A 144,179-nucleotide genomic window follows, 5' to 3' on the forward strand; every position below is an offset into this window, starting at 1 on the left:
CTCCAATAAATATCTTACACACTAAGAGATCAACTAAGATCAACTTCTCAGAGACCTCAATTGACATATTAAATGACAACTGTGTATGGTTATCATCAGCAATAATCTACTAATTGTATTTTATATACAAGATATTACACCAGGGATGAGGAATAGAGAAAGAATTTTAAGAGGCACAGATCATGGTTTCCACCACCAGAAAGCCATTCACTGACTAGGTAACATGAGTCCTATAGATGCAGTGATGAGCAATAGAAAGAACAGGGCATGCTTCTAATAGTGTAGTATAATTACTTATTTACACAACTGCTTGAATCTTAGCAAGACTTGCTTTTTTCAAGCTATAAGACACATTATCTGACAGTGAAATGATAGTAGTGGGTCACATAAAGCATCATTTAAAACAAAAGACAAGGTACTAGAAGGCAGCATGAGTATTGTATATAATATTACAGTATGAAAATTTATCAATAGTACATTATGAAACGTTTTAAAACATTCACACAAATGCATGTGGACAATGGATTACATAGTAAAATGTACTTGTTATGTCAGTTAAGCACTGAATTAAGAATTACCTCATGTGCTTCTTCAAAGCAGGGGCAGTGAGCTTTTCTGTGTCCCAGAAGAGTCTGAATAGATGTAAGGTTCTCAACAGTTATTTGTTGATGATGTTTGCTGAGTAAGGAAAGAGAAAGTCATTTTTTTTTTCTCTTTAGGAATAGGACTTCATTTAGAAAAGTAGAGGACAAGAAAGAGGAAGAACATGCCAGGACTATGACATAATCACAGAATCAAAGGTCAAAATACTCAGGTCTTTCTTTCAGCGAACTGGAGGTTCCATGGAGTCAGTGGATCTCTAGATTAACTAATCTATTAGTACAGAGAGAAATTAAGGAAGGAGATGTTGACGAGAAATTAATGTCAAAATGGCCAGTGAGCTTCTGGAAACATAGTTTTTCTGTGATTAAAGTAATCAAGTAATAATGTCAAAATCATATACTTGCAGGTGTTTGTTTTATGTAAGGATCTCAACCCATATTTCTTGTCTAAGATTTTAAACATTTTTACTTTTATGTGAAGGAGTATTGTGCCTTCATGTTTGTAAGTGCACCGCATGCATGCAATGCCTTTGGAACTCCAAAAAGGATGTCAGATCCTCTTAGAACTGGAGTAATGAAGTGTTGTGAGCCACCATATGGGTGCTGGGAACTGTATCTGGGTCTTCTACAAGAGCAGCAAGTACTCTTAAGTGCTGAGTCATCTCTCTTGGCCCTCGCTTCATTTTGTTGTTATATACTTTTCATTTCAGACATTCTGGGAAGCAGGAACAAAGAGGCAGCAAGAGAAGGCAGTGAAGTTTCTTAATTCTATTACACCTCTGACGTGAGCCAAGTTGGGTACTTGGTCTGAAATCCACTTACTCTATTTAGGCTTCCTCTTCTAGAGTCCATTGTTCCTGTAAATATGTCCAGAGGGTCCCAATTCTTATTCAGTATAACTATAGGTATTTAACTCTTTCTAAAAACTTAAAAACTATATTTTATTTATTTTACTGTTCTGTGTGGGAGGGGCTCAAGTTGCTGTATGGCAGTGAGAAAACACCTTGTATAATGTGAGTCACTTCTCTTCTTCCAATATGTGGGGTAGAAATGCAGCTGTGCAGGCTCTGAAACCACAGCAAGGGTGACAGAACAGGTTCCCCCTTCCTCTCATCTTCTCCCAACTCTTCCCTACATTTACCCCTAGATCCAGACATACCAATGTCTTTGCAATGGCTTCAGCATTTTCATCATTTCCTTTGTACATGCTATTATTCTATCTTTCTAGAATGCCTTTGCCATTCTTGCTATTTACCTGCTGGTCTCAGCTGGGTATCAATTTCCTTTCTTGTGTAAATCTTTTTCCTCTTCACCCTCACAGACTATGTTCTTATAAGACCATCCTCCATCCTCAGACACAACATGTGATGTTGTGTCATCAGTTAGTTCATTAGGCTTACTCCACATGACGACAGTGATAACACATTCTCACTTATCATATTCCAGGTATGATACATAGAACAGTGGTTCTCATATCAACCTTATAAAAGAGGACTAGAATTCCCGCTTTATATATGTGAAAATGAAGCTTAGGAAGGATTTGTATACTCTTATAATTAATAAAAGATTCAAAGTTACAATTCAAATCTGACTCCCAAGTGTGTGGTTCTTGCCACTTTGTCACAGAACTCTCCTCTCCTCCAGTTATGGTGTGCGTGCAGCTCAAAGGCGGGGTTGACACCTTTTATTTCTGTATTTCCAGAGTCCACCACAATGCCTGAAAGGTATTGGCTGCTAATATGTACTCAGCATTGTATTTGGGGATAAGAAGTAAATACTGGGGCTGAAGAGATGACTCAGGGGTTAGGAACATTTGTTAATCTTGTAGAATCCCTGAGTTCCATTCCCAGCATCCACATGGTACCCTATAAACATCTATAATTCCAGTTCCAGGGGATCTGACATCCTCATCTGAACTCTTCCATGAAATATCAGGCACACATATGGTGCACATACATATATGCAAGTAAAACACACATACGCATAAAACAAATACATCTAAAAACAATGAAATTATTTTTAAGAGGTGACAGTAATGAATTGCCACAGGTGATAATTAGAATGATACCAATCTCAATGCATATTTGTTGGCTCTGATGTCCATTAGGGAGGACTGATTAACCCTGAAAAGGGAAGATTATTCAAAGCTGCCAACAAGAGAATGTTCTATAACTTGACAAGGACTATAGCAAGCATGATTAGATTGGGCTAAATTACTGCACTGTTCAAAAGCAGGTCAAGCATCCACTGGAAACAATAGACTTAGACAAATAGTTTTTTACTCCCAGAAACTCCCACTAAGGTCTTAACACGAGTTAATATTCCACTGACATCTGTTTAGACAAATAGATTGACCTGTTTACAAAGTGAACAAATTATTCCAGCATGAGCTAAACTTCCTTACCTGGCAGAGATTGCTTAGAAAGCAGGTCTGGACTCAGGACAAGCTGGAAACAGTTGGTGAGATAGGAGGAAAGAACAGGCTGCTTTTGATGGCAAAGATAAGGCCAGGAGAAGTTATTAACCCAGCCCCCCACAGCCACCCCTGGCCATAGGCTCATAAAGGCACAATCCACGCTAGAAGTGGCAAGCTTCTTGGAGGTCTCCTCACCTTTCTGGTTGTGGTCCTCCGATGGACAGGGGACTACAAGGCACCAGCCTTCTCTGTACTTCTTTCATGAGCAGTTAAATAAGAGATGTTTCTTCTTCTTCCTTGGGGGCATTTCTCTTACAAAAAAAAAGAAAAGAAAAGAAAAGAAAGAAATAGACTTGTGTTGATTTGCATGAAATTTGAATTTGCCACCATGGCTGAGGACAGTGTCTCATTTCTGACACCAACTTCTATAAACATCAAGTGCGAATAGACCCTAACCCAGCTCATGAAAATCTCATCCCCACACCCTCGCAAAGCAGGAGGGAATGTGACAACTAGAACTGTCTCACTCTCCTAGGGCAGAAAACATACTAATCTCAGAGCTTGTTGACTGCCAGGGCACATGCCCTCTTTCTGTTGTCTCTCAGTAGGCACTTCCCCAGGTTATCTGTGGCTTGCTTTACATGTTTTCTTATCAGAAATGGGCTTACACATACCTGTAGCCATCATCTTCATTGCAGATTAATGCTTCTTGGTGTTCTAATCTGATATTCCTTAGTCTGACATTGTATCTTTCAGCTTTTCTGCAGTAGATTACAATCATTTTATATGTGGTTTCCAGGATCATAGGCAATGGTAAAATTAGGCTTGAAGTTTCTGAAGGGGCTGACCTGGTGGATCTGTGGGAAAGAGGTGTCTGAAGAAGACTGAAATCACTCACTTATATACTCAATGTTGATTGAATCTGCAGTATGTCCTGGGCAGAGTTAAGGGAAACTAAGAACAGATATGTAAGACATTACTATACACCCAGTGGGAGGAGGGTAATAGTCTATCTGAGAAGTCTGTAGTTTTAAAATTGGGCATTCTAAATCAGAGTATGTCTAACCATAGAGGTTGCCTGCTTGTGGGATTAAATTACTGTTGTGGGGTTTAGACACAAACACTTTCCATTACTAAACCCACTTAAAATTTTAGGAAAATTATATAGCAGTTGCTGAGATGTAAAGTGAATATTGTCAGGTCAGCACATTTATTTACTAGAGAGATTGCTTGCTGAGTAAGAGCTGGTATCCTGGTGGTTCCTTTTGTTCTGAAAGTAGCTAATATAGAAGAAAGTTCTTTTATATCTGTTATTACACATGGACCTAAGGAGTGCCATACCCTAAAAACTATGACAGTGGCAGCACAAAATATTCATAAAGCAAGATATGAGCCAGGAACCCTGATTGCTAATATGTTTTTTAAAGCCACTATCAGAAACATCTTGCAGGATTCTCTTGATCTTTTAAGATTTAGATTTCCTTGTTGATGGAGTAGGTTGTATCTAATCCACTGACCTCACTGAGTGGTATAAAGCTCAGATCCTCAATCTGCAGGATTACTGGTTGTGGGGTCACTAAGAATCCAGCAATAGCAAAAGGTCTCTGAAGCTGAGAAAACCAATTCAAATGTGTAATAATCTAAGATGTCTCTGGCGGCACTCACCAATGTTGCTTCATGTGATGCTGCTCAAGCCTTGGTTCTGAACATGTAGCATGAACATTGTACACTGTGCAGGCTATCATGCCATACTAAATAGCAAGGCTGTCTTATCTCAGATTCAGGACTCTGGTAGCTACAAATCTGAATGTTTTCATTGTATAAAATAAGTTTTAATAAAAATGTTTTAATAAAATGTTGTCATTTTCTGTTATTCCTTGGTATGTAAGTATCAGAACTTTTGAACTGTATTGTGTATGTTTTTTTTAACATTTCTGTTGAAGTTGTTGAAAAGTTTAATAAAAAGTAATTAAATCAATTTTGGGTTGAAGTTAAGATCTAATTTCTAAGAATTTATTAAATATCCCTAAAAATATGCCTGTTTGTACCATGCATTTATGTAAAACAGCATTTTTCATGTTGATAATTCTGAAATCAAAAATATCCATCAACTGAAAAGTCTTAAAAGTGCTGTTCCTTAGAGGACCAAGTATCAAGTCAAGATATAATTGATCATGTAAAAATGAACAAGCACATCCAGTTTATTGTTGTACAAATTTGTTTTCATCTCTAATAGACTTTAGAATGAGATATATACCAAACAATCATTTTAAAATTAATTTATGATTCATTTTCAGAAAATCCTTGATTTGTATACCTATTTTTTATACTTAGTACTATATAAAATATATAAGGATTCTAGCAATTGAACTCATGCCTGTATGCACACACACACACACACACACACACACACACACACACACAAAGCCAGGTAGCATCTATTTCTAATTCCAGCAGAGACAGGCAAGGCAGATCCTTTGGGGCTTGTTGGCCAGCTAGTCTACAGTGCTTGATAAGCTCCCAAGCAGTCATAAAGAAACAAATAAGAGGGATGATGGTACTTCAGGAATGACACTCAAGGTTGTTTACAGATCTCAATGCATGTGCTCACAGCCATGTACACCTGTATGCATGCATGTGTATAGACACACACAAACAAACACACACACACACACACACACACACACACACACACACTGACAATGGATCACAAGTGGATAGAGTTGAAGAAGCCCTGGTATAAAGTATCAAGTGAGATCATGAGAATTAAAAATAGTCATTCTTTTCTTCCTACCTCAACATTTCAAGTCCACTTCCAGGATCCCATTCCAACAAAGCACATGTCCAGAGAGCAGGAAGTGACAGGAAGGAGGATACTTTGCTCTGGTGAACTGCTGTGAAGAAAGGTAAAGATGAGATCAACTCTGGTTTCATTGGCTCAGAGTGCCTCTGAATCTAAGGGGCTCAGTCACCTTTGTTACAATAGAGGCAGGTTTTGCTCTGAACCCCTAACGTGCATTTCCCTGCTTCTGCCTAGAACATCAAACATTCATTGTCTACCTCATGAAAGACACTGGGCTTCAAAGAGGAAGGAATAGATAGACCAGGAAATAAAAGAAAGCTTTATTGGCTACTGGAATCAGGACCAAGAGAATTTGAGAACATTAGAAGTCATGAGTGAACCAAGGCTGACCTAGTATCCTAACACTTGTCAAGAGGTATCAGGTGGCTTATCCTATAGAAGGGAAAAACAGACCACTCAGTGTGATAGAGAGCCTTGTTTATTTTGGCGACACCTAGGGTTTTAATCCCAGACTCTCTCAGATGTGAGAGTTTTGTTGTTGTGAATTCAAGTTCTAGGGTGTGAATAACCAAGATTACAGTGAGCTATAGATAAAAATAAATTTGTAGTGAGAACTAGAAAAAAATAAAAACAGATGGATGGGAAACCACAGGGTAGCTTATAATCAAAGAAGTATTATGGGTGGCCACATAGACTAAGAAGTAAGCTGTGAACTCATTTTCCTGCAAAAACTATTTTCCTCTAGTACAGGAAAAACTTATGGTGCTCTTTGTCAGTGAGGAACTGTTCATCTCTGATCACATGGTCCAGGCACTTGCCACCAAGCCTGATGAGCTGTGTCTAATCCCTGGAATCCATACAGTGGGAGAAGAGAATCAGTTACTAGAATGTGAAAGTGACCTTAACAAAAGCTTGTGAAAAGCTAACACTGAGATGCAAGTCAAGATTTGGTCCATGTATTATCAAATCTGAATTTTCCTTTATAGTGCCTAGTTATAATTTTGTCTAAAACTAAGTCTAACAACATTGAATGCTAAATGAATAAAGACGTATCATTGTCCTTGTTTACAAAAAGAAAAACCATCTAGCCCTTTATTCCATGTGTCCTTGGGCAAAGAAGAAAAGTTGGATTCCTTGATGAGGATGCTGTGATCCAAACTCTGCCTGCCTAACACCTGTCATCCATACTTAGCCTTTGGATACAATTGCTTCCATGCCCTACTCTCAGTTGAAGTAGAGAACCAACAAGTCATTGGCACACAAGTGTCCCCAGAGGAGGAGATAGAGCAGAGCTACATAAGAGACAGAGAACAATAGAGATAGGGAGAGAAGAAGGGAAGCCAAAGGAAGCATGAGGTTCACAAAACTGATGCTGAGTTAGTAGGCCAAATGCTGAACAACTGGGAAGAATTGGTTTTAGTAATAAAATTGGTGATCTGGGAAGAACAAGGTAAGAAAAAGCTGTGTGTAGCATACTAAAGAAAAAAAGCAGTCAAAGAATGAAGATAGAGCTATAGTAAAATGGTGAGTGAGGATATTTATTGAGATTAGTTGTTTGTCTAATATTCCACTAAACACTGACATGCACATTCTCTTATAGGGGTCCTATTAAGTATGTGTGGTGGTTTGAATGAAAATGACCCCCATAGGCTCACAGGGAATGTTGCTATTAAGAGATATAGCCTTGTTGGAATAGATATGGCCTTGTTGGAGGAAGTGTGTCACTGGGGGCAGGCTATGAGATTTCAGATGCTCAAGCCAGGCCCAGCATCACTCTCTCTTCCAGCTGCCTTCAGATCTGGATGTAGAACTCTCAGCTACTTCTCCACCACCATGTCTGTCTGCATGTTGCTATGATAACAATAGACTAAACCAGTGAACTGTAAGCCAGCCCCCCAATTAAATGTTTTCCTTTATAAGAGTTGCCACAGCCATAGTATCTCTTCTCAGCAGCAAAAAACCTAAGAAAGTATGTGTAACAATAACAATTTTATATTTAATAATAATTCTGAATTTGTAATAGTAATTGTTATTTTACAGATTTGAAAATGTCAATCTAGACTAGCCAGTAATTTACATACATTAATTTATTACTATATTATATGACTAAAATCAATATGCCTCATATTCAGAGTTCCATCTGTTCAACGCCTCACTAGATTACTTGTTCTTTTGAAAGAGAGTAAGAGGAAAGAAATCATTTTATCTTTATTTCATAAGGGGAATGTTGTTAGAGGAAGTTTCTTTTCTATTAAGACATAGAAGATAAGAGGATATATGTGAGCCGATGAGAAAGCAGTGGTGGAGATGGAGGTCGGAGATACAGAAAGATCAACTCTGTTTTGATGGAAACATGTGATCGGTGAGATAAAATTCCCCTAAGGAACAGAAAAAGAGCTTTGGTGGCTGCCACAGTAAGTTAACGTGTAATGTGAGAAGAGGAAGAAAGTGGTCCCTGGACTTGATGATTAGGACATAATATTGTTTGAAAAGGAAGTCAGTGGTTAACAAATGCTCCGTTGTTCTTCTCATGAGTTACTTACTTGCTCTGTCAGGTAGTCAGCAGCGTGCACTTGTCATTTCTAATTATTCTATAGAAACTGATTTAACAATGAAAAACTCTCTGCCTCTACTATAGAAAACCACTTACGGTGTCTCTGAATAGTTACATTAAACTGGAACTCTTTTAAGGGTCAGAATCTGAACTTGAGATAGCAAAAGGAGACATTCAGCAGATCCCCAAGATTTGAGTGGCTAGTCTTGGGAAGACTGGTGCTGCAGACAACAAATATCTACTGCATTAGTGTAGCTACTTGTTTCTGAGATGGGAACAGTGAAGCATAGAGATGCTAGAAGATTAATTCATGGGGCTGGAGAGTTGGCTACATTGGGTAAAGGCACTTACCATCAAACCTGATGACCTTACTGCAAGCTCTGGAACCCACATGGTGGAAGGAGAGAACCAACTCTCACAAATTGTCCTCTGGCCTTCAGATGTACATCATTGCATGTACAAACTCTCTCTCTCTCTCTCTCTCTCTCTCTCTCTCTCTCTCTCTCTCTCTCTCTCTCTCTCCTCTCTCTAGCTGTAAAAAGTTCTTTTAAAAAGAAAATTGCCTCAAAGTGTCTTTGAGTCAGAATAGATAATGGACTCAGATTCTTTTTCAACTTTGGGGTTAAATTGTTCTAGGTTCTGAATTAAAAACAGAATTTGGTTTCAGTTGTAATTGTTACTGGTTTCCAGTTTGGCTTCTTTGTAATCTAAGGTGTCTGATTAGAAGTTCATTGGTGATTATATACTCAAAAAACCTCTGGGCAGTTCTGGGTATATACTTTAGAACTAACTTCTTTCTTCTCACAGAAATCAAAAGGGAAAACGCATAGGAAATTCACCCTGGGCCAGCAAGCCTTTGCTTGCACAGACTTGTCTTCATCTGGATTATTCATGGTGATCTCAGTAAGAACCCCACCTGTAGTGTCATATATAATGAGTGAGCAGAAGAGAAGGAAATCGCTGACACAAACCTCTGTCATTTCCTCTTCCACACTGGATTCACCTGCTTCCTTCGTGCCCCAAGGAAGAACATAGATACCTAGACACTTTCAAATAAAGACATCCTGCTTTCCCTCTGTATCTCTCATCTTCAACTATTATACAGGTATTGCTGGGAGTGTGATAGCTGGCATCTGGAAACTCATCACTTAGACGGCTGAGACAGGAGGATGGCTGTTGAGTTCCAGTTCAGCCTGGACTACAAAGTGAAACTCTGTCTCAAAAACAACAAAGCAAAACCAAACAAAATGAGCACTCACATAGTTGACATGACCTATGTGTATTTTTTCTTTGTTAGTGGAATTTGAAAAAGTAATTACTGAATGCTTACACATAAAGCAGAATTATGGATTTTATCATAGATGGCAGTCTTGGGTATCTATATAGATAGAAGGAAAGAAATTAAAAGGATAATATGTCTAATTTGTTATATGGAGATCTTAACCTAAGATATTGAAAGGAATTATGGTTGAGAAAAACACCTAAGTGGGAACTTATTATTGGACTCCAGAGTAGTGGGCATGGCACACCAGGCACTCTCCTCAATGAGGAGAGCCAATTTTATGATGAAAGTTAGTCCTGTATACATCTTTCAAGTGCTTTTGTTCTCCTCCTCCCTATGGATCCAGACTGAGCCCTTGTTCATTGGCCTGCTCTGTGCTGAGCAGTTTTCTAGATATTGCTATTACCTCACTCGAGTCTTACTCCAACTCCATACCAGTCTCTGTAGTCTCATTTTACAGACCTAGAGAATCTAAGCCATTGGTTCTCAACATGTGGGTTGTCACCCCCAAGGGGTCACATATCAGATATTTACATTATGATTCGTAATGAAAAATTAAAGTAATGAAGTAGCAACAAAGTAATTGTCTGATTGGGGGTTATCACAGCATGAGAAACTGTATTAAGGGGTCACAGCATTGGGAAGGTTGAGAACCATTCACCTAAGTGCTTTTCCTAAGGTCCAATAAGAGGTGAGTAGGCAGCCTGGATTCTGGAAATTTTAGTATGTCATTTAAAACTATTATTATTATTGCATGTATGTATGTGCACTGTGTGTGTGTGTGTGTGTGTGTGTGTGTGTGTGTGTGTGTACCACAGCACATTGTAGAGGTTAGAAAAGAACCTGTAGAATTCAGTTCTCTCCTTCCACTGTGTATTCCAGTCCTCAAACTCCAGCTGTCAGGCTTTTGTGACAAGCACTTTTACCAGCTAAGTCATCTCTGTAGCCTATAGGCCATCTATGGTTTTTTGTTGTTGTTTTTTTGTTTTGTTTTTCCTGGTAGCATATGTGTTCCTTCTACTAACTCTGTTCTCTCCATTTGTCGGTCAAAGAGCTGCACCAGACTTTAATAATAAGTAATGAAAGACCCCTGTCCCTTAGCCCTTTCTTTCTCAAGTTTGTCTCCTCTTCCTCCTGCCGGCGGCTTCCCCGATCCCCACCCCCGGTGGCCTTTCCCCGCCCAGCCCGAGAACAAGCACCGGGTGGGGCCGGCCCGAGAATGAGCACCGGGTGGGCCGGCACGAGGGCGAGCACCAGGTGGGTCAGCACGAGAACAAACACCGAGTGAGCCGGCCTGGAGCCCTGCCCCTGAGCCCCCGCCCCGCCCGAAGAGAAACACTCCGTCCCAAGGTCTCCGCCCCCAAGGTCAGCCATCAGGAAAGGGGGGGGAATTGAGTCTGCTGTACCAGACACCAGACCTTGAGAATATGCTGATCTGGAATGGCTCTGTGTCTCATTTGAACCATCCAATGGAAATGATTCTGTATTTCGCCTCATTTGAAAGACTCTGTGTTTCACCTCATTTGAATAACTCTGTACTTTGCCTCATTTGAATAACCCTGTATAGCGCCTCATATACATTGACCAATGGGAATAGCTCTGTATAATGCCTCATTAGAATTATCCAATCGAATCCCTGCTCCTAGCTTGCGCCTTTTTCCCTATATAAGGACCCCTTTCCCTTGGCTCGGGGCGCTTAGCCACACTGAAGCTAAGTCGCCCCGGGTACCCGAGTCTCCAATAAAGCCTCTTGTTTTTTGCATCCAGTTCGTGGCCTCGCTGATTCCTGGGTGTATGGGTCTCCCTCTACGAAAGTGCCTCTTCGGGGGTCTTACATTTTGGGGCTCGGTCCGGGATAGAGACCCCCGCCCAGGGACCACTGACCCACGTTTGGGAGGTAAGCGTTGTGCGGATCCGCTGTCTTGTCTTGTCTTGTCTTGTCTTGTCTCGTCTCGTCTTGTCTGTCTGTCTGAATCCGTTTTGTGAATTGCGCTTGCGTTTGTAGTATACAGCTGTGTACATTTGTATTTGGCGGATCCGAGAAGAGCTGACGAGCTCGGACTCCCGACCGCGGCTCCAGGAGACGTCCTGGTAGCGTTTGAAGCCCTCAGGGTGAGGGATTTGTATTTTGAACTTGGGAAGCCCTCAGGGTGAGAGATTTGTACTTTGAACTTAGATCTATGACTGGACATTTTCCCAGTCTCTTTGGAGAAGGCCCTCGGCTTGAGGGATTTGCAATCTTTACTGGGGACGAGGAAGGAGGGCCCCCTTCCTCGACCCCCTCTCAATTCCTTCTGTCGACTCTCTGTCGAAACCGCGCTGCGAAAGTCTGTTCTGTGTTATTCGGTCTTTGTCTTGTAGCTGTCATTTGTGTCCTCCTAAGCCTAGAAACTATGGGGCAAACTGTCACCACTCCTTTGTCCCTAACACTCTCGCACTGGAGGGATGTACAGGAATATGCTCATAACCAATCTGTTAATGTGCGTAAACGCAAATGGATTACTCTTTGTTCTTCAGAATGGCCGACCTTTGACGTAGGCTGGCCGCGAGATGGTACCTTTAACCCCCAGACTATATTCCAGGTAAAAGAGAAGATTATGGATCCTGGACCACACGGGCATCCCGATCAAGTGGCTTATATCGTCACTTGGGAGGCTTTGGTTCAGGACCCCCCTCCCTGGGTACGTCCTTTCTTACATCCCAAGGGCCCCTCTCTCCTTCCCCCCTCTAACCGCTCCAACCGACCCATTCCTTCGGCCCCTACACCTCCCACTCCTTTGATTCCTCCCAACCCCCCTTCCCATTCCAACCTTTACCCTACCGTGGTGAAAGACACTAAGGCTAAAGAAAAGAAGACACCTAAGGTACTCCCTCCGGGAGAAGACCAGTTGGTTGATCTATTAACGGAGGAGCCCCCGCCATATCCGCCACTGCCGCCCCCACCAGAGGCAGAAGCGGACTCCGCCGCTGCCTTGGCGGAAGCGGCCCCTGACCCTTCACCAATGGCTTATCGACTAAGAGGTCGCAGGGAGCAGCCCGTTCCAGATTCAACCACTTTGCCCCTCCGAACTGGACTGAACGGCCAACCTCAGTATTGGCCATTCTCAGCATCGGACCTCTATAACTGGAAAAATAATAATCCTTCTTTTTCTGCAGACCCCGTGAGGCTGACATCTCTCATAGAGTCGGTACTCACGACTCACCAACCCACCTGGGATGATTGTCAGCAGCTTTTGCAGGTCCTCTTAACCTCGGAGGAGAAACAGCGCGTGCTACTAGAAGCACGAAAAAATGTCCCAGGAGTAAACGGGCAGCCCACCCAGCTACCCAATGAAATTGATGCGGCTTGCCCTCTTGAAAGACCTGAATGGGATTTTACCACCGAAGCAGGTAGGACCCACCTGCGTCTCTATCGCCAGTTGCTGGTAGCGGGACTCCGGGGGGCAGGACGCAGACCCACTAATTTGGCCCAGGTGAAGCAGATAATACAGGGTGCGGAGGAATCACCTGCCGCTTTTCTAGAGAGATTGAAAGAAGCGTACAGGATGTATACTCCCTATAATCCGGAAGATCCAGGTCAGGCCACCAACGTTTCTATGTCCTTTATTTGGCAATCAGCCCCGGACATAAGAAACAAGCTTCAAAGGCTAGAAAATCTACAGGGATATACACTCCAAGATTTGTTGAAGGAAGCAGAACGTATTTTTAATAAGAGGGAAACACAGACAGAAAGAGAAGAACGTTGGAGGAAGGAAACCCAGGAGAGAGAGGAAAGACTAAGACAGGAAGCTGAGGAAAAAGAGGTTGCGAGAGACCGTAAGCGGAATAAAGAAATGAGCAGGTTATTGGCCACAGTAATGACAGGCCAGAGACAGAATAGACAGAGGGATGACAGAAGGGGGCCCCACCTGGACAGGGACCAATGTGCTTACTGTAAAGAAAAAGGACATTGGGCAAGAGAATGCCCTAAGAACCCCCGGGCCAAGCTTCCACCGCCAAGGGTTTCTGACCTCCTGAACCTAGAAGATTAGAGGAGTCGGGGCCAGGAGCCCCCCCCTGAGCCCAGGATAACACTGCAAGTCGGGGGGCATCCGGTCACCTTCCTAGTCGATACAGGGGCACAACATTCCGTTCTGAATCGGTCACCCGGACCCCTGAGTCACCGGACTGCATGGGTACAGGGAGCTACAGGCGGAAAGCAGTACCATTGGACTACAAATCGGCAGCTCCAGCTCGCGACCGGTAAGGTTATGCATTCTTTCCTCCATGTGCCAGATTGCCCCTACCCCTTACTAGGACGGGACCTATTGACCAAATTAAAAGCTCAAATACACTTTGAGAGGTCAGAAGTCAAAGTCACAGGGCCAGAGGGAATTCCCCTTACCATCTTGACAATGTCCATAGAAGATGAATATAGACTCCATGAAAAGAGGACTAATTCAAACAATCAGGAAACCCTTGATCACTGGCTTGCAGAATTTCCCCAAGCCTGGGCTGAAACAGGAGGAATGGGCCTTGCCATTAACCAGGCCCCAATTATAGTAACCTTAAAAGCTGCCATCCTTCCTGCATCCGTCAGACAGTATCCAATGCCTAAAGAAGCCCGCGAAGGAATTCGGCCACATATTAAAAGGTTACTTGAACAAGGGATTCTGGTGCCCTGTAAATCTCCTTGGAATACACCCTTGCTACCCGTTAGGAAGCCGGGAACTAATGACTACCGGCCAGTGCAGGACCTGAGAGAAGTCAATAAAAGGATAGAGGACATACACCCTACTGTCCCCAACCCTTACAATTTGCTGAGTGGATTGCCACCTAACTATACCTGGTACACAGTCTTAGATCTTAAAGACGCTTTCTTCTGCCTCCGCCTGCATCCCACCAGCCAGCCTATATTTGCCTTTGAATGGCAGGACGCGGCCCTTGGAATCTCTGGGCAGCTGACTTGGACTAGGCTACCTCAAGGGTTTAAGAACAGCCCTACCCTTTTTGATGAAGCTTTACATCAGGACCTGGCAGAATTCCGGGTTAGGTACCCCGCTCTAATCCTCTTACAATATGTAGATGACATTCTCCTGGCAGCCAAAACCAAAGGGGAATGCAAGGAAGGCACTCAAGCCCTCCTCCAGACTCTTGGGAGCCTAGGGTACCGGGCATCCGCCAAGAAGGCCCAGATATGTCAGAAACAGGTGACCTATTTAGGATACAAGATAAAGGATGGACGTCGATGGCTAACGGAAGCCCGTATGCGAGCCATCTTAGACATTCCCACCCCACAAAATCCCCGCCAACTGAGAGAATTCTTGGGAACGGCAGGCTTCTGCCGCCTATGGATCCCTGGGTTTGCCGAAATGGCGGCTCCCCTCTACCCCCTCACTCGGCCAGGGGTTGCTTTTAAATGGGAAGAGCCCCAAAAGAAAGCCTTCACCGACATCAAAAAGGCTCTCCTTGAATCACCAGCCCTGGGTCTACCGGACTTAGCTAAGCCATTTGAACTTTTTATAGATGAGAAAGAGGGCTATGCTAAGGGAGTCCTCACCCAAAAACTGGGGCCTTGGAGAAGGCCCACTGCATACCTCTCCAAGAAATTGGATCCTGTGGCATCGGGATGGCCACCCTGCCTTCGAATGATTGCCGCTATAGCCCTGCTGGTAAAAGATTCTCACAAGCTAACCTTGGGGCAGCCTTTGACCATACATGCCCCTCATGCAGTAGAGGCAGTCATCAGACAGCCTCCAGACAGATGGCTTACTAATGCCCGAATGACTCATTACCAGACTATGCTGTTAGACAAAGACCGGGTCCACTTCGGGCCTTTGGTGACTCTGAACCCAGCCACCCTGCTCCCCCTCCCTGGGGAGCCCGAGGCTCATGATTGCTTACAGGTATTGGCCGAGGCCCATGGAGCGAGATCCGACCTGACTGACCAGCCTCTACCTAGCCCGGACCACATCTGGTTCACGGATGGAAGCAGCTTTTTGCATCAAGGAGAACGAAGGGCGGGCGCGGCAGTCACCACAGAGAATCAGGTCGTCTGGGCCCAGGCACTCCCCCCTGGAACTTCCGCACAGAGGGCAGAACTCATAGCACTCACGCAGGCTCTAAAATTGGCAGAAGGTAAGAGGCTCACCGTGTATACAGACAGTCGTTATGCCTTCGCCACTGCCCATATACATGGAGAAATTTACAGACGGAGGGGGCTGCTTACCTCCGAAGGGAAAGACATTAAAAATAAGGAGGAAATCCTCGCTCTCTTAAGGGCTCTTCATCTGCCCGCTGCCTTAAGTATCATACATTGCCCTGGACACCAAAAAGGGGATTCTTTCGAAGCAAGGGGCAATCGAAGGGCAGACTTGGCTGCCCGAGAGGCGGCCCTGACCACAGACACCACTAACCTCCTGGCTCTAGAGCCCACCAACGACCATCCCTTCCCCTCATGGGACTATGAACAAAGAGACATCCAAACCCTAGAGAAATTGGGAGCCGCAAAGGAACCAAACGGGGATTGGACTTATGAAGGAAAGACTGTCATCCCCTACCGGGTAACCAAGTACCTAGTGACATTTTTACATAAGATGACACATCTGAGCTCCAAGAAGATGCGGGAGCTCCTCGAACGAGAAGAGGAATTCAATTTCCTTTTGGGGAAGAACGATATTCTAAAACAGGTAACTGAGCAATGTGATGCGTGCGCCCGAGTCAACGCATCCAGACTGAAGCTTCCTCCCGGGAACCGGGTCAGAGGCTACCGGCCCGGAACACATTGGGAGATAGATTTCACTGAGATTAAACCAGGAAAATATGGATACAAGTATCTATTAATTTTTGTAGACACCTTTTCAGGATGGGTTGAAGCCTTCCCTACTAAACATGAAACAGCCAAGATCGTTACTAAGAAATTGCTTGAAGAAATCTTTCCCCGTTATGGGATGCCTCAGGTATTGGGAACAGACAATGGGCCCGCCTTCGTCTCCCAGGTAAGTCAGTCAGTGGCCACCTTGTTGGGGATTGATTGGAAATTACATTGTGCTTATAGACCCCAAAGTTCAGGACAGGTAGAAAGGATGAATAGAACAATCAAGGAGACTTTAACAAAATTGTCGCTTGCAACTGGCACTAGAGACTGGGTCCTCCTACTCCCCCTAGCACTCTACCGCGCTCGTAATACCCCTGGACCACATGGGCTCACACCCTTTGAGATCCTGTATGGAGTACCTACTCCTATCATTAACTTTCTTGATCAAGATGTCTCAGATTTTGCTAACTCCCCTTCTCTCCAAGCTCATTTACAGGCCCTCCAACTAGTACAACGGGAGGTCTGGAAACCCCTTGCTCAAGCTTATAAAGACCAGAGGGACCATCCCACCATCCCCCATTCCTACCAGATCGGGGACACTGTTTGGGTCCGGCGTCACCAGGCCAAGAACCTTGAACCCCGCTGGAAGGGACCCTACATCGTTTTGCTTACCACTCCCACCGCACTCAAGGTAGACGGCATTGCAGCTTGGATACATGCTTCACATGTAAAGCCAGCCCGACCCACCGATTCAGCCACTGCATCAGAATGGACCGCACACCGCACTCAAAATCCTTTAAAGATAAGACTCTCTCGTACACCCTCCTGTTGATTGGTTGTCTGTTTACCCCCCATGTAGCAACTAACCCCCACAGGGTTTATAATATCACCTGGAAAATAGCCAATCTAGGGACCGGGGAAATAGCCAACCTCAGCACTTATATAGGGACTCTACATGATGGGTTCCCTCCTCTCTATGTCGACCTATGTGACTTAGTAGGGTCTGATTGGGATCCCTCTGACCAGGAACCATTCCCAGGGTACGGATGCCACCACCCTGGGGGAAGGATAGGAACAAGAAGCAAGGATTTTTATGTTTGCCCCGGCCATAAACCAACTCATGGCTGCGGGGGGCCGCAGGAAGGGTACTGTGCAAGATGGGGATGTGAAACCACAGGGGAGGCTTACTGGAAACCCTCTTCCTCTTGGGATTTCATCACTCTCAAACGGAGGGAGATCCCAGGGTACGCAGGGAAAGGACCATGGAGATGTGGGCAAAGAGCCTGCGGACCTTGTTATGATAGTGCCGGAGGGGGAGGTTTTCAAGGCGCCACCCCCGGAGGAAAATGCAACCCTCTCATCCTAAGGTTCACAGATGCTGGAAAAAGAACTACTTGGGATAGTCCTAAGGTCTGGGGACTCAGGCTGCACCGAACAGGGAAAGATCCGGTGACTTTATTCTCCCTGTACAGACAAATTACTCCCCTAAGCCAACAATCAGTCGGGCCAAACATAGTAATAGCGGACCAGAGATCCCCAACCCATTTTCAAGTCCCTAAACCCCCTACCGTTCCTAAAGCTATCACTCCTACACCAGGTGCTGTCACCTTCTCCCCCACCCCAGATGCCCTAAACATCGAGATAACCAGAGACCCTCCAGGTACCAGAGATAGATTATTACAATTAATCCAAGGAGTTTACCAAGCCTTAAATTTTTCAGACCCCAACAAGACTCAGGAATGCTGGTTATGCCTAGTTTCCCGGCCCCCATATTATGAAGGCGTGGCAATACTGGGCAACTACTCCAACCAGACCTCAGCACCTACCAGTTGCGGAGCTGCTATGCAGCACAAGCTCACAATATCTGAGGTCTCAGGAAAGGGGCTATGCATAGGCAGGATTCCTTCCTCACATCAAGAATTATGTAACCAAGTAGAGCCATTATCTCAGGACAGCCGATACCTTGTTGCCCCTTATGGAACTTATTGGGCTTGCAGTACTGGGTTGACTCCCTGTGTCTCTACCACTGTTCTCAACACCACCATTGACTTTTGTATATTGATAGAACTTTGGCCCAAAGTCACATACCACCAACCTGAATATGTTTACAGCGTACTAGAGAAATCAACCCGATATAAGAGGGAGCCAATATCCTTTACCGTGGCCCTATTATTAGGAGGAATAACAGTGGGGGGCATAGCAGCCGGCATAGGGACCGGAACCGTTGCCCTACAGGGAATTAATCATTTTAAGCTTCTACAACAAGCCATGCACACGGATATCCAGGTCCTAGAAGAGTCAGTCAGTGCACTCGAGAAATCCTTAACATCACTCTCTGAGGTGGTCCTGCAAAACAGACGAGGATTAGATTTATTATTTTTACAGGAAGGGGGGCTATGTGCTGCCCTCAAGGAAGAATGCTGCTTTTATGCAGATCATACAGGAATAGTTAGGGACAGCATGGCCAAACTTAGGGAGAGGCTAAAACAGAGGCAACAGCTATTTGAGTCTCAACAAGGATGGTTCGAAGGATGGTTCGCTAAGTCCCCCTGGTTGACTACCCTTATATCCACGCTCATGGGACCTCTGGTTATTCTATTTTTGATCCTCATATTTGGTCCCTGCATTCTGAACAAACTGACTCAATTCATCAGAGAACGACTATCTGTTGTACAGGCCTTAGTCTTAACTCAACAATATCATCAGTTAAAGCAAATAGATCCAGAGTATCCAGAGACCTCTGAATGAAAGATTCCATTCAGTTACAAGAGAAATGGGGGAATGAAAGACCCCTGTCCCTTAGCCCTTTCTTTCTCAAGTTTGTCTCCTCTTCCTCCTGTCGGCGGCTTCCCCGATCCCCACCCCCGGTGGCCTTTCCCCGCCCGGCCCGAGAACAAGCACCGGGTGGGGCCGGCCCGAGAATGAGCACCAGGTGGGTCAGCACGAGAACAAACACCGAGTGAGCCGGCCTGGAGCCCTGCCCCTGAGCCCCCGCCCCGCCCGAAGAGAAACACTCCGTCCCAAGGTCTCCGCCCCCAAGGTCAGCCATCAGGAAAGGGGGGGGAATTGAGTCTGCTGTACCAGACACCAGACCTTGAGAATATGCTGATCTGGAATGGCTCTGTGTCTCATTTGAACCATCCAATGGAAATGATTCTGTATTTCGCCTCATTTGAAAGACTCTGTGTTTCACCTCATTTGAATAACTCTGTACTTTGCCTCATTTGAATAACCCTGTATAGCGCCTCATATACATTGACCAATGGGAATAGCTCTGTATAATGCCTCATTAGAATTATCCAATCGAATCCCTGCTCCTAGCTTGCGCCTTTTTCCCTATATAAGGACCCCTTTCCCTTGGCTCGGGGCGCTTAGCCACACTGAAGCTAAGTCGCCCCGGGTACCCGAGTCTCCAATAAAGCCTCTTGTTTTTTGCATCCAGTTCGTGGCCTCGCTGATTCCTGGGTGTATGGGTCTCCCTCTACGAAAGTGCCTCTTCGGGGGTCTTACAGTAACAATAGAGTGAAGAGTGGAGAGAGGAGTACTCTTTAATTGTTTTGATTTTATGAACAGAAAAAATCTATACTGTGCCTTCAGAAATAATAGAGAATAAGGAATCCATCATTGAAGCTGTCATGAGACAAGCTATAAACCATCTATTCCCTTTGTTGTTCTTGGTGGTGGTGGTGGTGGTGGTGGTGGTGTGTGTGTGTGTGTGTGTGTGTGTGTGTGTGTGTGTGTGTACATGCGCGTGGGCATATAGTAGTGCAAGCAAGTTCACTGCATCCAGAAAAGCATGGAAAGTAAAACACATCAGTTTAGGAGATGTGGAACGGGTTAGCTGTATGCCCTTGGAGCTCTATTTATTCACTAAAAGCTTTATGCAGCACATGTCTGAAAGCAGATTTATCTTGGAAGAAGCACCCTCACTAGTGACGTCAGAGGGTCATGTAGCCATGTGGGACCTAAAGATAAGAGATCCTCTGCAAAGCTGGTTGAAATCAAGAGCCATTCTTGAGCTTCATGTGAAATGTCCATTTGGCAAACACACAGGGTAGAAAAAAAGAAACACAGGATAGAAACAATGAGGACTTTCCCAAAATTAAAATAAATGTGGATTGTAAGGGAGGAAAAATTAATTATGCCTGAACACATTGCTTCAATAGTAAAGCTAATTTCACTTCTGTGTGTTCCCTTCACAGTGACATGGCTGTCTGGAGCCCATTGCTCAATTCTCTTCGGACAAGTGGCAGTAAGGGCTGGACTGCCTGGCTGTCCACTCCTTTTTAGGACAGTGACATTCAGTAGTGTGATTGTTTTATGCAGCCTCTGATAGTGTTTGGATATTCAAACAAGCAGACTTAGAACACTGCAAGTGTTCTATGGAAGAAACACTCTCTGCCCAGTCAGTTCTGGTACAGAAGGAAGAAGCCAGCGTGTGCTTCCTGACTGTGTGTTTTTAGTTTCTCGAGCAACTGTAACAGGAAGGCCTGAGACCAGGCTTTATTTCTTAGGATATGTTACTTGGTTTTTTTTTTTTTCCATTTTTAAAATCTAATTATTCTTGTCAAAATTCAGCTTCTATCTCATTTTGGTATTTTTAATTGAAAATAGACTTTTTTCATACAATATATTATGATTATAGTTTTCTTTCTCCCAGTTCCTCCCAAAGCACTCATCTTTAAAAAAGAAATAAGAATTAAAGTTCACACCAAAAATTATCCATTGACTGCTGCCTGTCAAATCGATGGCGGCAGAAAAAGATATGCAGCTCTTCCATTGTTCATTAGGCTGCCTTCTGCTATAGATCAATTCTTCAAAAGACCATTCATCTGAGTATGTGTAAAAGGAGAGAGAATTGGCTCTCAGGCAAAACGGCAACCCACAGACTGGGAAAAGATATTCACCAACCCCACATCTGACAGAGGGCTGATCTCCAAAATATACAAAGAACTCAAGAAGCTAGTCTCCAAAACACCAAACAATCCAATTAAAAAGTGGGGTACAGAACTAAACAGACAATTCTCAATAGAGGAATCTAAAATGGCTGAAAGACACATCAGAAAGTGTTCAACATCCTTAGCCATCAGGGAAATGCAAATAAAAACAACTCTGAGATACCATCTTACTCCTGTCAGAATGGCCAAAATCAAAAGCACCAATGACAGTTTATGCTGGAGAGGTTGTGGAGAAAGGGGAACACTTCTCCACTGCTGGTGGGAGTGCCAACTTGTACAGCCACTTTAGAAATCAATATGGTGACTCCTCAAGCAAATGGGAATCAGTCTACCACAAGATCCAGCAATTACACTCTGAGGCATATACCCAAAAGAAGCACATTCATACAACAAGGACATCTGTTCAACAATGTTCATAGCAGCACTATTTGTAATAACCAGAAACTGGAAGCAGCCTAGATGCCCCTCAACCAAAGAATGGATAGAGAAAATGTGGTACATTTACACAATGGAGTACTACTCAGTGGGGAAAAAAAAAATGGAATCTTGAAATTTGCAGGAAAATGGATGGAACTAGAAAATACCATTCTGAGTGAGGTAACCCAATCGCAAAAAGACAAACATGGTATGTACTCACACATATGCGGATTTTAGACATAGAGAGTAAAGGATTACCAGCCTACAATCCACACTGCCAAAGAAGCTAATAAACAAGGAGGATCCTAAGAGAGACACACATGGTCCCCTGGAGAAGGGGAGAGGTTCAAGATCTGCTGAGCAAATTGGGAGCACGGGAAGAGGGGGGAGGGAGCTAGGAGAATGAGAAGGGGAGAAGAGCATGGATGCAGAGGACATGAGGGAGCAGAAAGGTTGAGACAGGGGAAGAGTAGATGATAACAAGAATGGAGATACCATAATAGAGGGAGACATTTTTGGTTTACAGAGAAATCAGGCACTAGGGAAATGTCTGGAGATCTACAAAGATGACACCAGCTAACAATCTAAGCAACAGAGGAGAGGCTACCTTAAATAACCTTCCTTGGTAATGAGACTGTTGACTAACTTATATGCCATCCTATAGCCTTCATCCAGCAGCTGGTGGAAGTAGAAGCAGACACCCACAACCAATCACTGAACTGAACTGGAACCCAGATGCAGAGAAGGACCAGTGAAGAGCAAAGGGGTCCAGACCAGGCTGGTGAAACCCACAGAAACAGCTGACCTGAACATCGGGGAACTCTTGCTCCCCAGACTGGTAGCTGGAATTCCAGCATGGGACTGATCCAGACCCCCAGAACATGTGTTTCTGTGAGGAAACCTTGGAAATCTACAGGACCTTCTGTAGAAGTTCAGTACTTATCCCTAGCATAGGTGTGGATTTTGGGAACCCATTCCATATAGAGGAATACTCCCTGAGCCAAGACACACGGGGGTGCGCCTAGGCCCTATCCCAAAGGATACAATAGACTCTGGTGACACACTATGGAAGGCCTCACCATCCAGGGGGAGCAGAAAGGATGTGTGATAGGCAGGGTTTTAGTTGGGGGGGGGGGTGGTAGGGGAGGACAGGAGGAAGAAGGGAACTGGGATTGTCATGTAAAACAATCCTGTTTCTAATTCAAATTAAAGAAAGAAAGAAAGAAAGAAAGAAAGAAAGAAAGAAAGAAAGAAAGAAAGAAAGAAAGAAAGGAAGAAAGAAAGAAAGAAAGAAAGAAATGGCTCTCAGGTCCCTGATAAGCTCAAAAATGTCCAGGCTTGCACATTCATTTTTCCAGCTCCATCATCTCTTGTCTTTCCCATCTCCTGTTCATATCCTGCCCCCTACCCTCTCTCTTTGTATCCTTTCATCTCAACAGATTTCTGGTGTTGTAAGAGTATTAAACTTCAATACCTTTTCCAGACAAAAAGCTAAAGATATTTATACATTCTTATTTTTATGTTTGTGGCCAGACATATACTAAATTAATGGTGAGTGATAACTTACAGTTTTGAGGAATGATAGTTTTGAAATAAACAATGAATGTATGGAAATTTTCTTTCTTCCCTCTGTTCATTTTTCCCTTCTTCCTTTCTTCCTCAACTCTGTCTTTCAACATCTGAAAATCATAGAGTACATGTGCAGTGTCTGGTGGACCACAAATGTTTGGTCCCAGAGCAGTTTCATGGTACAGGGAAAGGTACCTAGGTTCAGTGATATTGTATATGGAATAAATGGCTTTCCTACTAAAAAAAAAGTCCCAGCTTTATTATTGAAATAGGTCAGTTTATAGCCTGGGGCCTGCTGTTTATCTAATTAGCATGTTAACCAGCAGCAGAAAGCTCTGCCAGGAGTGTTCATCTCATCGAAGTTTACATTCTAGGTTGTATTTTATAGACATGGATAGGAAGATTTTTCATACAAAGAGGCAGAAACACAAACCAAGGTCAACAGAGGGAACACGGAAAAAGAGCAGAGAAAGAAGGGATAGGAGACCATAGGGAGACAGGCTTGGTGGGAAGAGATTCCTAATATCTTCTTCCATCAAAATCTGCTAGGCGAGAAGCATGAGCGAAGCTACTTGCATCTTGGTAGACTGAAGATAGGACACTCTCCAAGCCATAACACAAGCAAAGGGCTGCGTCGGTATCATTACCCTGAGCTTCTTGTTTGCATGATTTACACTTTGATTTATTTAAACTCATCATCATCAGTTTACATCTATTATACACCTGTGAGAAGCAGAGGTGAACCAGAAAATAAGAATCTTTCCTAGGTTGCCCAGTCGTGGTGCACACCTTTAATTGCAGCACTCAGGAAGCAGAGGCAGGTGGAGGATCTCTGTGAGTTCGAGGCCAGCCTGTCTACACAGGGAGTTGCAGGACAGGTTCCAAGGCTACATAGAGAAATCCTGTCTCGAAAAAAAATCTGGCCTAGGACTTTTCTTGGTGAGAGGAAGAGACCCAGTAGAATAGCTAGATGGTATAAATACTAGCTAGATTTATATAAAGAAATAATATAAATAAATAACTACATGACATAAATACTATAATACAGTAACATCGGATATGTAATTATATAGAATCTATGCCATGATATATATGAGGCATTATCCTGGTTATATCAGGTGTTATAATTCCCACAGTAACATACACTATGTTCTGCTTTTCCACTCCAGAATAGGAATAAGAATTGTTCATCAGATGGTGACAGAGCTTAAACATTAACTAGAATTAGAATAGAAATAATTGTTACCAGGTTCCTTACAGCCACTCCTGGACTGCAGTGCAATAGAGATGTTTTATTTCCTCTTGCAAAAACAATGCATCAAGGAGCTGGAGAAGAATGTTCTAGAACAGTTTCTAAACATAGCCGAACATAAAAGCCATCGTAAGGTACAGATCTCAGAGTTCGTTCTGGAGCTGCTCATTCTGTGGTTATCGATAGTGTAATGGTTAGAAACTGCATGGGAAGATGGATTTGATCTTAAGGGAGATTTGGGAAAGTTCTATTTAGGAGAAATGCCTTGTGTTCACAGGGAGGTAAAAACACACAACGTTGTGTGTAAAGAAGAAAGACAATACAATGCTTTGTGACCCTTTCACACTCTGTTCTATGTTGGCAACATTGCAGAGAAGTAGAATTTTAAAAATTTAAAATATCTTGCCCAATTAGGAAAATATTTCCAGCAGCTGTGTTTGATTTAAAAGTAGTCACAATGAATTGTAGTTATGCAAACATGCACATCATATTTCATTTCTTAGTGTATAAGTAGAACTGGAAAGTGGTAAAATTAAAAAACACGTGATTAGTAAAATTAACTAAAGTGATCTAAAAGATAAATTAGGACTAAAGAGTCAATTCGGACTAGAGGGGGCTGGAGAGATGGCTGAGACCACTTGCTGCTCTTCCAGAGGACCTGAGTTTGGTTCCCAGCACCAACAAAGCTGGAGGCCGGCACAACCACCTGTAATTCCACTTCTAGAGGGGTGGATCTGACACCCTCTCTGGCTTCTGTGAGACCCCTCACTCATGGGGCATGTACTCACACAGACACAAATACATACATGTAATTAAAAGGAAGTCTTTAAGTTCTGACTAGAAAGGAAACTAGTATAAAAGGGAGAAACAAGGTGTTGAGGAAGCAAGGCAGCGATGGACATAAGTGGCTTGAATGTGGAAAGGAGGAGGTGGGGAGGGTTGAGGGGATGGAAAAGAAGCAACAAAAGCAAATTCTGCTTGAAAATGTCACAATGAAATCTAGTACTGTGTATGGTAACTAAAAATACTTAATTAAAAGTTAAGTTCTGAACCTGGTAGTGGTGGTACACCCCTGTGATTCCAGCACTTGGGAGGCAGGTACAGGCAGATCTTTGAGTTTGAGGTCAGTACAAACTACAGAGTGAGTTCCAGGACAGACAGGCCTACACAGGATAAACCCCCCCCTCTCTCTCTCTCTCTCTCTCACACACACACACACACACACACACAAAGCTAAAGTTCTCCTTTTCATTCCTATACTTCAGTGATAAACATTTAAGTTTTCTTTCAGTTTTCATTTTTTTCTTTTGACAACAAGTCTCACACTGTACCTTACACTGACCAGAAACTCACTATGTAGCGAGGGCTGGCCTTTGACTTATGGCTGCCTTCCTACCTCTGCCTCCTGAATACTTGGATCTTTAATATTATCTTGGAAGATGAAACTAAGTACTGGCAATCAAAATGGAAGCCAAATGGTTCTGAAAGCTCCACTTTTCATGTTCCAGCTCACAAACGACATAATGAGGATTATATAGCTTAGCTGTTTCTTCACTTTTAGTTTTAAGTGAACACAAAGCTCTAACTCTACATGGCACATGCTTAAGACACACAAACATGCCTCTTCCTAGACTGCTGTCATTAGCATGCTCCTTACAGGCTTCATTAAATGGCGCTTTGTACCAGGGATGCTGCAAAGTGCTTTGGGGATACAGAAGTGAAATAGCATACAATCCCTGCCTTTCCAGTTGCGGACACACTGGCCAGAGTATGAGAATGTGATGAATCATGGTAGTAGGAGGTGACACTATAGAGGGACTATGGAGGAGGGCTCCTTCAGAGGGGAAACCCGGCTGGAGAAAGTGGCCTTTGAGCTGGCTTGCAAATGCATCCTCTTAAAAGGCTGTATTATCAGCAGCCACCAACCTTCCTTGAGAGCATCGCTGTTACTCTTCATCAATTATTTAGTGAGGGGAGATAATTACTATTTAATGCTTTCCTATAGAGCAGACTTTTCCAATGAATTCAACTAAGCTGTTTGAGTCACTCGTGTGTGTAAGTAAATGACGGTTGTACAGTGGAGGGAAATTGCAAAGTAACTCAATACCAGTTGACCTTGAATATCCTTTCACATTGCTGTTTTAACGGCTTACAGACGGGTACGCTTTAAATACCACATTATCTTCCTGTGAAAAGAGATGGGCTGAAATGACTTGATCCATGTAATGATGTTCACAACTTAGGCCTCAGACTGTGATAATAACTAAATTGCTAAAGCAGAGCCAGTTTTCCTCAACCACCAACTAAATACTTAACCGTTAGAAACACTATCTAAGATGGTCATATAGATAACAGGCAAAAAAGGAAATGTAAGACTAGGAGCAAAAGTTACATTTTTTAAGGTCTGAAAGTACATATGGCAGTGAGAACTCTAATGCTCTAAAATACAAAAGAATCCTTGGGGAAATGTTTTTCATTTCCTTTACATCCCCACTTGTTTGTTTGCTTTTTGTTCTTCGAGACAGGGTTTCTCTGTGTACCCTTGACTTTCCTGGAACTTTCTCTGATGACCAGGCGGGCCTTGAACTCAGAGATTCACCTGCCTTTGCCTTCCAAGTGCTGGGATTAAAGGCATGTGCCACCCACCACTGCCCGGCTCACATCTAATAATCTAATACATACATACATACATACATACATACATACATACATTGTGTGTGTGTGTGTGTGTGTGTGTGTGTGTGTGTGTGTGTGTGTGTGTAATTTTCTTACATTCTCATAAGATTTTGAGATCTACTGGCTGAACAGGAGAACTCTAAAATCTTTACACCATAGCAGATAGTATGAACAAAGATGTACAAAGATGGAGAATGTCATTAAAATATGAAGTTATTGTTCCACAAATAGAAAGTATTTGATGACTGTAACATAAAATATTTTCCTAAATTCAGTTATATGTACATACAAGAATCAGATCTTAGCCAGGTGTTGGTGGCGTACGCCTTTAATACCAGCACTCGGGAGGCAGGCGGAACTCTGGGAGTTCGAGGCCAACCTGGTCTCCAGAGTGAGTGCCAGGATAGGCTCCAAAGCTACACAGAGAAACCCTGTCTCGAAAAACCAAAAATAAATAAATAAATAAAATAAAATCTTTGAAGTAGAATTATGAAAAGTAAGTTCTCTACCCCCCCACCACCACTTCTCTCTGGAGAATTGCTTTCATTTTTTATAGCCAATAATTCTCTGATATTTACTCCATGTCTTAAACACCATGCTAACTATTCCTTGTTATTGTGTTTTAAATTGTAGGCACTACTGACCTCAACAGAGGCCCAGGATTTGCTTTTCTTTCCATGGATTAATAAGCCCCATGAGGTCTTCATTCTTCTCCATTCCCTATTTTCTTGATGTAACTATATCACAATTTTGATGAATTTTCAGTGTTTATATTATGATGGGGATGTAACTGATTTTCACAGACATGTCTTTCATGCATGGCTGTTTTTCAGATAGTTTGTTCTCTAGATGGCTGCTCCATCCAGCTGATTTTGTTGTTGTTGCTTTCCACAACATGTTTATATATAGAAATCCTAGTCTTCAAGATGATTATTGTAAATGGTTCTTCAGAAGGTGATTAGATCTGTTTGTTTCCATGGAGGGGGATCTCTTTTCATGAGTGTTGTGTGTCACTATTCATGGGACAATGTGAATAAAGATCTATTGATCCCAGAAAAGAAACCAATGACATCCTAAGTAAGGACATCACCAAAGTCCAACTTGGTGAACCAATGAATTGTATTGGGGTTACTTAAAGAAAAGAAATGGTTCAATGACCACTTCATACAAAAAGCCAACCCCAACATGGGTGATGGCTTACGAAACATGGAAACTGGGAGAGAAGTACACAATTTTCCAGTAGTTCAACAGCTGGAGAGTATCCTTTCCAAGCAGTTTCACTGGTCTGAAAGTTGTTAAAGCTCAGCTTGTCTGAAAGTCTTGTAGGTAGCTGGCTTGTCCTAGAGTATATCCTAGTAGTGCTCACTGCTTATATTTGCTTGGGAAGGGAGAGACCTAGTGAACCTAAACGCTCACTGTGTTTTTAGTGATATCTCTGTGAGTCAGTGTTTGATATTTGACTATGACCGCCCCTGGAAAATGAACTGGTTGAAAAACATCAGATCTCCATGTCCTCTCCCTCCCTCTCTCTCTCTCTCTCTCTCTCTCTCTCTCTCTCTCTCTCTCTCTCTCTTGGAATATTTCCCCAATAAGCCTCTTCCAACTTTCAATATAGACCATGAGTCTGGCTACTGATGAAAGATGGTGGGAGGTCTCCATGCACATGTATCCTTCAGAGGACAGCTTTCCTCCTTATACCTATGGAGTTGGGTTGGGGGCGGGTTCAAACTCAGATCCTCAGGCTTGCATAGTAAACACCTTTACCTGCTCAACTGTCTCACCAGCCCCTACAAAGTTGCCTAGTCATATAGGTGAGGGAGGAGCCATCCTAATTTACAGTCTGCTCCCATTGTTATTAGCACCAAACATACACACACACACACACACACACACACACACACACACAGAGTAATCCCCAACTTGCTGAATTTGGTCCTATTTCCTGAACTGGCTTTTCGAAAATTCCCTGCCACATATTGGATCAAATTTTGCTCTTTGCTCTTGCTAAATTGGAGTTCTGCGTTCTGATGTCTGCTGTGGTAAAGATTGCTTATTGTGAAAGCCAGAGCATATCCGAGAGTAAAAGTTGGCACTGTTATTAGTTGTGCCAGAATTATTAGTAGGGTAAAGCAGACTTGCCAGATCTGCAGATGGGCACTTTAGGAAATCTTCACTCCTTAGTCACCTTTCTGCTTCAAGGTTTTATTCTTATGGTCCCTTCATCTGATCTTCCAGCCTTGAAATCTCATGTATTAAAAAGTAAAACCCATCTCCTATAGTTTTTCGGGGCTTGTGAATTCAGATAATTACACAGGTTCAATGAATGAATTATTTTTCCAAGCTTAATTATCTTTAACTTACTTTGATTCCTTTGTAACTGCCAGATTTTAAAAATTTAAATCTGTTTGTCTAGTCTAACAGAAGATGGCATCTTTAAAATATTCCCATGAACTAAAGTCTTTTACACAAGGTTCACAATAAATGGTGTATTAATATCAAATAAGTACCAACAGACTGAAATCAAAAGGCTTGTGATACAGATGATTAAAGTTGCCTTGTATTCAGTTCTAGGACTAGGACTTACTGTCCCTTGTATTAAGACACTGTGTCCTTATCTCTTTGAAAATCCCTCCTTACTCCTTGCTTTCTTCCCAATCTGAGAGAGAGAGAGAGAGAGAGAGAGAGAGAGAGAGAGAGAGAGAGAGAGAGAGAGAGAGTCTGTCTATCTATGGAAGCCAAAGAATGATTTTGGGTGTGTACTTCATTAGGTGTCACCCCCTTCTCTTAAATAGAATTTCTTACTGGACTGAAGACAAGCAGGCTAGGCTGGCTAGCCAGTGGCCTTCAGTAACTCACCTGGCTCTACTTTCCCAGTGCTGGAAAACATGCCTTACCTCACTACTAATGTTTTTGTTTGTTTGTTTTTTGTTTTGTTTTGTTTTTTCGAGCAGGGTTTCTCTGTGTAGCTTTGGAGCCTAACCTGGCACTCGCTCTGGAGACCAGGCTGGCCTCAAACTCACAGAGATCTGCCTGCCTCTGCCTCCTGAGTGCTGTGATTAAAGGCGTGCGCCACCAACACCCAACTACTAATTTTTTTTTTTAAACATGGGGTCTAGGAGTAAAATTCAGCCCTCATGCTTGAAGGCAAGCACTTTACTGTCTTCACTGTCTCTAGCCCTATACCATTTTAAAGGGCTATCCCAAATATATTCTCCCCTTAAATAAAAATTAAATTTATTTCCCCCCTAACCTCATGCACTAACTTAATATCATTTGGCTTTTATTCAACATGTCTCAAGCATTTCAGTTCTCCCAGTGAAGATACTGTTATTTTGAGTGCAACCCATATTTAGACATATTTTATACTGCAACCCAGTTTCATGAATATATATATATTCATGAAATATATACATATGTATATTCCATGAAATATAGATATAGATATAGATATAGATATAGATATAGATATATAATCTCATATCACAGAGAGAAAGAGAGAGAGAAAGAAAGGAGAGAGAGAGAGAGAGAGAGAGAGAGAGAGAGAGATGAAATAGGAATGCCAAGAAAAATTATCTCCATTATGGAGATGTACTCTGATTTTTTTAAATGATTATTTTATACTTTTTAATTATTTTGTGTTTTGAGAAAGGGTTTCATTCTTTAATTCCAGCTGATCCAGAATTTATTATGGAGCTTAGGAGAGCTCAGTCTCTTGGGTGACCCTTCTACCTCATCTTTGGTAGTATATGTTGTGACATGCGCCACTATGCCTGGAATCTTTTTCTTTCTAAAAAGTGCTGCTGGACTTCCTCAAAATTGACCTCTTGACCCTCTGATGAACTGTGACCCAACCTGTTGTTGCTCTATTGTAAAGCTTCTTAATTTGAGACATGTAAGCATCATTTGCTAGTCTAAACACTTGGATGAAAACACAATTACACTTTTACTTTCACTAACTTCTTACTAAAATTTACACTTCTGTTTTATTATATGAATGCAAGTAACAAGCTGTGGTAATACGAGCAGCATATGTAACGTCACCAATATAAACAGTAGACATTTTTGCACCACATTAAGTGTATTGTTGGTGTCCATATGCTGCCATTGTAAGCTGTATATTATACATTAGTCCAAAAGCATAACTAGTATATTGTGGATTCATATGTTGATGATTGTTTTCCATAACTGGATTATCTGTTAAACTACATACTTTATACCTTTATAAACTTTCTGAGATTCAACATCATTAGACTGCTGTCCAGAAATGGTTGAGACGCCTTCTCTATAAGCAGCTGTCTCAGTACTTTTTACATAAGGAAGGATCAATAAATATTTCTTAACCAACTTAACTTTCCATGTTGTACAAGAGTAACTGGAACTCAGAGCAATCTAGCCAGACCCAAACTAAATGATATTAAACAAATAAAACCTCATGTGGTCATTAGTAGACAAAGAGCTGGCTGGCTAGGTAAGGCTGCTAGGAATTAGTAACTTCTGGCTTTTTCTAAGAATCTCAGTAATAGAGCAGATTTTATCAATTTAATGTGACTAGATAAATAGAATAGTTAAACAAAAATTTATTGTGATCTTGTTAAAAAATTATTGTATTACAAAATGCGTATCTCGTAAGAAATTTATGCACTGTTTGTGAAGATAGAACACAAACAAATGGACATTGAGTAAGAACACAAACAAATGAACATTGAGTAAGAACACAAATGAACATTGAGTCAAATGGACCTACAAGGACCAAGTATTTCATGGCATGGAAAACAGTTTGCTTTTGTGAGTAAATCGAGCCTTGAAAGGAAAAAAAAAAATGGTAGAGAAGTCTTGAACCATCAGATATGCTGAATTAGAGAATGCCTTGAATGTCAGGCCAAGGAAGCAGGCCTTTATTAGAGAAGCATGCAAGGGCAATGGGAGGTTTTTGAATGAAAGCAAGGGCAGGATAGAGGCAATGTTTTAGGAAGCAATTACAGTGTTGTGCAGGAGGGGCACAGCAGCACCTCCTGTGTGCTGTTATCACTTACTACTTTCTTCTGCTTACTCCCAATCTTATCCCACAAAGTTGTTGCCAGGTATTTCTACCAGAGCCTTACACCTAATACTGTGCTTCCAAAACCAAACTAAGCCTCCTTGCAAACTTGTTTCTCTGGTTTGAATGTGCTCCCCAAAGTTCATATTGGAAACTCAGTCTCTAGTGCAACAGTATGTGTAGGATTTAAAAAAGCAAACAACATCAACAACAAACCAACAATGATTGTCAGGAAGACTGAACTCATGAGGGGTTTCAAGCCATTACTGCAAAATCAGATTTCTGACAAAGGTCTCTCTCTCTCTCTCTCTCTCTCTCTCTCTCTCTCTCTCTCTCTGTCTCTCTCTTTTCCCCTCCTCTTCTTTCCATTACCTCTCCAATGCCTCTCCTTGCCTCCCTCCATCTTCCTCCCTCCTTCCCTCCTCCTCTGTCTAGCTATGACATAGCAAGAAATCCCTCCTTGGTTCTTCCCTAGAGTCATCAATTGATCTTAGACTTCTCAGCCTCTAGATCTGAAGAAAACAAACAAACAAAAACTAATCAAATATATTAAATTAAAAAGTAATTAAACCTAAAGTATTCTGTAAGAGAAGCACAAAATTAACACAGATAACCTGGAACTCCTGACTTTTACATCCCGGTCCATATTCCCCACCAAGTTGGATGTTGGTTTCTTCCTTTCTATCACTCACATTTCCTCTGGTTACTTCCTCTGTGAGCTTATTAAACCCAGCAATCTAAAAAAAACCACTCATATGTTAGACTTGTGATAGAGGTCTAAATTTGGCATTGCAAAACAAAAGTATAAGTTTGAGGTAGGGCATTGCTATGCAGTTCAGGCTGATTGCATATTTATAATCCTACTGCCTCAGTTTCCTGGGTTTGGGGATTTACAGATACATGCCATAATTTCAAGATCATTTTTTTCAATTTACAAGAGTTTTTTTTTTTTACTTGAGATATAAACAGGACTCTATATATAGTACAGCATTGTCCCACTCAATTAAAAAAGAAATAACTCCCTAGTTAGCTAGAAATAGAACTTCTTGTTTTGTTCCCTTCTGAATTCCACCTTTTCCTTCCCAAATAGCCATTATACGTGACGCTAAGATAGATTAGCAAAGTCATCTAAGTTTTTTTTTTTTTTAATAAAAAGAGAGTAGCTAAATAAAAACGGTCCATGAGGAAGAAAATTAGGTGGGTTCAAAGAATAAATTCAGTTATACTTATTCATATATGAAGTTTTAAGTGCTTATTCCCACACACACCCTTTCTACTAATGGTTTGTTCTTTATACTCGGGCATTTTTCACCTATTTCCAAGCAATTTCTGTCTTAATTGGCTTTTCACCATGGAAGCCTCAAGTCACGTTGAATGACACTGTACAAAGCTCTTAGACATAGACCTCCTCAACATTTTATTCGGAATGAAAGAAGCAGATAAAGTTTCAAGTCAATCAAAATACGTCAAAGCTTGCTAATCAAAAAACACATCCTTAATTAGACAAAACAGTTCTTTTCTTGAGCTTCTTAGGTATGATTTATATGAGAGATAAAGGACAAAGGAGCTGGCCAGAAGGTGTTGGCTCCCCTTCTGAGATCTGCTTGTTCTTTCTTACCACGGGGAAGACTTTGTGATCTTTATCAGGGCTGGGACCTGAGCTCTACATAGTTTCTGTGTAGTTAACCTTTTAGGAATGGCTGAGCTTTTGTTCATTGTACAACACAGCCCTTTGTAAGTTCCAGAATAACCCAATGACCTGCAGGGAATATCACTTACCAGGTGTGTGGCTAGGGGTTCTAGACTTTATTGAATTGAGAGATTTTGTTATATCTAGTTCTTTTTCAAAAATAAACAAAACTAATAATCCAATTAAAAGATAGGTGAAGACCTAACAGACATTTTTCAAAATATGATATACAATAACTCCATGAAAAATTACAATCACTATTTCTTAGGGAAATGTAGATTTAAAAATAACATATCATCTCATTTTAGTTTGGATGAGTACTATAAAAAAGCCAAAAATTCCGGCTAGGGAACAGTGAAAAATGTGAACTCATAAACTCTTCATGGAAATCTAAGTTTATATAGTTACACTGTCTAAGTAAGTAAGTAAACTGAGACAGACTGTGGCACTTGGAAGTTGGAATGTTTTATATTATGATATTGGTCTTAAAATAGGATCTTGAAGACAAATAAGAAAAGTTAGTTGAATAGGATGTGTTTGTGTGTCAAGTTGACAAGGATTCAATTCTCTTGACTGTTTTGTTGTGTTTTTGTTTTTCTTTTTGTCTGTTTAACACAAGCTGGAGTTATCTGGAAAGAGAAAGCTCAATTGAGAAAATACCTCCATCAGATTGCACGTAGAAAAGTCTTTAGAGCATTTTCTTAATTAATGATTGATGTGGGAGATCCCAGTTCACTGTAGGGGATGCTAATCCTAGGCAGGAAGTTCTTTCTGAGTTGTATAAGAAAGCAGGCTGATGGACTGGAGGATTGGCTCAGTGGTCAAGAGCATTTGCAAGTCTAAGAGCCTGGGTTCAATTCCCAACACCCAGATGGCTACTCACCACCTGTATTGGCACAGGCACACATGTTGGTACACAAATAAACACACAGGGAAAACACACGTAATACAAAATGATAAAATAAATACATCTAGAGAAATCAGGCTGAGAAAGCTATAGGAGAAAGCCAATAAACAGTGTTCTGCCACAGTATCTCATTTAGTTCTTGCCTCTGGGTTCCTGTGCTGATGTTCCTCCTGCCCTGATATCCTTTTATGATGGACTGACTATAAGCCAAATAAACCCTTTCCTCAGCAAATTGCTTTTGGCCATGGTATTTTATCATAGCAACAGAAACCCTAACTAGGTTACCGTATGAAGCTTTTCTCAACACTCCCATTGCTGCACCCAACCCTCCACCCCCTTTGCCCGCCAAAGAACTGCCAAACAATTCAGCAAACCCACTGCCTGGGTATATGTCAAGAGGAATTGAAATCAGTGTGTCAGAAAGGTGGGTATAGTTTCATGCTTATTGCAACAGTAGTGACAATAGCCAAAATATGGAATCAACCTTGGCACCCATTCATGAATAAAGAAAAGACAGTATATTTATTCAGTGGAGTATCATTCAACCATAAAAAGAATGATATATTGTCATTAGTTGTAACACAGATGGAAGTGGAGAAATTTATGTAAATGAATCAGGCATAGACATACAAATACCATGTATTCTCACGTTAAGATATTTTCAAAGAAGAGAACAGTATAGTGTTTACAGATCCCAGGAGTTGGTAGTTGGAGGAAGGGAGAAAGAATGGGCTAATGGGTATGGAGATGCAGATGGATGAGAGGACTTGAAGGAAATAATAAATAAAAAGGGAAGGGCATGACTGCTCCTAAATAGTGGAGGAGAAAGTTTACTGTAGATAAAACAGGGAAGCTTGTCAGAGGCAGGGACATCTGGAAGAGTCCAGAGTGAACATGACCTTGAGCCATGTGAGGAGGTACTTCGGAGGAGAGCCAGGAGAGCAGGAGACCAGGAGATCAAGGGGCAAGGAGAGTAAAAGATAGACCAAAAGGGCTAGGTAACCCAAATGGCTGAATTATACAGGAGGGGCAGCTGAGGAAAGGACAGTCCGTTTCCTGGACTGGAGAAATTTAGGGTAGGGGACAGTGTTGTGGGAAAACCTTTTTGTACACTATGAAGATGTATCTTTGCCAAGGCATCTTCTGATTGGTTTAATAAACAGCTGAATGACAGCTAACTAGGCAGTAATAGGCAGAACTGCCAGGTGGAGAGGCACTCAGGGTTAGAATCAGGCACAGGAAGAGATGCTAGCAAGGCTCAGAACAAGTTAGATGTACAGAATGGGAGAGAGGTAAAAGCCACATGGCAAAATGTAATAGAAACAGGTTCGTTTAAATTGAGCTATTTGGGAACAAGCCTACGCTAAAGGCCAAACTTTCACAATTAACAGTAAGTCTCTATGTCATTGTTTTGGGGGCTAGTGATACCAACAAGAAAGACTTGCTACAGTGTAGGGCCTGCCAGAAGGACCCTGTAACAGATAGGGATTGAAGGATGCTGGGAGAACCTGGCAGCCAGGTCTGCTTTGATATGTTAAATAAACACTTCATTAGCCATTTTTCCTGCCTTTGAGACCAAACAGAATTACATCTACTTATGGCACAGTAGGACAACTCTACCTGACAACAATTCATTGACTTTTAATTTAAAAAATTTTATTTGTATGAGTGTTTTGTTTGAACATAGGAATGTGCACCATGTTTGTGCCAAGTGTTTGCAGAGGTCAGATGAGGGTGTTGGATCCCTTGGAACTGGAGTTACAGATGGTTGTGAGCCAACAAGTAGGTGCTGGGAACTGAATCCTGGTCCTCTGGAAGAGCAGTAAGTGCCAAACCATTTCTCCAACCCCAGACTTTTTTCAAATACTTAAATTTTTTTTCAATTAGAGAAGATTTTGAATGTACTCAACACAAAGAAATAATATATCTTTTAGGTGATAGGTATGTTAGTTACACTATTTGATCACTATACATTGTACACCTGTGTTGAAATACTATAGTGTGCCCCATAAATATGCAAAATTTCTGTTGTGTCAAATACAAACAATTTTTTTTTAAGGGCTGACTTGCTGCTTTGGGATGAGAGGGATAGGAGGTAGGGTAGTAAAATTGGTATTTTCCAAGGCTTGACTTGCTCATGCATAGAAAGAGAACCTCTTTGGTAGCAATCTTTTGAGGATTAACAGAGTTATACCAGTTCCCTATCCTGATTAGCATAGTACCTTGATTTAGAAAACAAGCACCAAGTGGTGGCCCAGGATCCCAGTACCCAGGAGGCTCAGGAAGGAAGAATGGGAAGTTCAAGGCCAGTCTGCACTACATGGACATTGTGTCTCAAACCAATTCGTAAAAAACACTTGCATACTAATAATTCGAGTTTGCTCTTGCGGTAAATGCTGGTCTGCAGTGGGAAATAGACAAAAGGTTTTTATTGTCGTATAACTAAAAATGTCATCAACAGATGATTCGAACTGCCATCTATCTAATTGCCAGATAAAGGTAGTTTAAGGAGAACTCTTCTGAGGACAGCATTAGCATCTTTCGTAGATTTCCTAACATTTGGTTGTGTTACTTCCAAGAATTACTTTGCGGGTTATTTCATTCCCTGGATTATAACAACTCATTTAACTTAGATTATTGAGGAAAACACCACATCTCAAAAAACGGTATTCATAGGCATCTTCCGTGTTTTTTTTTTTTGTATGATGACATGAATAAGTATCACCATTTTAACCTCTATCCCCACCCCACCCCCCGCAACAACAACAACAACAACTATGTACTGAGGCACAGATAACCGACAGTAACCCTGTGTCCCTTTCTCCACTTTGTTGAGCAACTTTCTTCTTAATGTAGTTTCCAGTCTCCCGGTAGGAAAAGGTAATGAGAACAATAAAATAGTTTCACTTTTATATTTTGTATCTAATAGTAGAAATACCCATCAGTAACGACTAGATTGTATTAGTGTCAGTCTGTAAGAAATGTGCCACCAGAGACGAGGGCAAAGGTCCCTTCCATTAGCTGCCTTTCAGGATCAGAAAGCTACCCGAAGAGATATCTGGCAGTGACCATAAAGCATTCTGAAGTTGCACGCCAACGATCCCTAAATTAGGATCCGGGGCTCTCAGTTCTGTACGGATCTGGGGTCTCCACGCTGTGGATTTCAATCACTGCTTTTTTTGACCTGTCCACAGCAAACGTGTGGAGAAGGTCGCTTTCTCTGCTTTCGGGGGGCCCTAGGACGCAGTGTCCTGTCTCTCAGCAGCGAACCCAAAGCCAGTGATAAGACAACAAAAATGAATTCTAAACCTATCTCAGCAATCTGGCGGGCAGGGAGGAATTCTCACTTAGGTGGAAGAAAAGCTCAGTCTCTCAGCCCCAGCCAATCATATGAGAGGAAACCTTGACACGCCTCTTTCTACCTTCCAATCAGCATCCACCTCAGTAAGCCAGACCTACTGCCTGGGGTAAAGCGATTTTTAAATTACGTTAGTAATTTTTTCTTCCGAGCGACCCCAGTCATTCTAGGCCATTCCATGACTGTGCTCAAACGGAGAAAAAGGGGACGTAACAATGACGAAACTAGTCAGTCTGGAGGTGAGAAGTGATACTATAAAATTCTAGAATCAAACTCGCCGGTTCTAAGGAGAAAGAAAAGCCGGTTCGGGTAGGAGGACTACAACCCCCAGGTGGCCGTGCGCGGAGGCGGCGCGCGCAGCGAGAGGGGCGGGCCATTCAAAGGCGGAAGGCCGAGGGTCACAGGACTTCCTGTTCGGACGCCAGCAAGTGGGCGGGCCGTGCGTAGGCAGGGCGGCGGTTGAGCCTTTTGGGAGCTTTGTCAGCGGAGGGGGCGTGGCCCGCGCTGAGACTGGCGGTGTGCGAGCCGAGAGGGCCCTGGGTGACGCGTCCCCTTCCAGCTCAGCGGAGTGTTGAGGTGTTGGGGCCCGGCCGGCGATTGGCTGTTCAGAGGCGAGTACGCGGCGGCCGTTGGTCGCTGGCAGCACGGAGCGAGGGCCCGGGCGGGCGGGGCGGGGATGGCGAGGCTGTGGCGGCGACGGCCGAGGAGGCGGGCGCGGCGAGCGGCGGACACAGCGGCGGCGGCGGCAGTCCCCGGAGCCCCCTGTGAAGGGTACCTGTCCGCGCTGCCGTGGGCTTGTCGGGGAGGCCGGCCGGGAGGCGAGCCGCTGCGGAGCCGCTCCTCTAGCGCCACAGCCCTTCGGACGCTCGGTCCCATCCTCGCGCTCCTGCTCCGGCTCCTCCATCTTGGCCTCGGCAGTGGCTGCTGCGGGGAGGATGTGCCGCCTCCTGGCAGGGGGAAGAAGGAGGAGAAGATGAAGAAGTACCGGCGGGCCTTGGCCCTGGTCTCCTGCCTCTCTCTCTGCTCTCTAGTCTGGTGAGTTGGGGCGACCTCGCGGGGACTTGCCGTGGGCGCGATAGGGAAGAGGGAGCAGGTCGGGTCACACCCCCAAGTCATCTTGGCTTTCGGGGGTTGCGGGTGCTCTTGCCCCCCCCTCCCAAAAGCAGGGGACACAGCAGCCGCCCAGCTCTTCCTCTGGAGATTATCGAGTAGTGTTTTGGAATTTCCAGATGCCGACAGAGAGAGAAAGGGACTAGAGGGGATCACTTTGTGCCTTTGTACTCAGGTACTCCCGCGCTGCAGATGGGGCAGTTTGGGTAGTGTTCAGAGAGCTGGTGAGTGAGTAACTCGGTTTTACTGTCAGTCATTTGCTTTCATTATGAGGTAAGGGCATGGGCGAGTCAGGTGTGATGTGTTCCGGACCTGTGATTTTGAAAACGTGAGTCGTCATGAGGGTAAGAGTAATGTATAAACAGTTGTTCTTCTGGTAAGGTCTTGCACAATCTTGACCACTGGGACTTTTGCAGATGCTGTTCTTGAAGCACGGGTTTGGGGGGGGGTATGTCTTAGGAAGGTCTTTTTCGGTTAGCTTGATGGCACAGATGTGATATCTACCATAGTTTTTGGTGTCCTTTGGTATTGGGAGAGTAAACTCATTTACAACCAGTTCCGTTCTTAGTCTCTGAAACTTTATGGAGTTCAAGTTAATTTTAAACACATCTCTGGGTTTTGTGGAGCAGAAATAGCTTTGAGCCAAAGGATTGCTAACGGTGTACTTGGAAAAGCCCTTCTTTCTGAAGGAATCTCCTGGGAATTCCTCCAGAGTCATGACATTTGCTTACCAAAACGATGGTTTTTCTGTCAAAGTGATTTTGTTTTCTTGTATTAAAATCTAGGCAGGCTTTCTTATGTATCTTCTTTCTTCAAAGCACTAACAATAATTCTGCGTTTATGGATGTGTGATGGAATCCAGGGGCTCTGGAGTTGTAGACTTGTTGCTCATATAGAGTAGTATATTAATAAATGTGAAAAGAAAGCACTTGCCTGTCTCAGAAAATCTGACTGCAAGAACTGTTTTATATTTTGGAGAGCAGAATGTTTGGTCTCCTGCTTGTCATTCTGAACCCTTTAAATACTCCTTAACAGAAACAGGTATCTGAAACCTGTGTAGGAATAGACGTCTGTCTCTTAGAGTTGGTGCGCTTCTCCTACTGGCCAGTTTTTCTTCTTTCATTCAGAAATTGTCTCCAAATTTTGTTAACCACTTTTGTTTTGTAGACAGAGTGTTGTATACTCATATTAATCAGTTTCTGGGATTTACCCCCTTACCCTACTAGTATTACTTCATTTTAGTTTGATCTTAACTGTTGTAGTTTGATAGATTGTGATAAAACCTTCTGTTTTTGTCTTTCCTGCCTAAGAGTACAATAGATTTACCTTAACAGAAATACAAAACTCATCCTATCCATTTCATTAATTCTGGTTGCTATTTTTTCTTTTGCACACTTATTATTCACAATTCTTGGTTAAGTAGTACAATGGATTCTAGGTTTAATTGTAGCATAGCTACAGAATAGCAGTGGTAGCCAGTATTTATTCTTAGCTGTGCCAAGCATGTGACATGTGTACATTTTAGCATCTTTGTCAACACAGCTCTCTCAGGTAGGTATTACTAACTTCATTTTGTATTTTAGGTGAGTAATTGAGAGGCTAAGGTTAAGCTTGTAACTGAGTAACATGGTTAAGGTTAAGCAACTACTACATTCTGGAGTTTAGGTTTGAAGCTAAGCAGCTTGTGATACAGGCTCCTCACTCCAGTGGCTTTTGACTATAGGTTAAATAAGGCCTGTGTTGTTATTAGACAGATACAGTACCATCACTTACTAGATACAGCTCCTTGAATGTTATAGTTATATAACTATATGAACTTTAGTCAGTGGAGTCTCAGTCTGATAAAATTACCAGAAGTAAATGTGATAACACATAGGCCACTCTTTGTAAAACAGTAAGAACATTCTATGTATTTCATTATAAAAGCATTCAAAGGTGTTTTTCATATGCTTACTGTGTAGTAAACATTGTGATTCTTAAACTTAAGAGTGAGCAGCCCATCTTTTTTTTTAGTACTGAAACTATAGCGACTAAGAAGCGCCCTTGTTAGTTCCTGTTGCAGTTGTAACAAATTAACAGAAATTCAGTGGTTTACACATAGTTATTTTACAGTTCTTGAGTGTGTGTACAGGAGTTCAAAATAAGTCTCACTCGGCCAAAGTAGATAAGGAGGTATGGCTGGTTCATTCTGGAGGCGGAGGGAGGGGAGACCGGTGACACACACTCATTTCTTTGACTTTTTCAGCTTCTAGAGGTTGCTTGTCTCACATCACTTCTTCCTCCCCATCTGTTTATGACTCATCTTTATGTCCCCTCTTTTGTCCTATAAGGACTTACTATATTGAGTATACCCTTAGTCAATCTAGGAGACTTTCCATGTCTCAGAACTCTTTAATTTGTTGAAGTCTTCCAAGTCTTTTACAATATAAAGTATGATTTCAATCATTGGCACAGGGAAGTTGATCAACACACTGAAGTGGAAGATGTGATCCATACATTTGAGTAGATATTATGAGTGTGTCCCCTAATTAGTAAAACTTTGTGCATGTGCCTTTACAATGTGTCTAATTTGTTATATATGTGTGCCAATATGACATCAGTGTATGTAATTACATAAGTTAAGTATTTAAGAAAGATAAAAATATTTTGCTAATATTACCATTTGCTTTTATTAATGTCATAATTTTCAGTGAGCTGTACAATGGACTAGATTATTTTCTCTCAAATGATGAATGGTTTATACTGGTTAGTCTTGTTAGCCTTGCTATTTTCTTACTGGCTTATGCTTGTGATACTATGTTTGTTGGCTATTTTTTGAAATATATGTTGTAAGGGTTTTTGTAGTTAAAACAAGATAATCCCTCAATCTTCTTAGCAAACACAGTGAATCATGGTATGCTGGAGGTACACCCCACTGTTTGTGAACTTGCCCTCTTCCTTTGGATGTGATTTCTAGCTATATTTCCTGCAGTTTTTGATATGTGTCCAGCTAGCTCATAAGATCAATAAATCCTTGCATCAATCTTAGCAAAGGCTTGTTTTTAAATAGTAGCAGATCTCTTCTTTCTGTGCCTCAAAGGGTAGTAGTATTCTTGGAAGAGCTAATACTTAGACTAATGAGACGAGCATGGCACTTATACAACTCTGATTTATTTGACAAATACAATAAAGATAGCTAGAAAGGACATGAGAAGCATCAAATGAAGAATTTGTATTTTAGTATATCCTTCCTGTCACTGTATCATCAGTCATACCTTTGGGTCAGTTATTTCTGTGAACCTTAATTCTCACCTGTTAATGATTTCCAGTGTGGATAATTCAAGATGGGAGACTTGTATTACAAGCAGAGGGAACATTTTTGCGGGGTTATCTAGAGTGTTTAGTAGGGATGGAGAAGAGTTAAAAAGGAATGTTAGAGTTACATTTTGAGGAGATTTGATTGTTTTTCAGGGGAACTATGATTTTAACCAGACAGAGGATGAGCAAGTGAAGTAGGTTAAATGAGAACAAAAGAGGCAGGTTATATTGATATTTTAATTAGATTACTATCAAAGATAGAATGGATTGGCTAACAGGCTTTGGAGGTGGTAGGCTATAAATGGGGATACAGTAGGAGAGCACTGGGAGCTGTGTAAATCAAGATGATGACTTTTTTTGACCTTAGACATATGTCAGTCTAGTTTTCATGAATGGAAGAGTTTTGTTTTTTTTTTTTTTCCATTTTCTCCCTTTGGGTTATGATTCTATTTCTGCATTTTTAATTTTGTTTTTTCCTCTTTCTTATTTTCGTTACTATATGAGCAGTAAAACAAGAAACATTATATAAGCTGTTTTTTTTTTTTAATTATTGAAAATTCCTATTCTGTGTTTTACCTGGAAATTTTTGTTTTCTGCTTCTGTAGAGACTTTTAAAAAAGACTTGAATATTTCCTGAACAAAGTGATATTCAAAATAAACAAACTTAATATGAAAAGACTGGAAAAAAATCCAGATTTGCTGATAGGTATAGTCAGAGGATAGCATCTGGTGCTGGGAAAAGTATGGGGTCATTATAAACAGTGCCAGATCCTTCATATAAGCTGGATGTGAAGGGACCAGCTCCCCATTTCGGCAGCCATAACAGCCTAAAACATGCTTGCCTGACCTTGCCTTGGTCACTAGGAGGTCAGATGCCTGCCCATTTTGGCAGTCATAACAGCCTAACATGTGTTTGCCTGACCTAGTCTTGGTCACTAGGAGGTCAGATGCCTGCCTATTTCGGCAGCCATGACAGTAACACATGCTTGCCTGACCTTGCCTTGGTCATTAGTGAAAGATCCTCGAGGTGAGGAGTCTCCCTGATCCGGCGGTCCCCCCAAGAACTCAATGTTAAGTCAAGTTAATGCAACACACAAGAGGCTTTATTGCAGTTGTTTAATGAGCTAACCCCATGTTAGCTCAGGCCCTTCATCCATCCACCATGGCAGATGGGTAGGAAAGATGCTGCAGCCACTGTATAGAGATCTTACAGGGCAGCGTAAGGGGAGTGTCTAGGGGTACGCACAGGCTCGTGATTGGTGTGCCTCCAGGCTTGGAGGGTTTGCCCTGTGTTGGTCAACTGGTTGTTATGGCCAGTAGACCCTCCCAGCGTGGTTGCTATGCTCTACGAGTCATTGCTGTGCACTTTTCCATAAAGCACACTCAGAGCCGTAAAGCATAGCACCACCAGCTAACTTCTGATTGGTTCCTTGCCAGGAGGCAGGCATCTGACCTCCTAGTGACCAAGGCAAGGTCAGGGCAAGCATGTGTTACTGTCATGGCTGCCCAAAGGGTCAGGCATCTGTCCTCCTAGTGACCAAGACAAGGTCAAGCAAGTACCTGTTTGGCTGTTATGGCTCCCGAAATGGGGAGCTGGTCCCATCATTGTTTTGTTTGCTTTTGAAGGACCTGTCTTTTTTGTATATTGGGTATAGAACCTTGGGGCTTCTCAGGTGCTAGACAAGTATTCTATTATTTCTGCACCCCAGACCCATAACTTTATTTTATAATGAATTACTAAAGTGATTTTTGTATTTTACGTACAAGTAAAAGTGACACCTAGCTTTATTTGTTTTATAGTGTTGACATGGTTCTTAGGTACTAAGCACCTTTTGTATATTGTATTAAGTGCTATTATATGTGTTCTATTCATTCTCTCTCGGTACTTTAGTAGCTTATTGAGTAAAATAGGAAAGGCTTTACATTAGGATTTAGACTACTCCACAATTTTTTCACAAATTTATTTAAAATAATGCTTTGTTACCCACAATATATTTGGTACAGAGAGGGAAACAGTAAGTGTGGGAATTTGGCCTTGTGTACAAGTTGCTTGTCATAATATGGATAGGTACCTGTATTATAGTAGTGGATAGGGCATGATACCATTTTACGATCATACAACTCTTACGAAATATACAGCCCTTTCAGTATAGACATCTTCATTTAAAGAGGAAGACACATAGACATTAAGCAACTTGGCCAAGTTTTCTCACAGCTAATATGGGATGGATCTGGATCCAAAAATCAGGTAGCTTTGAGTTGTGAGCCTATCTATGTTAGGCTATTAACTGTCATTTTCTACCTCTATGCCAGTAGATGTCATTGGGCTAGAGTCTTTACCTCCTTCTTTATAGTCAGATTTCTTATTGAAAATGGTGCTTGGATGAGCCAAGGGAGAATTTAACAGCAGGAGTTAACAACTTGAAGCTCACTTTTCAGGTTTGTGGTGGTCACCCATGCCTTTAATCCCAGTAGGGAAGCAGAGGCAGGTGGATCTCCATGAGTTCAAGACCAGCCTAATCTATGGAGCAAGTTCCTGAACAGCCAGAGCTGTTACACTGAGAAATCCTGTCTCCCAAAAACAAAACAAGCAAAACAAAACAAAACAAAAAAACACTAGGATTCCTACTTTGAGCAAACTATGTCTATGGATATTTTTGTTTTTGTATTCAGTTTAATGTTACTGGATTAGATAAACCCAGCTATTTTTATACAGCCAGCCAACATTCTAAAAGTATGATTAGAATGCTAATGAATCTTTCAAAAAGCTGAGTTCCATAGTAGCTATTAAGTGTAAAAAAATAGGGCTGGAGTTGCCAGGAAGGCTTGAATGTATATGTCAGTCATAAGCTCTCCTGTGTGAACAGGTGCTTCATGAGCTGAATAAGCTGCTCTGTTGCTGCTAATATGGTGTGTGTGTGTGTGTGTGTGTGTGTGTGTGTGTGTGTGTGTGTGTGTGTGTGTCTCACTGCCTGCAGTGAGCAGATGGCATTTAACTGTCAAGGGGAAAGAGTATGGACAAATTGATAATGAATGGATAGAAGTGGTAAGCACAAGGGAAAGTAGCAGATATATTTATGAGATTATGATGAATTTTAGAAGTAAAGCCAAAGAGCTGGATGATAACTGTCTTGCAAGGGAAGTAGTTTTGAGAAGGTTTTTTTTTTTTTTTATTTTGTTTTGTTTTTTTGACATTGCTGTGCTAGATTTATTTCAGAAGAGAGACTCCCAAGCAGAGTAATTGAGTTTGCCACAGCAAGAATGTGGTTTTAGAAATAAAGAAGAAAGTGAGTGCATTAAGCACAAATTTCATGGTGAATGAAATGATGTGGTTATATAATAGGTTGTGAAGTTGACCTGTAGTGCAAAAGACAGCATTAAGCTAGGATTTAGAAGAACTGTTGTAGTAGTTTGTCTCTGAGCTGCTCTTGTTGAGCACTCCTTTTTTACTTATCTCACTGCCAACAGATTTACACAAAGACTCCTGTGCTATGTGTTGCATTCTTTGTAGGAGTTTGCCAAATAATAAAAGGTATTGAAACATGTAGATGAGAACATAAATCCTTGCATCTTAGAGTATGAATTTATGAAATAGGTTCAAAGAAAGGGAAAATATGTTTTTATCTTGTGTTGGTAGTACACAAAAAGAAATGGAAGAGTTAATGAAAGATTGAAGAGGAATGGTCTGTTAGTTGGAGGGGAATGGACTTTCTAAGCCCAGAGTTGTATAGGACTTAAACATGCAGGCCTGAGAGATAAAAGACTGGAGTTGTCTTACAGAGGAAATTATTTTTGAAGTAGAACTGAGTTTTTCAGGTAATGAGTTAAGATGACAAAGAAAGACAGCCTTGAAGGCCTGTTATGCTGTTGCCTTCATATAATCCCAGCACTTGGGAGAAGGGAGAGGATCAGGAATTCAAGGCCAGCCTCTGCTACGTAGAGGACTTAGTTGCATGGGACCCAATAAAAGGATAGAAAGGAGGAAGCTGGAACCAAAGAAAGACAATTAACATCACTTTGTCAATAATTAGAGTCGGATAAGGTTGAAGAGTTTGAAAACAGAAATATCTTGTTTTTAAGAAGGAAGTGTTGATAAACTTTTGGGAGTTGAAATAGAAGATGTTTGGAAGGTGGCAGCCATGCATTCTTGCATATTTGTTTGGTAGTCTGGAGGAAAAAGAATACTTAGAATACAATAAAAAAATTAATAGTTACAGTAGCCTTGCACTTTAATTTTTAAAAGGATTTATTAAATTTTGTACATATGTGTATGTCTCTGTGTGGGTGCACATGTGACTGCAGTTGTATATAGAGGCCAGAAGAGGACATGGGATTCCCTGGGTTTAGAGGCTGTTGTAACATCAGAAGTGTTGAGAATTGAACTCTGGTACTCATCAAGAGTAGTATATATTCTTAACCACTGAGCCATCTCCAGACCTATACTTCTGATTTTGTTAGATCCTTAATGAAATTCTCTTAAATATGTGTGTCTGCCTTAGGATGAATTTGAAGACAGTCCTGAACCTACTTTTGAAGTTTTGTTCTATATGTAGATTTATGTTTTACCCAGACTATATTTAGCCTGGCATTAATTTATTTGGGAACTTTATTTGTATTTTGACTGGAAATTACTATGGAAAAAAAGCACTGTGATTTGAATTTTATAGGATAAATACATCTTAAACAATTTCTTAAAATATGCATTTTAACTATGATTAGTGTATGGTTATTTCCAGCAGCTTAATGACAGATTTTATTAGAGAAATTAGTAATGGTAGATTATGATATAAATCATTGCCTACCTCGCTCAGTGCTTCTTCATAATGGATCATTGAAGTTATACTCCAATATTTAGTTAAGAATTTGATATGTGGAGTATATTGACTGAGAAAATCCAAGACCACTCCTTTGTAAGTGACAACTAGTAATGATCTGAACTATTAAATTGAGAGGTTTGTTTATCAGCTGGACTGAAAGGAGAAGGGACACATTGTACTCTTACCTACTAAGAGACCAAGCAGAAGCAAAGCAGTTTTTTAAGAGCCCCAAACTGTAAGGTTAATATATGTATTTATACACATCTTGAACTATACTGCCCTAAATGAATGACCAGCAATAAGATGTGAATTTGGTATCAGCAGCATTCTTTACTGCTGATATAATTTCTTTAGTGTGTTAACTATTGTTTGACATACTGCAGATGATTAGATTCCTTTGCATGCCTCGAATACAGTCACATTGTAGTTTGTCTTAGGTATTTAGTTTTTATATGGTTATGTCTATATAAATGCTATTCACAGCCGATTCATGTTATACAATCTAGTAGCTTCCTTTTCTCTATTGTTTTCCCAGAAATACTGACTTGCTTTTACTAAAGTTGCTTACTTTTCCAATTGTACTATATACTTCAGACTTTCAAAGGCTGATCAATTAGGCCATAAATTTCACCTTATATCAGACCCATGAACCTGTGATAACCATCTAGACTGCTTACCCTGTGTTCCTTGTTTTTAGCTGTGATCCTGAAGCTTCTCTTTCTAGACACAGAACGAGTGTCTTTGATCTACCTATGTTAGTACCATATGCTGTAATTGTAGCTTCAGATAGGTCTAACCAGTTCCTGTATGCATTAGAACTGTCTTTACTATTGCTAGCCTACTTTTATTTTTATTTATTGCAAATAAGGACTTATGTAACAAATTATATCTAATTTGTAATAGTTAATTGCTTTGTATTTATACTTATGTGAACTCATCTGTATACAGATACTCATTTTTTGTAACTCATAATAATTTTACTATTTGCTTTTCCATTTTGGTTCCTTTTTTAATTGAAAATAGATTTTTCATATAGTATTTCTGATTGTTTTTTTCTTCCCTCTAATCTTTCTCAACTCCCCATTCAAATCCACTTTTTCTTCTCTTTCTCATTAGAATACAGACTTCTAAAAAATAAGATAATTAAGTACAGGCAGGCAAACCAGAATAGGATTAAACAAATGTAAAAAAAAAAAAGAGCCAGGTGGTAGTGGTGCATGCCTTTAATCTGAGGACTCAGGAGGCAGAGGCAGGTGAATCTCCGAGTTACAAGCCAGCCTGATCTACAGAGCAAGTTCCAAGACAGCCAATTGCATGCGCGCACTCTAGACACCAGAAATTAATATATACGAGAAGACCTGTAAGGAAAACAAAAACCAACAATAATACCCAGACAAAGCTTCATGAGACAAAAACCTCCAGAAATGCCATTGAGTTCATTTTGTGTTGTCTATCTGCTGATGGGCATGGAGTCTGTCTTTAAGAGTGGTTTGTATACACAATGAGACTCTGTTGGAGAAAACTAGTTTTTCCTTTGGAAGCAGTTATCAATTGAAGATAGCTTCTGGATTAGGGATGGGGCTTGTGTCCACTTCCCTTCTCAGTGCTGTGGAGGCCCTGTGCTTGCTGCCACAATCTCTCTGGGTTCATATGTGTGCCAATCCTTCTGGTGTTTCGAAGGCCTTGTTTCCTTGGTGTACCTCATTCATCCCCTCTGGTTCTTACAATCCTCCCACTTCAATTTTTGAAGGATTCCCTGAGCGCTGAGGGGAGGAATTTGATTGAGACATCTCATTTAGAGCTGAGTATTATAAGATCTCTCACTGTTCATTGTCCTGTTGTTGGGATTTTTTTTTTTTAAGCCTCATAGCCTTGACAGTAGGTAGACTAGTGATGCTGGTCTTGTTTTAGAACTACATGGACTATTTTTATGTTGTTTTCTTTTTTTAAATACTGACTTTTTTGATTATATGGCATATATGTTCCTTATACTATATATGTGCGCACGCGCGCGCGCGCGCGCGCACACACACACACACACACACACACACACACACATATAACGTGTGTGTATGTATTATTCATTTGAAGAATCTTTATAGCTATGTATGTTTATCTCGATGTCGTTTAGTGGGAATGGTGGTAATCTTAATCTGTGCATTACAAATGAAATAGATTTATGTATAAACCAGTTTTGACAGTCTGTTTTCTAAACTGTCATAATTTAGAATGAATGTAACTTGAGAAATAGTAGGCTGCAAAGTTGGTAGAGATTTGTTTTATTGTTATGAGGAACTTCTGAGATAATTTTGACATTAAGATAGCTCAGAGATACTTGTGTATTTATTTTTGTTGCTTATTTTGAGTTAAACAATCATAAGGTGTTCTGTTCCTCTTGTTATATTTGTAGAGATTTCTTTTTTTGCTGTAGAAGAGTTACATTCTAGTACATAATACTAACAACCTGTAGTATTTGAGCTTATAAAGTTTGTTACTTCTATCAGTGTCCTTTATATAAAAATAGTTTATAAGCTTTATTTCCATGCTTTGGAATAATTGAGGCAGGTTTTAGAATTATCTAAATATTTGTAAATGTCTTTGGCCATCTGGACACTTTCTCAGGAGGCTAACTCAGACAACTTTGTACCTTCTGTGATAATTATCACATGCTGCTTTTGTGAAGTTGTTTTTATTGTACTTTCTAGAAATGTATTACTTGGCAATGATAGCAGTAGAATTATTTATTAACTTTTTTCCTTCTAAGATATTCATACTCTAAACTTGTGTTCTTGAGCATATTAGAATAAGAACTTGGCTTTTATTGCCTGAGGTTGTAGCCCATAAAGGTATATGTTTAATAATTTCCTTTCTCTTTTGTTCATTATTGTTGGTGGTGGGTGTCTACAGGCTTCCCAGTTGGCATGTATGCTGTAAAGAGAGTTCTTCAGCTTCAACATCATATTATTCTCAAGATGACAATTGTGCGTTAGAAAGTGAAGACACACAGTTCCAGAAAAAGGTACCTTAAACGGAATTGACAGTCTAACCTTTTATGAGTGTCTTAATTTAGAATGAAAATATCTTAAGAAATACTAGGCTATGCATTTGGTGGAGATTTCTGTTTTATTGTTATTTTATGCAGAGCTACTGAGGTAATTTTGACATTATGATAGCTCAGAGATATTTGTATATTAATATTTGTTGTCTGTATTTCAGATTTTGCTAACATACCATGTTCTACAGTAGGGAAAAAGAATGGTGTATATTAATAAAAATTGCTTTTTTATTGTTACAAAGAAATACACTCTTACAAATTAAAAGCTATCAGCAGTAAGTTTTGCATGGAGAATTTGCAGTTAGAGGCTTTGTAGTTCCTTAGACATAATTAGGTACAGTGAATAAACTTAAAACATGATGGTCTTTGAAGTCATTTATAATTTTACTATTTCAAATGACAAAGGTAATATTCACTTGTATTTGTCTTTTGCCTCCAACTTTATGTATTTTGAATTATAGCAGTAACTTAGGCTGACTATAAAACAATCATCTTTGTTTGTTTCCCCAAAGGAACCATAGTTTACTGCTTGTTATAAATGTTCAGATGCTTTCCTGTGGGTATATATACGATTAAATAGGAACACAAATTAATATTTTTTATTTCCATTAAGATAACAAAAGTGTTCCACAAAGTGATTTCCTTCCTTCTCCAAGGATATATCCACATGACCTTTCTATGTTGATTGTTTCTTCAGTATGGCTACATTTTCATTTTTATTATACAGATACATGAGAATGTATTTTTTCCCTTCTTGGACTTTTGTGTTGTTCCTCAGCTGTGTCTGCATGTATACTTACATGTACATATTAAACATGTATGTACTATGACATATTTTTATTTACATGTTTGGAGGTTTGAGATATGATATTTAAATTGGATTATTTAATTTTTGAGTTGTATATAGTTTATATCTGGGATGGATGATGTAAATTTTTGAAAATTTGTCTAAATGTTTCTTTAAAAATAAAACAAAATTTTATATTTTTACCCAGTCAATAGAACTTGTTTCTAACTTCTTCCTCGATGAGATATTTAAATACCAAATGTTATAAAAATTAATTAAGCAAACATTAAGTGGAGAAAATTCTTTCAGCAAACATTTTGATATTTTTGTATGTGCTAGATAAACTTTGCTTTTATGAAATGTGCTTTCAAGAAACATTTAAAGGCACAAGTATAGAAAATTTTAATGAACATGTCAAGGAAGATGAGACAAAAACATGTATATCCCATTAATTATGGAAGTTTTACTTTGTATATGATACATAATGCTTTTGTATAAGATGTTTATTAAGTAATTAAATGAGGTTCTTAAATTCACATATTTATATTTTAAGTGTTGTAGCAAGGAGAGGGATGAAAGGAAATAGAAAATAAACATGTAAATACAGTTGAGAGTCAAATTGCATGTAAGGCTGGTTTATAGCAGAGGAGATAGTTTTTGTTGACTGATTTTGTTTTTTTATAAAATAATTTTACCAGTCATTTCTTTGTCACAATATAGAATGAAAGAGAGGAACCTAGTAATGCTGAGCTATCAGGAAAATTGAATTCATATTTACCTATTCCTCCAGAAGAAAATAAAGTAAAAGATGACTACGCTGTGGATGTACAAGTAAGATATATATTGCTTTGCTTTTAGTAATGTACCTTTAATGGTCTTTTTGCACGGGATTGGATGCCTTTGTTTGGTCAATGTGTTATATGTTGTTACATTTGCTTCACGCTAAAGTACCAGATGGTAGAATGTAAAATAAGTCACCTTGTAATAGTACTGATTTTGAGAAAATATAAAATTGCAGATTTAATAATAAACATGACTTTTTTTTTTAGAAGTAAAATTGAGTGCAAATACTTACTTCTTCCTAAGTTCTACTTTTTGGCTCATTATAAATATATATTATCTGATCTTTAGGTACCATGTTTTTTTTTTTGACCTGCTTTATTTTTCAACAGTTTATTTAGAATACAGAGCATTAAATCTATATAGGATATGAATTTAAAAGAATAGATTAAAATAAAATGTTTTGCCACTTTTCTTCATTCTGAGTATTGTTTTCCATTTTATGCACCAGAATTAATGGAAGATATTAAAAACCTGAATAAATATAGTAAACCTAATAGAATGCTGATTTACCTGGATACCATTTAATGCAACAATGGTTGAAAGAATTAGGGATATTTGATTTGGAGACAGAAAGATTAAGAAAAAAAATCTAACAGATTAAAAAATATGTTCATCTTAGTATGAGGGACTTTTATCTTACTACCATTTGGGAAATATTTGCCAAAGATTTATTCATATACACACAAAAAAATGTCATTTATTGCCCTTCCAGTTACATGAATATCTTGAAGCATTTAGAACAGCAGTTCTCAACCTGTGGGTCTGATCTCCACAGGGGTCACATATCAGATATCCTAAATATCAGATATTTATATTACAATTCATAACAGAAGCAAAATTACAGTTTTGAAATAGCAACAAAATAATTGTATGGTTGGGGTCAGCACAACATGAAGAACTGTATTAAAGGGTCACAGCATTAGGAAGGTTGAGAACCACTGCTCTAGAGGCTTTTATCTTAGATCCTTTGAAATTTTACTGTTAAGTACAAAATACATGTTTAATTTCAAGAGCTTAACTTAAAAAATGTAAAATACCACTCTTGAGTATTTTGAATATATGCTGAAATAGTATTTGGTAATGTCCTTTCATAAAGACTTCTTAACTTAAAGAATAAACCAGTGTTATTTGTGAATGTTCCACTGCTATTAATTCTCCAAAATCACATACATTGTATCCTGTTGTACTGTCTTATGTCTTCTTTTGCTTCCATACTGGCTAACTTATTTTGCAAGGCCTACCTCATCTAGTCTGTAATAGTTCTTAGTTTTTCTCTTTCTTTGAACTTGATTTGTATTCTCATTTGTTATTCTTTGTTAAACTTTTAAATACATTGTGTGCTAGATTCTGGGAGAATTAAAGTCAAAATAACGTTCTCTTATTTAATACATTTATATTATAATTGAAAACGAAGGAGACAAATAATTGAGCTATTATAGATGTTGTGATAAGACTGAATAGGGAATAGTGGAAGCAGAAAGGATAGAAGCTGGCTAATTCTATTAGAGCTGGTTGAGGGTGTGATAAAGGTTTTCAGATATGAGAAGTGTTTGCTAGATTTCTGTTCGGGAGGGGTGAATGACCTAGAACATTCAGGACTGAAAAAAAAAAAGCAAATTATATTTATTGCAGTACTTGTACATATCTTATATTGTTATTTATTGATAAATTTTTTTTCATAAATTCTTTAGGGACAAAAGTACTATATCATACCATTTTATATATTTACATAGGATTTCTTAGTTACTGCTAGTATTCATTAATTAAATAGGAGTGGGTTATTTATAGATCCTGGTACAAAATAGGAAGAAAGGAAAATGGACAAGCTATGTCTGCTGATGCATGAAAAATGTGCAGGTCTTGTATTAAAATAATAAATAATGAATGAAATACATTTCTTAGGGTAGAATGTTGCAAGAAAGGATTCAAAAATATTTCTTTTAAGTAATTTTCTTTTTTTAGTGCTGGAGACTTAAACCCGAGATTCCAGATCTCATGTATACTAAGCACTTTACCATTGGACTAATAAATACCCTTAGTTTGTGAACATTATATAGTCATTTTCAGCTTTCTATGAACTTTTGTCCATCAAAAAAAGTGATTTATTAATCTTAACATTTAATACAACCTTTAAAAAAACAGAACATGGAAACAACAAAGTTAAATCTACCTGTGGTTGAAGCACTCCCTACAGTTGATTTGCATGAAGATTCTTCCAGTGTAGTTGTGGGCAGTGAAAACATTGAAAATAGTTCCAGCTCATCTACCTCAGAAACGACCCCAGTATCGAAACTTGAGTAAGTCATTATGAAGGGGAGGTTGGGTTGGGGGGAGAAGCAAAACCAACAAATTAGAAGTAATCCTTATTATAAGACACCTTGATATACTCAAGTTTGGTATAGCAAATATAATTTATAGTATCTATGTCTTTGTGTGTATTAAATGTAATCTTAATAGTGAGCTTATTTACTTAGCTGAGTAAATGAATAAAATCGATTATGGCCCTGCTGTGAATCTCTACATAGCACAGGTTCTACTTAAGAGAAATTATGTATTTTTAAATAATCTGTGTAATTGTTCAAAAATCAAGTGTCAGTTTATTTATTTCCATTAAGTATTACTAGCATTCCAGTAGTAGTTATATTTTTGTGTGACTAGCTATCTTTTTCTAACTTAATATTTGATGTATTTAAGCTTAAAAGTTATGCTTAGTTTAGCAAATAAATTTTGTGCTTCTGAGTTCCTTCAGCTGTAATGCAAAGAACAAAGCCAAATATTCCTCCTAATATTTTATTATGTATTTATGTTATCATAAGAATTGATAATAGTAAGTATATAAAAGAATACTTAAGATTAAATGCTATCTATTGCCACTTTAAAAAAATCTTTGTATTTTTGTAGTAAGTCAGGTTTTAAATGTCTGTATTCCTCAAGAATGTAAGGGGCTGGGCTGATGAAGTTGTGCACAAAGATGGTATTGTTTGGGAATGAATGTTGCTTAGTTAAGGAAAAGGGAACAGAATGCATGTCGATAAAGGACTAGATACTATTTCAGAAACAATTTAAGACCAGAATACTATTTACCTGAATAGTATGTTCTTAATTCTCCCATTTTGTTAAAAATGATTGTGAATTACAAGCAAAGCAGGGGAAAATATTGTCACTCTTTGTTTTGTTTTGTTTTGTTTTTTGAGACAGGGTTTCTCTGTGTAGGCTTGGCTATCCTGGAACTCACTCTGTAGACCAGGCTGGCATCAAACTCACAAAGAGCCACCTGCCTCTACCTCCTGAGTGTGAGATATGGTCACATTTTTAAAAGTAAATTTGTAAAGTGCAGTAAAAACTTCAGTGAAATGACCTAAGATAATTGGTAGTTTTACTGCATGTAACAGTATTAGATTGACTATGAGCCGAAATTGAATGTTAGAGAAGATACACTTAGAAAAATAACTTAAGATCTTATTTTTATCAGACCAAATAGTGATTTAATGTTGTGTTTTAAAGTTCAGTAGTGTTTTAGACCTACGTGTACTCACAGATCAGTCAACGGTTGGTTGTATGTGATTTAAAATAAATAGCCCAGGCTGGCCTTGGCCATTCAGTCCTGCTGTTTTGGCCTCCTACATAATGGGATTAAATCATGTGCCATTGTGCCCTACTTAAAAATAAGTTTTGAAAGCATTCTGCAGATCTGCAAAGCATTCTTCTTTGGGGAGCTCAGGCTATGTTTCAGTGCCACTTATTAGCGTTTTAAACTTACATCAAGTTGATTAAATGCTGGACTATCTTTTTTTCTTTCCTCTTTTAGTGAAATAGAAAAATCTGGTACTTTGTCTTTAGCCAAGCCAGGTGAAACGGAGCAATCTGAAGCTGACTGTGATGCTGGTGAGGCTCCTGATGCAGATACTCCAGTTGAACAGCATGCTTTTGTCAGTCCACCTGAAAGGTGGGTGTGAGCAGTTGTTTTTGGTGTGATTCTTTTGTTATCATTTTGTTTTTATTATGACTGTGTCTTGCTGTGTAGACAACCTAGGCTAGCCTGGAACTTAATGTGTAACCCAGGCAGGCCTCAAACATGGGATCCTTGTGGCTTAGCCTTCCAGATGCTAGGACTCCAGGCCTGAACCACCACACCTGATTGTGATAGAATTCTGTACTAACTACAATGTGATTTTCTTTCTTTTTTTAAAGGTGTTTGGTGCAAACTTCATTCTACTTTTATGTATGGAATTTTGTTTTTGTGCTTCTGTTTAGGTTTTCTTTGCATGTGATGATCAGTGATTGTATAAAACTTGTTATCTAGCTAAAATATGTTTAATATATCTTTTTCTTTTAAATAGCCTTGTTGGCCAGCATATAGAGAATGTATCATCTTCACATGGCAAGGAAAAAGTAACAAAATCAGAATTCGAATCAAAAGTTTCAGTGAGTGGTCAAGATGGTGATGATCCAAAGTCTGGGTTGAATGCTTCAGATTCTTTAAAAAATAAGGTGAGTTAAAACTTTGGCTGTCTCCTGACATTAGTCAATGAACTTTAGTATTAGAATCTTGAAAAAAAGTTAATCATATTTGTTATAAAATTAGGGATATTATGCGTAAAACTGTATATAGCAAATAGCATGAACAGGTTTATGATGTTCTGACTAGTATTTGTTATGTTGGTGTTCTGGTATAGATTCTCTCGAGTTTTATATATAATTACACGACTTTCTGCCCATCATCAGCTATTTGGGGCTGTATAAGTAAAGTCCTTGCTTAAGCAGTATTTTAGAGTTATAATAGATGCCACAATCATTAAATTGAAGAATATCACTTAATTCAGTATGGACAAATACATGCTTCCTAGCTAGAATATTTTAAGGGCACATTTTTGTTTTTGTTACTTATATGCAAGTTGCAACTAGATGTTAAACTTCTGTCTTGAAACGTTATTCTTACAATAAAGAGGGACTTTATCACAGGGAAGCAATTGTCTTTATTCTTTCTGAAGTCCACTTTAACCTCTGAGAAGAGCCAAGTAAAAGAGTTCCTGAGGAACCGTTACCCAGCAACTTAGATTCCCCTCTGGTAAGAAAAACTAAGTAAAAGAGATGAAGATACTTTCACCAACTCAAAAGCAAAATAAATTGAATGAAAGAGTAATTAAAAGTGCCAATCACACATTTTCATTTATTCCTTTTATTTGGGATGTTCTAGTCTTTTTAGTGAATTTTCACTTAAACTTTCTAACCTATATTTCAGAGCTTCATACTATTTAGAAGACTAGATGTGTCTGTCTGTAGCGCTTCATAGAAACATAGGAGCTTGGTTTTCTGTAGTCTGGTATCTTAAAAAGAACTCATTAATTTTCTCAGTGAAACCAGATCAAGTGTTGTTAAGGTTCATTTGTCAAATATCACACCCAAAGTAAAAATAGGCAAGCATTAAAACATGTCTCCTGCCAGGTGATGGTGGTGCACTTTGGAGGCAGAGGCAGGTGGATCTCTCTGAGTTCAAGGCAAGCCTGGTTGACAAGAGCTAGTTCCAGGACAGGTCTACATAGAGAAACCCTGTCTACAAAAACAAAAACAAAACAAGCAAACAAAAAATGTCTCCTTTGAACTTTTTTCAGTATCAAGTATGAATTGAAGCTTGGCAGCCAGCTCTGTCCTAAATTTACTTGTTCTCATGTAGTAGCCATCTACATTACCTAAGGCCTTAAACAGCGAGCCTGTGCTAATAGGCAAAAGAATGAAATCTTAGTTACATGTATAATTACCTCCTAAACAAATTAGTATCCCAGAAAGACCGTCAGAGATAACATGTGAGTATCCAATTCAGAAGAATTCTGTCCCGTTAAGATATGAGCCACTTTGATTTCCAGTGACAGCAGACCTTTGCAGTAGCTGTTATTTAAAAGATTTGCAGGACATTGACACAATTATACACAATGTTTTAGAAAGTAGTTCCATTTTTAGATGGCGCATTAGAAATTGATTTTATGGTTTTGTTTAGATCTCTTAATTGGTGGGAGGAACTTTGTTACCTAGAACTCAAAGAATGTATACGTGTTATTTCATTTTTTTTGTTTTGTTTTGGGGGGGCCTTACTATCTCAGCCAAGTGAATTTTTATAATTACTTACTTACCAGAGTTAGTTCTCTAAGTTGACTGTGTTAATAAACACATTAAGTTTTTTTTTTTTTTTATAATACACAAATGGTTAGCCCATGAAATAAATAGGTAAATAATAAAAGTAGAAAAATAAGTTCTCTGCTTAAGTAGAAAAAAGGAAGATGGTGTGTTCTTGGTTATAGCTCTTCTTTAGACAGTGCTATTATGCAATTGGAGATTTTAAAATTTTTCATTTCAGAACTTTGATCAGTATGTTCTGACATTCTTGCTTTTATTTAGACTTTTACTCACTGACTTGGAGGTTTGTCTCTTGTTACTGCTTGATTATTCTGTTATAGTTATTCATTTGAGTAATATTTAAGTTTTTGATTTCCTTATATTAGAAGTAGTGCTGCACTATGCAATTACACACATTTAAAAAAAAACACATATATACATTTTTACTGACATTGCACCTAAGTGTGAATTAGTGGGTATGTACATCTTGCTAACATTATATTTTTAGATTCTTGCGAGACTATCACATTGTTACCTCTATCAGATTATGTCTGATTATCTTAGCTTTTCATGATTATTTTTATGATTTTCTTTTTGCTGAATTTATTGCTTATATTCTTTCTTTGGCTTATTGATTTTTAGTCATTCTTTACATGCATTCATTTGTTTGTTAAATATATTACAAATATATCACTCTTGGAGCTTGCTTTGTGCAGTTTATTGGTCTAATTTTATTTTTAATTTTTCATATAACCCATGTACCCAGCTTTTAAAAATGCATTTTATACATCCATTTTATTTGTTAAATCCTTTTGCTAGCATGAGCCATAAACACATTTTTTTCTGTATTCTTTTAAGGAATAATAATCTTGGGGCTTTTAAAATTACATTTTAAAATTACTTAAAAATTTTTGTGCATATAATACTGTTACTGATTTTGTAGAAACAATGTAGTACATCTAAAATTACTCCTTTGATAAGTAGGTGTGTACATGTTACATTTATTTTAAGGTGTTTGTATTATAAGTACTGTATCCATATAATTATATGTATATTCAATATATATATATATATTGAATACTGAGTACTCAATATATTGAGTACTGAATTTGCTTAGGTTATAGCATTTGCAATTAAATAGCATATGGCAATTAAATAAATTGCGTTTATATCAGTAAATGTGAAGGAATACATTTGTAGTGCTTGAAATTTCACTTTTTTTAAATATGAACTTGAACTTTTAAGTAAATTAATATTTCATCTTAAAATCGTTTTAATTATAAAATTAAACTTCTTTAGTGTTACAGAGACATTTATGCTTACCTTCATTATTTATTAATCGTTTTTAAAGATTGAAGTCTTTTTTTTTGTTTGTTTGTTTTTTTATTTTCAGAGTTCTGATTATGCTGATTATAAAAAGCCAGGAGAAACTGACCCTGCACCTATCACTGGTCCCAAAGATCCAGAAGATATACCAACATTTGATGAATGGAAGAAGAAAGTTATGGAAGTAGAAAAAGAAAAAAGTAAGGAAGTGTACTGGGCTTCTATTATTTTTTTTCTAATTTTTTAATTACTTGAGGGAGTAGTTTAAATATGCCTTTTCTTTTTAAATAATAAAATTTCTAAAAACTTCATCAGAGTTTTGCTGCTGATTACCTGCTATTTATTGGTAGTGTACAGCTTTAATTTTAATTAAACTCCATTCTTAGAGATTATATACTAATAGTAAATAAGAGGTAATGCTGTCATTCCCAATTTATGGGGAAAAAACTTGGACATGGAAAGGTTGGTCAGAAAGCCCTAAACTTTTTGTATAATAATTCTGAGTTAAGAATTCTTGATGTTGGATTTGGAAGTAGAAAGAATAAAAAAATAAGGCTTTATTCACATAGAAAATCTTCATATTCTTAGACATATCTCAGGTAATGTGAGTTTTGTGGTTTATTCCAGATATGTTAAAGCACTTTGAATTTCTAGTTTGTTAGTTTTGAGGTAGGGTTTCTTTATGTGTCCGTGGTCAGCCTTGAGCTAACTTGAAGTACAAGCTGGCTTCAAATTCATGGCAGTTCTCTTTGCCTGACATCCTAAACAGTGGGAGGACAAGAATGTGCCACCATTCCTGGCTTGGTTTTCTCATGTATTTTAAAGCTATATTTTTAGGAGTTAAAATCTGTTCCTTTCTGGAAAGCAGACTGTTACTTTTGAGGTCATTGTGTTTGTTGCTGGGGATATTTTTAACTATAATCGTTATAGTTAAACTAATATATATATACACACATACACACACACATATATATATTTATAATGAGGTTTGTCTACAGGTCAGTCGTTGCATCCGTCTTCTAATGGAGGTCCACATGCCACCAAAAAGGTCCAGAAAAATAGAAATAATTATGCCTCAGTAGAATGTGGTGCCAAAATTTTGGCCGCTAATCCAGAAGCCAAGGTACTTACAGTATATAAATTCTTTTCAGAGTAAATATAAGAAACTAGTGACTTTATTAGAAACATACATTGTTATGATGGTAATTACCTTTAATATGAGTTATTTTTCAATTTTACTAATTAATAAAAAATTATACTTTTAAATATTTTATAGTATCAATTTTTGTTTATATTGGTTGATAATATTGCACCTTTAAAATATCATTTAGTAATCTTATTTAGCTTTTAAAATAGCTCATGAAAGTTATTTTTCCTTTATAATAACAGGCATTGTAAGTTTCAAAAGGATGATTGATAAGGCTAACTTAATGCTATAGCTTTAATGGAAAATTTTAACCATTTAGTTTATTTTTTGCCCCTTAAGTATTCCACCTTAGGCTTATTTTAAAAGTCTAAAATAAATGTCACAAAATTTTAGAATTGAAATATTTTTAAACTGTTTCTTTAATATGTTTTTCTCTGCCTTGAAATAGAGCACATCTGCTATTCTTATAGAAAATATGGATCTTTATATGTTGAATCCTTGCAGCACTAAAATTTGGTAAGTAATGTAAAATTTTACAAAGCAATTTTATATATGTACATCTTTATTGGGGTAAGATGGTTGTATTTTTAAATTTAATAAGCATTTATAATTGATTAGTATTGATATTACATCCAAATTGAGAACAAAATGCTTTTCCTTTTAAGGAGGTAACAAAACTGCTAACAGTGACAAACCTGATCAACAGTACTATTGGAGTTGTTTTCTAGAAAGAGATAACTAAAGGAGAAATTCTAGGAGAGGTAATTCCTGGCCTGAATCTTGAAGGACACATGGAAAATGGTAGATGATGGAAACACAGTACTTTAAAAGCAGTTTAGTAGTGACAACAATAAAAGTAAAATTAGAATATGAGATGATGAAGCCAGAGCATTAGTCTAGCTACACAGTCAGACCATTTGTGCTGTATATACTCAGTTTGACAATATGCATCTCTCTCTCTCTCTCTCTCTCTCTCTCTCTCTCTCTCTCTCTCTCTCTCTCTGTCTGTCTGTCTCTTTGTACACACACACACACACACACACACACACACACACACACACACACACATTTGGTTGGAGGCATGGTATGTTTTCTTTACTCATTCTCCACTTCTGTATTGAGGCGGGGCCTCTCAGTTGATTACCCAAGTGCTGGGCATCTAAATAGTGGCTCTCAAACTTACCTAGCAAGCACTTTGTTGCTGAGCATTCTCCTCCAGTTTAAGTTCGTAAGCTTTTTAAAAAAAGACAGGGAGGCTAACATTTATTTTAAAGAAGTGACAGTATCTCATTAGCATTTCAATGCAGTTGAAGTAGGGAAATGAGATGGAAGACTGTTGTACCTTGGTCTGAAATCATGACCTTGAGCTATATAATTGGCAATTTGGAGAGGAATTTATCTGAAAGAAATTTAAGTATGTAGAAGAAAGAGCCATCTAAGAAATACTCTATTATTTTGGCTTCACTGCCAATAGAGTGATTAGTTAAATACTATAGATAATGGAACAGATTTAGAGGGGAAGTAATACACTTTTATTACAATTTTGTTTTTTTATTTTTATTATTAGATACTGTGTAGTCCTAGCTCTCCTGGAACTTGCTCTGTACACCAGACTAGCCTAGAGAGTTCTGTCTGCCTCTGCCTCCCTAATGCTGAAATAAAAGGCATGTACCACCACTGTTTGGCTTATTACAATATTTCTATTGTTCATAAGTTGATGTTTAAAAGCCAGTTGAGGGGACTGGAGGTCTGGCTCAGAGGTTAGGAGTGCTTACTGTTTCCTCAGAAGACCCATGTTTAGTTCCCAGCACTTACATGATGGCTCACAACCATCTGTAACTCTAGTCTCAAGGGCTCCAACAGCCCCTTCTGACCTCTGGGAAGCAGGCAGACATATAGTGCACATAGGCATATACATGCTTGTGTTACAAGCCAACTAAAACGTCTCCCCAGTCCCTTTATAGTTAGTGTCTTTTGATTATATTTTTAACTTGTTTTTGGTATCTCCGGAATTGTTTCCTACATTGTGTTTAGAAAGAATTCTTTCCCCACTTTCTGGTTTCCCATATAATATATATATATATATATATATATATATATATATATATATATATATTTAGTAATTCACTCTGTTTCTTAACTTGAAGACTGTGATCACAAAGTTCCCTTACATGCACTTTAGTTACAATGCTTCTGTTCATTGGTCAGTTTATCACTATTCGCATTAACACCACAGTTTAGCCTTACAGATCTTAATATCTAAAAGGGCAAATTTTTTTACTAGGACTTTTTTGTATTCTTTTGCCTCTTACTGATTATTATAATTTTTAGATTTTTCTTGTTGAACTCCTGATTTCCATATGGAGATTTTGTTTGAGATTGTATTGAATCTTTAAATGATGGATACTGAGTTCTCTTACAGTAAATAAGCCTCATCCTTATCGTTTAACATATTTATCCTTTTTTCTGAAATTTATTCCTCAGCAGTTTTTGTTACTACTGTAAGCACTTATTTAAAACTGTTACATGTAGAGATGTAATTATTTATACATTTATGGAGAGAGAGAGAGAGAAATAGCTGCCTCCTTATATTTTCTGTTGCTAATAATGTCAAGGGGCTTCTATGTAGGAATTCTATATAATGGTTCCTGTAAAATAATCCTTTAAAAATTTCTAATTCTCCTTACTGCATTTTACCTTTCATCAACATGATGATTCAACCTTGAAAATTGTTGAGTAGAAAGTGACAACACACATTCTTGATTCATATGTATTATATTTTAAAGGCAGTGTTGCTAACTTTGCACCTCAGTTATTATTTTTGAAATGTCTTATGGTTGTTTTACCTGCATGTATACTGTACCACATGCGTGCCAATTGTCCTCAGTAAGGCCAGAAGAGGGCATTAGAGCAAGTTCCTGAAACTGAAGCTACAGATAGTTGTGAGTCACCATTGGGTGTTGGGTCTTCTGGAAGAGCAGCCAATGTTCCTAACTGCTGAGCAATCTCTCCAGTCCCATGCAGTATAAACTTTGAAGTTTGGCTCATCTGCTAATCCCCCTTGTGGAAGCTACTAATTTTAAATGAAATGTGCACTGTTTATGATTCAGTTCACATGTTTTAAATTTCTTTAAAAAGAAATTTTCCCTAGCTTTTTCAATTTCCATTCACAGTAAAGTTTAACCTGCATTTTATTTTCAGTGTCACTGTGCAAATACATTTATTTCTTTTCATGTAAATTAGTATACTATACATCGTATTTGTAGCTTAGAAGTATTTGGACTATCTGTTATTAGAGAACTTTTCCATTCTTTGATTGCTAAAATTTATTTATATAGTTATACTGAGATTTAATGAGTCCTCTCTAAATGGGTATTTGGATTATTTGTAATCATTTTCCCAGGGAAAGCAGTAATACTGTTAGCTGCCAGTGTGTTAGCGTCTTGTATTGTGTGAATACCAACTGTCAGACTGATTGATTGATAGATAGGGCCTTACTTGGTAGCCTAAGCTTGCTCTGAATTTATTTTGTAGCCTAATCTGGTTGCATATTCAAAAACTTCTTACTTTTTTCTTCTATGCACTGGGATTATAGGAATGAACTCTTCTAATTTATATTTGTAAATTTTTTTTGGGGGGGAGGGTTTTCGAGACAGGGTTTCTCTGTGTAGCTTTGGAGCCTATCCTGGCACTCGCTCTGGAGACCAGGCTGGCCTCGAACTCACAGAGATCCACCTGTCTCTGCCTCCCTAGTGCTGGGATTAAAGGCGTGCGCCACCAGCGCCCAGCTATTTGTAAATATTTTTAACTTTTTTTTATGACTAGGTTTTCTGTTTTTTCTTGAGTTTTGTGGTAGTCAGTTTTTCATCTTTAATATAAAATGCCTAAAAAAAGCTTTAAAAAAAAAGAAAAACAGCTGAAAGAGGAAGGACTTATTTTCACTTCAGTTTCAGTCAAGGATCTTTTATTAAGGCAAGGTAAACTATTATAGCGGCTAGTCAGTGTGTTAGATAAGGCCCTTCACCTCATAATAGACAGATATAGCAGAGACAGGTGAAAAGTCTGTGAGAAAAGATACATCCTCCTAAAACACAATCCCTGCTTTCTTCAAGTTAGCCTTGTGTCCTGCTATTCTATTCAGCTCTAAATTCATCAGTGGATAAATCCATCGTTGAAGTTAAGACCCTTATATCCAGTGACCTTTCAGAAACTTAGTAACTGACAGCCAAGCCTGTGTGTAACAAGACCTTACACTGGGAGTTGTGGACTTAAACCTCAATTAGTTTTTGATAAATTACACATTGTAGAAACAAATTTGCCTGAATAGCTTTAAACTTTTATAATAAAATTTTTATAGTATTGTCTGTCTTGCTTTAGGGATCTTCTCTTTCTCTTTTTTTTTGGGGGGGGTGGTTTTGATAGGGTTTCTCTGTGGCTTTGGAGGCTGTCCTGGAACTCGCTCTTGTAGACCAGGGTGGTCTCGAACTCACAGAGATCCACCTCCCTCTGCCTCCCGAGTGCTTGGCTTAAAGGCATGCGCCACCACGGCCCAGCTGGGGATCTTCTCTTTTAAAAATAGTATTTGATGTTTGTTTCCACCTTTTTCTCCATAAAAATCTATTTTGTCATTGTTTATTCCTTCTGCCATCTCTTCCTCTTTCACAAATTTGCCTAAATCATGTATATTCTTTAGATTTGTAAGATTCCTGAAATATGGATGCTTAATAGAATATATTGAAATTGGATTTGTTAGTATAGGTTTATGCAACATTCTTTTAAATTTATACATTGCTCTGTCTGAGAAAACATGAGAGATACAACAGGTACAGATAGGAATAGTGAAAGATTAAGAAAAAAATCTGATAAGGTATAATGACCAGCATACGAGTATTTTGTATTATATTAGGCTTTTTATTGGGGATATACAGTTTATATATGTTTTCTAGGTGAATTGACTTGATGATGAATTTGCCTGAAATAATATCTTTATATATATCATTAATTATATCAGTGAGCATATATTAATACAGTTTTATCTTGAAAGTAGGGAAATATTCTGTGTAAAAAAAATGAGAAGGCAGAGATTAGTTTTTTCTCTGTACTGTATTTTGGGTTTCTTCATCACAAATAAAGCAAAGAGGTCTATTTTTAGTTCTCATGCATCCTTTAAGGATTTTCACAGGGTAGTTTAGAAAATATTCAGTCTTTAGCACCAGATAAATATTCTGATTTGAACTTTACTGTTTACTAGCTGTGCAAATATTAGTTAAGACTTTAACAGAGACAAAGGAACCATAGTTTAAATAAGATTAACTTTCCTGTCTCTTAGAAACTCACACTGGAGGGTAGCACAGGGGTAGCAAAGAACAGGGAAAAGACCCATATACCTTCTGTCACCATTCCTTGCCAGTCTCTAGGTGTTTTCTCTGCCTGTGTTGCTGTAATGATTTATTTTTAGCACATTCACATTTGAGTCTATGAGGTGGATAAAGCCGAATGGAAAACTAATAGCTTTTTTGTTTGTTTGAAGACTTGATTACAACCCATTACCTAAAATCATGAAACATAAAGTCTGTGACAGGGAGCCATATTCTAGCTACAGCTTAAAGAGATTCTGTTATTAGAAGAAGACAAAGATAAAGTAAAGTCAATTAATATCTGTTAAGTGACTTTATAGAGATAATATCCTTTGAATTTGGTTGTGAGTCCAAATGTAGTTGCCTAATGAGGTAACCAAATCACAGTAAGCATTTGATAAATATTACTTAACTCTCTTCATGACCTTTCTCTGAAGCCTGTTTGGTTTTTATCATCTCCTGAAACTTTAGTTCCGTTTCTTTTAGATTAAACACTGTTAATTTTAATATCTTTGATTTTGTTTGGGGCTAGCAATATCATTCAGTGCGTGATATTGTTTGCCAAACATGGTGACCTGAGTTCAGTCAACAGCCAACATGGTGAAGGGGGCACCTAACTCTCTGTAGGTTGCTCTCTAACCTCCTCCACACACATACACTATGGTATTCATCTGCCCACACATTTGCACATTGAATGATAAATATAGTTAAAAGAATAAATTGCATTTGGTGAAAAAAAAGGTTAGAAAAGGTTAGAATGCTAGCTATGAATTTCTTTTTTTCATAAATGTTTTTTCTGCAAATGTTAGTATGCAGTTCTGTTTTTGTGTCTGTGGAAACTTACTTTTATTATCTTATTTTTTTCCTAAGTAGTGGTAATGTGACATCTTACCATATCAGTGGTCCTCTCACATCTCCCTTCGCCTTTCGGTGGTTGTGGTGGTGTGTCTTTAAGTGATAGGAATTGAACCATTGGCTTTAATCTTAGTAGAGATTAGTTGATTCATGTCTGGGAAGACCAATTTTTTTTTAATTCTTTTGGCTTAATATATATATTAAGACATATTTTTGTTTCTTTTCAATAACCTTTGCAAAATGTTAATACAAGGGTGGACATTTGGGGCAGTGTTACCTTCAGGTTTCTGAATCAAAGGCTTTCATATATGTATATATCAGATTATTCTTGTTACCTTATAACATCACAGGATGTTTTTAGTAAAATCATTTCATTAAAAGAAAGGTAATTTTAACAATATCATAGGAGCAAACACCAATGTTCCTTTCTTCTCACTAGATAATGCTTTTCCTGATGAAGGCATTTTCATCACTGGACAAGTTGGGTTACAAACACTATTCCTTTGTTACATTTTAGTTACTTGTGGATGTCTAGTTTATACAGATATTTAATATGAACCACTTTGATTGGTTTATGTAAATAATTGTCATATTTTCTTTTTAAAGGTTTGTCATTGAACTTTGTGAGCCAATTCAAGTGAAACAGTTTGATATTGCAAATTATGAATTATTTTCTTCTACTCCCAAAGACTTTCTGGTTTCTATCAGTGACAGGTAAATTCTTAAACTATTTTTAGAGTCCATAATAGAATTTCAGAATAAAAATTAAATGCACATGCCAGTATGTTGTCTTTCATCATTTTAGTTTTTATTTTAATATCAGTTTGCAGTAATATTTTAATTGTGGGCTCTTTTTAACACCGTATCTTAGTTCTTGAAATACACATCTATGTTATGTTACTCCTTCATAAGCTGAAGACTCTAATAGGGGGTTAGCTTGCTTAAGTCACATGATTGGTTATTTGGGAGAAGCAAGATTCCAGTCTGAAACTATGTGACTCTTAATCAGTATGTGATGGGGAATGTTCTTCTATGTATATGTTTGTCTTATGGATTTCAAACAGTTCTTTAAGGCCAATTACAAGCTTAATATTATATCATGATGTCTATTTTTGGTGAAGTGTTTTAAAAACTTTTACTTACATAATTATGGAAGAAATCTAAGAATTAGAAAGAGAACTCTATTTAGTTTCTGGTAACCAAAACTTACTATTCTTAGCACTTCAATATATTCTTCAGCCTTTCCTGTATATTTTTTTATTCCACTAAAATGTGCATCTTTTTATTCTCACATCCTGAGAATATTTTGTCTCTTAAGCATAGCAATTTTAGTTAGAATTTAACTATTTCCAACAGTGGGGGTGTTTATTTGCTCCATAAGTACATTGCTCTATAAGTGCCTAGGGGGTGTTGTGACTTCACTATACTGCTGTCATTGATAATCAGAGTTCCAGCGGTGTTTTCCTCTTCACAGTCATCGTTATATCTATACAGTTTTTGAAAGCAATTCTCAGAATTTCTTGAGAGTCCCATCTACTATTTCGATATTAACTCCTTTTTTTAGATCATTCCCTTTAATATTGTATGTGTTAGATTGTCATACCTAGCTCTGAAAATTAAAGTATGCATATTTTTGAAAGAAGAGAAGCGAGAACTCAGTATTTTGAGCTCTTTAAATTTTATAAACAATAACAGGTTTAGGGTTTGAATACTATATTTCCTTTTAAAAGAATTAGCTGTGTTTAAATATAGCAAAGTAGTGTTTTTTATAGCCTACTTTCTATTAGTACCATATTCATATATTTCTTTATCACATTACCAATACTGCTTGTGTGTAATGGCATCTTCCTTCTTTCTCCCAGTATCTCTTGGTTACTTTTGCTCTGTTCCTACTTTTGTCTTCCCTTGTCTTTTGTTGTTAATGTGATTTTTCAAGTAATCCTTTCCCAGTGAAGTGGAACTTGTCAGTTTTTAAAAAATTAATTCAAGGACCTTTTGTATTTATATTCAGTGTGCTTAACATGAGAAGAAAAACTGTACATGATGCATTAATTTTTATGTTTTCTAGATATCCCACAAATAAATGGATTAAGCTGGGTACTTTTCATGGTAGAGATGAGCGGACTGTCCAGAGCTTCCCTCTGGATGAGCAGATGTATGCAAAATATGTGAAGGTAATCTTTATGCATCTAGAGCTGTGTCCTGTAATGAATATATTCTAGTTACTCACCCTGCTTGTTTAGAAGCCATAAAAACCAAGAGAAAATTTATAGCATAATACTCTTTAATTAAATATTTCTTACTAGGCCATATTATTTTATGAGACAACTGTTATTCTGGCATTTTTATATTATTGGTAATATAGAGCAAACAACTTACTTCTGGCTCTAATAAAATGCTAAACTATGACTTGGTTTTGAGGGTTTTTTTGTTTTGTTTTGTTTTGAGGCAGAGTCTCATGTAGCTCACCCTGGCCTAACTGACCAGGTACCATGAACCTAGTACAGCCCACTGCCCAGAATGCTTTAGAGTCTATAAATTGTCATCTACCTGGTATTGTATTCTATTTTGAAACTTAAGACATGACTGCCATTGGAATCTTTTAAGTAGATCTAATTTGTTTTTCATTTTTAAAAATTTGATCCCTAGATGATTGATTCAATTTTGCTATCAATTATATCTCCCCTTTTTATATTCCAGTGATACAGTCTATGTCATCCATTTAGCAGTTTCAGATAAAAATACATAGACACATAAATATTCCCATTGCTTCCTTCACCAACTGTTAGTCTTGGGTTAAATGATGTATGGACGTTTCTGTGCCTCTCTTTCCCACCCCCTTTTTTCTTTAATAGAAAGTAGTAGACACATCTTAAAGTGCCCAATAATAAGGCCTTTTGGAATTGCAGAACTTTTAATTTCTGTTCTTTCTTCTTTAATTTGTAAGAACTTACAGTCACTTGATTTTGTCTTCTGGGATTTTATTCTTTCTGTTTAAAGCATGACTTAAATTGATTTCTACACATGGGTAAACTTGTAGTATTCCTAATTTCAGTATGAAAATTCTGGGTTCTATACTGAAAATGCAATTGACATTTTCAGTATAAAATTGCCATGTAAAGCTCCCTACTTTTTATGGAGAGAAACTGTATAGAATGTTTATGAATTGTTTTATTTGGAAGACAAGTTTAGTAAAGACAAATTTACAAACTATTTGCTTGGGATTCTTACAGTGATGAATGCTATATATGCATACAAATTCTTACCTGCATTTCTGCTCCTCTAAAGGAACAAAAAACAAATATACAAATTACTTTTTAAAACTTGGATCATGTAAGTGAAGAATCTTTCACTTGTGTTAGTTATATATGAAAAATTTATACTTTCCCTGAAACACATTGGATACAATATTTTAAAATCACCAGAAACACTTCATAATAAACCAATTTGTTTACTAATATATACATTTACCTGTATATATTTACATGGCGGCAATATTTAACATAAGACATGGTTTCTAGAAACCATTGGTTTTAGAATCCTTTTTTTAATCTATCAGAAAATAATGGCAATGGATTTAAAGATTATTTCACTGTATTAGCATAAAGCTAATTCATTACATGTGATCAGATTGTGCTTTTCAGTTATCGTAAAAAATGAAAATTATGACTTTTGTTTCTGCAAAGAATTCAGAGTACTACAATGTTACCTGTCACAGTGCATTGCCTTCTACGCTTACTTCATACCATATGGGTGCAGATACTTAAGTTACTTATGGCATGTTACCCAGACTTTGGAACTGATTCCTTTTTCTTTTCCTTTCTCTTGCTTCAGATGTTCATCAAGTACATAAAGGTTAGCAACCTTCTCTTTTGCAATATTGAATAACAGAGCATGGCATATTAATGCATTACAAAAATTCCCAAAGCTTTACAAGTATTGATTTGGGGGAACTGATTTTATTTTTAGAAATGCTATAATGAGAAGACTGAGAATACTGTTAACCTTATGGGTGCCCTGCCGGCTTCCAAGTTCATGTACTTCTATTTTTTAGGTGGAGTTAGTATCACATTTTGGATCAGAGCACTTTTGTCCTTTAAGCCTAATAAGGTAATACAAACAAAATATTTCCTTTTTTTTTTTACAAGTGATATTTAAAAAAATTTTAATGTTTTTAAAGTGAAGAGATAATTTTCTCTTATGTGGAGTCAGTACAGTATTAATATAAGGTATTGAGCCTCTTTTGAATGTGTTTTGGAAAAATACCAAGATAATCTGAAAAATAACCTAATTTGTAAATATATTTTTGTTACCTTACTTTCTATTTTATTGTGTTGATAATATATAGAAGCACAGATTGATACAAAATTTTGGTCATTATATTTCTTAATGCTTTGTTATTTTATATTTTAAATGAGTAGAGGATGAATAAATGTAAGAAATATATTGTTTTGATATGTGAAAGCTAGTGGCCCCATAAAGCATTAGCAGAATTAATCTTTGTGACATTTTTGCTGAAGTATTATGAAGTGATGAGCCTTAGTAACTTCTATTTTAATGAAAGCCTGTGATGAAATTGTTATTAGGGTTTTCGGTACTAGTATGGTGGAAGAATATGAAGAAATTGCTGATTCCCAGTATCAGTCAGAACGTCAAGAACTATTTGATGAAGACTATGGTAAGTGATTTTTAACTAGGTGATTATTAGGATTTTTATTTCTGCCTGCCTGCCTGCCTTTCTTTCTTTCTTTCTTTCTTTCTTTCTTTCTTTCTTTCTTTTCTTTCTTTCTTTTGTAATCCAGTAGTAATGGGTGAGTTGTGGATTGCATAAATCAACAATTGTGGTCAATTTAGTTTATTTCATTGTTTTTGCTTTTGTAGCCAAATTTTTCTTAAATGAATCTTCTATTGTGAATTCTTTGTAACTTACATTCCAAACCCATCAGTGAATTCTTTGTAAATAGGACTCTCTTTTTGTAACACCAGCACTATAAATTATGAGTATATCCTAACTCTGAGCCTAAGGATCTGTTAAACTTTGCTTTGCATGAGCCTTGGAGCAAGCACATCAAGACCAGAGTCTTTTAGAAGCTCCTTTGAGTCAAAAGGGGAAAGTTTAATCTCCTGGCTACTTGTTTGGTCCAAATAGTGTAAACCATAACTTGAACAATTTAAAGTTTCTTTTGACATTTTCCTACAAAAAAATACTAAGTTTGCTAAAGGTTAGAAAAATGTGTTTAATACTTTTGGTCAGCATTACATATATTTTCCTTAATTTACACCTGTTAAAGGCTTCTGAACCTTTTTATGTGAATATGTTTTAGGCTTACAGTTAATATTTACTATACAGTATTTTATATTTCAGTTGACTGACAAAATATAGGAGCTTTCTCAATGCTGTTATTAGAACTAGTTCTCATCAAAATTATTTTTATTTTCTTTAAAACAGATTATCCCCTGGATTATAATACTGTGGAGGATAAATCTTCAAAAAATCTTCTTGGTTCTGCCACAAGTGAGTATTAGGGGGTTTCCTATTTATAGTCTTAGTTTCTCTTGCTCTCCTTCTGACAGGCCTTTTGTTGCAATGTAGTTTAGGGTGATTGACTCCCAGTATTGACCTGTGTTAGCTTTTGAAAGGAATTTTCATGGAAATGCAATATAGTACGTGAAAAGGAGGAAAATGTAAGCATCAGATGTAATCAAATTTGAGGGGCACAATCACTTGGTAGTGAAGAAAGGGCTATAAATTTCATGTGCATAAGTAACACATCAGTAAATTTTTTTGAGTGAAGGCTTGGTAATTTATGCATATGCCTAGTTTCCTGTTCAGCTCTAAAATATTAAAGCTATTTCCTATGTGTACAAGTAATAGTAATAATACAGTATGGTGTTTTCAACTAAAGAAATGACTATGATACCTATTTGGTGGTTTAGTTTGTTGTTCTTCCAAACTAGTGTGAATCTAGGGGTAGGCTAGCTAAAGATACTTGTAGAAAAATCCTACCCACTGGAACATTAGTTTTGCAGCAAATGCAAAACTTAACTGTTTTATATTTATTGAGATTAAAAACTGAATATCTAGAGATTGTATCAGTGTTTGTATACTTTGTTAGACAGTTTATATGCTGTGTATATGGAATTGAGTCACTTCTTCATTTCATCCTCCCTTTTCTTCTCTTTTTTTTTTTTTCTCCATGGAGGATTAATTATAAATTTTAGCAGCCTCCTAGGGATGAGAATAAAAATACTAAAAATACCTGTGAGAGGAGAGTCCATTTATGTAATATTCATTACATATTAGTTCATTATACTTCATTTATATTTGTTGATTTTTTGTTTTTTTTTTTCATATGTGAAGTAAGTGCTATAGCATTCAACTTAAACCCTAGCCTCTATTGATAATTTTTGGCTTTTTAGGTTTGAGCAACACTTCTCTCTTAGGATTCATTTTTTTTTTTTATTATTGCTGATATAAAAATAAGTACAGTATTATTTTAGGGGTGAAAACAAGATGTATGTTATATATCTGAATTTTACTATCATTTTCTTAAGCTTATATTTGTGTTATGTAATATTCATTGTTGTTAATGATGTTGAACTAGTTCTGAGGAAACATTGTTTTCTTTTTATACGTGGAGTTAGAACTAGACTAGAAGATCTTTTACTTCAGATGGCTACCAGAAAGGAGAGGGCATAAGGGAGGTAATTAGTTTCTTTAACATAGTTTTAGATAAGGGATTTTATTTGTTTTCTTCCTATGGGATTAGTTTGCAGATGCCAATAAACATATAATTGTCATTGTAGAATATTTCCCCACTTGTAGTCTTTCTCTGACTATATGCTGTTTTAATTAATCATATACAGACTATTATTTTGGTCCTACTTTTTTCTCTTTGAGAAATGTGTTTCTTGCTAACACTATTTTTTCTTCTTTTATGCGTCTTGAAAGGCAATCCATTTACCTTTGTGTGTTCTGGGTATTGAAAAATTTGCATAGTGAGATGGTAGTGACAGGGAGATGTTACTTGCTCCATAGTATGGAAAGTAGCTTTTTGAAATGACACATACCTCTTAAAGTTTCAAAACAAGAGAGGTGGCGAGAACAAAAGTATTTGTTGTCACAAAGTTTACTGATCAGATCTGTGTAGTCTTCTCTGAAGAATTAGGGTTGCCTTTGAACCTGACTTAGTTACATCCTCTAAGATAGGGTAACTAACAGTGTAAGGAACGCATACATGTGTGGAATTAGTCTGATACCCATGTCTAACTATAGAATATCCAAGTTGGGCAGTTCTGAAGGAACTTGAAATTGGGCTTATTTTGAACCCAGCATTTTGGTGTTGGGAAGCAGATCTAGGGCTTTGTACATGCTAGACCAGCACTCTCTTACTGCATTAAGTTATGTTCCTACTCTAGATTTTTGAAACAAAATCTGTGTGGACCAGCTTGCTTCAAACTTGCCATCTTCCTGCCTCTACTTCCAAAATACTGAAATTAGAGATGTGTACTAACACACTAAAACTTTCCCTTTCCAAATTGTATACATAGTCCACAAAACAGAATTTTGTAACTTTAATATTAATAGAAACTATTTTTTCCTTTATCTATCGGGTCCATTATTTGAGCTACTTGGAACCAGAAATATTTCCTTTTGGATTTTGGAATATTTGAGGTATCTCAAGGATGGGATATAAGTTTAAACATGAAATTCTCTTGTTTTACAGTTTATGCACATAGCTTGAAAGTAATTTTATACAGTATTTATAGTGTGCCTGAATTTTGACTATGATCCATCATATGAAGTCATATTTAAAATTTACTACTTTTGGAAGTAGGTACTGTTAGTGGAACTGTTAGTGCTCAAAAACTCTGTTTTGGAGCATTTTGACTTTCAGGCTTTAGAGTTTTGGAATAGGAATGTTTAACCTATAGTTAGTATTCACAGAAGTATACACCATCAGTATACATACCCACTCTATACCTAGACAAGTTTGATACTGTGTAATTTTACTATTACAAAAGGAGAAATGGCTGTCTTAGAGCAGCATGTGTGCATGCCCATTCTAACAGCTCTTGTGACTCTTGCTTACATTCTTTAAAACATTTAAATCTTTTACATCAATAAGAATTGTCCCTAGTGCTTCTTCTGCTTCACTTGTGAATTTACCAGATGGCCACCTACTTTGATAGTCTTTTAAGTTTGTCTTTTCTCTCATACGTTTTGCATTTTATTGAAATCTCCATATCTGGTAAATATAGATATATAATATGCACATTTAGGACAAACTGCAATTTTTAAGTCAATATATTTTAAATTTGATGTAGTAAAATACAGTGGTTTGAGCTACCTGCTTACTTGATAAGTGGGTTTTGTGTTGCCATTGTGTTTGTGTGTATGTGTGTTCCTATAAAGAGAAGGTAGATATGATTATTCAGAGTGCACATAGAAGGAGGTCTAGTTTTTGTTGGTCTATTTTGGAATATTGAATCATAAACAAAAACTCCGCCATATCTGTATCCTTAGGAGAGTTTGTTTTCTGCAGTCAAAATGTCATTGACGTACTGGAGACTCAACAATAATGTAGAGGCGATTGGTCCCTAGGAGTGTTTCATTCCTAAAAGAAAAATTGTGGAATGCATAACTTGCCCAACTCAGAAATGAGGGAAAATTAATCCAGTCTGGGACTGTGCTTGATGTTACTACTTTAGTCATTCTAAAGAAATTTTAGTGGTTTATGATGAGAAAAGCTGACCACATTTGGCTCTAAGTGTAGAATGGTAAGAATAGACTGTTCACAATGTTGTTTTTATCTTAAAAGACCAAAAGAGAAAAAAAAAAAGTAATGTTCTATGAACATAAGGAAATTGTTTCTTTTTGTTAGATGAGCTGAGAAAATACAAATCTTCTAAATGTTGTTTTTTTTTTTAAACCAAGCAATCCCCTAAAATGATGTTCAATAGGTCTTTAAGGTTTAGAATATGGTGTGTCTTCTTATTGTTAAGATATTAGTAAAATTAAGTTCAAAACAGTAAAAAAAAAATAAGTTCTTTATACAGATTAATGTAGGTGTTTGATCATTGGAAATCTGAGATACAAGTTTACTTTGAATACAAGAGAATGTAAACTATATTCAAAATTTTGTAAAGCAGGCAACTGTGACTGAACTTTGGATGACAGTGCGTTAGAGGATCATGTCTAATAGGGTGGTGGTATTGGCATTCCAAGTAGGTTTATAAAGAAGCAGGAGTTTCCATTCCTCATGTGGAGGTTTGTGAGATGGTGGGGATTACTATTCCTGTCTCACCTCAGCTGAGGTATTGTTTTTTAGCCTGATTAAAAAAAAAAAAAACAAAAAAACAAAAAAACAAACAGGGCTGTACTTCTCTCACCAGCTTGTTGCATCTAAGGGCAAGACATTTAAAAGTGGCAGTGTTTGTGTTGTTCCAATGATTATAAATAAAGTACATTTTTTGTTTCATACTCAGATAAAATCACACTTATGTGCATATCAAAATTACTCTACTTGGGGTCCCCTTTAAAACAGAAGTCTTTTTCCCACCCTACACACATATGTATGGGTCTGTGTGACCATGCTAAGCTGGCTTTAAGCCTTCTTGATGTACCTTCCTTTAGATCTTTTCATTTTACATCTTTGGTTGCATTGAAAGTGTAATACAAACTCTATGAATCACTTTTATGAGAGGTCTAAGATAGAAATAATTTAGGAGACTTACAGAACAGCCTCTGCCCACTCAGTGCTTTATTAGAAATGTGTGATAGTGAAGAATTGACTTCAAATGACAGTTCAAGGTAGACTGGGGAAATTCCTCTGAAGTTATGTTACATTATTAGAAGACTCCCCACTCCAATCACCAGATTCTTGTGGAATTCTGCCATTTTGTGTTTCTTATGTATTTGTATATATCTTAATATAGGAATGGAGGTTTGTACCACCTTTATTTGTTAGCTAAATATCCCCACTGGGGAGAAAAAAAACAAAAACAAAAAACAGAACAACCAACTTTGCAAATTGTTCTGCCTATTAACCTTAGTTTTGACCTTAACTTTTTAAAAAATTGCCTTATCCACATAATCAAAGATATTGGGGGCTGTATATAACCCATAAAACATTGTTTTGCCTAATTAATTTTAAAAGTCATCAAAGAAATTTAGTTATGTGTATTGTAAATTTATGTGACTGATAGTAAGATAATATAATAGCATAAAATTAATAGTAGAAAAATTTTGCTTTTCTGTAGATAATAATCTCCCCATTTTATTTTTACCTATGTAATCACTTATTTAGAAAATTCCTTTGTCTATATAAGGTGATTGGTTTTTTAAACTATAGAACCTCTTAAAAAATGAAATGAATTTTGATCATGTCATTTCTTCCATGTCCCAGTCCAGGCTATATGTTGAACTGTAATTGAATTTTGTAATGTGCTAAAGACAGTATTTAGTAAAAGATAGGAGGAAGTTTTATTATTATTTTTTTTAAAAAAAAACTGCATTCAGAATTCCTTCTGAACATTAAAATTTCAACTTACTCTGGCTAAAATCTGTGTCCTATATTGGACTTTGATAGGGAACACAAAGGTAACTAGTCAAAAGAAAAAGTCTTAAAGACCTTTATGGACTCTTGAAAAGCTATATTAAGATTTTAATGAGATTGTTTAGGTATATTGGTATTGTTTTCTGATTGAATTTTGTTTTAGATGCCATTCTAAATATGGTGAATATTGCTGCTAATATTCTGGGAGCAAAAACTGAAGACTTGACAGAAGGTACCTAATCATTTTATGGGTCTTTAAAATAGCTGATACTTCATGGATCTTTTGTTAGAAAAAGGAAGTAATAAACCAACAAAATAGAATTTTCATTTAGAAATGGAGAGACCATTGAAAAGAGCTTAGCAGTCCTGTATTAGCCATTGTTAATTGAACTTCACAAGTTCTTTTTTTTAATGAAAGAACTTCATCTGCATAAAAATCATGAATTGATGCCTGCCCCTCTATACTTCCCCCACCCTGGTAGAATTGATTCAACCCAGGGCATCACATCTGCTATATAAGTACTCTTCCACCGAGCATTATACCTAGCCTTTAAATTTTTTTAAATAAATTTTATTTAAATTAGAAACAAGTCTTATTTTACATCTCAATCCCAGTTCCCTCTCCCTCCCATTCTCCGATACCCTCCACTGAACCCCCCATCCCATCCCCAATCCACTCCCCAGGGAGGGTGAGGCCTTCCATGAGGGATCATCAAATCTGTCAAGTCATTTGGGGCAGGGCCTAGGCCCTCCCCTGTGTATCTAGGCTAAGAGAGTTTCCCTCCATTGGAAATGGACTTCCAAAGTCTGTTCGTGCACTAGGGATACATCCTGGTTCTACTGCCAGTGGCCCCATAGACAGCCCAGTACTCCTAGCTGAAACCCATGTTCAGGGGGCCTGGTCAAGACCATGCTGGGAAAATCCACAGAAACAGCTGACCTGAGCAACTGGGAATTCACAAACCTCAGTCTGACAGCTGGGGAACCAACATAGGCCTTTAAATTTTTTTAATTTGGAGTCAGGTCTTATTAAGTTGCCAGGCTGGCCTTAAACTTAACAATCCTCCTGCCTCAGTCTTGCTAGAGTCTGGGTGGTGGCAGTTGTTCCTATCCTACCCAACTGAACTGATATTTGATTCTTCCTAGCTATGACAGAAATAATTCTGTGTCTCTTTACTGAGCATTTGAAGTCCTAGTGGTACTTTATATTAGCTTTCCTTTTGTGTAGCAAAAATATTAATGTAGTAAGCCATTGTTTCTTTAGAAAATGGCAAACAATATCATTAGCAAAGAATAACATAGTGCCTTTTATTGTTTCTAAAAACCACTAACCCAAATATAAAGCTTCAAAATTACCCATTTTACTTCCTCATTTTCTAATAACTTTCTGATCTGGAAGTATATTAATCATGTAAGATTATACAAATTTTATAATATCAAATAAGTTAAGGAACAATGTTTCATTCTTTATAGTTGTGATCATGTGCAGTCTTGTCTTTCTAAGAGGACTTAGATTTAAAAGAAAAAACTTCCTCAGTAGCAAATGTATTTATCTTTTTCTTTCCCCCCAGGAAGCTAAAGCTCTTTTTAACTTGTTACAATAAAATATTTTATGGTATAGCTTTTAAACATTGAACTCAATGTGGGAATCTTTCTTAAAATAGGAAATAAAAGTATATCTGAGAATGCCACTGCCACAACTGCACCTAAAATGCCTGAATCAACTGGTGTTTCAACTCCTGTTCCATCACCTGAGTAAGTTATATTGCGACATCAGAGCTCTTTTAAAACAAAACTGAGTGTATTTATATAAAAAAAAGAACTTGTAATATATATACAGTCATCTATGAGAGCCTGAATCATAGGACATTCTACAGCTACTTAGAAGACTTCAGTTGTTTCTTTACATTCATGTATATGTGTATTAAAAATACACTGCATTAGGCAGGTGTATCTCTGTGAGTTCGAGGCCAGTCTGGTCTACAGAATGAGCTCCAGGACAGGCTCCAGAGAAATCCTGTCTCGAAAAACAAAACAAAAAATATACTGCATTCTAGACCACACATTTGTTTGGTATTATATATTATTTTCACACATTGGATCTTTTTTTAAGAAAAATATTTCCTTACTGAAGGTGATTATCTTAGGCTTGAGGACAGATTTCAAAGGCTTGTCCTTTATTAAGTTTTGAAAGCATTGTATGTGTATATATGATAACCCTAGAAAACCTCAAAGGGTACCCAAGATAACTAAAACAGTGGTTCTTGAATTGTTTGTCACTCAGCAAACGTAGTTGTTCCCTTCCTCAAACTGATATGTATGAATTTTGTGTTTTGTTTTGTTTTTTTGCAGTAGCACACTTTGGGCAGTGCTGTGTATATAGGTAACATAAAATATCTTAATTTTTTTTTAATCAAAGACATTTACATTATAGGTACATATTATTTGTAGGTACATGCTGCCTATAGTAGACAATAAGCTCAAACTCAATGATCTGGCCAATGGGTTATGGTTATTGTATAAAATCTGTAAGTCTTTTTTTTTTTGGTGGTGGGAACTCTAGTAGAGAGTGTATTTGAATTTGAACCATTTCACACAATTGTAGAAACCAGAATTTCAGTGAGTAATTTTGAACTGTAATTCCCAAACAGCATGCTAACTAAAAATGGTTGTGTGTCTTGAAGAGCAGAGTGAGATATTTATATTCTGAAAGCAACTGAAAATATTTATTTGGTGATTGGAGTAAAAAATATAGCATATGTGCTACTGATTCTTAAAAAGACCTGAAAGTATATATTAGAGATAGAGATATTATTAGTATTTCTAATTATCTGGGGATATCTGTTCTTGATTTTATAACCAGGCTTCTTCAGTTAACATTTTTTAAAGCAAACTAAGCAGGCTGATTTTATTTATACACACATATATGTGCACACATGCAAACATTAATATTTGCAAGGGGATGTTGTTGAGACATGATCTCCTTATGTAGTTCAGCCTGCCCCCAAACTTGTGATCCTCTTGGTTCTTTCTCTCAAGTACTGGATTTAAAGGCACAAGCTACCACATTGACTTTTATTGTATATCATTGCATAATTTTTACTTATGGTTTCTTCATTTGTTTACTCTTAATTTTTTTAGATTATAGAACAGTCATTTGGTGAGATAACAAAAAAATGCAAGGCTCCATACCTAAAAACTATAGCTAAAAGTTATGGAAAGCTGTTATTTTCTTTTCTTATGCTTAAGGCTACATAGATTATGTACAGCAGTATGTAACTTAACATTTGCCAGATTGTTTCATTTTCTCTTTCCTCTCTTCAGACATTACTCCTTTTTTACTGTCACAGTTTTTTCTGTAACTCATAGGTGATGTAAGAAACATAATTTGGTACTAAATGGATCTATATGGCTATAGACAGCTCTTTCTGTTTAAAGAAGCATAACCTAATTGTTTTATCCTGATTGGTTAGTATTTTGCTCTCAGCAAAATTGAAAGTCTACTTCTTGTCTTTGCTTTTGTCATTGTGACAGAAGTTTGTATTTGGAAACATTTCCTGGTAGTAATATTTTGGAAACATGTCCTGGTAGTAATATTTTAAGTAGGAGATTTTGCATATAAAGATAATTCAATTTTGGTATTCATATTATATTTCAGGTTTTTTATTTGTTCTTTAAGATTATAGCCAGAAATTGTCTTTATCTCAGACAGAACCTTTGGCATTATAATTTTCTACTATTACTCTACCCCTATCTAGGCCCAACCACACAGACTGGCTCTAGAGCCAAGGGTGAGACAGACTTAATGACATTTCTGTTCATTGGTTTATGCTGAACCAAGATTTTATTAAAAGTGGTCGGGTATATTTGCCTTTTAGTATGAAAACTAGCTTAAATGATGTTAAGGTTATATTTAAGAACAGAGAGTCTTCTGTGTGGGAATTCCTCCCAGCATCTACAGAAACATTGTTGAGAACTTTAGCTGACTTCTGCAGGTGATATTAAAAATCCTGGATTCTAGTTCTAGCTCTTGGGTACCTTATTTGTAATCTGTAAAGGGTGGTGGTAAGGCTTGTAAGAGTTAGGCTTGTAAATGTTATGGAAAGAAAGGTATACTGTACATGCAGGGAAGAGAAATATTCATTTCTTTAGGGTCAATACAGTGGGTTTGAGCTATCTGGTTACTTGGTAAGTAGATTTTGTATTGACATTTCTGACTTAACTACTTTAAAAAAAATTATAATAGAAAAGTATTTTATGGGGAAAACGGAATACAGCTTTGTACTCATCATTACTTTTGTAATCCCAGTCTTCCTTATGTTGTGCTAAGATGTTTTCCTTAAGCTTATCTTAACGTTAGATTTCTAACTAAGTGATATGTAATTATGTCTATGTGTTTCTAGATATGTAATCAATGAAGTCCGTACACGTGATACAGATCCATCAACCTCAGATACTCCAAAAGAAAGTCCTATTGTACAACTGGTTCAGGAGGAAGAAGAGGAAGCAAGTCAATCTACGGTGACTCTTTTGGGCAGTGGTGAACAGGAGGATGAGTCGTCATCCTGGTTTGAGTCTGAGACACAAATACTTTGCAGTGAACTGACCTCAATTTGTTGTATTTCTAGTTTTTCGGAGTACATATATAAATGGTGCTCTGTTAGAATTGCTCTTTATCGTCAACGCAGCAGAACTGCTATGAGTAAAGGAAAAGAGTTTGTTTCAGCTCAGCCATCATTACTACTTCCTGTAGAATCAGTAGAGGTTTCACTATCACAGCCTCCCAGTGGAGATGTGGACAATGAGAACATGGAAAGAGAAGCTGAAACTGTTGTTCTTGATGACTTAAGTAGTGTGCATCAGGGTGATTTGATGAATCACACAGTGGATGCAATTGAAATTGAGCCAAGCCATCCTCAAAGTCTTTCTCAGTCTCTTCTCTTAGATATTACTCCAGAAATGAATTCACTGCCTAAAGTAGAAGGATCTGAATCTGTTAAATATGAGAGAGGACATACGCCATTACAAGTAATGCCCCAAGAGAGTTCTGTTGAGTCTGATGATGAAATGGGAAAAAAACCTGAGAGCTTTAGTTCTGTTGAGAAGCCCTCTGTTATTTATGAAACAAGTAAAGTTAATGAGATAGTGGACAGTGCTGTGAAAGAAGACATATCCTCCATAGAAATTATCACAAAGGTATCTGAAACAGTACCACCACCTTTAAACACAGCCATTGTGCCAGATAGTGAAGATGGGGAAACCAAAATGAGTATAGCTGATACACCAAAGCAAACAGTGACTCCGGTTATGGATCCTTCATTGCCTGAAGTAAAAGAGGAGGACCAGTCTCCAGAAGATGCCCTTTTAAGAGGGTTACAGAGGACAGCTACAGATTTCTATGCTGAATTACAAAATTCTACAGATCTGGGATATGGTAACGGGAATCTTGTACATGGATCAAATCAGAAGGAGTCAGTATTTATGAGACTTAATAATCGTATTAAAGCCTTAGAAGTTAACATGTCACTCAGTGGTCGCTATCTGGAGGAACTTAGTCAAAGGTAAGCTTTCTTATACATTATGCCTGTTTCACAGGGTAAGCTTGGTAGCTAAATAAGATCTACAAAGACATTATATTATAGTAATGTAATAAGCATGATTTTAACTGGAAAAAGAGGGCAAGCCACTTGGATGATGTTCAAAGCTTTCCAGAATTATTATCTGTTGTTATAAGTACTTAAGTAATGTGCCATTATTACCAGGTTATTTTTCTGTATATCGTTTTCTCCTCTATAATTTTTGTATTCTTACTGTTTTGCTGAGATTAGTCTCAAGCTCTTGGGCTCATGTAATCTTATCAGCCTCCTGATTAACTGGGACTGTAGGCATGTAGTAGCAGGTCCAGAATCGTTTTCTCCTTCTGTTGATTAGCAATTTTTTTACTGATTCCCAGAGAAGACATGGGAAAAGTACCTTAAGGCTTGTAGTACATCTGGACCGGGTATTTAAGATATGTAAAGATAAGAGAAAATCAGACAAGATTGCAGCTTTTATATATGCAGTCAAAATATGCAGCATTTATAATCAACATACCTTTTAATACAGATCACAGAATCACAGTTCTTTTGTCATAATTTATATCCTTTATTCCTTAGTGTCAGTATGCATATTTAGTGATTCTAAGACTTCAGACACAGTCTTCTTGTTTTTGTACCTGTATTCTGTTTAATATTCCGTAAATGTCTACTGTCTGTCTTAGAATTTCTTTCCCATACATTTGCCATCACTTGGGCACCAAATGTCTAGAGTTATTGACGAACACATTTTCTTATCCATCTTAATTTGAAATGCTACTAATGTAGATGTCAGTAAGGTACGGGAAAGGGAATTTGTTCCTGGTCTTTCCCCACTGTACTCCATCCCCAAGGAATCGCATTAAATATTTTATAGCAATGAGAAGAATAAACTTGATGTTCAGGCTCTGTTGGGCAATCCCTTTTGTATGTGTTACTATATTGTTCAGTCTTGACTAGGTCATTTTAAGAATAACAGATTGTCCAATCTCAAAATAAGAATTATTTTTCCAGTAGTCAGTGAATGAGAAAGTGAATTTAAATCAATTCTCACTCTATAGGTACCGGAAACAAATGGAAGAAATGCAAAAGGCTTTCAATAAAACAATAGTAAAACTTCAGAATACTTCAAGAATAGCAGAAGAACAGGTTGGTTTCTTCTTTATTGTGTATTTATTTTTTAGAAGGTAATATGATATGCATACTTTGTGGAGTGTGTTGCAATTATTGTGCATGTACAATGTGTAATAGATAGTCAGGGTAATTAACAAGTCACTTCAACTATTGTCAGTAATCTCTACTTTCAAATATATCATAAATTATTTTAACCAGTAGTTTTCCACTATTCTAAAGAAGAAATAGAAGAAATTCTCCCACTCGTTTATTGAACTTCTTTTCATCTTTTCCCCTTCCTTTCCTTTGTAGATTGACTTATTAGTTTGTACAAGTGAGTGAGACTATATGGCACATGTCTTTCTGTTTGTGATTCATTTTACTTGAAGTAATAACCTCCATATTGACCCACATTGCTACAAACTATATTTTTTTATTTTTATTTTTTTGTGGCTGAATAGTATCCCATTGTGTAAATATACCAGTGTTTTTTGTTTTTTGTCTGTCCATTCCCTGAAAGTCAACTTCAGTTAATGACATATTTTATCTGTTATAAATAATTTTGCCATAAATGCTGTAAATAGTTTTATCTCCTTTGGCTACCTACCTAGCAGCGTTTTGCTAGGTGATAAGGAAAGTCTGTTTTACCGTTTTGAGTAATTTCATACTATTCTCCATATGGTTCTTCTGATTTACATGTTACTCTGGATGTAAATATCCACTGACTTTAGTGGGATGTAAGTAGCAAAAGTAATGCTTATTCACATCATGTTTGGGAAGATATCTAGCTATTATCTCATCTAGAAAAAATATTTTGAACATTGAATATATCTTATGTATACAACCTTTCTGCAACTTTCTAAACCTGCAGAATATTTTGTGGTTTTTTTCTGTAGTACTCCTGTTGATTACAGAAAAGAACAGCTTTATTTCCTTTTGATCCTTCCATCTTTTTTATTTATCTCTTGGCCAGATGTAGATAATGATAAACAGTATGACTGGTGACAAGTTCATTCCTCTGTCTTAGGGAAAAAAATTTCATTATTAACACTTTTAAGTATGATGTGTGTGCTATCACAACTAACAAATTTTATATTGAGTTTTACTCTGATAATACTGTTATTTTCTCTCTATATATATATGATATCTAGATCTTGTGTCTCAAAGACCTGTATAAGTACTTGTAATCTAACAAATGTGTTGATTAGCAGTGTTAACCAGTTTAGACTTGTCTTTAGGTGTTTGCAAATCAGTGGTATATATGAGTTGAGTTTCAGAAGAAGTGATTTAGTAAATCACTAATTTAGTATTTTAAGAAGGTAAACTAGCCGGCTGGTAGTGGTGCACACCTTTAATCCCAGCACTGGAGGGGCAGAGGCAGGTGGATCTCTGTGAGTTCGAGGCCAGATTAGTCTACAGATCAAGTTCCAGGACAGGATCCAAAGCTACAGAGAAACCCTGTCTCAAAGGGGAGATGGGGGGGGGGGTGGTAAACTATACTAGAAAGAATCAAAGGTTTGCAGTAATGAACCCTTTTGTTTTATACAACCCTCTTTCTTCACCCACAACTGAGACTTAAAACTTCTTTGAATCTAAAATTGAAAATCATAGATCTAGAATAATAAATGGTTATGTAGTGTCTATGAGATCATAAGATAGTGTTTTCAATTTCCTGGACTTCTTCCTGCCTTTTTTCCTTCCTTCCCTCCTTCCTTCCTTCCTTCCTTCTGAAACTCATTAATAGGTTTAAAATTTTAGTATCATTTGTCTAGTATACAATTTGCATGAGAATAATTTAAATAAAGACATGTTGATTATAAAAGTTTCTCAAATAAATTTGGTGGTGACTTTGATGACCTTTTCACTGGTAGTGTAGCATCAGTTAAAATGACCACATGGCCGGGTGTTGGTGGTGCACGCCTTTAATCCCAGCACTCGGGAGGCAGAGGCAGGCGGATCGCTCTGAGTTCGAGGCCAGCCTGGTCTCCAGATCGAGTGCCAGGATAGGCACCGAAGCTACACAGAGAAACCCTGTCTCGAAAAACCAAAAAAAAAAAAAAAAAAAAAAAAAATGACCACATGTAGGTATGACATTCTGAATTCTTTATTTTTTTATTGTGAAAGATTTGTTTTTAAATAATTTATATTAAAATACTCTGTATCCAGAAACTTACTTCAAAGAAGCTTCATTGTGTCTTTTTACTGGCTGCCTTGCTTTTCAAAACACTTGGTGGGAGTAGCCAGTATGAGACTGGTGATCCACTAGTTCCTACCTATGGAAACAATGTTAATTAGGAAAGTCGCTCATTAGCTTCTGTTACATGGTATTCCACATGCTGGCAGTGAGTGACAAAATAATTCTTTTTGAAGGGAGACTTGAGCACAATCCCAGATTCTTAAGTGTTTTATATTTTTTTAATACTTTTCATCAAAGTTTATCCAGTAAGATCTTTATAAAAATGCATTTGAAAGGACTTAGTGGTTTATAGTTAATGTATAGATGAAATAAAGAAAAATGATAATCTTTTGTTATAGGATCAGCGGCAAACTGAAGCCATCCACTTGCTACAGGCACAACTGACCAACATGACACAGCTTGTTTCAAACTTATCAACAACTGTAACAGAATTAAAACGGGAGGTAATTGTCAACTGCCTCTGTTGTAAGACACGGTACACCTTGGAAAGGCTGTCAGAAGGGCAAGCTCATAACCAAACAAAACTGTCACTTACATAGAAATTTTCAAAACACTAAAATGTGTTATTTTATTGTTTGGGAACTACATTATGATAGTCTTTTGTAAAACATGTTTTCATGATTTGGTCTTAACTATAAGGCAGGTATGTTAATTCTGTCAGGTCTTTTGGAAAAAAGCAATTTAGTTTGATTTTTATTCTGAGCATTACAAATCATTGGAAATTATTAAGTAAAGCAATTATCTGTATCTTCTCAATAATGCTTAAAATGTTGAGAAATTCCTCATGTGCTGCCCTGTTGAAAGTTGTCTAAGGACAAGAGCAGAAACAGGAAAGGAACTCATTAGGGGGCAATTTCAGTGACATGGCTGAAGTTAACTTGAACTAGGATTTTAAAAGTAGAAAATAATAGGTTAGTTGAAATAAGTATATATTGAAAAGATAGAAAGATGATCCTTAATGAAATATTGGGTAGGACAGGTTAAGGAATTGAGATTGAGTCTAAGGGGTTTGATAACTGAGTAGTAGTTTAGTTGTATATAGTGGGAAAGGCTACTTACTAGCATGTTTATCCCTGTGGAAGAGAGTGCAGATGCAAAGACAAACTAAATGTTAACAAAACATTGTGGTGAGCATAGGTCTAAGGCATAAATAAAATATTCTGACTTTACTGCTTCTGTACCACTTTCATAGGTTTGAAAATTTTCCAAGGAAGAATTTAGATTAATAGTTAGTTTTCAAGCAGCATTCTCTGTATTATGGTTTTGGCACATTGACTATTTAAAATTATTTATTCTCTGAATTTTAGGTTCCGCTGTGTTTTCTTTAAGTGGTTTATTGTTGTAATTATTATTGTCTTTTCAGGTTTCAGATCGACAGAGTTACCTTGTTATGTCTTTGATTTTATGTGTTATCTTGGGACTGATGCTCTGTATGCAACGTTGTCGAAACACTTCTCAATTTGATGGAGATTACATTTCAAAGCTTCCTAAAAGTAATCAATATCCAAGCCCTAAAAGGTAAAGTAAGCATCATATTATACAGTTTTCTTCTTTCTTTCATTACTTTTTTTTTCCCCTCAAAGAAATGCTGAGCAGATAAAGGAACATGAAGTAATTCCCTCTTGAAACCAAAATAATAAAAACAAGATGGTCACTCACTGTACTTGGAGATAGCTCTATTGATTAATCGAGAGAAACTAATAACAAATGCTTCAAACCTTTTAATTGTTTTGGTTGAGAAGGAGGAGAATTCACACTGTAAGATATGACCATTACAGATTTGTTTTACTCACATTAGCAGTGTCTGGTGTGTTAAATTTAGGCTTGTTCCAGTGTTAAATGCAGTTATCAATATCCTCCATTTAAATGCCATACAATAAATTAGATACCATATACTCATTGTATGCAATGTTATTTTCTTAATATACTAGGTGTTTCTCTTCCTATGATGACATGAATTTGAAAAGAAGAACATCATTCCCACTCATCAGATCCAAATCTCTACAGTTTACTGGCAAAGAAGGTAGATTTCTGTGAATGTGGTGTGTGGTGTTTGTGGTGTGTGTGTGTGTGTGTGTGTGTGTGTGTGTGTGTGTGTGTGTGTGTGTGCATGCGCACACACATTCATTTAGTATGAAACTGGCTTCTGACATACGTATAACATACATGCTGTTGTTTGTGACCATTTGCAACCAAAAAATGAATCAAAGTTATCTTTGTGTTTGTGCTAGTCAAAGCCACTTTTATCATTTTCATACTTTAAACCTCTTTGTTCCTTTGAAAGCCCAGAGGGTGGGGAGGGGGACTTAGTTTTAATTAGCAATGAGTAGTTTTGCTTGCTCATGCTCCTGTTTAGAAGTATTTCTTTTTAGAAAGGGATGTTTGAGAAAGTTCAGCAGCTATGGAAAACCTGAATGCTCAATGTGCTCCCATAGCATCCTGTGCTTTTCTGCCTCCTCTTCTTGTGCAGGTAGGACCCTTTTTGTCTCTAGGAGTTTTGAGGCACTTTCATTGCCCCGGAGTTTATAATTGGGTTTCATTCAAGACATGCTAACATTGGATGAACAGGTGTATACTGTGTGACTATTTTCCTGTTTTAGTTCGTTTGTAATTAGTGCTTATTAAGAAACTTAAAAATTCATCCTTATAGCAATACTGAAATAACCAGTTAATTATATATTTGATTTAGCAGTGCTTTCTAAAAAATTAGCTGTTTTCTCTTTCTTTAGGATTTTAGTAATGAGCAGAATATTTCTCTTCAAATAATCACTCCTGAGCTTCACTAGTATAAGCTTTCCATATTGAATCCACTCCATGTGTAAGCTTAGATAATTATTTACAAACTCAGTAGCCTGTGTAATCCACATCCTAATTAAAAACCGGAGTGTACTATTAACACCTCCAAAACTACTTTATGCATTTTTGCCTCCCAGTGTAGCCAGTATTTTAGCATCTAATTGTTGTGAATCATCATGCCATTTAATATAGTTCATTCATTCCAATTCTAGCCCAGTATTCCACTGTACAGATGCTCCACATTAACGCATTTGTCTTTGAACTATTTTCATTTTGAGGCTACTACCTGTCTTTAAGCCACCCTGTACATACATCTGACAACAGAAATGGAAGTGGGAGTGCTGGGTCAAAGCATATGTGTCAGCTTTAGTAAATATCAGCACATGGTTTTCTAGAATGTTCTATGAATGACCTGCCATCAGCTTTAGATGGCTTCTTTTCAGCTTTATCAGTTGTCCACATCCTAGTAATAATTTAATGAATTGGGCCTTGTAGATTGGTATATATGCATTTCTTATTTGAGCTGTACTCATGCAGTTGGAACACACCTTGAGATGGTTTTTTGTTTTCATCAGTTACAGACTTATTTTAAATTAAGTGAACTAATATATTTTATTATTTTCCCTCTAACTCTTTAAAGACAAATAGAATAGGTTTTGTTCCTGATAAGAGAATTGCTTCTGTTTTGAACAGTGATGTGATCTTGACTTATCCTTACTTTTAAAGAAAGATGAGGACAATGGCAGGAAGGAACTGACTTCAGTCCTGATTCTGTTATTCATTTCTTTATCTCTCTTCAATTAAAACTTGTGGGGCATTTATCTTAGTCTGCCTTGAATTTTCCCATTTTGTATGTATTTTCACTTAGCTTAGAGGGAAGGAACCATGTCAAATTGTTTTTTGTTTTGTTTTGTTTTTAAGCAACAACATAAAAATGTATCATTTTAAGCATGTTTTAAGTATGAAATCCAGTAATGTTTAAATAAGTTCACATTGTTGTGAAACAGATCCTCAGAATATTTTCATCTCTACCTGACACCTCCTAAATACTATTGTGTTTTATGTTCCTTTTAATTTAACTACATTAACTATGCCATATCATGGAATCATGCAATCTTTGTCTTTCTGTGTGTGGTTTATTTTGTATAACATACCTTCAGGCTGCATCCATGTTGTAGTATGCAATAAGACTTTCTTTTGAAAGATGAATGATTGTCTACTTTGTGTATATACCACATTTTCTTTCCATTTTTCTTTTTATATTATTTCACTTTTATATGTGCCCACTTGCACAGCTGCAAGTGGAGGGTCAAGAACAACTTTGAGAGTCAGTTCTCTTCTTCTGCCCTGGACTTATGGATCCTAAAACTCAGGCTCAGGTTGTCAGCCTTGTTTCAGGTGCTTTATCCAAGAGGATTTAAGTAGCTTTCCCTCTTTGCTGTTTTAAGTGATGCTGTTATGAGCATGGGTGTACAAATACCACTTTGACAATCTTACTGTCAGTTCTTCTGGATATGTAACTAAAAATGGTATAGTTAGATCATGTGACAGTGTTTTTAATTTCCTTTTGAGTAATCTCCATTATTTCATAGTTATTGTTTTGCTTTACAATCCCAGCAGCAGGGTTCCATTGTTTCTGTACTCTCATACATGTTATTTCTTTCCTTTTTTTTTCCTAATAATAGCTATTCTAATGTCTGTGAGATCTTTTACTGTGCTTCAGTTTGCATTTCTGTAATTCATTGTATATATGTCTATACATATATACATAAACACAAGCACACTAGCATATAATTATAAATATAAATGTCCTATATTATGTACAAATATTTTCTATCTTTTTTGCACATAGATTTTTCACTATCCATTTTGCTTTTGTTGTCAGTGTCCTTATCTAGGAAATCTTGGTGAAATCCAGAGCCGTAAAACTTTTATGTGTTTTTATTCTACTTGGTGTTAATTTTTGTGTATGACATAAGGGTCCATTTTCCTCTGCACAATTTGTTGACTAGATTATCCATTTCTCACTGAGAGTAGTGTAAGCACCCTTCTCAAAACTCACTACAGCATATGCCTATATACTGTGATGCCATATTGTTAAATGTGTATGCACTTAGGACCAGTATGTCTTCTTGGAGTACTGATCCCTTACTCGCTATGCAATTTCTATTTCAAGGTCAAAAGTCTGCTTTGTCTCAAATGAATATGTCTTCTCTTTCTCTTGTACTTAAATGAAGTTTTTAGGTGATGCATAGTTGGATCTCATTGTCCGATTAACTGGTAGTCTCTGTTAATTGGATTGTTTAAACCATTATTCAAAAGTGGTTTTGACATATTTTTAGAATATTACCATATTATTGTTTTCCATTTGTTAAGTTTATTTGTTTCTATTTTTGTCCTCTATATTATTTCTATTCTTTTTTATGATAATTGAGTATTTTGCCTGATTCTTTTTGTTAGCATACCCAGCATAATTCTTTATAGATTACTTTAATGATTGCTTGTTTACAGTATTCATTTACAACTAACCCATCTCTACTTTTCAAATAAAGCTATACCCTTTCATAAGTATGGTTATCACAACAAAGTAATACTAAATACTGCCTCCCATCACTTACATTATTGTTCTTATTCATTCCACTTACACATAGATATAGACATAGCTTATATATACCTACAAAAGCATATTGGTATTAATTTGAACATAATTGTCTGTTAACCAGTTAAGGATAAGACAGAATTGTTTTTTCTTAATTCTGAACTATTAATATTTCTTGCAAAGCAGGTCTTCGGATTAACATAGTTCTTTCAGTTCTCCTTGTTTATGAAAGTCTATTTCTTCTCTTCAGAAGAATGCATAAGCATGATAAGAATTACATCTGATTTTTTCCAGAATTTCATGTATTCACATTCTACTGTTTCAGATTGTCTCTTCTCTTCTCTTCTGTCTTTTTATTAAGCTTCTGTTTGATCCTGTTGAAAAATGCCATAGTTATAGATCAAAGGCTTCCTTTTTAATTAGTAAAGTTAAATAGGTACAGAATTTTCTTTGTAAGAGTAGTTTAGGGTCTTTAGCTTAAGTTGTAGGAATGAAGTTTTCTGGTGATGTTAAAGCTCAGTTCCAAGAATCTGCCCATTTGCTAAGTATGTATTAACACATGACTTAGAACATTTGGTGTTGTGTTGGTGTACTGTACTCTCCATCATCATCATCATCATCATCATCATCATCATCATAACTTGAGGCTTTTTCCTAGGATGAAGTGTGTATTTATTTCCCTATTATAATACTTAGATTGGAAGTTATACACAGTCATTGTTCTTTATTGGTTACTTCAGGGAGGTACAAGTATTTACTGTCTAAAGATACTTTTTTTTTTTTTTTACCTCTTTCTGAGCCAACCCAATGATCTTATTAAGAAGTCCTTATTCTGTTTAACTTCCATGTTTTCATTATTTATTATGCTCATTTTTATGTTTTAGGTCAATTCTAGTTTGTCTGCTTAATTCTAATAACTCATGTTGTTAAATTCTATATTCATTGTTTATTCAGATTTGTCTGCATATTTCAATTGTCATATCATATCTAAACCTCTGAATTACCTTTTTTTTTTTTTTTTTTTTTCCAAGGGTGGGAGGTAGGGGGACTGCAAGATCTCTATGTAGCCCTGGCTGTCCTGTAACTCACTGTCCTGTAGATCAGGCTGGTATCTGATTCACAGAGATGTATCTACCACCACACCCCTTGAACTACTATTTTCATTTTTCTTTAGTCCTGTGTTGGATTTGTTTGGCTCTTTAGATCTCTACGTAGATATCTTTTGAGTAATGTGCGATTGTTTCCCCCTATGTATATTACCTATTCCTCAATGTCTTAACTCTCCAATTTTATACATGTATTAATCCATCTGTCTATATCCTCTTTATCTTATAAAGTTTCTTTTTTTTTTTTTTAGATTTCTTTTAAAATTAAGTATGTGTGGCTGTGTGAATGTAAATGCAGGTACTTGTAGAGGCCAGCAGATCCCCCAAAGCTATGAGCTTCTGACAGGGGTGCTAGAAACCAGACTCAGGTCCTCTGTGAGAGCAGTATGTGCTCTTAATCCAGCCCCCCTTTGCTACCTTTTGATACATTTTTGGTCATTGTTTTTTTCTAATCCATTTTTTAAGCTACATAGCTTACAACTATATCTGTTACTAAATTTATCCATTGAGTTTTAAATTTTACTTACCACATTTTCTGCTCCTAGGAAATCTCTGTTTTGTTAAAAAGCCTTGTCTTGTTTTTGTGGTTTGTTTTTCCAACTTTTTAATATTTAAACGTAGTTAAGTATTGTGTTTTTATAACCCATGTTTGATATCAGACACTTTCACCATGGTGCAGTCATCACATGATGCTAGTCTGTGGTTATCCTAAATACTTGTAAATCTGTTTATTTACTTGTATTTGTGAGCCATTGCTCAGTGTGCTATGTCTTTGTATGCTTATTTACCTTTGTGTGCTTTTCCACTTCAAAAATTATTTGTAGGGATAATTAAAGAGGCAGATTGCAGTGTCCTTGGCAGCTATTCAGTGGTGTTAGCTTTGCGTTTTTCTTTTCCCACCACATTTGTTTACAGTGTGGAAGTCAATCTGGCTAACAGCAGCATTCCTAGAAGAAGGCATCATGATGTTTTTAAAAAGCAACTGGAGATTAATGGCCTGATAAAAAATGGCTATTTAGAGGAATATTTGTCTATTTTTATGTACTTAATAGCTTTTCATGAGCTCTTTGGAAATAATAACACAAGTTGAAATTAATTGGATCATGTTATTAATATGTTTCTGGTATGTATAACTTTAAGATGAATTTGCTGGGTACTAAATTAGTCTGTCAGACTGAGTTGTTTTAACAAGTTGAATAGTGCTAAAGTTCTATAACTCTGCTTAGAGATATGTGCTTGTTGTAGAGAAAGGTAGGAGTGTCCTGAGTAACAGAATTTTTTAAACTGAAAGATAAATCTGTAGATTTAATGTACTCATCATGTCAGAATGTTTTTTTCCTGAGTGTGTGGTCACATGTTCTACATGTTCAAGCTGTTTCTATATTTTAGAGTTAATGGTTTTAATCAAAACTATAAAAGGTTATAAAAGCATTCCTGAATCTCTCTTTATGTTCTTCTAACTGGCATCTATATGTATGTGATCCCAGCTGCTTGACACACATCATTAATGCACCTTTCTGACTCCATCTTTTAGTAATTACCTATAGGCTTGGTATTGGATTGCCCAGTAATGTTATTGTTCTCATCAGGTGGCAAAAGGGTCTAGTCTAAGAGAAGGACCCTTCCTGTAGCAATTGATCACTGTTAATTAAAAATGTAAAATGTATACTTATTTGAATATTGGTTGTCTTCAGGGTTGATAATCAACCTTCCAATAACTTTTAACAAAATTCAGAGCCCACCTTACCCATTCTGGCTTACCACTTTTCAACGTAGAAATAATGATTATCCTGTCCTAATACCTATCATTCATTTCATTAATAAAATAATCACTAATGTTATTTGTGATGTTTAGTCATAGCATAATCTACTTTTCATTTTACATCCCCTTTTCTTACTTACAGTAGACCCGAATGATTTGTACATCGTAGAACCCCTCAAGTTCTCTCCAGAGAAAAAGGTAATACTCTCTTTCTTTTGAAGTTTGTTCTAAGCTGTATGATAGTAAATGAAAAACAGATACTGAAAATGTTAATGTATATCCCTTGGCATCATGTTTATTTTAATTTTTTGTTTTTCTTTTTTAGTTGTTTTGCGTGATTTTTGTTGTTTTTACGTTTATTTAGGGTGTGAAGGGCAGATGATAAGTTGTGGAAGTCAGTTCTCCACCCTGTGAGTTCTTGGCACCAAGTGCCTTTACCTGCTAAGCCATCTTGCTGGCCCTGCTTTTTGGTTTTTGAGACAAGTTCTCCCTCACACTGTAGCTCAGGTTTGCCTCAACTATGTTACGTAGCCCTTGATGCAGTCCTCCTGCTTCAACCTCCCAAGGGCTGAAATAATAGCTATGAGCCATCATACCCAACCATAATGTAATTTTCTTGTTTTTTCTTCCTTGTTTTTGTTTGTTTGAGATAAAGTTTTATGTATTCCAGGATGGCCTCAAACTTGCTACATGCCTGTGAGTGACTTTGATCCTCTGTCTGCTCCTTCTGACCACAGATACTAGGATTACAGACATGCTTTATGCAGTACTTGGGATCAAATCTGGGGCTTCATTTCTACTATATAAGCAATTTACTAAATGAATTGTCTTCCTGATTCCCATATGTTTGCTTTCAGTGGTGATAATTGTGTAAATAATATCTAGAGAGATCATCAAACCATGGCCTATTTTTATTTTCTATGATAGGAGCCAGTAACTATTTTCTCATTTTTATAGGATTGCAAAGTAAAAGCCCCAAAAACATTAAAAAGATGTTTGAGGCCTACAAAGCCTAAAATATTATTATCCAACCCTTTAGAGAAAAATGTGCTGGTTGTTGGGTCTTTATTTACTGAGCTTCTGGTAGATCCCAGAGACATTGCAAGCACTGTTCTGTAATCTTCTCAACAGCCTATCTGTGGTCTTAAAAATAACAACATGACATAGGCTGTTTACTTAGATGTCTCATTGGATACTAGGCAATATTTACTGTCTTAAGATTTTTTCTCCTTTGCTGTAAAGCCTGATTTTCTTTTTAACCTCAAATTACATAACACTTATTTGATTAGTAATAATTGTCTATAGGTAATAGAATTTCTGATTAGTGCAAAGCAGGTTACAATTTGATTCTACCTTCAGTACTTAATATTTTGTAACTTAGACAGGGAGCCAAATCTCTAAAGCTTGATTTTTCTCATATAGGAGCCCAAAACAAACCTTTCAAGGTTAACATATAAAATACACAAGAAAGTAACCAGTATAACATTTGACATATAGAAGTATTCAGATATCAATTACCTCTGCCTCAGAGTATACACAATTGGCTGTAAGCAGTTGAACCTTTGAATTTACAAAGTGGGGTGTCAATGATACTATCTATTCACAACAGAGTGGGGAGAAACACTGCTTTACTTCTCATAGGCAATAGTACTTTGCTTATATCTCATATCTAATAAGAAGGAATAATTTCTGTGCCTCCTTTTATTTATGTTATAGAAGAAACGTTGCAAGTACAAAACTGAAAAAATTGAGACAATAAAGCCTGCAGACCCTTTGCACCCTATAGCCAATGGAGACATAAAAGGAAGAAAGCCCTTTACGAACCAGAGAGATTTTTCTAATATGGGAGAAGTTTATCATTCTTCTTACAAGGGCCCTCCATCTGAGGGAAGCTCAGAAACTTCATCACAGTCAGAAGAGTCCTATTTTTGTGGCATTTCAGCTTGTACAAGTCTGTGCAATGGACAGACCCAAAAGACAAAAACTGAAAAGAGGGCTTTAAAACGAAGGCGGTCTAAAGTCCAAGACCAAGGAAAGTTAATAAAAGCTCTTATACAGACTAAGTCGGGGTCGTTGCCGAGCCTTCATGACATAATCAAAGGAAACAAGGAGATCACCGTGGGAGCATTTGGTGTTACAGCAGTCTCGGGACATATCTAAAAGGAACTGAACATTCATACTGAAGACTTTTTTGTTGTTCTTTGAAGAACAGCCTGTGGTATTTGAAGGGTTTAGGGGAGGGATGAAATATTAGGGAAAGTATTCAAAAATTATGTTTTTTCACCTTTTTAAAAAGGAGATAGGATTGTGTCAATCTTGGCTGATGAGCTACAGTTTTACAAGGCTGTTCTCTTCCTATAAGGATGATGATAGACATTTTATAAAGTTTTTTTTTTTTTTCACAGATAATTACTGGGACAAAAGTAATTTGGAAGCCCAGTTCCTTGGGTAGGATAGGAATGAAAGCCTAACCCTCTTCCTTCAGCTTGGTTCCTATTTCTTGCACCTTCCCATATTTATGTGCCTTTTGTCTATTTATAATGCCACTGGAAGAGGAGGGAGGACTTTTCTGTCATTTGTTTTGTAACTTTATAGGTTTTTGAAGCTGCAAACACTACAAGGCTTTAAGGTGGTTGGTGCCTGAAGCTCAGCAGTGTGGGTCATTTGCATAAAGATCCTAAAGACTTGCCAACTTAGAGTTGCTCAGTAATCTCACTGGAAATACTGCGGAAATGTTCGAAAGTCCTTTTACATAAAAGGTGATGATTTCATCCTTGCTTTCATTTAATTTAGTTGGATTGGGCTATTTTTTTTTTCCTGAGTTTTTAACTCAGTGAAATGGTAAGATATTTTCTTGGAAATGACAGGTATCTGAAAACAAATTTATTATAAATTCACCTTTAAACACACTTAACTATTTGTGAAGATTTTTTTATGTTGCATTCTAAATGTTCACAGTAAACACTAATCCTCCAAATGTTCACATCACCAAGACCAGGTTTCCCATGGTCCAGTCACTGCCTTTGTACATAGTCACATGAGCAGCCAGTGAGTGTGTCAGGCCTTACTCAGTTAAATTGGTTAAGTCTAAAAGGATTATGATTCCTTGATGTTTGCTTTTGTTGGCTACAGTGTGCAGATATATATGTATGTGTTGTCGACATCTGTCTTCGTTTGTCCTTTTTTCCAAGTAATTGGCAATGCCTGTCTGAGGAAATTGATTTTTTGATGTGTGATTGTACAGAGATGAGTGAAAGTGAAATGTGTTTCTTTTTTGAGAGAGAATTGACCATTTTGTGTTGTGAAATTTGTTATAACTTATTGAGCACTTTTGTTAATAATTGTTTTTAAATTTGTCTAATACCTATCTTGGTATTGTTTGTAATGTGATTGATTTATTTAAAGCCTTTTTTGTTTAAGTTGCTGCTTTAGGTTAGCAATATGTTGTAGGAGATAATTTTTTTTTCCCTTCCAGTCTGCACAATTAGCCATTCAGAGCAACAGGACCTGAAGGTATAGCAGGCCCTTGAAAAGAAGTCCAGATGAGAGTCAAGCTAGAGTGGGAAGTCACACTGTTGTATGTTGTGAAAAGAGGGTTTTAAATATGTAACTACAGAGCTGTAGTACCATTAGAAACTGTGAATTTCCAAATAAATCTGAACACTTGTCTTTATTAATTGCTGGCTCTTCTGTCCTTTAAAAGACTGAACATGTTTATTAATAATCTCTGGTCATCGATTTAAGTTGTTTGTTTTTTGTTTCTGTTGTGCCATCTTTCAGGTTAAATATAGCAGAATTGCTCACATTTCAGGCAGCCATAATATATACTTTCACCTAAACATTCTGTTTCCTAATAATCATAGTTCACCTTTTCACTGAAACGATGGTTCTAATAATAAGATGCATATCTACCCAGAGAAAGTTTTAGTGAGTTTTATTTCTCCTCCAGGTTATTACTACACCCAAGAGGAAAAAAATAAAAACTCAAACCTTTACTTTAATGAATAAAGATTCTTGCCATCAGCAGATTTGTGTCTGGTAAAAAGCAATAATCAAAATCCAAGGGCTGTAAAATCCTAAAATTTTGAATTCTCAATTTTTTGGAGGATTTGTAGCACTTTTGGATTTTCAATTTTGGAGCTAAGGATGCCTACCCAGTGTATATAATTAACAGAATCAAAAAACACTCAAAATTTAGAGACACTGCTCCCAAGTGGTTTAGACAAGACATACTCAAACCTTTACTGGCACTGTGAGGGATTTCTGCTTAATTTGAAGTGGGCAGATCCACTTCTAGCTTGGATATTTGAGGTGGGAAGACATATCTTGAACCTTCATTTTTGGGTTTTAGTTAATTCCAGATGTAGTTGAGTTGACAACCAAGAATAGCCATCACAAGTCAATCCCTTGTCAACTTGACACGCAATCATATATCCTTATGTCATGATTAACTCCAAATAAAAATAGTAACAATGTCATAATTACACCTAAATCAATATAACTATCCCGAATACAGTTACAGGAACATTATATATTTAGCCAGGTCATAGTTACACCTAACACAATATAGCTATCCCTTGTATGACCACAGATGCATTATGAATTTAGAATAGGTGGCAATGTCCCTATATGATAGCCACATTCTCTTAATGTTATATCACAATAAATTGTTTAAGGAAAGAAAACACAAGTATCTGTATCAATGCATTCTTAACAAAACATACCAGAAAATTTCAATTATAATCTTTATTCCTGCAACTGATCATGTGGCCTTAGCTGATATTTATAACTACCTTTCCCTACTAGTGTTTATGCAACCTAGACCACATTTCTCTAGCTTTCATGGTACCCATGAATGTACTTCCATAGTAGCTACAGCTAGACACAGCCTGGTGTGACTGGTGTGGTGTGGCTTGCGTACCAGATGAGTTCTTTGCAGAGAAAAATCCCACCTAGGTTTCTGTTTTGTTTTGAGCATTCTCTAAGAGCAGTGGTTCTCAGCTTTCCTAATGTTGTGACCCCTTAATATAGTTTCTTTATGTTGTGGTGACCCCCGACCATGAAATTATTTTCATTGCTATTTCATAATTAATTTTGCTACTGTTATGAATTGTAATATAAAAATCTGTTGTTTTCTCAGCGTGAGCCCTATGAAGGGGTCATTCGTCTTGGAGGATTAGGATCTATTTGGATTAGTGTGTGTGTGTGTGTGTGTGTGTGTGTGTGTGTATGCAGAGGCCAGAAGAGGTATTGGATCCTCTTTGGATCCTCTGGTGCTGGAATTCTAGGTAATTGTAAGCCATGCAGTGTGTGAACTAAGAACCAAACCCTGGTCCTCTGAAAGAGCTATAAGTGCTCTTAATTGCTGAATCATCTCTCCTGCCTCTCTCTGACCCAGAATTCATTCTCCTGTGCTCACTGTTTTACTGACTGATTTGTAATTATAAGTAAAAAATAGTTTGTATATCCAAATGAATATATTTATATTTAGAATTACTTTGTCAAGTTCCCAAGACTTCCCTTTGAACTTTTGTTTTAATTAAAATATAAAAATCAGTATATAGAGAAATGTTTATTTCAAAATGTTCAAGTCTTTTTGAAGCTATGTAATTATCTTAGGATTGCTGTAATATGCAATTCTCATATTTTTATATTACTGTTGCTGTTATAAATGAAGTGCTTCCAATATATTTTCCAATACTTTTGATAGTATGAAAAAAAAGACAGGTTTTATTTAAATATGTTATTACTTTACCTTACTGGATTACACTTTTTTTCTCTGATTCTTTTTCAGGTAGCCAGGTAAGTCTACCCACATCACATTTATATCATTTCTTATACCTGCATTCCTTTTGCTTTTATTTCCCATTTACTAGAACTTCACAAACAATTCTAAGCAGTAGGGAATGCTAGTAGGCATCATTTTTCTGTGTATAAATTAGAAATTTTACAGTGGTTTGTGATTAATAGTAGCAGTTAGTTTCAGATAGATGCTCTGAAACTTGGGTGGTTGCCTCACGATGGAATCGTAGCACCTGGATTGGCTTATGGGGGAAAACTGCTGTGGGTTTGAGGTGAGCTTGAGCTGCAGAGAGAGAGAGAGACCCTGCCAAAAAGCAAACAAAACAAAAACTTCATTATTTTGCTGAAAGTTCTTTCTTAGTTTGGAATACATGGTGGATTTTATTAAATTCTTTTGAGCATCAACTGAGTTAGCACTTTCCTGTGATCTCCCTTGTGAAATGACCTATTTACTGGGGTGATTCAGTACTGAATCAACCTTCATGTTGTTTGGAGAAGTCAACTTGGATTTTGAGTCTGCTGTTGTGCTCTATATTAGTTGGCTAGGTAAGCTATGTTTTCATAACAAATCTGAAACCTCAGTGGATTAACATGAAATTATTTGACATTATGTAAAGTCTGATAGAGCCTGGTGGCCTTCCTCTATTGTCTTAAGACTCCCTGGAATGCACAGTGTCAAAAAAGGAAGAGTGGGCAAAGGACCACATACCTGTTTGAGCACCTCAAATGAGGAATGAAATGTTATTTATATTCTTATTTCAATGTTGAAGTCAGTGACATTACCCCAGACTAAGCAAACTTGGGAGATTTTCCTGTTTCTCTGCCCCAATATGTTTTGCAATAATTTTAAAAAGTATAGGGGAAAGGTAGAGGTTTGATTTAATCATTTTAAACAGTTTACTGAATTGTATTCAGTAGGAGGGAGTGTGGTGAGCAGGCTCTGAAACATTTCCAATCTTCCCTCTTCCTATTTCTATAGAAATCTTTGATGCTGGTATCCAGGCCATGGTTTGCTAAGGTACTGCTCTGGGCATACTTTCCCAGTTAAAGTTTGCATGTGCATCTTCACAGTGTACTTCCCTCACTTCTCTCCAGGTTGCTAGACACTTCCCTTATCCCTTCCTTGAAGAGCAAATGCACATTCAGAACTGTTTCGTGTGCCTGTTTACATTGTTAGGCATTTCATTTGACCTTTTAGGATCTGTTTGTCTTAAGAGTATGGCTTAGTTTAGCTCCCAAGCTTTTACCCTTTAGCCAGTGTTCTTACCTAGTGTTTTCCTTTGAACTAGTAATGTGTTTATTGTACTGCCTATATTAACTGATTATTCTGAATGAATGGACTATGTAATTGTTTTTAATTCCATTATTCAGGAATTACTGCTGGCTTGCTTTCTCAGCTTTTATCTGTATTAGCTATAGGGGCTGTATTTTCCAGAATGCAGTATCTCATGTACTGCATGTCCACTATCTCCTGGGACATTATTTGTCTAATGGATATAGAAATAAATTTAGAAATCTCAAAAAGCAGCCTGCATGACAAAGATGCGCATCCTATCTTCTGACTAGTATTCTGTCTGAGCCCTGGGGCATATAATGCATGAGTTATAAGGTACATTTTAATCTTTGTTCTTCCCTTACATAAACTTGTTTCATGATTCCTATACACCTAGATGGCAATAAGACCTTGTCTCTCCTTCCTTCCCCTCTCTCTGTATATGTGGATATATGGGTTTGGGCATCCTTGCATGTGTGTGTGTGTGTGTGTGTGTGTGTGTGTGTGTGTGTGTGTGTGTGTGTGTATGCAACATGTGTATATTATATATACATATATGTGATAGCTTATATATAATTTGCATATTGTGATGTTAACCTCAATTCCATTTTCAACTTGATGAGACTAGCATCAGATCTAGACTCCTGGGAGTTGGGAACTTTCCTGTGGAGGATTGATTACTTTAGGTTATATGAGGTAGGAAGACCTCACTAGCAAGGATCCTGGACTGCATAAAAAGGAGAAAGTAGACTGTGCACAGACACCCATTGTTCCCTTCTTCCTCACTCTAAATGCAACGTGACCAGCTGCTTTAAGCTCCTGTTCTCTTTGACTTCCCAATAATGATGGACTGTACCTTGAGCTGTGAGCCAAAATAAAATGTTTATGTATGTTATTTTTGTTGTTGAGTGGCCAAAGGCATCTCAGGGAAAGAAGAGTTGTTTTGGCTCATAGTTCACAGAGAAGTGGCAAAGAGCGTGTGGCAGAAGCTTGTTTACATGACAGCTATGTACCAGGAGGCAGGGAGTGGGGCCACAATCAGGGGCAGGGTATAGCCCTCAAAGATTCATCCCTAGTCACCCATTTCTGTCCACCAGAACCAATGTCATAAAGGTTCTCCAAAGGGAGCCATCACCTGGAGACCAGGTTTTTAAATGCATGAGCCTGTGGGGGACATTTTAGACCTAAACCATAGCTATATATACACCTAAAAACTAGATATGTGTGTGTATGTATATATATATATATATATATATATATATATATATATCCCAATATATGTATATATACTTTACATGTGTATGTGTGCATTTATTTTATAAAATGTATTTGCAGAAATATTTTATCAGACATAAGTGCTACAAAAGTAAATACAAAATAATACAAAATATACATGTTTACATATTGCTTATAAGTACATCATTTACATATTCAAAACTATAGCCTGTTTTGTTCATGATTCTCAATGTCTTACTAGTACAGAACAACAAAAACAAACACACCACATACAATTTAGTTCAATACAAACATGAGCACAGAAAGTTTGAGCAATTAAGTATTTTGAGCAAAATAAGATGTCCTAGTTTATTTTTAACCACTGTATTTGGTAATAAAAGTTTTATTCTATTTTGTTTTCTTAGCATATATTTTTATGATAAAGACTAAATTTCTGTTTAATAGGCTTTCTCTCTTTTTTTTTTTTTTTTTTTTTTTTTTTTTTTTTTGGTTTTCTGAGACAGGGTTTCTCTGTGGCTTTGGAGGCTGTCCTGGAACTAGCTGTTGTAGACCAGGCTGGTCTTGAACTCACAGAGATCCGCCTGCCTCTGCCTCCCAAGTGCTGGGATTAAAGGCATGCGCCACCACCGCCTGGCCATAGAAAGGCTTTCTGAAGTTATAGTAAATTAAAAAAAAAAAAAACTCACTTTACTTGAAAGCCAACCAAAAAGTCATTTATTAAATAAAGGATGGAAGAGAGACACTAATTTCTGTTTGATGTATTCTGGTAATTTTTCATTTTCTCCATACCTGGTTGTCAGACCATCTGGTGATGTGTAGCTGATGGAAGACACCCCTGCTTGGACAACCAACTGCGAACCATCATTAAACTGAACCCACACAGCTCCACTAGTTAGCTGTGTAGCCCAACCAACATTTTTCACAAAAACAGTTTTCAAAAGCTGCGCTGATTTAGGAAGACTCGAAGAAGAGAAACTTGCTCCTGTGGCAGTGGCTGTGTGGCCAAGTCCTTCAGCTGTAGCAGTAGAAGGATTGTGTACTGGTGCCTGTGTTGGAAATGCACTATTCATGCTCAATCTGCTCTGATGCCTGCTCGCCCTTTGAGTAGCTTAGGTCCACAGGAGGTGGAGATAAGGCTTTAGGTGAACTAGTATTATCAGGTTTTCTTCCTATAATTATTGAGAAGAATGAAGAGCTCCTGCTTCTCTTTTCCTCTTCTGAGATTACAGATTCCAGTGCCAAACAGACACGGTGACTCTCATTAGCATGGTCCATATATATTTTCATTTCCTCTTTCAAGCTCATAATTTCACTTTCATTTTTTAAAGTATAAGATTTACCAGATTTTTCACTCATGTGAATTAAATCTTCTGTTTTGTGTATTTTGGCTCCATTATAAAACCAAACCTCGAAATCAGCATCAAGAGAATTCTCCATCAAAATACATTTAGCATATCTTGTAAAATAAGTGATTTGGGGAGTTTTAGACCTTACGGATTGAATAAATCTGGAAGCATACTGATATTTCCGCCAGTATTTTTCTGGTAAATTGTCAAAGCTGTATCTACTGATGTTGTCAGTAGGCAAGGGTGGTTTATTAGCAAGAGGAAAGCCTCTTCCATCATTTGGGTAATAAACAGTGATCATAGTCCCGTCGCTAGATATCTGAAGAACTTCCTTCACATGTTCTTCAGATGTACATTCTTTTAGAAGCTCCACACATACTTCCTCTGAATCTAGGATGCTCACCACAGCCTTTTTTGGTTTTCTGTCTGATTGGTTTAATCTGTGAGCAATCAAAGGAGATGTAATGCTTCGTAAGGAAGGTTTCTGGTGACCCAGTGTTGACTCCATACTCTTCTTGCTTTGTTCAGAATGGGGATGGAAGGCCAGCTCTTGTTGCATAATCTCAGGTTTACTATGATGTGCAGTCATAGTAAACTTTGTCGTACTCAGCTGGTTTACAGGATGAACATTAGCAGAATTATCAGCATTCTTGGTGGCTCTTGTATCAGTCCAAGCATTTCTTAACATGTCCGAATCTGGATAGCCCTGGAAATCTCTGCTTGGGTTAGTGGTTTTGTGCTCATTAGTTTCTCCCAAATGAGCATTCGTTTGCAGATTCCCAAACCACTGCTGTGCCATTTCCATCTGAGGCATCTGGTCTGCAAATGGAAAAGGAGTTTCTCCTAGACAATGGTGATTGGAACTCTCTTCATTTTCATCCAGGGATCTTCTGGGCTTTGAAAGCATTTCTACTGAATGACAACGTTCTATTGAGTGTTTTTGCTTGAGACTGATTAGAAGTGCTAGATCTATCAGAGGAATGAGCTCTTCGAAGGTATCTAGAATGCGACCTTTCTTCTGCATCTTCAATTAATCCTCCTCGTCCCCAATTATTAGCTTCTTGGTCTGGGTTTCCCCAATGTGTACAAAAATTGCTTCCATCTCCTGAAGAAAAGTCACTTAAATTCTTATTTTTTAGAAATACAGTAATTTTATTTGGAACTGACTGACCAATCAAAAGTCTTCTTCTGTCAGGTAAACTACTACTCAAACTGGTACTGGAAGAAGCTGTAATTGTTGTGGAAATTGTGACATGCCCACTATCCATTGACTCCTCTACAGTCCCCAAGTCTTTACTTTTTGTTGAAAGATTTCGTGACATAAAAGGATGGTGCAACACAGAAGACAGACTTAACTGATCTGCAGGATTTCTACGAAGCAACTGGTGTATAAGGTCCTGGGCCTCTCGTGACAAAAAGGTTGGCATTTCATAATCTGCCAATACTACTTTATTCAATGTGTTCTTGACTGTATCAGTGTCAAAAGGGGGGCTTCCAATAAGTAATGTATAAAACATACAGCCCAATGACCCAATATCAGATTCAAGTCCATGTGCACTTTGAGTTGCAATTTCTGGTAACATATAATTAGGAGTTCCACAGAGTGTGTAGTGCTTTTCATGAGGCATTTTCAGTTGTGTTGCCAGTCCAAGTCAGCCATTTTTATGTTCATATTACGTGTAAGCAAGATGTTAGAGAGTGTGAGGTCCCAGTGTTATATGCCATGAGAATGATAACAACATTCCTGTGATGATCTGATGCATGAATTGCCTAGCTTCACTTTCTGAGAAAGGTTTCGTTCGGTTCTTTAGATACCTGTTCATTTCTCCATTATGGAACATTTCTAATACCAGGTACCCGTAATTGTTATCTTCAAAGTAATTATAAAGCTTCAAAATAGAAGGGTGCTTCAACTGGCAATGTATTTTCACCTCATTATGGACTCTCTGTACCATTCCAGCTTTGTACATGGCTTTCTTATCTGTCATTTTGATTGCAACTTCCAAACCAGTGTGAATGGACTCTTTGTAGACACCAGCAAATGATCCTTTACCAAGTAGAATTCCAACCTTAAAGTCCTCGATCCTCTTCCCCGATGCACGCCGCCATGTTCCCGGGCATCCGGCGCCCCAGACTCGGCCTTGTCGCAGTCCCTCCGAGGCAGCGCTCCCAGCAGCCAGCGGGTCTTGGAGCCCATCAGGCTGCCTTCTCTATGCCTCCGCTGCCAACGCCACCGAAAGGTACCCCTGGTACCTCCTGAGGCCTGGGCGGCGCCTCGGTGCTCCCATTTTGAAAAATTCCCGCCGGTCTCTTCCCAGTTTTTATATTTGTAGTTTTATAGCTAGTTGTCGGAAATGCTGTGCTGGGAATACCAGTCAGAAACCACTTTGTTTTGTTTTGTTTTTTTGGGACGCTTCACAAATTTGCATGTCATCCTTGCTCAGGGGCCATACTAATCTCTGTATCGTTCCAATTATTTTAGTATATGTGCTGCCGAAGTGAGCACAGCTCCATAACTCTCAAACCCTAACTTTCATAAAAGGACGCTTTAGAGTTTTTCTAGGAGTAATGGTGAGCTGACCTCCTTAAGGGATCCAAAGGAAAGTATGGGCCTGAAGATATGCCTTTTGACCTCCATTTCTTGTGATGGTATAAATTTAAGTAGTATGCTTAATAAGCAGAGCTAGAAAAGCAACTACTGGCTTCTAGAAGGGACGAGTTCTTCCGGTGTTTCTGTATTACATTTGGTCAGAACTCCTTATTGCTGTGAGTACCACAGGCTACAAAGCAGTCCCAGATAAAAGACAAGAGTAACGTTTCCTTCCCATTGAGCTACTCTCTTCCCACGCCAGAGCAGAGATGGGTTAGAGCCTGGATAACAGAGGTCATAGCATCACTGACCATTTGTTTGCCTTTTCTCCCTTTATTGGTTGTGTCAAAGCCATCTGTAGATTGGAGTGGGGTAAAAGAGGTACCAAGAACAAGAAAGCTCTAACCTGGTGCTGTGTGAGAGACCTTCTGGGTCTGTCATGCCTTCAAAGATGCACATGAAGGTTCTCATGCACACTTGTTTTTGGAGGAAGCTCATGCTAGGTTTTTGTAATCTTTTTTTCCTCGAAGATATAGGTGACAAAATGTCACTGCCTGTCACTTATTCCTGTCCTGCTCCAAAGATCTAGTTTCATGTATTAGGCTTCACTAGGGGGCAGAACCAATAGAGTAGCTATATATTAAAGTGTGATTTATTAGATTGAGCTACAGGATACTGCTTGGGTAGTTCAACAATGGTGATGTATGCTGGAGAGGCCGAGAATCCATAGTTGCATAGTCCATGAGGCTGGACATCTCAGTAGTCCATATATGGTCCAAAAGCCTTAAAGGATTTCTAGAAAGCCGCTGGTCTTCAGTCTGCATTGGAAGCTTAGAAGCTGGAAGAAAATGCAGCCTTGGCAACAACAGAATAGATGAAGCTGTCAACATGAGTGAAGGCAAGCAGACAAAAAGCAATCTTCCATCTCTCCTTCATCTGATTGTCACTGGAAGGTGCCATTCACATGTAGGGTGGGTCTTCCCACTTCAAATAATCTAATCAAGAAATGAGCTGGGCATAGTGACACAGGCCTTTAATCCCAGCCTTCAGGAAGCAGAAGTAGGTGGGTCTCTGTGAGTTCCAGGCCAGCTTGGTCTACAAAGTGAGTTCCAGGACAGCCAGGGTTGTTACACAGAGAAACCCTGGGTCAAAAAACAAAAATTAATAAAATAAATAAATAAATGAAGAATCATGGAAATTCCCAGTGGTTTTCCTTTTGGTTCTTTCCAGATCTAGTTAACAGTCAAATATAATCAACACAATTGCCTCTAGCCTTTCTCTGCTCCTTCAGGCAGCCTAATTGGAGAGAGCCCAGCTCAACCCCTGCCAGAAGGCTCTTATGTGGAATTGGCATTTTATCTTCAGACAATGTTCATTCTCAGCATACAAACTCTGGGAATGCTGCTCGACACAGTAGTGAACACTACATTCCTATTATAGGGGTAGCTAGCAGCAAGCCTATATACTTTCTAGTGTTCTGGCAGTATTAAGATCTTCACTTGCCATACTGCTAAGTTCCTCACAGAGACAAGGATGGTGTCATGGCATGAGGCCAGCAAAAACTTCCCCATAAAGTTTTATCTTATGGTCATAGCCCATGAGGCTCAGACTCAGAAATGCACTACCTTTATACCCAATAGTTACTTAGAATAGATTTTTTTTTTAAATTAGGAATCATTTATTTTGTTGCTGGTCATGTTTGGTTCTACCCTAGGTCACTGGTTCCTGGCCATCTAGGCATTGTAGGGTATGGACTCCCTCTTGAGGCATGGGTTTTTGTCTTCCAAGGAGTACTTAAACGAACACTCTGGTGATCACAGCCTAGCATGATAGCTCAGCTCTGTAATCCTAGCACTTCAGAGGACTGTGAGTCTGAGGCAAGCTTATACACTTCACACTTGAAGATGAATTATAGCCACACATTTCCACTGGTAATTAAGTGAGATAATGTTCCTCAAATTTGTAACCTGACTTCAGCACAATTTTATAGGTCTCGGGGCTCTTTCTCCAAGAAGTATAATAACAGCCAAGTATTATCAATTGACTCAAAAGGAGGTTCAAGAGAAGGGTCTTTTATTTGGCCCATATCAAAACATTTCTTCTGTAGGTCAGCTTAATCTTCACAATCCAGTAATAAGGCTCTAATATACAGAGCTCTGTAGGGGATCCAGCAGGTTCAGGCCATGCTGGGTAATAAGTTACTCCATGGTGGAGCCACAGAAGAGGAGAAACCAAGGCTTACTTGTTCCCCAGTCTTGATCTGGGCCTGCTTCTAACCCCAATGAGTACTTCCCAGGCAAGTCCTCAAAGGCATGTATGCTTATGCATGTAATATATAACTTTGAAGAAAACCAATCCCATAACTTTCAAATAAAACTAAGTGAACATTTGGGGGGGAAATGTTCTAACCTCAGTCTCTTCAAGTATACCTGTGTTCTATTTAGTCATGTGTTTTAATGACAGTTTGCTTTTGTGTTGGGATACTTCTGATTACAGTAGTGAGGTTGAAGCCCCAGAACAATATGAAGAATGGTATAATTCAGCCAAATCCTTGATCTGATGGATTCCTAAGTTAAAATCTCTGAAACCTCTGCATTTGCATTTAAGAGGCTTCCTCAAGACCAGTAAAGATGCCTTGGGGAGGCAGAGTGGCCTGTTATATGGATCAAACACAGTCTTTAACTTTAGGAATTTCATAGTCTGGAAAGGAAGCTAGACAAAAATAATATAAGCAAATAGTCATAAATATAATACTATGTTTAAATGTTCAACAAGTGCTATAATTAAGGAACAAGGAGGGTAATTCTCCATGGAGAGAGCAATCTTTGCAGAAAAAAATAATGTTCTTAGCTATGTCTTGAAGGATGGAGTTTACCAGGAAGGATAGACTCAGTGGTGATAGACATTGCCAGAAGAGGGTAGGTATTGGGGGTGGACATTTATAGCATCCCACTCAGAAAGTGTTCAAGGAATCCCTACCCTAGTTAGCATCTGCTCTCAACTTTACAAAACCTACAGTCCTCTGAGGGATTCTCAATTGGGAGTTCGCCCAGATTGGATGGATCTATAGCCATGGTGGGAGATTATCTTGACTGGTGATTGATGTGGGGTGGCACCATCCCAGCAGGTGGTCCTTGATTATATAAAAAAAGCTAGCTGAACACGAATGATTGAGGGAGCCAGAGAATGGGTGTGTAAAACTGTGGATAAGGAAGTCATGATTTTTTAGATATTAGAGTCATTAAAAATAAGCTAAGGATTATAAATTTGGACAATAGGAAAGATACCTTAAAGTTATCTTAGGAATTGCGCAGATTTCACGGACTCGGGGGTACTATAAGTTCATTTAGAACACTATGCTTTGAGAAGAAGGGATTACTAGCGTGACCTGTTCACAGAAGGCCACCAGGGAAGCGTTTCTTTGTGTTTATTCATTCAGACATTCACTGGTCACTAATTACTGTCTAAAGGATTCCACGATACTGCTTGAGCTTGCGGCAGACTGGTGGCATGCTGGTTTTGTAGGCATGAAAATGCCTGAGTTATGGGATCATGGAGACTTCCAATTTCAAAGAAAGGTCTGAGAGGAACAACAGTCTGTGGCAGGTTAAGGATCCCTACAAGGCGTGCCCTGAGAAGGCAATGGGTGAGATTGTGACAGGAAGCCAAAGCTGCCACAGGAGTCCCTAGGATGTTGGTGTGAGGAAATGGAGATGGATGTCTGCTGAGGGAAGCTGTGGGCAGTGAGTAAAGCCCTAACAAGAGAGAGGCCACATGTCCTGATGGCAATGCTACAGCAGAGAGGCTGGCTGAAGCCTTCAGAGCTCACATGGGATCAACATGTGCCCCAGCGCTGGACATAGATCTGTAGATTGAATGTTTTTCCACTGAGTTTTGATCTTGCTTTAGTCTGATCTTTCCTTGCTGCTCTCCATTCTTCCCTTAGGGTTGGAAATCTTTGCTTTGTGCCATTGTACCTTGGGAATAAAAAGTGTTCTTTTGGAAATGAAGGACTCATAGCTGAGAGTCTTCCTGGAATCTCAGGAACTTTTAAAAAATACATTTATAGTTTGGATTTGGGAACTCTTAAAAATAAATTTTTACTTTCTTAAAATATAATCATATTATGTTAATATATTCTTTCTTCCAAACCCTTCCATATACCTCACACCTCTCACTCTCTTACAAATTTATGGCATCTTTTTCTTTGTTGTTGATATATATATATATATATATATATATATATTCTTAAGTCTGTTTAATGTTGCTTGTATGTATATGGTTTAAGGGCTAACCAGTTGTGGGGGCCTGTGAGACTTCCCTCTTTGAGGATAATAGACATATTGTTAAGGTATCATGGGTATGGCTCCCTTGTTATTTCTAAGGGACATGAACTCACTACAGACTTCCTGGTCTTTGGGCTCTTACATTCATTCTGCCAACTCTCTTGTGATACTCCCTGAGCCTGCATCCCCAGGATCAGTTGTTCTCTGCATTGACAAGTTGTGTATCTCTGTAATGGTCTCTGTCTGCTGCAAAGAGAAGCTTATTTAGTGAGGACTGAGAGTCACACTTGTCTGTGGGTGTGCAGGTAAGCATTTAGAATGCAGTTAGGGATTATGCTGGTTTAGTAAAGTGGTGGTATAAGGTATCCTCTAGAAGTATATTTCAAGGAGCAGGACAATGGCTCTCAGGCTAGTTCAGTGTGTGAAATAGCTGGGAAGTTTTGTTAGCAGGAAGATGATGATGACCTGGGTCACAATTTCTGACTCATGCCATACAGTCCCATGAGCTTCAATGTTTTCCTTTTAGAAAGGCCGTGAAAATAAAAATAAAAAGAAAATGGAGATAAAAATAATACTGAAAAAGCTTTTCAAAATGGAACTAGAGAACCATGACAAAAAGGCCTGCCTTCTTCATGTCTCCAGATGCTGCCTGGAATGTGAACTTTGGTTGCCTTCAACTTTTGACCATAGACATCTGGAATGGCTGATTATAGTTTGCCCAGAAGCTTAAGATTCTTATCAAGAGGTCACTGAACACTTGTTTTATGACACTTCCATGTTTATACAGTGTTGGTTCTAAACCTTCTATCAGCTACTTGTCCCTGTTCTTAATGTTTCATTGTGTTTCCTACAAAGAAATCACCTCTATAGGTTGCTTTCTTTGGAACAATGATTGAAAGATACCCTGAAGTGTAATTCCTCGAATGAGGAAGTCAGATATGAGCAGATTTCGATGGCACTGTGGCCAAATCCTTCCCTCATAGCCCACAGCCTGGAAAAGCAAACAAATTATAAGAATAGGGCTCTTAACTACTAGTCAGAGGAAAGGGGCCCAGATCTTATCTCTGGTCCTGGAAGAAGATGACATCCTTAAGATCATTAGTGGATGACTAAGCCCAGCTCCAAGAGCCCTAAATCTTCTATAGTTACTGTCCAGTAGGAGACTTTCTGAAATGAATCCGTAAGTACCATTGCCCCTTCTGGAGTAGTCAATCCAAATAGGCCTGTCAGTCACCTAGACAGGACAAGGTCCCTTGGAGAGGTTGCTTGATCTAGTTATTTTAAAGATAAAATAAATTAGTTTGCCTAAAATGTAGATCAGAACTGTGGCCCATCCCTTTGGCCATCTGCCCATTCCCACCCATTGGTGCCAGGTTCTGCTGAATTGTATGATAACTTGCGCCTATTTTTCTATACCATCACTTTATGTATCTCAGCTGACTGAATTCTGCTGATGGAGACCACAGGGACTGGGAGCTGAAGGGAGTCCAGATTTTGATCTTGGTTACATTAAAACTCCAAATAAAGTTCTTTTTACTTTGACACTTTGAGTTTAGATTTATCAACAATGACTTCTTACCTAAGACTGCCAAAATAAAGTATCATAAACTGGGCAGCTTAGACAAAGTGTCTTTTTTATTTTTCAGTTCTAGCAGTTGAGAGTCTAGAATAAGGGCTGCCAACACTCTGGTTTATGAGAGTCATCATACTGTGTCTTTCCATGACAGCAAGCTAATGAATGGATCCTTTCTGAGGAGGGACTAATCCCATTCATAAGGGTGCGACTCTCATGATCTAAGTAGGGGTTTCAAATTAGGGATTTTGAGGGAAATAGATGTTCAATTCATCATAAGTAACAATATATATTTTACATATATACTGGTTCAGCTCAACCTCATCAAACTAATATTTTACTGATGCTCTCATTTGGACAACTATATATTTGCAATGGTGGGTGAAACATTCTAAACACTGAACACTGTTACTAGAGCTTTGAAGATAATAGCTGGGGCTTCAGCAGCCCCACCTGGTTAGACTCACAGCTCTTCCCCCATCTGTCAATTAAAGTGACAAATAATAGTAAAAGACAAAGAAAAGAGAATTATTGAATGTGGCCACATTGAAAAGAGCAACAAATAAAGGGGCCCAAGGCCCCCACTTCTTTGGGGGCTGCTGCATGAAGCTTAGGCTTAAAGAATGGGAGGTATATACAAATAAGCAGTTCTGGGCAGGGTGTGGTCCTGCCCATTGCTGACTCATATCAGTCCTGCAAAGTGGGCCATAAATTAAGATGTCAATCTGTTGGTCAGTAAGAATTCAGCCTCATCTTCATGACAAATTGTCCTCATGTAGGGAATGATCTTTCCTGGGAGATTTGGCTCCTCTTGGAATTCAACGTGATGCAAGAGGAAAGGTTAATGATAGCAATTTATCTCTGTGCTGTCACCCAAAGTACAGGTACAAAATGAAGGCAGAGGTGCCAGGCTTTCATCCTGTTCTTAGTTACTGGATTGATATGCCATGCCTTTTAGCAAAAACAGCTTTTAAGTGCCTGTTTCAGTACCCTCTGGAAGCTCAAGTCATCAAGTCGAGAATCAAATTAACTCAATGTTTTGTTGCCAAATGAGCGATGGGGGGGGGATTTCTCTGACCTTTATGGAAGAGGGATTGTAAGTCGTGTGTGTGTGTGTGTGTGTGTGTGTGTGTGTGTGTGTGTGTGTGTGTGTGTGTGTGTTATACAATAATCTATAACTCAACAAATACAACATTCTATAGAGACCATTCATACACTGCCTACTAAGAGTCTTTCAGGTATTGATCTCCAGTTTCACTAATGCCTAGAATTAGTCTGAGCATGGTGAGTATGGTGTGTTAAAAATTAATCTTTGATCTCTTCTTGAACAATGGCACATAATTCCTCAAATCCTTAGACTCTCACTCAGGGTTGTATGCCAAAAAGATACTGGATGCTGGAGGCCCCTAGAGAGCTTAAGGATGGGAATTGGTAACAGAAAAGTCAGTTTGTTAGAGCATTTACATTTTCACCCACTACCTGACCTTGAAGAATGAGCAGGACTCAGAGAATGAGTTCATCACCATGCACCAATTATATAATCAGTCATGCCTAATTAGTGAAGTTTCTGTAGTATTCCAAGTAGTATGACTCCTAAGAGTTTCTGGGCTGGTTAAAGCACCCATGTACCCAGAAGGTGGTGGTACCCACCTCCATCAGAGCATAGGCTTTTCATGAGGGACTCTTCAGAGGATACTAAACCTGGATCCTTTATAATGTTATGGTATAAAATTAGTAAATATAAGCAATTACCCCTAACTATATGAACAGAATTGGTTCAGAAGCCTCTCATATCCTTAATACTCCTATATAAAATAGCACATTGTTTGCCTGTAGCCTATGCATTCTCCTGCATGTTTTCAGTCTTCAGTCACTTGTAATGTCAGTACAATGTAAATGCTGTGTGATTAAACTATCATTTGAAGGTAACATTAAGGAAAAATGTACATGTTCAGTACACCATGACATTTTTGTTTTCAAATATTTCAAATATTTTTGAGATGTGGCTAGTTGAATGGTAAATTGTTGCTATTTCTATAGCCTGTTTCCTATATACATCTGGCTATGCGTATGTATGCATCCATTCATCCATCCATCCACCTACCTTTCTATCTACCTATTGCTTTACTGATCAATTATCATCTACCTGTAACCTCTATTTATCAGTATGCCTACCTGGGATGCATGTTAAAATATTTATCAACATATATTTTTATTTTAATTCTAGGCATATAGGTTGCTCACTCATGCACTTACACTTAACTTGCTCTAGCTAGTGAATCATGAGGAGAGGGGATACCTTGTGGGTTTGTAGAAGAAGCATTTAAAAGCAAATAACCTATACTTGTACCTTCTCTCTACAGTGGCTAGCAATGCAAATGGTAGGGCCTCAGCTGTTCAGGGCTCCTTAACATTGCAGCATACCTACTGTCACACTTTGTAGAAACAAAAATACACAATTGCTGTGGTAAGCCAAAGGGGGCTTGGAATTGTTTCTCACTTAACCTAATTAAAGCTTACTAATACACTGTCTTACCTTGTTCCAGAAATATTTCAAGGAAGTTACAGCACAATAGGATAAAAAAGTGAACCAATGCTAGACAGGGTTGTATACAACTGTATTTCAGCACTGGCGAGGTGGAGATAGTCAGAGAATCATGAGTTTGATGTCAGCTTGGGTTAGGATTCAGGCCAGCCTGGGCTACATAGTGAGACCCAGTATCAAAAAACAATAAAAATGAATAAGGATAATGTATAATGACACTTACTGCACTTACTGAGTCATTGGGGGAAAACAGGTGATGGGTAACTCTCTCTCTCTCTCTCTCTCTCTCTCTCTCTCTCTCTCTATATATATATATATAATATATATATATATATATATAAAGTCAAAGACACAACCTTTTTATTTTGGTTCTTCGGTATGCACAATTGATAATTTCTCTCTACTCAGGTACCTTTCTCCCTCTGTATTATTACAGAGAAAGCCTGCCTCAGCTTACCTGCTTATAATCACAGTGTGGTTCCCTCCACTCCATGCTCACTCCCATCATTATTTATTGTCCCCCATATCATATCACTATAGAGCAAACTATACATTTTATTTTCTTTTATCTCTGCTCCCTAACACTAGACTAGAAGCTTCATGGAAGGTGGGTATCTTTACTTACTGCTACATCTCCAGCACATAGAATACTATACACTGTGCCAATTTGTGTTGCATACATAGTTTTAAATAATTTATGAGTTAGTGAATTCTGATTTGGTAGAAGAGTCTTAGTACAGAATACCAATGTGATGAGTAGCCACTTGCCTGAAGCCTGGGCTTGAGATGTGGAGACATACACACCATATAAGGAATGCTTTCCTAGAGCCTACTCTTCCTGAATCTTCAGTCTTTATCTCCTCTTTCTGAATCCTGGATTTAGACATGCTTCCCACTAGGTAAGCTTCAACAACCATAATAATGAGAATTAAGAGAATGGTAATTATGGAGCACTTATGATTTACTGGCACTACTCGGTCTAACTTCAAGGCTAAGTATACTTCCATTCGTGATCTAATATGAATTTTAATAATCCCTGTAGTCAGTGCTATTACGATTGATCCTCGATATGAAAAAAAAAAAAGGTGTATAGAGGCATACAACTAATGAGTGGCCATGTGAGTATAGGTACATTGCCATGTGACAAGACTCACAAAATGCAGCTGTTCAAAGTAATTATTTATCATGGTTCTGTAAGACAAATAGACACAGCTGAATAGTTCTCTTAAGATATCTCCTATGTTTGTATGTATTGTAATTAGGTGGAAGATTTCTGTCTTAGAAGCTAATAATTGGCCCAGTGTAAATACAGCTTTCACACGTCTGGCATCAGATGGAATGGGAGAACACTTAGGCACTGCCAGGGCATCTCACTCTCCTCTATGTGGTCTCTTCAGGGTTAGAGTGGGCCTCCTCACAGCATGGTGGCCATAGGATAGTCATCCTCTCCTGTAATGACTGGATTCTTAAGAGCTAGTCTTATAGCTTCCCTTGTGGTCTGTTCGTTTCTCAGGAATACTTCAGATTGTATAAATACTGGAGGCCTGGTTCATCAGGAAATAATTTCAGAGAGTCATATAATTACGGTGGAATTTTCAAATTTTCAAACCTCACAGACCTGAAGTTGCAAGTTCTCTTTGTCCATCAGGAATGAGAAAGTGGTGTGTGTATAAGAACACAAAGTAAGACAATATAGATGAGGGCAGATTATGGTGACCTGGAGAGCACAGGCCATTTTAAAGAGACACTTATTACTCATCACTGGACTTTGCCTTCAATGCTACCAGCTCCATAGTATTGCATTCTCTGAATTTTTAAAGGAAATGCATCGATCTAGGTCTCTACATAACATATTCTAGTGGAAATATGATATTGGTCAAGCAAAACACTCCCATGACTGGCCCATGGGTTATGAGCTTGGAAACACTGCTTTACACATCCAAAGTGATGATGACACTCAACAGCACACAAAGCCCTTGTGACCTGTGGCAGCTACCTCACCTGCTCATTCAGGGTAATTTCTCAATCCTCTCTATACACAAGTGATGCAAGTGATAACTGACTCTTCCTATGTGACAATGTTCTAGGTGTGTAGATACATCATTCAATAAAACATTCTCTACCTTCAGGGAGCTTATATTCTAGTTAGGGAGATAGTCAACAAACAAAATTGCAATGTCAGATCACACCAAGTACCATGGAAAAATATAAGCTTGCCAGTGTGGTCAACAGAGAACATTCCTTTTAGCTTTGTCATGCTCTTTGTCTAGCTTGAACGACCCTCCTTTCCCTGGCTTACCTGCCTCCTACTCCTCGCTCACACTGTAGCTTGACTGTCCCATCCACCGAAATATATTCTGTCTTCTGCCTCCATCTTGCCAGTGTAACTGGTGACCCCTCTTCTTGCTTCCAAGTGCCTGTTCCTATTCATTCCCCATGGATATCACTTTTTAAAGTTAATGTTTACATCCTATTTAAGTAGAGTAAATTGATGATGGCTTCTGCATTTCCTTTTCTGTCTTTGTTGATCAAAAGGACATCTTCTTTCTGAAGATGATCAGGGAGGGAGCCACATCCTCAGAGAGAACTCTTTTTTACTTTCATTTCTCCCTCAAGAAAAGTAAGTACTTTCCTCTGTTGTCTCAACACAGAACTGTACGTTCGGTGTTTTGGAAAACCAACTTGGGAGTCATTGTGTATGCCGCTCATTTGGGGGTAAGTTCTTTATGAGGGTGAAATATTGTCTTATTCCCAGTGTATCAGTGGAGCCCATGTTACCAACACCTGATTGTGAGAGATCAGATGCATGTTCATAAATATATCCCATGCACATAAACATGTTACACATGTGGCCATTATCTCTAAACACGGGGACTTAATTATATTCACATATAATCCTCCACTTAGGCAAACAGGATGCATTTTTACCACAGCAGGCAAATAGAAAAGCCTCCCCCAGCACAGTTCTATCTTCGCTCAGTGTCTGACCTGTGTACTGTGGTTTGGTCTCACTCTGCTGCCTGCATTTCCGCTAGTTAAACCTCCCTAAGAGTCTGAGGTGCCTGGAGACGAGCTGGGTTTTCTAGAAGACCAGAGGCTGAGGCTCCGTGGTCTCGTGTGTTGCTGCTCCATGGAACAAGATGAATCTGAGTTTCTGTTGTTCTGGGGAGGACACACATGTTCCACCGTATGCTGGAACGCTTGAGCATTTGAACTAGACCACAGAGCACTGTGGGCAGATCTGCCTCTGATCTCTCTCACCTCTGGAAATCTTGACTTTCAAGCTACTTTGAGTCTCTCTAAAAGAAGGTGGTCAGGGTTGAACTCTGTTCAAGGACAGCAGTCGCTCCAGGCCACAAGCGACTAGCCACCTGGGAAGCCTGAGGCCTGAAAAGGTGGCTGAGAAAGAAATGATGGCCAAAGATGTCTTTATGTACCTTTCCTTGGAAGAGGACAGTTTCAGGTATAGTCAAGTGAGTAGGCCAAGCCAGGCTGGCAGGGATATTCAAATATTCCCACCAACCATAGCAGTCAGGATGCAAACCACATTTACAACTTCTGTATAATTTTTTTCTTCTTATGATCTTTTCAATCTATCAAGTCAAAGTATCTTGTTTGTTTAAACAATTAAATGAAGATTATGATTTCTCTGTGATCCTAGCTGTCCTAGAACTTGCTATGTTGACCAGGCTGGCCTCGAACTCACAGAGATCCTCCTGCCTCTGTTTTCCATGAGTGGGATTAAAGAGATGTACTACCATGCCTGGTAACATTCTGATCTTTTAAAAGCACCATATCAAATGTGAACTCCTCCATGAAATGTTTCCTTAGCTCCCAACTTTGTCCATTCTTCCAGGATCTGTTCCAAAATGCTCTTTTCTCTTTAAACTAATACTAGCTTATTCGTTTCTTAGAGCGTTTTTCTTGATTAGTCATAACAATAGTTACTGGCACATGGGTACTTCTTAGTTTTAATACTGTGGAGGATCAGAAGTCAAGGGTTTGGACCTCAGCCTCCTGCAGTGGCTGATGTAGAGTCTATCTTAGAAGCACTCAATGGCCAATGACAGAACCACAGGATTCAGCCTTTGGTCACCTTCTAGTCTCCTCGAGGGACTTGTGTCCTGTAGTCGTCACATGCTGGCACGGGAAAGTCAGATAGCTTTTCTAGTCACATTTCAAACCCGAGGGGATTTCATGGAGCACATAGTATGACACAAGCTTTGGAAATGTGTGATGTCTTGACTGTCCATGATGTTTATAACTATTTTATGATCAAAGATCTTCCGACAAGACTCCAGTAATGCTTTTCTGTCTAAATTCATTAAGGATAGAATATTTTGTGTTCCATTATATTTCCACAGTGGCACACGGTGCTCAGGAGTAGTTAGTGAGACAGCTAGTTGAGCAACCTGGCTTTGCAGAAGCTCATCTATCCATAATTGTATCACTGACCCTCAACTGTGGTTGGAGAGGATAGACTAATGTCTAGCACAAATCACTTAGGAAATGAGACAATGCATAAAAGTATGTACTCATAATAAGCCAGGAAGGTCCAATGCTGTGCCTTTGTTGGGTCTCCCTGCTTGTGGGTGGGTGAACACTGGAGAGAGGCAGTCATGAGGCAAGAGGGGCTGTCAGACCAGGATTCTCTTCACAAATGGAGAAAACTCAGGTTTCACTGATTCAGAAAGTATATCTGGTAATGAGTTACAATCTGAAGCATTTTGGAATGTCTCTAAATTAAAAGTTGTATTCTAGGGACCCAGAAAGCATTGTGGAAGACAAACAAGCAAAGCCTCATCAAAAGCAGTTTCATATTCTCACACTAAAACTCAGTGGAATGTTAGGTGGGTGTAGGACGTGGTGTTAGCTGAGATGAGCCTTCTCCTCCGGGGGAAGCTCAGCTATGCAATGGGGTCTCTTGTCTAGGACCAAGCACCCCCATTTGGGTGGGGCCAACTTTCTGAAGAACTTATCAGAGATCCTGCCAGCTGCCCCAGAAAATTGTCACCCCCGCCCTTTCACTGAAATCTGTTCAAGCATGTGTCTTTGTTGTGGGTATGTATTGAATCTCTTTTGTTCAAAAATCACAGGAACCCAACTCAAATTAGCTTTTGCTGAAAAAAAAAAACAGAAAAATTTATGACTTCTATGATTTATAAAATTGAGGAATAGACTTCTCAAATTGGAATCTGATACCCCAAGGAGATACATGAGTCTTTCTTTGTCCATCTCTCTACAGTCCTCAGATTCTCCCACATAGAAGCAGTCCAAGTCTCAGCATCTACATTATCAACAAATCCAGTAGTACAAGGAGCTTGTTTTATATGTTAGCCTCTACTCTAAGTACCAACATAGCCCCATAATGGATCATCTTAGAGTACTTGACATTATTAGGGTTCTGGACACTATTGGAACACAATGGGTCCTGTGCTTGTGAATGGAGTTGAATGGAGTTCATCTTGGGTTATTAGCAACTAGACCACAAAATACAGATGGAGGAGACAGGTGGTTCTTCAAAGAAAATTGGACTGTTGTTACCAAAGATGGGTTGGTGGCTATAGGACAAATTTATATTACAGTGAACGTGTTCAGCCACTTGATAAGGATCCCATGTGTAACAGTATAATAGTGTTTCCTGTGGGAACATTCTCTTCATCAGGCCTTTAAAATCTGGGTTCTTAAAGTTGGGTCTTACCTTCTCTCTGCCACAATAGAAGCAGGGTTAATAAAAGATGGCCATGTTCCTGTTGGGGGCAATCACCACAGGACAAATCATTTAATTCTTTTTCAGTCCAGAGAAATAAGAAGTATAATCTCTGCTTGTTAACTAAGGAAAATATGTAAGCTTCAAAAACCAGTTATTTAAACAGAATTACTTCCTATATTTTCTGAATGGGAACAAATTTGCTTGTAGTTCGAGGCCTGTCTCCAGACCTGACAAGGCTCTTGGAATTCCTGTAGGCAGAACGTGGCCTTGACCAGTGTTGAGAGATTGGAGGTTTGAATTATCTGAGGTTCTTCATCTAGATTTGTCTGAGTAATTAATCTACCCCCTGAAATTCAATTTTCTCATTGTTTTGAACTCACCACTTTCTTTCCAGTGTAGTCCATTTAATTTCTAAATAGTTTTATTTTGTTGTTGTTGTTGTTACTATTGATTCTCAAACACTGTGGTTATCTGGGTTGCAAGCCTTCTTGCTTCCTCTATAGCCATAGGCAGGGAAGCTTGGGTGCTAGAAGGATTGCATAAAAATGTAAAAGGAAAATGTGTAGATGATTCAGAGAGGTGAGTGTGAGTCTATGACTGACAAACAACCCTTCCTTCAGGCAAGTGGTATCTTTAGAAGACTGTAATCCAGGGAAGGCCATACTTGGTTTTGGAGGCACTGTTACCCATCAGTATCTGCTGACCTGGGGAAGTGAAACTGCTGTGGTAACGTGATTGAATGGTAATAGCCCCCATAGGCCCACAGATTTGAGTGGCAGGTCACCAAGAAGCTGTGGTATTTGAAAGGATGAGGAAGTTGGTTGGAGGAAGTGTGTCACTGGGGGGTTTGTGACCACGGGTTTCAAAAGCCCATTCCAGCCCCTCTCCCCCCTCTTCCCTACCCCTCACCTGTGGATCAGGATGTGTCTAGATTTCAGCTACTTCTCCAGCCTCTTGGGTGCTATGCATGTTGTCATGCTCCCTGCCACGATGTTAATGAACTCAGCCTCTGATACTCTAAGCAAGTCCCCAGTTAAACTTTCTCCTTATACAAGTTGCTTTGGCCATGGTATCTTTTCCCAGCAACAGAACAGTAACCAAGACAGCTGCTCACCAAAAATTAGCCAATATCCCTTGAAATGTGGAATTTTGGAGGGCAGTGAGTAGAGAAGAAGAGATTGTGGCATCTGCACAGGAAGATCCTAAAACATAGTAAGTTTAATGTTTGATATTTCCCTGTTTGCATGGAGACATTTCACTCTTGGGGACAATATGGTACTAGTCATAATGCTAGGTACAGTTTGGGAAGGCTGTTCCATTTCAGATTTTCACCTGGACAATGAGAAAGTTGCAGTAGCTGATCTTATGGTTTAGACCTGGAAGCAGGTCCTACGTTTGGTGCTAGGATACATTATGTCCTCACAGCAAATAAATGAGTGATTAAATGAATGAATGACTTCATGAATGACCAAATTCCATGAACTGGAGAGACGATAATGCAGAAGAGATTTTCCACAGACACATCATACCACTTAGCTTCTGCCCCACAAAACCTGTCACAGGAAAAGCCTGCTGTCACCTCTTTGACTGCTTCCTCAGTAACCCGCCAACCTGCTGGCTGCTCCTGCTTTACTCTGTTGAAAGTAGAACCCAAAGAGAATCAACCAAAAGAGATAGGGGGTGTGAAACTAGTTCATTATGTATTTTTATTCTCTGGCTCATGCTCTTCTCCAGCCCTTCTGTATGAGTGGTGTTGGTGAGAAGTTTTTGAAGTCGGGCAGGCCACATGTTGTGTGCAGGGAGATGGGAGGGCAGTGGGAGAGGAGAGACAGAGACAGAGACACACACAGAGAGAGCATTGTTGTAGGAGTAAAGAAAGTGTAGCACCATGAGGGAGCCAATTCAGAGGAAAAGAAAACCCCAGCACAGTTCTCCTTCTGCCAATTCCCCAGGGGAGATATATATCCAAGGAGGGGCAGGGGTCCAGGGCTGAGGTCTCCTCATCTTCATGATCAAATACCCTTGATACATGAGAAACTTGAGGGCAAGGGAGGAAATGTGTTGTTGGATTGGTAGTTTTAAAGAGTAACTTATCTTTGATGAAGCAGCTGATTCGTCCTACTGGCTGGCAGTCACCTTGGAAAGAAATTTGGGTGGCTCAGCATATGTTACAAAAGGTTCCACCCAGGAAAGGTGGACCAGATGTAAACAGTAAAGCTGCAAACATTTGCCTCTGTAGTAGCAATGCAGGTGGGTTTCTAATGCTGGCTGGGGAAGTCCAGCAGGCTGACCCACGCGGCCACAGGAGACAGAAAAGAGGTACTCTGAGACTCTGTCAAGGCATCACGTAGAGTGTTGCATCAGCAAACCTTAGGCAGTAGGTGCCACAGATAGGAGACTGGGGCAGAAGGTCAGCATTTGGAAGACTAAAGGAGGAGAAAGGGCCCTGTCTCAGAGCAAAGAACAAGTGAACAAGGCTCTGGAGAAACAGGGAAATGGGGTTCTGCTCCTACATGGCAGTGTTATGGACACAGGAGCCATTCAGTCTGTTTTGTGTTCTGGTTGGGTTTTTGTCAATTTGACATAGACCAGGGCCATATGAGAAGAAGGAACCTGAGTTGGGAAAATGCCTCCTTCAGATTGGTCTGTAGGGTATTTTCTTGATTAATGGTTGATGTAGCCTGGCCAAGCCAACTGTGAGTGCTACCATCCCTGGGCAGGTGGCCCTGGGTTGCAGAAGAAAGCATTCTGAGAAAGACATGGAACAAGCCAGTAAGCAACATTCCTCCAAAGTCTCCACCAGGAGTCCCTAATTCTAGGTTCCTGTCCTGAGCTCCTTCTCTGGCTTCCCTCTTCACTGGTCTTTGAAAGGTAAGATGTAACAAACCGTCTTGTTCCCCATGTTGCTTTTGATCATGGTGTTTATGGAAACAATAATGCAAACTGTGACACCAGGAACTGAATTACTTAAATCATGGAATCATTTAAAATTTCTTTCATTTTATTATGTGTGTGGGTGGGGGACACATGTACCATGGTGTACACATGGAGGTCAAAGGACAGTTTGAAGGAGTTGGTTCTCTCCTTCCACCATGTGGGTCCCATGTGGGATTTAATTTAGACCCTCAGCGTTGGTATCAAGAACCACTCTACCCATTTATCCATCCCACCAGCCTGGGTTTGAGTCCAGACACTGTCATTTGATAGTGGCCTACGTAACTTTGTAAAAGTCACTGCATCTTTTGGAACCTGCCCCCTCTTCTGCCAAGGAGGGCATTTGCAGTATGAGACACACTGCTTTATTCTAAGAACTGTGATAGTCCATTCAAAGGATGCAACTTAGTATCTAGCACTCACAAGAGCCCTGTAACCAAGTCTGGAGGCATCAATGGATACTTGATAAGCATGTGAGTATGAAATTGGACCAGGATAGACAACGAAGGCAATCTTCTTTCAGGCTCCCTTTTCTCTGCCTAGGAGTTTGACTGGTCCCCAGACATGGGATGGCCTGAGCCTGTAGTAGCACCACATTATCAAGCTGTCAGTTGTCCTGGTAATCAGTTCAAGTGGGTCAGTGTGTGCTAAAAAGGGCTCTAATAAGGAGGATAGACTATGTGTGTATGGTTAGTTGCAAGTTCACCTTTGTAGTGACAATGTTGGTGGATTTCCAATGCTGGCAATAAAGTACAGCAAGCTGGCCTCCACAACATCCACAGGAGATAGTATGGAGGTTCCTGGGGACAGTCACAGAATGTGTGGAAAATTGTAAGAAAAGAGAGAGCTAGGGTATACAGCCCATGGGTCACAGCAGCAGGAGGGCTGTTATGCCATCACGTTATTTTGTTGTTTGAGGGCTGATGCTTCTGGATGGTTAACTTGGGGTAGATTAGGGTATAACACACAGAAGGAAGCTAGGAAGGGATTTTGTGGTTTTCCTGTGGGGCTTAGATGTGTCACACGTAGCTTACTTTCTTTGCACTTTGGCTCCTCTTTGGGTGGGGTGGGGGCTAAATCTCTTTGGTACTGACGCGCAGTCACAGCATCTTGCAGACTCCAGCTTGATAGATGTGACTTTGGGCTATGGGCTACAGAGACCCAGGAATCTGGTTATGCTCTGTCAGCACCTGTATGGGGAAGGAGATAGGAATGCTCACTGTCCCACTATGTTCTTCTCTCCAAGCTACCTTCCAGTCTCCAGTTTTCACCATCCTTTCCACAATGACTCATTTTTCCCTTCTGGTACCTCTTTTCCTTCCATCCACACCATCTTCTACTCATCATCTTCCTCAACTTGGAACCATAGTCTTTGGAGATAAGAGGGATCTCAGAGACCTTTTGTATAGTTCTTTGTCTTGAACCTTGGCAAAGCATGACTTATCTGGTAGTTGGAATGTTTGGGACAGTGACTGCTCAGGGGAGCTCATTCTTTGCGTGTCATTTCTTGATGATTATGACAGTAGGGCCCAGTGATGGAAGCTGTATTTCTTCCAGGCCTCAAGTAACTCAGACTATTGGAGCTGCCTTCAAAATCTGGTTCTAACTCTACCCATAGAGTTGGAACAGGGCAGTAGTGACCTCAGCCAAAGGTTGAGAAGTGATGTCAGTAAGATCTTGTTGCAGATTTCCTACAAACCAGACTGTAAGAGATGACAGATTCTAAAATTCACACCTTGAAACATCCCCCATGAAGATGCTTGAGTTTAGAAAATAGAGATTTCCAGTTACTTGGTGTGTGAAACTGAAGAGCCTCTGAATGGAATATGCTGGAGGAGGTGGTTTGGTGGGGGCAGAGCGTTCAGAGGCTTGCCCCACTTTTTGTGCTTTTCTGACTGCAGATGTAATGTGACCAGCCACTACCATGCCGTCCCTGCCAGGATGGACTATAGTGAACTGTAAGCCAAAGCCAAACAAAGGAAACCAAAAGTCTTCTTCCCTTAAGTGACTCCTGGTCAAGTATTTGGTTAACAATAAGAAAGGTAAGCAATGTTTGGGGAACCTTACTTTGGAAGGGCATCCTGAGAGGGTATGAGAAGCTGCAGGTGAGAAGAGGCAGGTGCCAGAAGATGAAGTTAATGGTACAATGAGGTCTGCTAGAAAGATCCGAATTCATATTCAAGTTCAACTATTTTGTGAGTTCTTTAACTTCTCTGAGTCGTTTGCAAAGTGGGGATAATAATACTTATCTAAGAAGACTCCTTGAGACTCAAATAAAGTCGGTGTGTATTGTTCTTAGAACCTTGCTCAGTGTGTAGTAGGCACTAAATAACTACATCTTTCCACACTTTCTCTCCATCTATCTCAAAAGAACATTGAGTTCTTATTTCATCACGAAAATCACAATGTTCAGAAGTCAAGAGTTACCCTCTCGAATAACCATAGGAACATGAGCCACTCTGAGTGTCTTTGAGATCCTGGTGCTATGACCTCTGTTTTGTCCTTGCACCCTTCATGGTGCCTTGAGTATACCAGATACTGAACGCACATGAGAATGGGCTTAAACAGAGCAACTGTTGTATTTTCGTCTACAGACATCTCTGGTTTTGTGGAAAGGCACCAGGAGACAGGCCATGTTTTTTTTCCTGATTCTTTCTGTCTGTGGGATCTTGAAATCTTGGGGATATTCTCATGTCTCTGAAGCTCAGTGTTTATCTTTGTGAAATAAGGGGCAAGGCGAGAAGAGGGGCCTCAGAACCCACCTGCTGTGGTCATCTGACCTTGGACTTCTGGCCTTCCTAACTGGGAGGAAGTATGTTTCTATTGCTGATGTCCCCAAGTCCCTTTTTTGTCTAAAGCAGCAGTAGTGTGGATGATTTTCAAACTGGGCTCCAGGGAGAGCAATAAAATAGCCACTGCAAGAGACTCTAATTTCCCTATTCTTCCAAGGTCCCTGACAGACAGTAAGTCAATGTGTGACAGACAGATTGTGTGCTTAAAAGTTATTTATCATGAGATTCCACTAAGGTGGGGAAGCTCTCAAAGCATCCAGCTGCATGCCCTCCCCAATATCTGCAAAGTACTCAGAGGAAACAGTGGGTGACAAAAGCAACGACCTTGACATTTAAGTCAGCCTTTGGTGAGTCTGCTTTCCCACAAACCAACTCTGACAAGTGGTTTTGTAATGAAGAAGTTCAAACATCAAAAAGAGTCCCATAAAAGACCTGTCAAGATAGGCAAGTGTGGTGGCCCAGGTTTGCCATTCCCAGCACTTAGGCTGTGGATCTAAGAGGACTGGAAGTTCAGAGTTATTGTTAGCTACATACATAGTGAGTTTGAGGCCAGCCTGGGGGTACATGAGGCACTGTCTCAAAAACAGGTGCCCACAAGACCCACACTTTTCCAGTCTTAATAGATATTTGTGAGGTGTGCCTCACACCCTGTCTCGTTTCCTTACTACTCTATACCAGACTCTTCACCATTAGGCACTTGGCGACACTGCTTAAGAACTAGTCTTGAATATTCTTATGATTGTTCTCACATTAGACCCTCTCTTGGCTATAATTTCAGGGCAACTGTCAACTTGTGTTGTGACTACAGCCTAGATACTTCACGGCCTTGGAAGTAAAGTCGTTGAAATAAATCGAGTTTAAATTTTATCCTAAGATCAATGGGAAGCCACTGATGTGCTATTTGAAATGGTACAGTGACAAGATCATATTCAAATTACAGAAGTAGCAATTTCAAGAATCATGTGACCCACCTTAGTGGAAAAAAAGGGAGATTCGGTGTCATTGTACTCCAAGAATAAAGCCACCTGCTAACTGACTCCTAACACCTACAGTGCCCTAGGCTCATGGAGCATTAGTATTCTTGGCTGAGAGGGCAGAAGAATCTCATTTTTTATCAAGGGGTCCTGTTCCTGACCGGAAACTCTCTTGCCTTCACTCATCAGCCAGGATCTACCTATGAATTCAGTTATGGTGAATAAGTAGACACAAAGCACAATAAACAATTTGCTAATGCTCAGGACCATCTCCATCCTTCTACTCTAACCCCCTCACCCCTCCCTCACCCTGCCATCAGGAAGTTAAAGCCTCGAGATTATTCCTATTCTCCATTACAGGTAGGATCCCCTAGCTAGAGTCCATTGATAAATGACAACCAAGTGAGGGTTAGAAGACAAAAAGGAGAAGCTCCAGCCTACACAGTAGTTCCTGAAGGACAGGTGAATATAGCAGAGGCCATAGGGCATTTTCCTGTGGTCTTTAGGTGGCCACCTAAGCATCACCAATCTAAGCACTGTTAGAAACTGGAATTTTTGGTTGTAACAAGACCTCAATCCTTTAAAGGTTTTTAATTGCCCTTGATAACTTTTTTTAAAACCCAGCCTTTTGTTATATTAAGTCTTTCATTGCTCTTCATACTTAGAGTAACTTCCATTTTTCTGACCAGTCCTGACTGATATCCATGGGCTGCAGAAGGAAAGCAAATAGTTCTGAGATCACAACAAAACTGTTGCATGTGGTATAAAGGCTGAAGAGTAAATTCCACCCATTGCTACTGTCATCATAAGCTCTTGAAAGCCCCCTTCAGTCCTTTGGTCCAGTGTAATAAGAAACAAGTTACCCTTGATAGCTTTCCCTTTCACATTAGAAAAAGACATATCAAATCTTTTTCTCTTGAACACTAAGTATATCAAATTTAAGGTACAGGCAAGGTCTAGACATTTACCTATTAGATTGCAATAAACAGTAATCTTTGTCCAGTAAATTTTCTTGAACCAATTGGATCAAGAATGATGGGAATAAAGAGGGGCCACACACCAAACATGTAACAGAAAGAATGCGTATCATTCAGAAATGATGCACTTATCATGAATGAATCCTGTTTTCATCACCAGGATTATCTTGTTTCTCTGACTCACCCATGAAGAAAATATACTAATTTCTGTAGGATCACCTCATGTACTTTTAACAATGGTAATGATACTACAGGGTTTCTCTGTGTATCCCTGGTTGTCCCGGAATTCACTTTGTGGACTAGGAGGCTCAGATTATTTCAATTACAGTTACAAGCCTGAAGGACATTTTCCAAATAGGACAGTTTTTTTTTTTTCTGCTAACATATGTGGAAGATTAAATATACAAATGATTGTTAAATTTCTTTTTTTTTTTATTAATTCAAGTTAGGGAACAGGCTTGTTTCACATTGTAAGTCCCTTCTCCCTCTCCCTCCCCTCACCTCCATCTCTCCTTCACCCCCAACCTACCCCCCCCACCCCATTCACCCACCACTCCCCAGGCAGGGTAGGGCCTTCAACAGGGGCTCTGCAAAGTCCACCAAATCTTCCTGTGCTGGGCCTGGGCCCTTCCCCATGTGTCCAGGGCCAGAGTGTAACCCTTCACGTGGGATGGGCTCTCAAAGTCCCTTCTTACACCAGGGAAAAATGCTAATCTACTTCCAGAGGCTCCCTGGAGTGCAGAGGCCTCCTTATTGACATCCATGTTCAGGGGGCTGGATCAGTCTTGTACTGGTCTCCCAGAAAGCATCTGGGGTCGATATGCTTTCCCTTGTTCAGGTCAACTGTTTCTGTGGGTTTCTCCAACCTGGTACAGACCCATTCGATCTTCATTCCTCCCTCTCTTCAACTAAATTCCAGATTTCAGCTCAGTGTATATCTGTGGATATCTGTCTCTGCTTCCATCAGCCACTGGATGAGGGCCCTAGGATGGCATAAAGAGTAGTCATCAATCTCATTTTAGGGGAAGGGCTTTTAGGTTACCCTCTCTTCCATTGCCTGGATTGTCAGATCATGTCATCCTTGTAGGTCTCTGGAGATCTCCCTGGTTCCAGATCTCTTCAGACATATAGTGGCTCCCTCTAATATGGTATCTCTCATCCTGCTCTCTCTTCTCTATTCTTCCCTCTACTCAATATCTCTGCTCCTCCATTTCTTCTCCTCTCCTCCTCTTCTTGTGCTCTTATTGTGGCAGCACCCTCTCTCCTACCCTCATGCAATTTCTTAAAAAGAACAAAGAGGAAAGAAATTTTGCCTAAACAAGTGCCAATACATTTAAGACCTTTACAAAGTTGGTGGGCATGTTGGTGAACCTCTGTAATTCCATAATTTAAGAAAAGGAGGTAGGAGAACTGCCAGTAGGAGGCCAGCCTGGGTACATACCACACTGGAAATCTGCTTGTCTCTATAAAGAAAAAAAAAACATATCTACAATGCTATGACTAAGAGGACTATGTTATTTTCTTACCAGGATAGATAGATAGACCAAACAAAACTGAGAACTCTAAGATGGATCAATCATCAGTGGAAACTGTGATAACTATGCCACTGTGATTCAGTAGAAAAAAAGATGGCTTGAGTTGAGGAAACTGTACAAGATTTGCATTTTTAACACTTCTATAACTTTTAATTGTGTGTAAGCATGTGTGCCTCATATGTGGGTGTGTACATGTAAGTGCAGGTACCTGAGGCCAGAAGAGGACACTGGATCCTGTCGAGTTGCAGGTAGTTGTGGGGTGCCTAACATAGGGGCTGGGAAGTGCTCTTAACTTCTGAGCCATCTTTCCAGCCCCTGGTTTGAATCTGAAATGTCTTCTCAGGGCTCATGTATTTGGAGGCTTGATCTAAAATGCAAGGGGCCCTCTAGGGGCCAGGTGATTTGATCATTACAATTCTGATCTCATGAACTGAATAACCATGGGGAAGAGCTTTGTTATAAAAAGCAAGCCCTGTGCTGGTTGGCCACCATGAGATGATCAGCTTTGTTATACAACAAGCTCCCTGCCATGACGTTCACCCCTGCTACCCATCTACTGAACACACTGAAGTCATGAACTGCCTTGATCCAGTCGCAGCTGGCTCAGGTCTTGAGATGGGAAAGGGGCGTTGGCATGAAGAAATGAAATGTCTGGCAGCCGGGAGAATTTTACACAAGTGGCCTGTCCATGTAACTCCAACCATCTTTATACATAAAAAAGCATGTTTTTCCATACTAACAAACAAGCTTTTCCCATCCTCCAGCTCCAGCAAAAAGAAATATGTTTTCTCCCAGCTTTTACATCAAAACATCTTTAAACCAAAACAACACTTATCATTTTGTTAGCTTCGCCAAATATCCAGCCAAGTATATCCGGCCTTTACAAAACTAAAAGGTGATTGACATAGGCACACATTTTCAAGATCAACAATCCCGTTCAAAGCATATTTACAGAAATAGGGGTGATATAAGCATATTTACTGAAATAGGGGTAACCTACCTCTGATCCTATCAGCACCGAATTAGGATAGCTCCTGGGATGTGAAGTGACAGCTGGCATCCCCAAACTTGAGAATTTTAGGGGAAGATACTCAAGAAAAAAATGGGTTTTCTAGGAATGTTCACATCTGTCAAATGCATGATTGACAAAATGACACTAAAACCACCAAAAGAATCATCAATCATTGTATGAGAAGAGAGTGTTCAGGCCACGTGGTCTCAGCAGAATTCTGCACTGTCCAAAACTCCACCAGTCCTTGCTGAGTGCAACTGTCCCGGTGGGCTTTTGCCTCATCTGGAGACCCCATATGGACAAGCACTCATATACTGGTCTGAAACTGTGCAGCATGGCTCCCAACCATGAGCCAAATCAAACTTTGTCTTTTAAATAGATTTCTCTTTTTGTCACATAAACACATAGACAAAAATATAGACTCCTGACTCATAAGCAAAAGTGTGTATTAAAACCCAAATGTGCAATCTGCATGCATTTGGGAGAAGACATTTGCAATATCTGAAAGCAGCCATGGCTTTACATCTAAAATATCCATAAAGTATAAGAAAATCCTGCAAATCAGATGGAGGAGATAAACAACTTTTAATTGGCAAACAGAATATGCACATAACAAGAAAATGGATTGCCCAACAAATATACAGCTGATGTTCAAACTCATAAGGAACCAGAGAGAAGGCAAGTAGTAGATGGTGAGATTATCTTCATAGGCATAATATGCTTGGCAAAAATTATAAAGGTGGATGCTACAGAGCAGAGAGCAAAGCCCAGGCTAGGATGGTCCTTGTAACTGCTGGTGGTGTCAGGGGATTGAGCTGCCAAATGAGCATCCTGGAAATACTTAGAGAACTTGACCTAGTAGGCTCACGCTCACAAATAAACTCAAACTTGGAGTGTACTATGGTCTTTGCTTACATTTGCAATCTTCCTGTCTACTTGGCAGATTGCCTTGGAGGGTTTCTCTGGGCTAGTTAAAAAAAGTAACAGCAGGTTTTCTGACTGTGCATCCCCCTGCTGAGTCACCTCCAGAGCTCTGGTCTGTAGTCTACTGAGTCAACTTTCCTGCAGATTCCCTGGGATAGTAACAGTAGGAGACTGAGAGAAGTCAATCAGCTTGAGGTTCCAGCCTGGCGGTTCTTGATTAGTTTTTCCTTCAGCAGCCACAGTGCTAAGTTCTACTTCAAATGACGATTTCTTTTCATTAATAAGGCTTTGGTACCCGCCGGGTGTTGGTGGCGCACACCTTTAATCCCAGCACTCGGGAGGCAGAGGCAAGCAGATCTCTGTGAGTTCGAGGCCAGCCTGGTCTCCAGAACAAGTGCTAGGATAGGCTCCAAAGCTACACAGAGAAACCCTGTCTCAAAAACCACCCCCCCAAAAAAATAAGGCTTTGGTACCAATGTGATGGGTCTTGTGACTGTTCACAGAGGTGTTTCTTCTTTCTCCATCTTGCCTGGGGGAATGCTGGATTGAACCACCAAATTCCAAACCAGTTTCCTGAAGTTCTCTTGTCTCTTTCATCAAGGGACTCCTCTCCTCTCCCTGTGATTGGAGGGCAGTAGGGGTTAGGAAGACCTGGCTTCTGATTCCTCTATCAAAAAAAAAAAAATGAATTAAAAGAAGAAGGGCAAAGAGAGACATGGAAGGACAGAATGACGATTATCAAAGAACACTGGGAGTCTCAGGTAGGAAAGCAAGGAGAGACCAACCAGGGCCAACAGTCATGGGAATAGTGAGTGAGGTGAAAAAAAAATAAGGCAGGCATGGATGACTGGAATCATGAGATTGCCAGCAGAGAAAGAGGTTGGATTTGCAGCTGGGGTGAGACAGGGTGACAGCAGCAGGATAATGACACTTTAGGTATAGGTTTGGCATAAAGGAGAAAGTCAGGTGATCATCTCAAAAATCCCCAAATATGAGACAAAAACTATGAATATTTAAGACATAGAGCTTGCCCCGAAAGACAGAATATAGGAATTTCTGGAATTTATATGGCTTATATGGGAAAACGCTGGAAACAGAGGCTGAGTTCTTAGAACTTATTAGACATAATGCTGTGTGTGTGGCCAGAGTGAAGTCAACCCAGGCAGGGCAGGCAGTTTTAGAAAGTCATAAGATATATAGCTGATTTTGCTGTAATTGCTGAATAAAGTTTTAGCATGTTCTGTGTGACGGTTAAAGCCCATATGCCATAAAAATTATTTGTTGTTTATCCCAGTCTCTTCTGAATTGGGCACCTGAAGTTTCATCTGGTGACCATAACAGGGATTGCAATGATAGATGATTACAGAGGCTTGGAAAGCCACTTCTCAGGGGAAGTGGGATAGGAGGCACAGTGGGGCAGCGTGGACCACCTGAGGCACATTCCTGGTGGCAGCCAACTGGCGTTCAGAGATGGCCAGGGATGCCTAATATTCCACTGTTTTCAAAGAGAATAGAGGTATGTAGTTTGAAAGTGAGCAATTAATGGAAGAAAAGACACTGCTGATAGGAAAGCAGTCTTTGTGGTACTACAAGACACATGGGCCCGTGGTTTGCAACCTCTGATCTAATCTGTGGGAATGGGTGAGGCAGGTTTTACCTTCTGAACTATGAAATGATGGTGACCTGCAAGGCTATGGTGGTAGGTAGTACTCGGTTGAGGGAAGGAACAGCAACAGGGGATTAAATTCCCCATGCAAAAGCTAAGATGTGGAGATAGCTTCTGTAGCCGAACTCCATGGTTTTTCCTCTGAGCATCAGCTCCAAAATGCCACACAGTTCATTTCTTGCAGCTAGAGAACAGCTCATGTTCTCAAGGAGAATCCGGACCTCAGGCACTTCTCAGCCACCTCAGGCAGCATAGAAACGCCAATTGCATTTCGAAGACTTTCGTCAGAAATTTGTGGGCGGAAACTTCCTGGGGTCGCTGAGAGCTTTTTGAGGCTTTTGAGCTTCAGATGCAAAGTGAGTGGGTGTCTCACAGAGAAGCAAAGAGAGAGGGGTGTTTCCCTTGACTGTGGAAACTTTATAAAAGAGAACGCACTCACTTATCTTCTCTGGAACAGTCAGCGTCAGGAGTCCTGTTCTCCACATTTCAAGAGTCTCTGCAAGATTGAGAGAAGAAAACCCTTTCCCAGGGCAGGGTGTCATGCAACAGCCTGTGAATTATGGATGTCCCCAAATTTATTGGGTGGACAACAGTGCCACTTCTTCTTGGGCTCCTCCAGGGTCAGTTTTTCCCTGTCCATCCTCTGTGCCTGGAAGGCCGGACCAAAGGAGACCACCACCTCCTCCACCACCGATACCACCTCCGTCACAACCACCACCATCACCACCACCCCCACTGCCGCCAATGCCACCTCTGAAGAAGAGGAAGGACCACAGCATAGATCAATGGCTACCGGTGATATTTTTCATGGTTGTGGCGGCTTTGGTTGGACTGGGGTTAGGAATGTATCAGCTCTTCCATCTGCAGAAGGAACTGGCAGAACTCCGTGAGGTAAGCCTGGCATAGGGATCAATAAGGCCCCAAGTCCCTGGGTGCAACATGACTCTGCTGCATGTGGGCCACTGTATTGCTTGCAATGATTTGCGTTTTTTGTTTGTTTGTTTTAACGGTAAAGATAATTTTAATCCCCTGCGTTTTAGGAAAGGGTTGGTATAGTATTTCTATTCCACAGTTGGAGAGACATGCTCACTCCCTCAAAGACAGTGGTTCTCAACATGTGGGCCATATGGTCACGACCCCTCCGGGTAGTTGAATGACTCTTTCACAGGGTTTTCCTGGATATTAGATATTTGCATTATTGTTCATAACACTATCAAAATTGCACTATCAAGTAACAATGAAATAATTTTATGGCTGGGGATCACCACAACATGAGGAACTGTATTAAAAGTTCACAGCATTAGGAAGGTTGACAACCACTGGTCAAGGGGAATATTTTCCATCATTTAGAGATCTGAGGCAAATAATTATTCCTTTCTCCGTTGTCAAGAATGCCATAAACTTCTTATAGCTTCATATTTAGTGATTCAAGGAAAAAAATCAATTTTGGATCTTGATTGGAAGTATAGACTAAATCTGTTTGAAAAGATTTGGAATTCTTAGTACTACTCCAGATACCATTGTGTGGCTCACATCTAAGTTGGGCCAGGATCTGAAGTATCTGAGTTCTTTTTCTAGGGACTGATGGGATTTTTCTGACAGCTTGGCTTAAATAGCTCCACATTTATTGTATGAATCTTTCTCTTTTATCAGCTCACCAACCAAAGCCTTAAAGTATCATCTTTTGAAAAGCAAATATGTAAGTACTTTTATGTATGTCTTTTGAATTCCCCAAAGTGGTCCTCAACACTGAACAGAGTTGGAAGGATGCCTGGGAGTCTCCCCTTTCTTAGGCTTACAATTCCTTTGCAAGATCCTGGGGAACTTAGACTCTGCATTCAGTCCGGTTCCGTGAACTACAAAAAAAATTGGATGAAGTTTATTGCTCAATAGCCATGTATCTGAATGAACACTGCATATAACTCAAATGAACTTGGGCTTGACTTTTGAAGGAGACATACAAACAGCCCTGGACTTTTCCTTTTGCCCCTTCCCTGGGTATCTTGGTCCCATCTCACATGGGTGGCTGTGACTCCTCAAGACAGAAAGGGAGTAGAGGCAGACACAAATGTTTCTGGAGATGTCCTCTCCTCCTTTTAAACTAAAAGTGACTACTCAAGAATGAAGATGTATTTTTAAAATATCTTGTAAGATATTTTAAATAAATTTTAAGTAAACCCATTGTTTTCCTTAATGTTTTCTTCTGAAATTGTTAGGTATTTTGGGAAGACTTTAGCCATTGTCCACAGGACTGTACACCTTCCCCACAGAGGACTTAAGATGCCTTTGATGAGTTTGATGATAAAAACACCACACACATACACACACACACACACACACACACACACACACACACACACACACACACTAGATCCAGGCTAAGAGGAAGATGATCAGTTTGAACATAAAATCTCAGGGCATGGTTTTTAGGGATTGAACAGAGATATGAGGATCTGTTTTTATATGTCTTGGACTCATGTTCACAAAGCTTTATATTTCTTTTGAATTGGAAAGGAACTTAGGGAGAAAGTGATCTATTTTCCATTTTCCAGGAGAGATACAAAATACTATACCAATTAGGTTCAATGCCCATGTCTTCTGGTATGAAGCTGGGTACAGGAAAACAGTCCCCTTATGCCTTGTTTCTGATTCACAGAGAAACTCCCACCTCTCAATAATGGCCCTGAAATGATGCAAAGCAGTTGCCTTTGCAAAAGCAACAGGGCAGTTTTATCCTACAAACTTTGAAGAAAGTTGAAAGGCAACAGACAACAGTGGCCATCCATTAAGGAGAGTGGGCTCCATACTCAGAAAGTGAGCAGTCAGCTCCTGCCTGAGAATATAAGCTCTTGTAAGGGCCACCATGGTGTGCTCTGGTTTTCAGCTCAGTGTTCAAGTCTCTAAGCACCAGAAAGCCCAGATTACACAGGGACAGTGGAAATAACTTGCTAGAAAAGTGAAACCTCTCAGGGTTTTTAAAGTAAAATCACTTTGAAAATCAGTGGAACGAGGCTTGTGTATAGGTGTTAATCACTCCCTGTCACCCACTCCATGGAGTCATTTTTGTGAATAAAAGTCAAGTGGACAAATGAGTCAGGTCTACCTACCCCAGTAGTTATCTTCTTTATATCAATGTAGATGGCCAGAAACTGATAAACTGTCACAAGAAAGTTAAAATTATCACTTTGCTATTAAGAGGGGCTGACTTAAGGAAAGGGGTATTTATTTCTTCCTTCAAATTCACAAAAATAAGAAAACAAATTACAAATATGTGTGAGAAAAAAAGGTCATATCTGGCACAAGTTTCCTCCAGCATGCATGGAAATTGTTGTAAGTACCATGAAGAACATAGGAAAGTTCATTCCAAGGGCTTGAACTGTTAGTCTGCTTTGTAATCTCAACACTAAAAGATTCTCTTAGGAAAATAGTTGGAGATAGATAAAATAATTTACATATATAGTGTTCATCTCTTTCTCTCTTTTTTCTCTCTTTCCTTTCTTTCCTTCCCTCCCTCCTCCCTCCTTCCTTCTTTCCTTCTTTAAGGTGTGAACCACCACCACCTGGCTTTTTATTTTTTAAAAAAGATTTATTTATTTATATTTTATATCCATTGGTGTTTTGCATGCATGTCTATGTGAGGGTGCCGGATCCCCTGGAATTGGAGCTACAGACAGTTGTGAACTGCCATGTGGGTGCTGGGAATTGAACTTAGGACCTCTGGAAGAGCAGCCAGTGCTCTTAACCTCTGAGCCATCTCTCCAGTCCTATTCATCAGTTTCTTATAAAACAATTTGGAAGAAACCTAACCTTCAGAATAGGAGATGAGTTGAATACACTGTGGCACATGAATAATACACCATTATGAATGGCACAAAAACATCTAGTAGAACCACCTAGGACTTTTAATGTCATAAATATTGTGCACTTTACATTGTTAGGTAAATAGTCAAGTTATCAAAGGCTCTTTTTAGTTTAATACTCATTATGAAATATGTATGCATGTTTTTAACTTCTAAGAAAAAAACAAATGAATATAGAAAGTGATTGTTTTTTTTCTGGAAGACACTATAGTTATCATAGATTTCTTTCTTCCATTTAAAATACTTTTTCAAACAATTTAATAATCTTATTGCGTGTTTACATACACATGTGCATATGTATTGCCACAGCTTGTGTGTGGAGGTCAGGAAACAACTTGTGGGGATTGGTTCTCTCCTTTTACCAGTGGGTTTGAGAGATCAAATTCAGTCCTCAGGCTTAGCAGCAAGCTCCCCAGCCATCTAATCAGGCCTATTAATTCTTATGCTTCTATCTTCTCCATGGTTAACTAATTGGATGTTTTATTTATATACAAGGTTTCTAGAGAACCTTCTGTGGCTGAGGCTGAGTCTTGGTTGGTGTTTGAGAATGAGAGAGATAAAGATGGAGGAGTGCTCTCATGTATCTTATAACACAGTGGAGAAGATGAACAAAAACAAGTCAACAATACAATTCCAAATAGTATTAAGAGTGATCCAAAGTAGAGTGGTCTGGAAATCCTTTATAGGGTTGTCTATGCTGATGCACATGGAAGCTATCAGAAGCCTCTCAAAAAGAAGAGTTGATGTATGGGTCATGGAGGAGGAAGGACATTCCACATTGCACATGCAAAGAGCCTGGGGCAGGAAAAAGACTTTCCTCATATTTCTAGATATTTCTAGGACCTGTCCAGCAGACATTTATAAGAGTATATTTTATGAGAATAGCATTGTACTAGGCTCTATGAGAAATATAAATCTAAGCAACATGTGGTTCTCTGCTCCATTTCCTGTTAGTGCATGGCAGAATGCCAGGTCATCTACTCCGGTGGTTTGTGGTGTGTAAGAGGTCCAGTCTTGCCTATCCTTTCCCTCACACTTCCTTCAAGAAGGGTTGTTCTAGGTGCTAGAGAGGTCACAATTCTTTAGATAATATTCTCAGTAAACAGGTATATTTTCACACCCTGTGTGTGTTTTATAGTCTAGTCCCAAATCTAAGGTGGACAAGCACCCTCCTATAAGTGTTTTTTTTAATGTGTTAGTTAGCTGAATTCATGAAGCCCAGTACTATATTTTTACCTTAACTGAGGTATTTGAAGTCAGAGAAATAGCATTTATTCAAAAAGATATTGTCAGTTTTAATGACTTCAATTTAATTTACTGATACTATGCTAAACAAGGCTAAATGCTCTTGTTACTTAACTATATAGTAAAATGGCATTAGGGAAAGACTTGGTAGCCAGGATCCCAAAGTCCAGCAATGTTAGTACTAGTTTAGATCATAAAGTGATTATTCCAGAGAGCTGCTATTTTCCTGGACAAGAAGGAAGTAAAGGCAGTTTTTATAGTTGCCCTAGGAGGGAGGAGCCATAACTATCAAGAGAGGCAAAGACAGAAGGGTCTTAGGCTTTGAAGGGTGAAGGGCCATATTTGACAAAAAGTGTGGAAGGGTTTCCCAAAGGAAGAGGAGTGTAAGATGGTCACTAGATAATTGACAGGAATTTAACTCAGAGATCTCATTTGGAGGGCGTTCTGGACAGAATGAGCAAAAGCCCAGGAGCAGGGAAGAAGGGGGCATAATCAGTTCATAGAACCCATGCTGTGTGCAAGTGTTTGATGGGATGGAATAGAGGGAGTAAGACTGATACCATGTAGAGGAACTCTGGCTAAGGCTACATGATGGAGTAAAATTGTGGACAACCTCGTGATAGATGAGGAGGTCTTAATATTATCACCTTGGAAATAGATTGTAGATTGGTGCCCAGGAGATGAATCAGTAGTCTACAGGTCAGCAGAATCAGGGTGTACAGACCAGGGATTTACAGTCAGCCCAAGGTGCCCATTGCATCCACCGTTAAAGTCAGTCAGTTACTAATGTCTTATTGCCAGTTATAATTGGGACAATAAAGGGGTCAAGGCAAGTTCTAAATGGAGTAAATGAAATGGCTATTTTATCATAATATAATTTATGTATTCATCTGTATTTACCTGTCTTGTCTTTTTAAACTGTTTTTGAATTACAGACTCTCATGAGTCCCACAGTTTAGAATTTCTTGATAAGTCTGTACTAGAATATTTCCCCCTATGCTCTGAAAATCACATATTTAAATAGTGGGATTTAGAGTCCCAATCAAGATAGTGGTTGGCACCCATCATCATAATTTTCACATGTCTTTTGTCTCTCTATGATGCAGACCACCCCGGTCAACCCTCTGAAAAAGAAGAGCCGAGGTGTGTGGCCCATTTAACAGGTTTGTGTCTGGAAGGACTGGGTGAGGACAGAAAGTCTGGAAAACTGTGGACCAAATGCTCAATTTCCATTGTAGGCTCTTAGAAAGTATTATTGACAATTGTATTTACCACTCAAGACCATTCATATCTCTGGGATCTCATGAGCCTAATCTGACAATTCTAATGCTGTAGACTTGTGTATGGCTTGATCTTGGCCATAAAATGTGCACTCTTGAGGATGGAGCTCACCTTAAAGCTCTAAGCTCTGGACAGATGATAGAGAAAACGGGTGTCACACAGATGTGAAGGGAGATGAGAACAACAGCTGCAGCCAATTTCAAAGCATAGACAGTAACGAGGATGTGCATAAAACTGTTGACAGAGGATAGAAACTTCCTGTTGTATTTCCTTTAAGATGGGAAATGATCATTTTTAACCATGCAGGTTTTGCAAGAGCGTGAGCACGAGCACACACACATGTGCAAACACCTGTCTGGGCTAGATAAATTGGACCCTGAGGATATTGTCCTTTGGCTCTGGAGCTTACAAACTCTGACTAAGTGCACGTCTCTCCTGTAGATAATGGCCAGCTGGAGAGGGTGGCTTCAGGGTAGAGTGGTCATAATTCCTGTTTGAAGTGTGAAGAATTCTGATTTCCCCCTTGCCTCGACCTCTTGGTGACCTCTGTTAAGGACATGTCAGGTTGGCACAGGAGCCCCAGCCATCATTTCCTGAGAGGAGGAGATGGCTGCCTTGATTGAAGGGAGTGTGACATCAACACTGGCAAAGGTGGTGTGTATTTGTCACACCTCAGAAGTGGGCATTGCTGGTGCTTCCTGGGAGGGATGTGACAGTCACAGGCACAGGGCTATTAATGGAATCTGCCTAAGTTTTCCCTTGCCTCTCAATGGGGTGAGGCTCAGCTGCTATGGTCTGTCATTCTAGCTGGCCTCAAGGGCTAAAGTACACATGGGAAAATGTAAGGGCACATGTGACATATGTGTTATATTTGATGTAACCACAGCATGAGGAATTGCAAAGGGAAGGAAGGGAGTCTACTAGGCTGACAGTCCTGTGGCAGAAACAAAGAACAGTTATCCCAACTCTTAAGGAAGCCCTCTGTCCATTAGATAAACCAAGAGAGATTATTTATAAAACAAAAAGTGCACTCTTTTCAACCATGCCAAAATCCACAAGGGGACTTGTGACATAAGTCCAAGAGGAGCAGCCAAGGGTGAGTGATGCACTGTTTTGAATAAGAAGAGATTGTTCTGGCATTTGTGGGTTTTCAGCCTATGATTATAAAGTAAATAAGTGTTTTAGTATAATATGGCATGGGCAACTCCATTAGAAATATAAACATTAAAAATGTAGTTATATATCACAAGAAGAGGTGTACCATACCTCCTGTCATCACTTGGAGGCTGTAGAAAAATTCATCTGGGTCCACAAACACTTATTGAGTACTTGCTGTGTGTAGGTACATAATGCTGTGTGAACAAAATGGAAGGGGATTAGCCCAAAATAAGAGGCCAAGGAATCCAAACTAAACAAGGAAGTGGACCACATAACCATGAGATTTTGTCCAGATGTAGAACTCTGGAGATCATTCTCTTTATGGAGGGATGCCCAAGCTCAGCGGTGTTGGTACTAGTTTAGATCATAAAATGTTTGTTCCAGAGAACTGAAATTATCCTAATAGTCTTCCCTGAGATCAATCAGAGACACACACTAAATTTGTCCCAATCACATGGATGATTAAATTAGGGTGGACAATTTGACAAAGGTGTTGAAGAAACTCTGGGGTGGACCATGCTTTGACCCCTGATTGGCTGTCCTTCTGGATAGAGCTTTTGTTAAGGAAGGGCCCAGAGTTTTCCCTTGGAATCTTAGCCCATCAGATGTGGGAGACCTTCTGGCTGAAAGTTCTTCTCTGGTTTATTTCAGGCAACCCCAGCTCAAGGTCTGTCCTTCTGGAGTGGGAAGACACATATGGAACTGCTCTGATCTCTGGAGTGAAGTATAAGAAAGGTGGCCTTGTGATCAATGTCCCTGGCTTGTACTTTGTATATTCCAAAGTATACTTCCGGGGTCATTCTTGCACCAATCAGCCCTTAAGTCACAAGGTCTACATGAGGAACTCTAAGTATCTTGGGGATCTGGTGTTAATGGAGGAGAAGAAGTTGAACTACTGCACTCCTGGCCAGATGTGGGCCCACAGCAGCTATCTGGGGGCAGTATTCAATCTTACCAGTGCTGACCATTTATACGTCAACATCTCTCAACTCTCTCTGATTAATTTTGACGAATCTAAGACATTTTTTGGCTTATATAAGCTTTAACAGAAAAAGCACTTTAGAATTATCCATTATTCCGTTTTATGGGTACTGGGAATATTGTCTTGAATGAGTGTCTTTTTAAGACCAATTGAGATTAATCAAGACAAAATGAGCCACAAAGACCTCATGATCACAAGGTTCAACAGGTCAACTTTCCTTCATTTCCCAGAGTGGTCCTTAATGCCTCCATCGTGAGCTAGATGGAAGGAGAACTGTGGCCAAGGAACATAAAGCTTTGGGCTGCCATGTGATGATGCAGAGGCACAGAGAAGGAACTGTCTGATGCTAAAAATGGCCAAGAGCATTTTAGCCATTGAAGAGGACACTTTTAAACTCACCTTTCAGGGTGGGTCTACTTGCTACCTCAGAGGAGGCCATCTTTCAGACACATGGTTATGATCTGAATATACAAGGCATGGGAAAAGGGGGCCAGGTTTGACTGATAAGCTAGAGACTGAAAGAGGCCAATGTCTCATTGGCATCATCTTTACTTTTAACGGGTGTTTTCTGAGCCAACCTTTGATGCTAACAGAGAACTAAGAGGGATGTTTGAAGCACAGATCATTCCTTACACAGCATGTGTATCTCCAGTGCAATGGCATGTGTGTCTCCAGTGCAATGGCATGTGTGTCTCCAGTGCAATGGTGTCTGTGTGTGTTTGTATGTATGAGAGAGCAGACAGACAGATTCTAGAGAGTCATATAAATAGAATGTGTGCATTACAAAGTACATATTAGAAACATATGTGTTACATTTGGTGGTGGATATCTGAATGTTTCTTGGCAATAAACTCTAATAGTCTTCAAAATTTTTTTATTACCAGCTACTTATGCTGTTTTCCTTTAATAGAACTAGTATATATATATATATATATTTTGTGAATCTTAGTGAAAAAAGACAAATAAAAATTGTATTGCAGAATATAGAAAAGTATTAAGGATATAGTGTTTGGAAATCAGCGAGATGTGCTTATTGTTTCTTTTCTCCATGGTTTCTTCATTCATAATGGCTTTGGAGCATTCTGAGAAAGATTTACAAAGGTGAGTAGAGCTGTGTGGCAAATTCTTCCATCTTCATCAGTTTCTTGTCTTTTCTCTCTATCTGCTCTCCTCTGGACCTCACATTACCCTGAGTTTTGTTTACCACCATTATGGCCAACATTAAGCTGACCCAAATTTCCACATATTTGATGGCAACTCATCTTCTCTGGGGTTAGAGTCATGGCAAAGTAGAAAAGATACATGCTTTGTAGTAGAAAAAAAGAAGCCTGGAGTTGATCTTTGTTCTTGTTCTTAGCTCACTTTGCAGTCTGGTAGATCACTTGCCCTCTGATGTGCAGAAAAGAATTGATATATGTGTAATATATGTGCAGCCTCTTTAATATGTATGTGTAATAGATTATCCAAGGGGGGTTTGAAGCCACAGATAGGAGGAAAAGTTAAAAAGAAAACTGAAACACACCTCAACCCCTAACACTGTAAACAAGAAAGATATTATTAGTTACCTGACATTTCCAGAAATAAAATATGGGAGGAAGAAGGGAAAGTGCCAAGTCAACAGAACCCAAGCTGTTATTCAAAAGAGTTGGTAAATGTTTCCTGAATAAACTGAGGGACAAAATCAAAATCTCAGGTTGGAAAGTATCAACTTTTATCTTCAGGCTCTTCTATCTGACATCTGCTTTGG

The 144,179-nt window shown here is 38.6% G+C and overlaps 3 protein-coding genes, 1 non-coding gene and 1 pseudogene across 8 annotated transcripts; 3 read left to right on the top strand and 2 right to left on the bottom strand.

Annotated features, from left to right (window-relative positions):
• Nucleotides 1–17,085: 17,085 nt before the first annotated feature.
• On the top strand, nt 17,086–19,216 carry LOC113835890 (MLV-related proviral Env polyprotein-like). The gene has a single exon (XM_027417229.2). It carries the CDS (start codon nt 17,222–17,224, stop codon nt 19,199–19,201), a length of 1,980 nt encoding a protein of 659 aa, XP_027273030.1. The 5' UTR covers nt 17,086–17,221; the 3' UTR covers nt 19,202–19,216.
• A 19,607-nt stretch (nt 19,217–38,823) lies between these two features.
• On the top strand, nt 38,824–98,405 carry Suco (SUN domain containing ossification factor). Of its 4 annotated transcripts, none has more exons than XM_027417231.2 (24): nt 38,824–39,353; nt 50,450–50,561; nt 52,105–52,215; nt 54,370–54,524; nt 56,036–56,173; nt 56,568–56,718; nt 59,732–59,864; nt 60,663–60,787; nt 61,260–61,327; nt 67,630–67,737; nt 69,092–69,197; nt 70,858–70,878; nt 71,078–71,133; nt 71,610–71,701; nt 72,473–72,538; nt 77,746–77,814; nt 79,247–79,337; nt 81,986–83,143; nt 84,217–84,304; nt 86,804–86,908; nt 87,829–87,983; nt 88,397–88,488; nt 94,874–94,926; nt 96,445–98,405. In XM_027417231.2, exons 1-24 carry the CDS (start codon nt 38,995–38,997, stop codon nt 96,886–96,888), a joined length of 4,056 nt encoding a protein of 1,351 aa, XP_027273032.1. In that variant the 5' UTR covers nt 38,824–38,994; the 3' UTR covers nt 96,889–98,405. The 4 variants fall into 4 exon arrangements, with proteins under 4 accessions (XP_027273032.1, XP_027273034.1, XP_027273031.1 ...); XM_027417230.2 differs by having other exon boundaries at nt 38,826–39,353; nt 94,871–94,926; XM_027417233.2 differs by lacking the exons at nt 94,874–94,926; nt 96,445–98,405 and adding an exon at nt 88,838–88,869.
• A 5,316-nt stretch (nt 98,406–103,721) lies between these two features.
• LOC100754293 lies at nt 103,722–106,494 on the bottom strand (annotated as a pseudogene).
• Nucleotides 106,495–106,784: 290 nt separating this feature from the next.
• Nucleotides 106,785–106,891, bottom strand: LOC113833700. Its single transcript, XR_003485886.1, has one exon. It is a non-coding gene; the product is annotated as a U6 spliceosomal RNA (small nuclear RNA).
• Nucleotides 106,892–134,446: 27,555 nt separating this feature from the next.
• On the top strand, nt 134,447–143,030 carry Faslg (Fas ligand). Of its 2 annotated transcripts, XM_027417234.2 has the most exons (4): nt 134,447–134,797; nt 135,560–135,605; nt 140,118–140,174; nt 142,102–143,030. In XM_027417234.2, the coding sequence occupies exons 1-4, from the start codon at nt 134,447–134,449 to the stop codon at nt 142,494–142,496; spliced, it is 849 nt and encodes a 282-aa protein (XP_027273035.1). In that variant the 3' UTR covers nt 142,497–143,030. The 2 variants fall into 2 exon arrangements, with proteins under 2 accessions (XP_027273035.1, XP_027273036.1); XM_027417235.2 differs by lacking the exons at nt 135,560–135,605; nt 142,102–143,030 and having other exon boundaries at nt 140,118–140,171.
• The last annotated feature ends 1,149 nt before the right edge of the window (nt 143,031–144,179 follow it).

Source organism: Cricetulus griseus, chromosome 5, assembly GCF_003668045.3.
Source record: "Cricetulus griseus strain 17A/GY chromosome 5, alternate assembly CriGri-PICRH-1.0, whole genome shotgun sequence".
In the NCBI taxonomy this organism is placed as follows: Eukaryota; Metazoa; Chordata; class Mammalia; order Rodentia; family Cricetidae; genus Cricetulus; species Cricetulus griseus.

What these genes read in the sequence shown, in the direction of transcription:
- LOC113835890 (XM_027417229.2), top strand. Translation starts at nt 17,222, where the DNA reads ATGGACCGCACACCGCACTCAAAATCCTTTAAAGATAAGACTCTCTCG.
- Suco (XM_027417230.2), top strand. Translation starts at nt 38,995, where the DNA reads ATGGCGAGGCTGTGGCGGCGACGGCCGAGGAGGCGGGCGCGGCGAGCG. An exon ending in CAGATTCTTTAAAAAATAAG is followed by an intron (nt 56,719 to 59,731) that starts GTGAGTTAAAAC and finishes TTTTATTTTCAG; the next exon opens with AGTTCTGATTATGCTGATTA. An exon ending in TGTTCATCAAGTACATAAAG is followed by an intron (nt 70,879 to 71,077) that starts GTTAGCAACCTT and finishes TCTATTTTTTAG; the next exon opens with GTGGAGTTAGTATCACATTT.
- Faslg (XM_027417234.2), top strand. Translation starts at nt 134,447, where the DNA reads ATGCAACAGCCTGTGAATTATGGATGTCCCCAAATTTATTGGGTGGAC. An exon ending in AACTGGCAGAACTCCGTGAG is followed by an intron (nt 134,798 to 135,559) that starts GTAAGCCTGGCA and finishes CTCTTTTATCAG; the next exon opens with CTCACCAACCAAAGCCTTAA. An exon ending in ATCTTTTGAAAAGCAAATAT is followed by an intron (nt 135,606 to 140,117) that starts GTAAGTACTTTT and finishes TCTATGATGCAG; the next exon opens with ACCACCCCGGTCAACCCTCT.